The sequence below is a fragment of the Dioscorea cayenensis genome, chromosome 6 (genome assembly GCF_009730915.1).
Source record: "Dioscorea cayenensis subsp. rotundata cultivar TDr96_F1 chromosome 6, TDr96_F1_v2_PseudoChromosome.rev07_lg8_w22 25.fasta, whole genome shotgun sequence".
In the NCBI taxonomy this organism is placed as follows: domain Eukaryota; kingdom Viridiplantae; phylum Streptophyta; class Magnoliopsida; order Dioscoreales; family Dioscoreaceae; genus Dioscorea; species Dioscorea cayenensis.
The window spans coordinates 15,835,446-15,979,624 of record NC_052476.1 but is presented as its reverse complement, the minus strand read 5'-3'; the positions used below and the strand labels follow the sequence as shown (position 1 = coordinate 15,979,624).

At 36.0% G+C, this 144,179-nt stretch overlaps 6 protein-coding genes, 1 non-coding gene and 1 pseudogene across 7 annotated transcripts; 5 read left to right on the top strand and 3 right to left on the bottom strand.

Annotated features, from left to right (window-relative positions):
- The first annotated feature begins 25,137 nt into the window (after window positions 1–25,137).
- LOC120264054 lies at window positions 25,138–25,243 on the top strand. Its single transcript, XR_005537235.1, has one exon. It is a non-coding gene; the product is annotated as a small nucleolar RNA R71 (small nucleolar RNA).
- Window positions 25,244–38,900: 13,657 nt separating this feature from the next.
- LOC120263510 (probable aquaporin SIP2-1) lies at window positions 38,901–45,023 on the top strand. The gene is made up of 3 exons (XM_039271443.1): window positions 38,901–39,284; window positions 44,179–44,357; window positions 44,538–45,023. The coding sequence occupies exons 1-2, from the start codon at window positions 39,006–39,008 to the stop codon at window positions 44,350–44,352; spliced, it is 453 nt and encodes a 150-aa protein (XP_039127377.1). The 5' UTR covers window positions 38,901–39,005; the 3' UTR covers window positions 44,353–44,357; window positions 44,538–45,023.
- A 92-nt stretch (window positions 45,024–45,115) lies between these two features.
- Window positions 45,116–70,495, bottom strand: LOC120263174 (proteasome subunit alpha type-3-like). The gene is made up of 11 exons (XM_039271062.1): window positions 70,319–70,495; window positions 58,072–58,281; window positions 57,890–57,929; window positions 57,701–57,789; window positions 54,880–54,953; window positions 54,657–54,744; window positions 54,478–54,537; window positions 54,175–54,215; window positions 53,753–53,818; window positions 52,864–52,954; window positions 45,116–45,385 (listed from the first exon to the last, which is right to left on the bottom strand). The coding sequence occupies exons 1-11, from the start codon at window positions 70,493–70,495 to the stop codon at window positions 45,341–45,343; spliced, it is 981 nt and encodes a 326-aa protein (XP_039126996.1). The 3' UTR covers window positions 45,116–45,340.
- A 2,266-nt stretch (window positions 70,496–72,761) lies between these two features.
- Window positions 72,762–75,764, bottom strand: LOC120263338 (ethylene-responsive transcription factor ERF109-like). The gene is given in 3 exon segments (XM_039271199.1): window positions 72,762–72,961; window positions 75,103–75,361; window positions 75,364–75,764. Coding segments are annotated over 2 exon segments (540 nt in total). The 5' UTR covers window positions 75,743–75,764; the 3' UTR covers window positions 72,762–72,961; window positions 75,103–75,200.
- A 21,812-nt stretch (window positions 75,765–97,576) lies between these two features.
- Window positions 97,577–98,377, top strand: LOC120262924 (annotated as a pseudogene).
- A 4,978-nt stretch (window positions 98,378–103,355) lies between these two features.
- LOC120262923 (ethylene-responsive transcription factor ERF109-like) lies at window positions 103,356–104,280 on the top strand. The gene has a single exon (XM_039270835.1). The coding sequence runs from the start codon at window positions 103,369–103,371 to the stop codon at window positions 104,059–104,061; it is 693 nt and encodes a 230-aa protein (XP_039126769.1). The 5' UTR covers window positions 103,356–103,368; the 3' UTR covers window positions 104,062–104,280.
- Window positions 104,281–118,772: 14,492 nt separating this feature from the next.
- LOC120263173 lies at window positions 118,773–121,215 on the bottom strand. The gene is made up of 3 exons (XM_039271061.1): window positions 120,998–121,215; window positions 119,472–120,758; window positions 118,773–119,157 (listed from the first exon to the last, which is right to left on the bottom strand). The coding sequence occupies exons 1-3, from the start codon at window positions 121,213–121,215 to the stop codon at window positions 118,773–118,775; spliced, it is 1,890 nt and encodes a 629-aa protein (XP_039126995.1).
- Window positions 121,216–122,617: 1,402 nt separating this feature from the next.
- On the top strand, window positions 122,618–123,563 carry LOC120263892 (ethylene-responsive transcription factor ERF098-like). The gene has a single exon (XM_039271865.1). It carries the CDS (start codon window positions 122,643–122,645, stop codon window positions 123,306–123,308), a length of 666 nt encoding a protein of 221 aa, XP_039127799.1. The 5' UTR covers window positions 122,618–122,642; the 3' UTR covers window positions 123,309–123,563.
- Window positions 123,564–144,179: the final 20,616 nt, after the last annotated feature.

Sequence of the window (144,179 nt, the reverse complement as noted above, 5' to 3'; positions counted from 1 at the left end):
GCGGGTAGTATCAATGTTATACTATACTTTTTCTTTCAGAAACTAGGCTTGGGAGAGCCTAGGCCCACTCTGATGACATTACAATTGGCGGACCGAATGGTTAGACATCCGAGGGGCATCATTGAAGACATGCTTGTCAAGGTTGACAAGTACATATTTCCTATAGACTTTGTAGTGTTGGATGTCGACGAGGATGTAGATGTTCCTTTGATACTTGGGAGGCTATTCTTATGCACTTCCAAGGCACTTATCGACATGGATGGCGGGGAGTTAACACTGAGAGTTGGAGACGACAAGCTTACATAAAGCATCACCGAAGCCATGCGACATTCTCTTGACTTTGATGATACTCTTTATTTTCTAAACACTACCGATGAACTAATTCATGAATATGTGTAGGAAATATTGAATCCAGACTCGTACGAGGGGTTGTTAGACCAAGAAGTGGAGAATGAAGAAGTGATGATGCTTGGTCTAGAGGAAAAGGTACCATCTACCCCGGATATCAAGAAGATGATGCTCCGAAAGATGAAGAGAGCAAGGAGACGCCACAAGAAATGCCCCAAGGCTAATGGGGATGTACAAGAATGGAGTGAGGGTGAAAAACCCTCATGTGGTAACATGCTCGATAACTCCTCCTCTACCCTCAAAAGATTATGCTCATCATGCTTTCAGGTTATGGGTAAGAGGGAAACCTTCATCTATAAGGCCCTGTGAGGTAAGAAGAGGTACGTCAAGCTTAGTGACGTTAAACAAGAGCTTCTTGGGAGGCAACCCAAGTCTTTACTGTTTTTCTAGTTTTTAGTTTGATACTTGCATGAATAAGGTTTTGACTGTTGGTGTCTTGATTTTTAAATGCAAATTGCTGTGTTTTTCTTGTGGATCATTGATGTTATCATGTGCTTAATTGCATATGGCGAAGTTTCTTGGTCGTTTGAGCATGTTCTTCATGATTCTCTGGTTAATTTTGCATTGTAGAGGCAGGCTCTGAGTATGTAAAAATGTTCAAAAAATTTCAGCAGAGCTTACAGATTTTTCTAAGTCATCCAGAGAAAATACACGGCCGTATGGAAATTCCACACCGGTGTGTATTTTCATTCATACTTCATCCCGAGAAGACACAGGGGCATGTGTCTGCCCCTATAAATGACCTTGTGACGGTCACATACCCGTGTGGAATTTCCACACGGGCGTGTGTTTCTCTACAAGTGTTCAAAGCTCTATCCCGAGAAGACACAGGGGCGTGTCTGCCCCTGTATCTGACCCTGTGCATTACACACGAGCATGGGTAATTTTCACACACCCATGTGATTTCCTGCAGAAAAGACCTCGCCATCCCGAGAAGACACAGGGGCGTGTGAATGCCCTTGTGAGTAGCCCTGTGAAGATCTACGTCGGTGTGGAATTCCCACACGGGCGTGTGAAACACTTAGACATATTTCTCATATGGACAAAGGAGCCACAGGGGTGTGTGGATGCCCTTGTGGGTCAGGCACACGGGCATGGGGATTTTCCACACGCTCGTATGGATGCATTCAAAGGTTTCAGAGTGTTATCCCGAGAGCACACAGGGGGGCGTGTGTCTTCCCCTGTGAAGCTCTCCTGTAGAGGCACACGGGCGTGTGTAATTTTCACACGCTCGTGTGGATGAACAGAACATCAAGTGGCGCTCGTTTTCTTTAAAATCTCTTCGTATTTCTTTATCTTATCACTCCCAAACACTCAGTGAACAAATCCCTACCCTCTCCCAACCTTGTGCCGTCGATTTAGAGAGGTTTTACTCGAGTTTTCCGACCGATTTCAAGGTTTTCATCTTCATATTGTCAGTAAACCCTCATTCTCTCTTTTCTTCACCATTACTTGATTTTATCTAATTAATTGGGAAATGTGCTTCGTTTCTATGCTAAAGTGGTTATTGCATGTCTAGAATGAGTTTAGAAACGATTTTTGGATGTATTTTTGGATTTTTAGCACAATAGCCATGCGGTTTTCACGCCTCGTGGATCCACACGGGTGTGTGGAATTCACACACGACGTCTAAATTTCTGCAGTATTAATTCTGTAAGTGTTTTAATCACTTTTCCTTTCAATTCTTGCAGACATGGCCCCTAGGACTAAGAAAGCGGCCTTTCTCGACCTGCTTATCGCTACTTGCCTACCATTCTGAGTAGGTCAGTGAATGGCCATGGTGATAACACTGGATTCCTGAGCCGACAGGATCTGTTGTATCTCTATTCGATGGTTCATAGCACACCGATCCATCTGGGGCACATTGTAGCAGAGTACTTGCGATATCAAGGGTAGTATACCAGGATCAAGGTGATCTTCTTGGGCCCGTACATCACCAGACTCATCGTAGGGATGGGTCTACTGGACACGATCAGAGGGACCGGGAAGACGATTGTTCCAATACCCCTTGGCTTAGAGACCATGTGCATGATGGGCATGATCAGACGCTACAGAGATGGGGTGTATGTGCTAAACATGCCCCCTCCAAAGCAAGCCAATCTTGAGGGTGATGCAGCTGAGGGGCCTCAACCAGCGTAGGAGCCTCAGTCGGAGCATACAGAGGCCGAGGCACCCCCTACAGCACAGGAGCCGCCACTAGTGTGTATATTCTCCCCATCTCGAGCCTATGATCGCTTTGAGAGGCTCAAGAGTGTTGTAGGGGTGTTACAGACCGAGATCGCTAAGGTTCGTACGATATTGGCTGCGTAACATACAGAGGTGATGGTACGTCTCGACATCCTATAGCAGTTACTAGAGCGAGATGCCGCCACACCGTTCATTATGAGACCGAGGACCCCTCATGCATCTCCAGCACCACCCTCACCCGTTCTAGCGCCAGTCGATCCACCAGTTCTAGTATCTTCATCAGCAGCAGCAGAGCGCGACACCGACGCTTAATGCGTCTTTCTTTGTTTTTATGTTTTCGTATTTAATTTTTACATTTTTACATTATCTTTTGGACTTGTATACTAAGAAAGGATCTTCCTTATGAGTTTATCTTTTATTTTTGTCTCGAGTTGTATTTCATTGCTTTACCTTTATATACTCGAGTTGTTTTTATTTGTTGAGCTTCATTGAACCCCCTTGTGTATACGTGCAGATGGTCTTGTGAGTATGGAATTTGAGGAACTAGTCATGGACACGGTCTTATGGCCATGTGTGCTCCACAACCCATTGAGACTCAACTCCCAATGAATATAGCTCCATCAAACATACCATTCAGAGTTCAGGGGAGTATTGTTTCAATTGCCCACTTCCACATATGCTTCTGATTGATTTATATCCTATTGTGCTTGCTTGCGTACATTGAGGGCAATGTACATCTTAAGTGTGGGAGGGAGTTCACATTACACATGTTCATTATATAAGTTTTGACTGAAATACATGCTCATGTAGCCAATGGCAGTTCACCTTAGTTATAATGATTTTATTCTTAAGTCTAGGGAATTTTTAACACTGGATGTTCTCATGCTCTAGTTTTTACTTGAATTTTTAGGAATTTTTGCCCGATTGACAATTGTTGCATTACTTGCTCATTAAACCCTTTTGGAAACTCATGTTCGATGTTTAAGGGACTAGTTAGTTTTGTTTTCTTGTATTAATTTTGCTGAAAAAAATGAAAAGAGAAAAATACTTGTTTTAGTTGTGCATTTGGGGCTGAAAGAGCTATCACCTATGAAGTATGAAGCTACTCTCATAAGTCAGATACTAGTTATGCCCTAATGAGAGAAAGAGCTATCTCATGGGATGAGTGAAAGCTACTACCCCGATAGAAAGAGCTACCACCTTGAAAGTGTGAAAGGCACCTTAGCGGCCCTTTTGGAAAGGGCTACCTTAGAGGATGTGTGAAGCTACTACCATATCTTTATTTGATGTTGTTGTGTAAATAAATAACTCACTTATACTTGGAACATTGAGGTGTATACTTTGGGTTGACTTGAGTGAGTTTACACAAACTTACACGATTTCGGGTTTGTTGTCCTTTTTTATTTTATTTTTTAGCTAGAGCATTGATTTTTCATACTTAATGATAAAATTTTCCTTACTTGTAGAATGCTTCCTTTGCATGCTTTGGTAAACCTAAGACCAAGCACTTAAATATTTCCTTCTTCTATGCTTCAATGTTTTATTTTTTGCTTGCGGGCAAGCAAAAGCTTAAGTGTGGGGGAGTTTGATAAGTGATTGTGTATTAGTAATACGATGTATTCTTTTCTTACGATGAACATTACTTTTATCAAATGTTAGCGTTAATACATGAGTATTTGTGAACTTTCGTGCATGAAGGATTGTGAAGCCAAATAATGAAAGAAATAAGCCAAAGTAGATTGTGATTGTACTTTGTTGATGAAGTCTTTGAGTAAACAAATGTGAAGACACAAGTTGCGATCAAAGATACGTGAATGTGTGCCAACCTCTATGGGCTCAAGCAATTACAAGGTTTGGAGGGGCACAAAGGCAGTTACATTTGTGTATTCCGACTTGTGCAATTTTAGCAAGATCTTCACCAATATGGCATTTGATTGAAGAAGCGATGCAATCTACAGCATAGACGTGTGGATTCAGGAATATTTTTGGTGGAGTACTGTAGTAGGTAATGTAGCAAATCACTGTAGTAATTTACTGTAGCAGTAAATGTTCACAGTTTGCAGAAAATCAAATTTCCAAAAATCCACAAGGGCATGTGGAAATTACCCGCGCCCATGTGGATGCCCGATTCCAGCCCTTTAAGCCGCGATTCAGCCCGATTTCAGCATCCTTCTTTCCATCTTTTCTCCATCTTTTGGGAGGCTTGCGGCTAGGGTTTAGAGGGGTTTTGGCAAGGCTTTTGGAGTGGTTCTATGGCTTCGACACCACGTTTCTCTTGGAAGATAGTTATTGGGGGAGCTTTCATCGGCACCAATCCGACAAGCTGTGCCCTAGGCTTGACAAGGGGACCTTTGGAGAGGATGAGGCTACTCCACAGGACCATCGACACAAATACCAAGAGGATTTTCTTATGGATTACGTGTTTTTACTTTCGATTTCATTATTGATTGTATCTTGCTCCATGGAGAGCTAAACCCCCTGGTGGGTACTTGGACTTGTAAACTCTAAGATGTTATTGTTTCATTGACCTTTTATTATGCTTTCCTTAATTTATGTCTTTAATTGAGTTCCAATCTTGAATGCTTGTTGAATAATTTCTCCCTTAGAGTGACACTAGGGTTGAGAGTCCATCTTGGTATCCTTTGTGGATGAGTGACACACCATGAGGGTTAGACAATGCTAGATTAGAGAGGGATGAGAAGGTGAGTCGAGAGGTAGAAGAGCGTCCCCTTTTTCCTCCGGTATGATTTATCCTACCTCCATGTTCCTACAGTTCTTTGTGGTCACAATAGAGTGAAGTGCTAAGAGAGGAACTCGGTTGGGGCCTAGTGGTGTGAGCAACAAAGTGAAGCATTGAAGTAATCCTTAGTATCTGGGGCTTAATTGTGACTAGGGGTCTTTCGCCTAGACCAAAGGGTTAGATCTATATATAGGAATAGGGTCTATCACATGGAATCCCTAGAACTTCTTGCAACTATACACAGAGTGAGGTGTTGAGACTGATCGATTTCTCCACTAGGGCATAGTGTAGAGTTAGTCACGGTTGACCTTAGGTTTGAGACCGCGTATTTTAGGAGCTCTATGACTCATTAAGCATCAGCTAGGAGACATAATAGTTGGTCTTGCACTTGAAGCAATAGTCCTAGGGGGAGCAATGTCCGAGTGCCCCACTTTCTATCGATTTCCTTTCCTCTCATTTTATCGTGCCTCTCTTTCTTATTTCTTTTAGTTCTTTCACATCAATTTTATTCACACTATCACTGATTTATCTTCATCATAGTTAAATAGCAATCTTGTTGTTTCTGATCACTATTCCCTGTGGATATGATACCCCACTCACCTGGGAATTTATTACTCGACAAACCCATGCACTTGCGGGTCACACGCAAGGGGCATTGTCAAACATTCATCATTCCTTGGTCATCAATTGCATTGATAAAAATTATAAGTATGTCATAAATCAGATGCAGCAAAAGGATTAAAACTATTGTTAAAACTTGGTTAAAGCTTGGAGAAGGAATGTTTCGCCAAAGATAATGAGTAGTGCATACTCATATTTCCTACTTATGACCCAAGAAACATTCAATGTATCTAAAGATAGTGTGGAGTGCTTGTGATTTTGAAAAAAAAAAACATATTAATGGTTGCTCATGAGTCTAAAAACAAGTTTGATAAAAACTTTGTTTGTACAAATAGTTACACAACAGTTTTCAATCAAAATATAGATTTGAGACAAATATGTAAGTCCCAACAAATGTAGGCCTGAAAACAATATAAAACTATCTAGATCTAGACTCCAGAATCACATATGCAAGTCTGAAATCTATATATCGGAACGAAAAAAAGAAAAGCATCTTCAAGAAACAATGCTGATAATAATGGAAAATAATAAAAATATTACGACTGACCAGAGGATCTTTGAAGTTGTTGCAACACCAATATTTGTCACGAATGTTGCCTTTGAACCTTCTTCAAGGTGCTATGCTGGCTATCTTCAACCAAGCAATCTCAACCATGCATAGAACAGAACCCTAGATCCAAAACTCGCAAAAATAGAATTAAATCAAACATTCAAAGCACCAATTCCCATATACATCTTCTCCTTCCTAATCAAGCAACCAAACAAAAACCAGATCAAATCCATCTGACCTAAAAAATTGATAGGAACATTAATCCAACTATACATATATCTAAAAAAATAATTAAAAAATTCAGATTTCTTGAAGAACAACCAATTACTCTCAAAATTGGAGAACTCCGAGAGCTCGAGGAAATCACAAAGCTTGGCAAATCTCCTATCCACTCCTTGCAAAACCCACTTCTGATCAGCAACATGAGGTAAGGATAGAGACCACATAAAACGATAGAAAATGAGTAAAAGGCTCACCAACGATGATCCTCCAATGGTGGAGCACAAAGTAAGATCGTAGCATAGTCGAAGGAGACTCGGATGGATCGAAGACATGTTCAATGAATCCCTAAATTTCCCTCTTGGATGGAGGAGTGGTGCTAAGATCAAGGATTAGGACTGCCAAATCTTTTGCTTTTGCTTTTGCTTATGCCCTTTGCCAGATGGATGAATTCCTGCCATCTATTTACCATGATTAGATGTTCTTTAATTGCATGCCGTTGGATTGCCTTAGGATGTAATATTAGTCTGAATTATGAAATTATCAGATGATATGATGTTAGGCCCAAAAAACAATTAATAAATATTTTTTTATTTTAGTGGTATTATTTATTTTATTAATTAATAATTTAAAATGTCGGTATAATTTTAAAATGGGTACTATCAATAAAAAAATAAAAAAATATATAGTTTGGTTTTTATTAATCAAGTCCGGCCTGTTATGGTTTTCTTTAAAAATGGTCCAATTAAATAAATCTCTGAGTTCATATCAGAAAGCATTTGGATCACATGAAATAGAAGAACAACTTTGCAGTTTATATATATATATATATATATATAGGGCTATCAAACGATCAAGCTGTTCGTGAGCAGCTTGAGCTCGGCTTTGTAAAATCTCAAATTCAGCTCGGAATTTCGAGCTTTCGAGCTAATTTCAAGCTTAAATTTTGAGCTCGAAATTAATTTCGAGCCGAGCTTGAGCCAAGTCGAGCTCGATCGAGCTCGATAGCTCAAATATATATATATATATATATAGATAATAATAATAATAATTTATTACAATATATAAAATCAAACTCTGCCTCCTTTTGTTTGTTGTTTTGATCATTAGGGTTTTCAGATGCTTCCATAGAAAGATCTAAAGGCAACGTTGCTTCCATAGAGAGCAAGCACCATGTTCATCATCTTCATCTGTCCTTCCCCATTACTTCCAGATCTGATCTCAGCATCGTAAGTATCTTCTCTCCCTCTCAATCAATCCATCCATCCATCCATCTATAACCCCACTGGTGAGTCGCCTCACATATTTCTCTTCGATAGCTTGAGCATGGCATCCATGGCCTAGAGCCCGTAGGGCTTTCCCATCCAGAAATTTTGAGATCACTGCCCCATGTCCGGGCAAGACACCCAGTATGCTCTTCGATTACTCTACTGTTTCTCATTATGCTAGTCAAATTCATGATTTTTTCTTTTTTTCTTTCTAAGTTTTATCTGATAGAAAATTCACTATTTGATATGAAAGCACCCAATGAGTTTTATTTATTTTTTTTTGTAAATTTGGTCTGAAATAGAATTGGTTTATAACTATTTTGTTATTTTATAGGGATGTCAACTCCTATTTCTCAATAATCAATTGCAATTGCAAGTGTTAATGGGTCAGAATTTCAACATGAAGAACATGAAGAAGAAAATGAAGAAGTAGAAGTGGAACATGGTGGACCAAATTTGAAACGAGGTCGGAAGAAGATATCAAAAGTTTGGGATGTCTTTGAGGTAATTGAAGAAAAAGAGCATAGTTTTTTTGTCAAAAAGCACAAATGCAAGTATTGCCACCGAAAGTATACTATTTCTAAATCAGGCACCACCACCCACCTCAAAAGACAATTAGTGGAATGTCCATATTATAAGAATGTTGCAACAAAATAAAGCACCATCAATTTTCTACAAATAGAAAATGATTTTGAAGGCATGTCCTCATATGTTTCTTATCCTTCTACTTTTGACATGATGAAGATTAGAGACATTTTTACAAAGATGGTTATAGTACATGAATATCCTTTCAACATGGTAGAACACGTTTGGTTCAATGTACTATTGAAGACAATGAATCCACAATATGAGAAAATATCATGAAATACAATAAAAATGATTGTATGAAATTGTATGAACATGAGAGAGAGAAATTAATCAAGACTCTAAAGCATGTTGATAGGATTTCTCTCACATCCGACACTTGGACATCTAATCAAACTGTTGGATATATGTGCTTGACTATTCATTTTATTGATTCCAATTGGAAGCTACAGAAAAGGATTATCAGTTTCCATGAGTTGGAGCCACCACACACTGGTCTTGTTATTTCAGATGCAATTTTTGACTGTCTTCTTGACTGGGGCATCCAAGATAAAGTCTCTACAATTACTTTGGATAATGCATCAAGTAATGATGTTGTGCTAGACATTTGAAGTCTAATTTTTAATCTAAAGGCAAACTTCATTTCGAGGGAAAGTTTTTTCGTATTCGGTGTTGTGCACATATATTAAATTTGATGGTTCAGGATGGTCTTAAGGAGATTGAAGAAATAATTTACAAAATAAGAGAGAGTGTCATGTATTTGAAGAAGTCACTGGGCCGGTTTCATAAATTTGGTCAAATTGCTAGACAATTGAACATATCTACAAAGAAGGGCTTGTGTATTGATGTTCCAACTCGTTGGAACTCCACTTATAATATGATTGATGGTGCTATTGTTTTCCAATCAGGTTTTGATCAACATGATGTTAGGAACGCCAATTATAAGTGGTTGCCATCATTTGATGATTGGGAAAAAGCCAAAAAAATTGCTGAATTTCTTGAAGTGTTTTATGATGTTACTCATATTTTCTCTGGAACTTCATATCCTACAGTTAATTTGTTTCTACCAGAGATATGGAAAGTAAAAGAAGTACTTGATTCACATGCAGAGTCTTCTGATTATTTCATGCAAAGAATGGCATTGTTGATGCATGGTAAATTTGATAAATATTGGGGTGATTGCAATATGCTTATGGCAATTTTGGAGGTGCTAGATCCAAGATATAAAATGATTTTGATTAATTTTGCTTTCATAGAATTTATTCAAATTCTGAGAGTGAAAGAAATATTCTTGAAGTCAAGCAAACCGAAATATGAAATGTATGCAACTGAGCAAGCCTCCCATTCTACTTCAAATAGTACACATCATGAAGTTAGAAATATTTCAATGGCATCTTCAAGCAACACATGTGGCTCTAATGGTAAAAAGTATAAAGCAAAGGTAGATCAGAGTTTGATGAATTTATAAAGCAGAATAATACTTTACAACCTATGAAGAATGAGTTGGAAATTTATTTGGAAGAAGATATTGTGAGATTTGGTGTTGAGACTAACACTACATTTGATGTCTTAGATTGGTGGAAGGTCAATGTTGTGAAATTTTGTATTCTTTCAAAAATGGCTTTTGATATACTCTCAGTACCTATTACTACAGTTGCCTCAGAGTTCGCATTCAGTACTAGAGATAGAGTGCTAGACAAATATCAAAGTTCTCTTGCTCCTAAGACAGTTGATGCACTAATTTGTACTTCGGATTGGCTTAGTGCCAAGCATGGAAATATGAAATCTAATGTAAAAAGTTCGATTATTTTCCATTTATTTATATCACTACTTTTAATTTCTATAACTTTTCTTTTTGTTTTTTCTTTTGATTTTATTTTTGTTGTAGAAGGAAAAGGAAGAAGATGAACTTTGGATACATATTCCTGAAAGTAAGTAATGTTTCTTATGATAGAAGGTATAATTAATTTATAACTTTAGCGCTTTTGTTAATTTAGCACTTATATTATTAATTTATGATTAATTTATTTTGTTTTAGTGGCTATTGGATGATCAAGATGAAGCTTACAAGATAAAAATTTATAATTGATCAAGTCTTCAAGATCAACAAATCATCAAGCTCTTTATGTCATCAACTTTAAGTGTTTGGTTTATGTTACTTAAATTTTTCTATTTGTGATTTATGAATTTGTGATGGGCCTAATGGCCATTAACTTTGAAGCATTGAATGTTAAGACTTTTAAGTGTTTGGTTTATGATATTTAAAAATTCTATGGATCATTTATGTATTTGTAATGTTCATGAACTAATTAAGATGTTCTTTTAAGTATTTTTTGATAGATTAAAAAAAATTTCATGTGTTTTATCGTTTGTGTTGTGTTAAATATAATATAGGTAAAAAAGACACTTGCATGTTTCAGTTGATAAATAAATTGATTCATTATGAATTTTACAAATTGTCACGTGTTATAAATTATAATTTATAAATAAGATTTTAATTTTGAGCTAATCGAGCTGAGCTCAAGCTTTCAAAAATAAAATTGAGCCGAACTCAAGCTTTTAAAAGATAAAATTGAGCTGAGCTCGAGCCAACTTTTTCGAGCTAATTTCGATCTCGAGCTAGCCTATTTTGAGCCGATTTTGAGCTGGGCCCAGCCTGATCAAGCTCGGCTTGTTTACAGCCGTATATATATAATCTTAATCTTTTGGGGACCATGAATTACATCATATATATTAATATATATATATATATATATATATATTATTGACAGGAAAAGGACCTAAAGACCCCTCACAAATTTTCGTTACTTTATAAATAGCATTTAAATGCTTTGGTTTACAAAAAACTACCTCGTCAATTCCTTAATTTTCAAAATTATTATTTTATTTATTATTTATTTATTTATTTTCATCTTAAATGAACTTGGCTAGCCACCAAGAATCTTGGAGTTGAAATAAGCTTTAATTGTTCTAGTGACCAATCACAAAGCTGAGAGTTTACTCGGCAGACAAACTAACCCCAGCATTAGGTTGGGTCAAGAGAAGGGAGGAGACCCGCATGTGGCTTCTCAATTCTCTCTCCATCCTCCTCACACCTGCCAACTAAAATAAATTGAAATTTTATTTATTTAATTAATTAAATTAGTATAAATATATGAGAAACTTTCTAGATCGAAGTAATATTAATAAATAAATAAATTGAGAAATTGAGATATTGGAGTAATTTGGGAATGAACAATGGCTTCTTTTGATAAAAAAAAAAAGTTGGGAAATTTGGCAGATTAATTGGGGAAAAAAGAGGAGATGAGAAGTAACCTGGATTGGAGATTGCATGGAAAAGAGACTTTGTGGTTGTTTGCTTTAATCGAGGTTGATGATCTCGGAGATGAATGTAATTCCTTTGATTCTAGGCTCTTTTTATTTTTATTATTATGTAGAAAAACTAACTCAATTTTAGACTTAAGTTTGGTTTTTCTTTATCTTTTAATTTATATATATATATATATATATATTATAAAAATTGGAAAATCAGATATTATTAAAAAGTGAAAATGTATAAGTAAAAAATATATAAATTACAAATATTAATAAATAATAATTTTTTTAAGTTTGGGTTCCAAATAGTATAAATAATATTGCATTGAAATATATATTTTCTATTAAAAAATATGTAATTGAAATATGTGTACATATTTTTTATATAAATCCATCTTAGATTTTTTGTTTAAAAAAATTAAAATATACGTTAATTTATAATAAATAATACAATGATAATTTAGGCCACAATTAATAATAACCCAAATATTAAAATTTATTATTACATTTATTTTCCTTGCAACTAAATAGCAACGGACCAATTTCGTTGCTATATTTCCATTGCTATCACATAAGCTCTAGTAACAGAATAGCAACGGACTTATTCCATTGCTATGTTTCCGTTGCTATTCATTTAAATTCCGTTGCTATATTGTACAATTCCATTGGTAATGTATTAAAAATAAGTTGATCTTTTAGAATTTTATTCTGTCGATAATCTGATGCTGAATTTGTCGCCAATGTTAACAAATAATAACAGAATATTGCCGTAGTAATTTATTGGCAATGAAAATTCACGAGAAATTTAGGGCACATAAGCTTTAGCAACAGAATAGCAATATACTAATTCCGTTGCTATATTTCTATTGTTATTCATCTAAATTCCATTGCCATATTTTACAATTCCGTTGCTAATATAATAAAAACAAGTTTGACTTCTAAAGTTTTATTCCGTCGGTAATCTGACCCGGATTCCATCGCCAATGTTTAAAAATAGCAAGGAAATGGATCCGTTGCAATATTTCCATTACCTATTCATGTATTTCTTGTAGTGGGAAAGGAACAAACCAGTCAAGGCGGATAGTATCTATGAAGTGGATACCATCACCACATTGGAAACACAAGTTCAGGTGATCACTAAGAGGATGGATGCATCACAGACTCCTTCACAAGCTCTAGTAATGAGTATTGATAGTTTGGGTTCACAAGCAAGTCTAAGCTACTCCCCTACTGATTATGGTGCTGGACCGTCAGAACAAGTGGACTATGTGGGACAGAATAGTAGATACCTGAACAACCCCTACAGCAACACATACAATGCATGATGGAAGAATCACCCCGATTCCTCATGGAGTTAGCAAGGACAGGGTCAGGGTGCACCACAACAACAAAGGCTATCATAGTCTCAATTTCAGTGGCCACCCACATCAGATGAGCTTACGCCCAATGTTGCAGCACTGCTTACTAGGTGTATAAAGGATAATGAAATTCATCTTTCAGAGAATGAGAAGATGATGAGAAACACTAATGTCCCTATGAAAAACTTGAAGAATCAGATAGTACAAATGGCCAAAATAATTTCTGAACAACTTCCGAGATCTCTTCCTAGTAACACTGAGGTTAACCGTAAGGAGGCATTAAAAGTCGTCAATTTGAGAAGTGGCAAGGAAATTTCACCTTCGGTTGTGAAGAAGCCCAATGTTGTAGTTGTTGATCCACAACCAAGCACTAAACAGTTAGTGCAAGATTATAAGGTTGATAATGGGAACAAGATATTGGATAAGGGAAGGACTTCATTGTCTGAGTACCAACCTAAACTCCCTTATCTTGCCAAAGTCAAGAACAATCAACAAGAAGAGTAGTACAAGAAGTTCCTTGAAGTGTTCAAGGCTGTACATATAAATGTCCCATTTGTTGAGGCTCTTGCACAAATGACCAGATACGCAAAATTCCTGAAATTACTACTCACAAACAAGAGGGAACTGGAAGAAGTATCTTCTAAGACACTGAGTGAAGAATACTGGGCCATCATCTCAAATAATCTCCCCAATAAAGAGAAAGACCGAGGGGGATTAGTTGTCCCCTTCACTATTGGAGGAACTGTTGATGAAAATGCATTGGCCGATCTTGGAGCAAGCATCGATTTAATACCCTATAAGATCTTCCAAAAGCTTGATCTAGGAGAATGAAAGACCACCAAGATGATTTTGTAATTGGCAGATAGGTCCATCAAACAACCACGAGACATTATTTAAGATGTGTTGGTAAAGATGGGCAAGTTTATTTTCCTGATGGACTTTGTAATCCTTGATATGGATGATAGGGTAGAAGTCCCCCTCATCCTTGGAATACCATTCTTAGCTACTTTGCAAGCCCTGATCGATGTTAAGGATGGTCAAATGGTATTGCAAGTGGATGAGGAAGAGATTACTTTCAGGCTCAAGGATTCTATATGACACTCCATGGACTTTGATGATACATGCTATTACATGGATGTTGTTGATATCTTAGTTGGTGATTATGTGCAGGACACTTTCATGAAGGATGAGCTTTCAGAGTTGTTAGGAGAGGTTCCTCCTGATAAAGAACCTGACAAAAAGCTAGAAGAAGTATTTCACAAAGAATTTTCCATTGATCCACCTCCAACATAGGAAATAGTCAAAAAAATTTCTCGTACGAAAACATGGAGGATGAAAATGATCACCAAGACAAAACAACCACCTATCTCACTGCCCATCTTAAAACGATCAACTTCTTGGACATTTGTGAGATCAATTTAATTAATTTGTTAATTCCATATTATTGTAACTACATTTTAGGTGGAAATGAGAGGTCTTAAATCTATGAACCTCATAAATGAGTGAGGAAGGTACGTGAAACTCGTGCCGTTAAGCAAGCGCTCCTTGGGAGGCACCCAAGATTTCATATTTCTTAGTTTAGTAGCAATTTGCTTTCTTGCATCAGTTGTTTTTTATTGGTAGTTGTGTTGTTTTGTTGGTAATCTTGGCGTCTCTCTTTCTTTTGAGTGGCTTTTTTGTTAGCAAAACACCCATGTGCTTCTTTCTTGATTTTTAAAAAAGAGGAAACAAAGTTCTAGAGTGTTTCGTGGGTAAGCATGGGCAAAGTACACCCATGCTTAAGTAGTGCAATTCTTTATTTTTGACAATTCTGAAGCACTCCAAGAAGCACAGGCTAAGCATGCCCATGTTTCCCACTAAGCATGATCTAAGTACCCCGTGAGAAGCACAACAAGCAAACAAAGGATAAGCATGGTCATGTTGTTCCTGTTTAGTTTTCCTTTTTAAGTATAAGGTAAGCACACTCGTGCTTTGGGCATGCTAAATTGTGACCATTCGACTGTCTTCTTTTTCCTTTTAAAACCTAGTCACCGTCGCCCTGTCTCTCACTATTTTCTCCTAAAATCTTTTTTCCTCCTTTTGTTTTTGAGCTTTTCGGGTTTTTGCTGTAGTTTCATGCCGAGTAGACCTTTCTTTCCCTTGCTCGCTTATTTCCTCTTCCTTAGCTCCAGTAAGTTTCAATTCACTTTGTTTAATTGCATTTGTTTGTAATTTCTATTCTAAATGCTTTGATTTGTACCTAATCGTGTTTTTCAAGAAACATTTTGATATCTTACAATTTAGCCTAGGTAAGAAACCGATTTTTAACCCTAGGGCTTTCAGGGAAGATGATCTTCCCTGAAACATGGTTGTGCTTTTTCTTAAGCATGATTGTGCTTGCCGTTCACACAGTCACTTCTGAGAAGCATGCACGACCTTGATTTTTTTTTTTCTAAGCACATCGTGATCTCTCTTAACCATGGTCATGCTGCCCCTAAATTTCAGAAAAATTGGGCTGACTTGGTTGAAATTAATTAATAGACTATGCCAATGAAGCTTACTGTAGCTGGGCTCTCTTCAAGAGGTCCCAAAGCAAGGAATCCACCCAGGACACTATATATATACTTGTATTACACACTTAAGTGCATCAGGAGAGGTATGCATGTCTTTCTAGATGACGATTCGGTGAGTCGAGAGAGATCGATAGGGTTGTTTTGAGAGAAGTAGGCCTCGAGCAGGAGGTCCAACAGTTGTTAGGCGAATGGACATGGCGTCAGTTGTTCCTCATCACCGAGAACACCTATGAGCAACTGGGGCTCGAGGTTTCAGCCACATTCGAGCTTTCCCGGGGACAATGGGCTCCACCGCACTAACACCATACAGTTTCAAGTATTTGGCACCCTATAGAGGATGAGTCAGACCAAGTTCTCTATCCGATTGGGCTTATATGATGCAGAGTTCAACCGAACTCCTGTAAATGATTCTCTGTTGATAGCCCGACTGGGTGGAGAATCTCAGGAGGAGGCCTGGCAGAGGTTAAGCACCGACCATACCTATGACCCTTGTAGATCTAAGGCCACATCCTTCCGATTGCTGGCCCTCATGTATATTTATTTCCTTCTCAGCCACACAGTAACGGGTAGAAGAGACAGCACCGGCGTCATCAGCCAATGTGACTTTGACTGTTTATTGAGCATGGCGAATGGATTCCACATGCCTTTAAGGTATGAGGTGGCTGTCTCCATCGCCCATCAGGGGTCTGACCCATGAGTTCACATTCACTTTGTCAGTCCCTACATTACGCGGTTCATCCATAAAATGGGTATTTTAGGACCGATTGTATGCAATTTGTAGATGGAGTCACCCGTATGTCCATGGAGACCCTTCGGTCGATGGCCATGTTATGGGATGTTTATACATCACACTGGATTAAGTACCACCTTTGTGAGCCTACCACTATTGTTGCCCCCACTTCTGACTCACGACCAGTTGTAAACACTAGTTAGAGATCATCTCCGATACCTCGAGTCTCCTCTAGCCACATTTTGCACATCACCTATCCTACATCTTCATTTAGGTGGCTGCAGAAAAGTGTGGTTCGCATCACTAAGCATCTTGTCATTCGTTTATTTCCCAAGCCAGTTTCCCCTATAGGGCCTCCTCGCCACGTGTGGGTCGACATAGCTAATCTTGGGGATTCTGCTTCTGCATCTGCTTCTTCTTCCATTTCTGCTTCCAACTCTGACTCCATCACTGAGAGTGCCCCATTTTGATTTCTTAGTAGCTACCTTTCATTTTGTATTTCATTTTCAGACTTATCTTTCTTTTATTGTACTTGTTGGTCTTGTTTCAGTTCAGTTAGCAAGGGAGTTCCCTACTAAACTGACATTTTGGTTTGTTTCATTTTAGTATTTTCATATGCATCTTTCATTTTATATTTTGTTTTCTTTTGACTTAAGCTTCACTTGTGTGCCTCATTTTTATTTCTCAGGGATTGTGTGGATGAATGAAAATTGGATTACATGTTGAGAGTGGCAACATCACTCTTTGTGTTCAGGGAAGCTCAATAACACTCCTCCTTATTTTCAATAGTCCTCTTTAATATTTTTTATCATGCATGTTATTTATACATTGAGGACAATATACCATTCAAGTGTGGGGGAGGGTTTTATCTATGTTAATTGTGATGATTGCATGACTTAGGATGATCTATGATTATTTTTTAGAGAAATTCCTAAGTCTAGGGGGACACGTTTGTGTTAGTGTCTTTATTTTGAGCTTAATTGTAGTCTCACTCTTACTTTGGAAACCTAGGTTTGATCACGTCGCCCTAAGTGCGGATTCACTTGTGTTTAGGTTGAAAACCTAGTTCAGAGATCCTAGGTTTTATTTTTCATTTTTTAAAAAAAAAAACTGGAAAGTCGGATTCCTTTTGTGATGTCCTACCTTTTAATTGTTTTTATTTTGTAAAAAGATGGTAGAAAGAGCTATTACCCTAGATGAGTGAAAGCCACTCTTGAGTGTATAAAGCTACTACCCACTTAGCTTAGTTGAAATAAAGTCTCGGTGGACTACCCACTTACCCACTCAAATTTAAGGTTTTCACACACACAAGGTTCTTGAAGTAAGAGTGTAGTCTTTTATTCGAGCATTCTTGATTCTTGCACTAACCTTTGATAGTCCCTCTACACTTTGGAATTTTATATTCTGTTGAGATCAAAGGTTATGCACTCATTTTCTTTATGTGTGAGCTGAGCAAGATTGCTTTAGGACAAACAATGATTCGAGTGTGTGGGTATTTGATGACTGCATTTCATATCATGCTGTGTATATCTCCAATTATACTTTTGTTCATATTTTAGCATTCTTTGTATATATTTGATTCTATTTTTGGTATGTTGTGTTCATTGTGAAGGATTTTAGGGCTCAAAACAAATAGGAGTGAAATCGGAAGAAAAATCAGTAAAAAAAAACAACATTTTCTAAGTGTTCAATTAGAGCACGGCTTAAGCACAGTAGTGCTTCTTCATCGTGCTTATTGCTGATTTCAAGAGAGCTGAGCAACAAGGTATGCATGGGTGTGCTCCAGGGCAAGCATAGGCGTGTTTTTTCCCCGTTCATTCGCTCCTTTCACGAGTGTGCTTTGGTCAAGAATAGGCAGAGAGATGTGTTCTCCGTAAGTGCACGGGTCGCACAAAAGTAATACAGTGGTACCCCGCGAGAGATAGGGTTGTCGAACCTCAGGGACTAGACTTAAAGTACTAATTTATCTTCTAATGTTCAGTTAAGAAAAGATTGTAATAAAATCAAATTAAAACTAATAATGAAGGAGAGAATGATGGTAAACGAAGGAGAGAATGATGGTAGTGACAGTGGGATTAGGATTTTGTTTTCAATAACAAAAGAGCAATGCCCTCGGATGATTTGTATGAGTTATAGCATGCTGACTTGATTCTAAGGTCTACCAGGTACATTCTAAGGTTCTCGTGTGTGCTCAAGAGCAATGTTGCATCTATGGTTCTCAAATACACCAAGGGTCTGCTAAGATAACTAATTTACTAGAGCATCCCTACAGATCAAACACATCGAGTTATGCAAACACATCATTAATCACAAGAAACCAAAAAAACCCCGTAAATATTAAAATCAAGTAGTCAAAGCATACAAAACAACATAGTTCATATCCCGGGGCACCATGGATGGTTAGCCCCTCATGGATGGGTACAGCAAGGAAAACAAAGATGAAGAACTAGAGAAAGAAGACATTACTCCCTTCTCCTCAAGATAATCCTCCTCGCCGAGTTCCGTATACTGAACCCCACTTCTCTTGTGCCTCCAACTCTTCCTTGATCCCCTTAGAAGGTGTGGTGAAGCTTGATCTTCTCCCTCTTCAAAGTCCTCCCGGTGGAGAGGAGAATCCCCGAACAAAGATGAGAGCAAACCCTAAAAATTGGGGTTTAAAAGGGCTGTCTTCGAGCTCGACACGGCCTCAGCACGATCGTGCTTAAACCGTGTTTCCATGGAATGGCTTTTAGTAAATCAGCCAAGTGTTAGCCTGGAATTTCCAGTGGGAAGAAGCACGGTTGTGCTTGGAGCGTGCTGGCTTGAGCATGATCATGCTAGGAGCTTCTGATACGTGCTTTCCCTCCTGAATAAAAAATAACTCCAGCCTGAAATTTTCAGGGGGAGGGACATGAGTGTGCTTCGACCATGTTTGTCCTGGTGACACTCCTCTAAAGGTTTTTTTCACTTGATCAGCATGAGGCTGCGATATTCAGGGGGACAGAGCACAACTGTGCTCTGCCTGTGCTAAGCTTGAACACTTAGACATTTCTTCAATTTTTACTTGATTGGTAACCAAATTCACTCCTAATTGCTTTGAGCTCCTTAATTCCTGCATCATTAACAAACATACCGAGAATAGCACCTAATGTATTCAAAGATGTGCTAAAGGCAAGCAAAAGCATGAATTGAGGGTAAGAAAACATGATATGAATTGCACTCATCATAGAGCATGACGGTGCTCTACCTATGTATTTCATTACTTGGACACTTAGCCAATTTTCACCAAAGCCCAAGAAAAGCACGGCTTAAGCAAGCCCGTGCTTAGGTCGTGTTGAGCCTGAATAGTTCCTTTTATTCCCCAGATATAGGTTTTTCAAGGGAGAGCTTGGCGATGTTTTGAGATCCATCTTTTGGCAATTGCCTTAGGTCAAGACCAGATTTCACCACACCTTCTGGGGTGACCAAGATTGCATTGAAGGCACATTTGAGGACTGGAGCTAGCAAATCCAAAGAGTTCTTTGAGTCCAATTAAGAAGATTTGGCAAGAAAAAGGGAGTCATATTTTCTTATCATTTTGTACCTTTTTTCCTTCCTAGTTGTATGAACTCATGAGGTGCTAATCGTTCTATGGTGCCCAGGGCTATAAACCTTATTGTTTAGTGTACTTTGACTTACTCCTTTCAATGATTATGGAGTTCTAATATGTTCTTATGTTAAATCTTGTGTTATATAACTTGATGTACTTGAATTGCATAGTTGTAGTTGTGAAACTCAATGTGTTTTGATTTCCATAGTTGTAGTTGAATCTGTGTAATTGCAAAACTTGACGTGTAAGAGGCCTGTAGTCACAATTACAAAACTCAACGTATTAGAAAGCCATAGATGAAACATTGTTTTTAAGCATGCATAGGAACATTGAGATGTACCTGATAATCATTAGAGGCAAGTCAGTATACTAATGCATTTGGGAATTAGTCCAGGGCATTATTTCTCATTGTCAGCACAACCTTTCTACCTTCACCTTTCCATCTGTCCTTCTTGATTATTTCATCTTAGTTAATTCACAACTAATCCATTATTGACCAAGTAAAGATTAGAGGAGAGATTAGCAATAAGAGTCCCAATCCCTGTGGTTTGATAACCTTACCCCTCAAGGAGTACCACTTTATTACTCAATATGATCCGTGCACTTGCAGAAAGTAGCCATCATCGATGTACCTAGGCTTTTTCTTGTGAATTCGAACTTTCATTGGCAATATATTTTTAATCTAGTTGATTATGATTCATTGCACAATTTTTTGTTGATTAATGTGTTGATATTGTGAGAAAGAGATCCCCACTTATTAGAACACCTGATAAGTGCTTGTGCATTAATAATATGAAGTATTTTTTTCTTATGTTGAGCACTACTTTTCTCAGATTTTATCGCTTATGCATGTGTATTTGTGTTCTTTTGTGCATTTAGGGTTGTGGAGACAATTGTGGAAGAAGTGAACCAAAAGTAGATCATGGATGCATTTGTTGATGAAGTCTTAGAGTGAACAAATGTTAAAGCTGTGCTCAAAGACATATGGGTGTGTGCCAACCTCCATTGTGCTCAAGCAATTACCCAATTTGGAGGAGCACAAGGGCAATCACACTCATGTGTTCTGACTTGTGCAATGCTAGCAAGATAATTCGTTAATGTGGTTTAGTAGAAGAAGCAATGTGATCTACCGAATAGATATGTGCCCATTCATGTGGCCTCGATGAAAAGTGTGGATTCGGGAGTATTTTGGCGAAGGACTATGTCAGTTAACTATAGCAAATTATTGTAGCAAAAGTACTATAGCAGTTACTGTACACAGCTCGCACGAAATCAATTTCTGGAAATTCACATGGGCGTGTGGAAATTCCACATGCCCGTGTGGATGCTCGATTCCAGCCACTATAAAAGCCGTGATTTCAGACGTTTTAAGGGACCTTTTCTCATCTTTTCCCCATCTTTGGAGACAATCATGGATAGGGGTTGTAGAGGCTTTGGCTAAGTCTTTGGAGTGGTTCTACGAATTTTGACACCATGTTCCTTCGGAAGATAGTTAATGGGGAAGCTTTCATTGGCATCAATTCTGCGAGGTATGCCCTAGGCTTGACGAGGGAACCCTTGGAGAAGACGAGGCAACTCCGCAAGACCATCAATATGGACTACGAGAGGGTTTTACTTATGGATTGCATGCTTTTACATTCAATTTCATTATTGATTATATCTTGTTCCATGGAGAGCTAAACCCCTAGTGGTTGCTTGGACTTGTAAACCCTAGGATGATTTTGTTTCATTGATCTTTCATTTTGTTTTTTTAATTGATGTTTTTAATTGAGTTTCAACCTTGAATGCATATTGAATTAATTTTCCCTTAGAGTGACACTAGGGTTGAGAATCTATCCTGGTTATCCTTGTGGATGAGTGACACACCATGAGGGTGAGACAAAGCTAGGTTGGACAGGGTCGAGAGGTAGAGGAACGGCCCCTTTCCCTTCCGATGTGATTTATCCTACCTCCATGTTCCAAGAGTTTTTTGTAGTCACAATAGAGTGAAGTGCTAAGAGACAAACTCCACTGGGGCTTAGTTGCGCAAGCCATAGAATGAAATGTTGAAGTAATCCTTAGTGCTGGGGCTTAATTGTAATTAGGGGTCTTTCGCCTAGACCAAAGGGTTAGATGTATATTAGGAAATAGGGTTTATCATTTGGAATCCCCAAATCTTTATGCAACCCCACACAATGTAAAGCGTCGAGAATATCCCTTTCCGCCGGGGTATAATATGAGGGTTAGTCATGGTTAACCTTAGGTCTGGGACCGTGTGTCTTAGGATTTCCATGACTCATTAGACATTAGTTAGGAGACATAATAATTGGTCTTGCACTTGAAACAATAGTCCTAGGGTGAGCAATGTCCGGGTGCCCCATTTTCAATTGATTGCCTCTCATATTATTCTATTACGTCTCTTTCTTCTTTACTTTATTTCTATTTGTATTGATATTGTTCACACCACTCTTAAATCATCTTTACTATAGCTAAATAGCAATACTTGTGTTTCTGAGCACTATTCTTGGTGGATATGACTGCCTACTCACCAGGGTACTTTATTACTTTGACAACTCCATGCACTTGCGGTACGCACTCGTAAGGTGTGTGTCAACACTCGTGCCTTGTTAGATCTATACATGTGCTAAGAGATTCGATATTGCTAGATATCTTGATTTGGGTTTGAATGTCCTTTCAGAGGAGTTCTTGATCTTAAGGTGAACATAGGAAGCTGGTGTAGAAGAGATTTCATCTTAAGTTCTTAGTGTTTCAGACCTAGTTCCTAAGAGATCAAGACTAGTAAGCCTCTAAATTCCTCTAGTCCATCACTAGATAGCATTGTCATAATTGATTTCACATCACAAGTAATTTCTAAGGAACTCCTCACACTAGTACACACCCCTTCCAATTGCACTTCACAATTCTCAACTGTCCTTTAGTAATTAGTTGTAGAAGTAGATCTACAAAACACTATAGATATTAGGCTATTGATTAAGTAAAAATGAAGTAATAGGAGACTCTCACCATTCCCTAAGGAATAAAACCCTCATGCTCATCCATGAGGTATTACTTGACGATCCATATACTTGAGATGTTACGCACACCAAACCATTGCATGGTTGGCATGTGTCAACTATCCATTGATTTACTTAGACCATACCTATGTTCTAACCTCTCATTAGACAATATCGAATTGAACCACCACCATTTCTCCATAAAGTCTTCCTGCCCCCTATTTGATAAAAATACAATAAATGAATAGTCATTCGATGAATAATCATTTTACTATTTGATTTCCTATCAGAATTAAGCATATGGATCTAATCATTAGGATTGTTAACTAATAACGAGTGAGTATTGAAAGAAATGATTCTCCTTTGGTGAATCCGGAATATCACTATATATTGATACAATCTTTTTCTCCATTATAAATAGAAGAAAATAATGGTTTCTCTCATGTCATGTACAAATTTTATCATCGAAAGATAAATAAAAAATAGTTGTTTTTTCCTATAACTATAAAATAAAGAATTTATTCTCGTACAATCTGGTATTATATAATCAAATAATATAATAGATTAAGTTTCTATTGTAGCATGGAACGAAAAAGACAATATACCAAATAGATTAAGTTTCAAGTATCAATGGAACCTCGGCCTCTTCATTAACATCCAACACCACAAAGTCCACAGAAAATATGTTCTTGTCAACTTTCACAAGTACGTCTTTAATGATGCCCCTCGGATGTCTAACTGTTCGATTGGCTAATTGAAGTGTCATCCGAGTGGGCCTAGGCTCTCCCAAACCTAGCTTCTAAAGAAAGTATAAGGCATGACGTTGATGCTAGCCCCTGAATCCGCCAATGCCATTTCTTACCCCAAATTACCAATGTTGCATGGAATGATAAAGCTTCCGGGTCTTTCTTCTTGTTCGGCATATTCTTTTGCAACACTGCTAAACAAGAGGCATCTAAGATCACAGATGCACTCTCCTCTAACTTCCTCTTGTTTGTCAAGAGGTCCTTGAGAAACTTTGCATTGCGAGGCATTTGAGACAAGGCCTCTACAAATGCAATGTTGATGTGCAACTACTTGAATAGACCCAAGAACTTCTTGTATTACTCGTAGTTTTGGTCGTTCTTCCATCTTGAAGGATAAGGGATTCTTGGCTTGTAAGGTGGGGGTGTCACCTCCTTCTCTTTGTTGGCTCTCTCCTCAACCTCCATGACCACGGATGACTCAACATTGATCTTCTCACAAGGGAGCTTACCCTCAACTTCATGATCACTTCTCAAAGTGATCACCTTCATATGTTCTCTCAGATTGGTCTCCGTGTTGCTAGGCAAACTCCCTTGAGGTCTTTCCGAGAGTGACTTTGCAATTTGTCCCACTTGGTTCTCCAAGTTGTGCAATGATGCGGTGTGGTTGTGAAGTGTGGCTTCAACCGATTGAAATCTTGTATCCGATGATGAAATGAACTTTGTTAAAGCCTTCTCTAAGTCAATCATCCGGTTTTCCAACCCTAAAACTTGATTCTCCATGTTCGGAGCTTGTTGTTGTTGGAAACCCATTGGTGCCATAGTCTTCTGTTGCCCTTGATTACTCCAAGAAAGGTTTAGGTGGCTCCTCCACCCCGGATTATAGGTATTGCTATACGGATTTTCTTGACATCTCATTGCATTACCTACAAAATCAACCTATTCCACGGAAGTAGTACCACCAATCAAAATAGGGCAATTAAATGGCGCATGTCCTTCCCCACACCCAGTGTAACTCATCGCGGCCGCCACTCTAGGAGAAGTTAGAGTGTCTAACTTCTTGCTCAATAACTCAACCTGGGCTGCCAATGATGTGACTGCATAGATCTCATAAAGTCTGGCTAGCTTCTTTCAATCCTGTATGTTCCACTGATAACTATTCATAGCCATTTCTTCGATGAGATGTCAGGCTTCATCGGGGGTCTTACTTCCTAAGGTACCTCCTGCTACAGCATCAAGTAACTGCTTCGTGCTTGGGTTCAAACCACTGTAGAAAGTTTAAATAATCATCCACTCGGGGAATCCATGTTGAGGACATTTCCACAGGAGGTCCTTGAATCTATCCCATGTCTCAAAAAGAGACTCCAATTCTGTTTGCACAAAAGAGGATATCCATTCCTAAGCTTCGCAGATTTTCTGGGAGGGAAATATCGGGCAAGAAAGGATTCTACCATCTCCTCCCATATAGTAATCAATGCTCTAGGTAATGAATGTAGCCATTGCTTTGCTCTTTCTTTTAAGGAAAATGGGAAGGCCCTCAACTTGATAGCATCATCTGTGACACCATTAATCTTGAGCATATCACATACTTCCAGAAAATTCTCGATGTGTTTGTTTGGATCCACATTGGCCAAACCATTAAACTTTGTTGACTGCTGTAACATTTGGATGAAGCCTGGCTTAAGCTCAAAATTCTGAGCCATAATCGGTGGCCGCACAATGCTGGATTGCGTGCCAAGAACTGTGGGTCTGGCATAATCTAAGAGTGTCCTCTGCTACTCATTCTGTTCTGCCATATTATCAGACCCTTCACCTTATATCCCAGCTTGATCAGACTGTTCTTGTACAAGTTCTTTTCCCCTTCTATGAATTCTCCTTCCAATGTCGAAGGGTTTCCTCGAGTCATAACCTGGAACTGCAACCAAAGAAAGAAAAACAAATCAGAAAGATAGAAGAATAAGAAAGTATGAAATAGAACAAGTGATGAATAGCTAAAATAGCAAAGTGCAAAATACTTCCAAAATGCTTATTCCCCGGTAACGGCGCCAAAAACTTTGACACACCCCTTGCATGTGTATACCGCAAGTGCACGGGTTGTCGAAGTAATAAAGTACCCTGGTAAGTGGGTAGTCGTATCCACAGGGAATAGTACTCAAAAGCACAAGAATTGCTATTTAACTATAGTGAAGATGATTTAAGAGTGGTGTGAACAATATCAATGCAAATAAAAATAAAGTAAAGAAAAAAGAGACGCAATAAAATAATAGGAGAGGCAATCGGTAAAAAATGGGGCACCCAGACATTGCTCACCCTAGGACTATTGTTTCAAGTGCAAGACCAATCATTATGTCTCCTAACTGATGTCTAATGAGTCATAAAAATCCTAAGACACACCGTCCCAAACCTAAGGTCAACCGTGATTAACCCTCACACTATGCCCTAGCGGAAAAGGATACTCTTAACGCCTCACACTGTGTGGGGTTGCATGAAGAGTTAGGGACTCCAGGTGATAGACCCTATTCCCTAGTATAGATCTAACCCTTTGGTCCATGCAAAAGATACCTAGTCACAATTAAGCCCCAGCACTAAGGATTACTTCAACACTTCACTATGTGGCTTGCGCAGCTAAGCCACAGTGGAGTTTGTCTCTTAGCACTTCACTCAATTGTGACCGCAAAGAACTCTTAGAATGTGGAGGTAGGATAAATCACATCGAAAGGGAAAGGGGACGTTCCACTACCTCTCGACTCACTCTCTCAACCCTCTCCAACCTAGCTTTGTCTAACCCTCATGGTGTGTCACTCATCCACAAGGATTACCAAGATAGTTTCTCAACCCTAGTATCACTCTAAGGGAAAATCAATTCAACAAGAATTCAAGGTTGGAACTCAATTAAAAACATCAATTAAAGAAGCATAATGAAAGATCAATGAAACAAAATTATCCTACGGTTTACAAGTCCAAGCACCCACTACGGTTTAACTCTCCATGGAGCAAGATACAATCAATAATGAAATCGAATATAAAAGCATGCAATACATAAGAAAAAACCCTCTCGTAGTTCGTATCGATGGTCTTGTGGAGTTGTCACGTCTTCTCCAAGGGTCCCTTCGTCAAGCCTAGGGCACACCTCGCCGAATCGAAGCCAACGAAAACTCCCCCAATAACTATCTTCCGAAGGAACGCGATGTCGAAGGCTATAAAACCACTCCAAATACCTAGTCAAAGCCTCTCCAAACCCTAGCTGTAAGCGCCTCTAACGATGAGAAAAGGATTGGAAAAAGAATGCCCAAAATGTCTGAAATCACGACTTAAATATGGCTGGAATCGAGCACATGCCCGTGTGAATTTCTAGGACACTGATTTTCTGTGAGCTGTGAACAGTAACTACTAACGTACTTCCAAACACATTCATACGGTAGATCACGTCGCGTCTTCATGTAAACCTCATTGACGAAGATCTTGCTAGCATTGCACAAGTCGAAACAAATGAATGTGACTGCCTTTGTGCCCCTCCAATTTGTATGTTGGCTCGAGCACAATGGAGGTTGGCACACACTCACATGTCTTTGAGCACAACTTGTGTCTTCACGTTTGTTCAATCCAAAACTTCATCAAAAATTTCATCCACGATCAACTTTTGGTTCCTTTCTTCCACACTTGTCTCCACAACCCTTCATGCACAAAAGAACACAAATACACACAAATAAGCAATAAAATCTGAGAAAAGTAATGCTCAATGTAAGAAAAGAATACTTCGTATTACTAATACACAAGCACTTATCAAGGACACCATTTGTTAGCTTTGCGGATTCACGAGCAAGGTCATGTCCCTCATTACTGGCTTGTATACACGCTTCTAAAGCAACCCAATTTAAAAATTTCAAATGGATTCATCTTGATGACTTTCTCCTTTGAGGTAAGAACCATGTTATTTCCTACCTTGATATTTTTTTATCTAATTTCTAAAGATTTTTTTATTGTTCCTTGTTGCTACCTCCGTGATGCTTTCTTTTCTTAAGTTTTTTCTTTTTCTTTTTTTCATCTTAGATTCTTTTGATCTTTACTTCTAATTCGTATTCTTGAATGCTTAGAACCATTGGGAAAGTAGGGTATTGATTTCAAGACCAAATTGGTTTATTTTCTTGCAATTTTGTGCTTTTTTTTAAAAAAATTTATTCTAGAATTTTGGATATAATTCTTGATAAGTGCATAAAAATATGTATTTGCATATTATATATTTGTGCATTTGTCTTGTCTTCTAGCATGAAATCTTCTATATTGATATTATGGTGGGTATTTTATTTTGAATAAGCAAGTATTCATGTACTCGAGACAAAAGGATGAAAATTAGAGTGAATTGAAGCCAAGTTCAAAGTACAATTCCAAAGAAGAGCATGGTCAGAGCACAAGTGTGCTTAGGGGATGTAGTTCATTGGTGTGGAGAAATTGCAATGAACACTCAAAGCACAGTCATTCTGCTCAAAGCATGATCTTGCTTAAAGAGCACGGATAAACTCTTAGGCCATGCTGATTGCTAGAAATCCAAAATCATGAAGCTTTAATTCCTAAGTGCCCACTAAGAAGCAAGAGTCAAGCACACCCCAAGTAAGGGCTTGCATTATCTTTTTACCTATAGTATAAAGCCTGACAGTAAGTTTTTTGGGGAAAGGGAGGATTTTGGTAAAAGCTTCATCGGAGGCTAAGGTTTCGAACATAGTTCAAGGAAAGCTAATCCAGGATGTGTTGATGCTACTATATGGGTCTCTGGGTGCAGGGTTGAGGACGAGATTGATGTCAGCTCAAGAGATTCTAGTATTCACATCGAGAGAAACATTGGGGAAGTCTCCTCTAGATTGCCTTTCTTGAACCCCATTACTCACTATGAGGTCTAATGCATGGTAGACGGCTCTCTTTAAAGGGGAACTCACCATTGCCTTTTGACATTCAAAAGAGTTGAGGCTTAATAAAGAGGATCCTTATATGAGGGCAAGGGTCTTCCATGAGTTAATTGATGCAAACTCTCAAACTAATGAAGGCAATAAAGCTCAAAGAAAAATATTCAAAATAAAACAATTCACATCAATTAGATTAGTGCCTTGGTGATATAAGGTGGTCCTTTGACAGTGTAAATATCGAGTCAAGACTCATAATCTTTAAAGATTAAAGACCCAAAATCATACAAGAATTACAAATGAAACTCCAAAGTTCCAAAAAAAAAATTATAGACCTAAAGAGTTTCACATGAAAAAAACTTTAAAACTTCATAAACATGAAACGTCAAACTTTTCAAGCATTATTAAAGTTCCAAGGAGACCAAAGTCGTGACTCGTAAAGATAGAAAGATTGTGACTTGAAATCCAAGAACTATTTCAAAAGCACGTAAGTCAAAATAATCAAGTTGATCACTTGATGATGTAGGAGAGTCATGCTTGATAATGTCAAAATCCCAAAAGAATGACAAATGAAACTCTGAAATTTCAAGACATAACTAAGTCAAAGACCAAAAAAGTTCCACGAGACTTGAAGACGTCATAGACATGAAATGTTGAAGTCTTCAAAATGTTAACGTTAAAGGAGATTGAGTTCATGGCTCACAAATATAGATAAAACACAACTTGAGATCCAAGTAATATTTTAAGATGTAAAACCAAAACTACAAGAAAGGTCATAGTTAACAAGTCAAAGAATATTTATTCAAGTGCAAATTTTTATGGGCAAGTAGGAAGAAACTAGAGAATCATAGTCCCTTCCTATGAAGTTGAAAAGGCTCAAAGTTATGAAAAAATTTAGGAAAAAAAAGGTTCACAGTCTTACTACCTCTAATCAAATCCATATATTTATATATCTAATGAGATTAATAAAAATTGAATTTTATTTTGTCTGCATACCTGTCATTTATGCTTGTTCTTAATTAGGGGGTTCAACATGATATTGTCTCGGGTATTTACTTGCCCCTAATAAAAGTAATGAACCAACAATCACTTAAAAACTTAGATAATTAAAATTTGATGTGTGATCATATTTCCAAAAGAAAAAAAATTTGATTGCAATCAATTATTTTTAACTGATCCACCCTAACAAAGGCTCGGGGAAAACAAATGACCCCACAACTTTAATCATTTTTATGCAATTATAAAGAAACCCATGTAATTGGGGAAATAAAATATATAAAAAATTAAAAAATGATATAAGAGCACATAATTTGAAAACTTATAATTATTATTTCTTTCAATCTTAATTTTAATATGGAATAATAATAATTATACTCAACACATTTGAGTGGAATTACGTATTTATGGTTAATTAGTGGGAAGTTGATTTTTGATTTACTTTGAACTTACTTCGAACTCCGGTAATGAACTCCGGTGATTGATTTACAAGCTAGAAAACAAAATGAAGTAAAGGTTAGGGTTGGAAGTGTATGGATGGAACAGTTATTGGACTTGATGATTTATTGATAGCAAAGCTTTGGATCTCACTCAGTATTAGATGTGAGTCATTACAAACACACAAAGGCTCCTTATATAGACAAGGAGGGGCCCTGTTTAAGGCTCAAGGTTGCTTAATGATAAGTGCTTGTGTATTAGTAATACGAAGTATTCTTTTCTTTTGTTGAGCATTACTTTTATTAGGTTTAGCTCTAATACATGTGTATTTGTGTTACTTTAGTGCATGTAGGGTTATGTAGCCAAATATGTAAGAAAGAAGCAAATGTAGATCATGAATGCACTATTTGATGAAATCTTGGAAGGAACAAATGCGAAGACACAAGTTGGACTCAAAGATACGAGAATGTGTGCCAACATCCATGTATTCAAGCAATTACAATGAGTTGGAGGGGCACGAAGGCAGCTACATTTGCGTATCCCGACTTGTGCAATGATATCAAGATCTTCACCAATGAGGCTTTTTATTGAAGAAGCGAAGCGATCTATGGCATAAACATGTGTCCGTTTATCTTACCTTGATGAAAAGTGTGAATCGGGAGGTTTTTTTTTGGCAGGGTACTGTAGTAGATAATGTAGTAAATCATTGTAGCAGTTACTGTTCATAGGCCGCAGAAAATCAAAACTCCAGAGAATCCACACGCTCGTGTGGAATTTCCACAGGGGCGTGTGGATGCCCGATTCCAGCCTATTTAAAGCAACGATTCAGCCCGATTTCAGCATCCTTCTTTCCATCTTTTCTCCAACTCTTGAGAGGCTTGCAGCTAGGGTTTAGAGAGGTATTGACAAGGCTTTTGGAGTGGTTCTACGGCTTCGACACCATGTTTCTCTTGGAAACATACTTATTGGGGGAGTTTTCATCAACACTGATCTGGCGAGGTGTGCCCTAGGCTTGACGTGGGGACCTTTGGAGAGGACGAGACTACTCCACAAGACCATCGACAAGACTACCGAGGGGGTTTTCCTATCGATTATTTGTTTTTACTTTTGATTTTACTATTGATTGTATCTTACTCCATGGAGAGATAAACCCCTAGTGGGTACTTGGATTTGTGAACCTTAGGATGTATTTGTTTCATTAATCTTTTATTATGCTTTCTTTAATTGATGTTTTAATTGAGTTCCAATCTTGAATGCTTGTTGAATGATTTCTCCCTTAGAGTGACACTAGGGTTGAGAGTTCACATTGGTAATCTTTGTAAGTGAGTGACACACCAAGAGGGTTAGACAAAGCTAGATTGGAGAGGGTCGAGAGGGTGAGTCGAGAGATAGTGGAGCGTCCCCTTTCCCCTCCGGTGTGATTTATCCTACCTCCATTTCCTAGAGTTCTTTACAGTCACAATAGAGTGAAGTACTAAGAGAGGAACTCCTCTGGGGCTTAGTTGCGCGAGCAACAGAGTGAAGCGTTGAAGTAATTCTTAGTATTTAGGGCTTAATTGTGACTAGGTGCCTTTCGCCTGGACCAAAGGGTTAGGTCTACATATAGGAATAGGGTTTATCACTTGGAATCCCTAGAGCATCTTGCAACTTTGCACAGTGTGAGGTGTTGAGACTAATCGATTTCTCCATCGGGCATAGTGCAAAGTTAGTCACGGTTGACCTTAGGTTTGGGACCGTGTATCTTAGGATGTCCACAACTCATTGAGCATTAGTTAGGAAGCATAATAGTTGGTTTTGCACTTGAAGCGATAATCCTAGGCGGAACATTATTCGAGTACCCCACTTCTTATCGATTGTCTTTCCCCTCATTTATTTGTGCCTCTCTTTCTTATTTCTTTTATTTTGTCTACATTACATCTTATCAACACAATCATTGTTTCATCTTTGCTTGGTTAAGAAGCAATCTTGGTGTTTTTATTCCCTACTCCCTATAGATACGATACCCACTCATCTGGGATTTATTATTTTGACAAACCCGTGCACTTGCGGGTCACGCACAAGGGGTGTGTCACTTAAGAAAGAAACAACCAAGTGGCCGACACAAACTTGATTGACATAATAGGGAGGACATATGTTCTCCACTATCTACAGTACTACTACAGTCTTCTAAGAGATTGGCAATGTTTAATTCTTCAGACTGAGTAAAAGGTGATTGTTTCAGAGTCATAAAACAATGGCAAAACAAAATAATGAAGATAGTATGTTAATATTAGGTACAGTTCACCCCCAGAAATGTCCTGAATTAATAGACAGATGGGAATCATGTTATAAATGCACTAGAAAGAATACTCATATATTAGACTCAATAGGAACAACAAATTTTTATTGAAAATCTTTTAGAAACCACTTCTAGAGACTTATTAAATAGTTAGAAAATTAATTATGCTGAGGAATATCGGTACATGGTACAGATGGTTAATAATCTTTATAATGTAACAGGACAAATTAGACAAATTATATTAGGAACCAATCCATCTAGAGGACATGCTTTACTACAAGATATGGCGGCTAGAGACATAGAAAGACTCCAGATTAATAATTTTGGTGAAATAGTACAAGTTATTCAAGCATATATCATTTTAACAACTAAAACAGGAAGAGCATTTACAAATAATTAATTAACTAAGAGATGGTTTAATAAACTTCTTAAACCATTAGGAGATATAATTCTTAAAATTGGATAGATAGAGGACATTAAAAATTTAACTAGAATAGGACCAGCAATAATGTTTACTTTCAATTATTTAAAAGATAAATGCATAAAAGCTGAAGCTAATAGACAAATATCAAAATTACAATTATTGTAGTAAAATTTATCTACCAGCTCTTAATAAGGAATACAAAAAAGGACTTAAAAGAAGCCAATATTTTAAAAAACGAAGACCTAAACCTAATCATGTAAAAAATTCAAAACACATAAACACCAGGAAAATGTATATATTATTTATGTGGTGTAGAAGGACACTATGCTAGAGAATATAAGAATACACAAGTTAAAAAAAAAAAAAGATTAAATATGTACCAAAACCAAGAAATTAATTATGAAATAGACATTGTAAGCCTTGATAGTAATGATAATGAAAATGATAGTGATGTGTGTAGCATATATGATGGAAATGAGGGACCAAATTTTTTCTCTGAAGATTTAATAGACTTCAATTATATAAGATGACTAAGCAAACCTATAATCGAGTTATAAATCCTAAATATTTATTTGAACAGTATCATCATGTAGAAGACTTTGAAAAATGCACACATGAGTTTGAAACTTTTAAAATAAATTTTTAGTCAAAATGTGATAAATGTTATAGATTTCATATAATAAGGCATAGAGTAACTTGTAAGAATTGTAAATTATCTTTATGTAGGAAATCCATTTTATATCTTTATAATTTTAATTTTAAAGAACAAAAGATAGAAAGACCAAATGATGTACCAAATAAAGATAAGGAAATACTAGAACAACTATTATAAAGATAAAAACTTTAGAAGAGGAAGTTATTAAGTTACAAGAAGAACTAAAAAAATATACAAAAATATAAGAGATAAAGGAAAAGGTATAATAATACAGGAAGAATAACTAGTAAATACCAATATTCCCAATGACTAGAAAAAAGAAGAAGAGATCAAATTGAGAAAATCCAGTAGAATTAGGACAAATGATTAAAGATTTAAAAGAATTCAAAGATAACATAATATTAAAGTATTCTCTTTCTTCCTCTAGAAATAGAATAGTTGATTCACTACAAAGAACAATAGATCTTATTACAAAAAGAAAAATAAGTATGAATGGGGAAGCTAATAAAAGTAAGGAGAAGAAATTAACAATTTCCGAAAAAATAACAAAAATGGAAAAAGAAATAGAACAAATACAAGCCACTTTGAGACAATTAGAAGTAGATAATTACTTAAAGCAGTAAGAACCCATGGCTTTTCCGTCTACGATGATAGGAATGGAGATTGCACAACCAACAGGATCTTCAGTATTCTTATCACTATGGGGGTCATGCAACCTGAACCTTACACATAGTTTGTCCATATGCATTAGAGAAAACTATGATTACAAAATCGGCAGGTTCATATGTGTTTTCTTTAATTATGGAAACTATGTAAACAAGTCCATTATAATAATACACGACAAAGGATAATAAAAAGCTGTGACTACAAAACCAATAGGTACATATGTGTCTCTTGTTATAGTGAAAACTTGACTATCTTTAAAACCAATAGTATGCAAATTAGATAGTTTCATAATTATAACTAACAAGTTTATTATTTTATGCAGAGATGGCAAGAAAAAGTTTTTACAACAACAAATACCCTTTTGAACCACAATTAAATCTCCCTATATTTCCACTAAATTCAACTCTGAGATTTAGAACCCAGACATATTTAAACCTACAACAACATGTCATAATAGACAACCTTTGGGCCAATCGACATGAACCAAAAAATCTCATCCCTTTACTACACACTTAAACCAAATTATTCCACCAGACCAATGAAAAATCCCAACATTCCCCACTTCCACTATTATTAGAAAACCCCAGTATTAACTTTTCCTTAAAACCCCAAACCCTAGACTATATGGTTGCTAAAAAAAAGAATCAAAACCCTAGAAACTAAAATTGTTCTAAAACTAAAGAAGTAATGAAGATTAAAGTTCAGTTGAAGGAAATTACTGAAGAAGCATAAGAAATGAAGCAAGTAATTATAGAAGAAAAAAGACAAAAAATAGAAATTTGGAATTATTTCCAGAAACTATTGCAGAAGTCAATCAAATCATATACAAAAAAGTGATATCACCCCAATACCAGCAATTCATCTCTAAACAAGATGTACTGAGACAGTTGGCAAAAGAAGAAGCATTTCTTATAGGATTTGTAATAGTAGGAAACGTATTCAAAGAACTATCACATAAAGATGGATTTCCTATAGGATTTGCCATTGTAAAGAAGGATTCACAGTATTAAAATACTAATTAGACATGTCTCAATGGAGAGATTAGGAAATCAAAGGCGTCCAGATGAAAGCTATAAATCTTCTTAGACATGGGTATATGGCCAGAATAATTTTAACCAATCCAGAGCAAGCAAACTTTTTAAATGACTATTGGCAACTAATCCATCTTCTTCACAAATTCTTGAAAGCTCTTAGGCCACATTTGGATGGGTATGTTAATTTGGAATTAAATTCTATCCCTCCCTGTTATGATGAAGGTTATCCTGGTGATCCAAGACATCATTGTTAGGATTATGCCCTCGAATGCCAATGAGGATACTTATATTAGGGTATTTCATTTGTATTATACATTCTTATTATTATTAATAGGTATTTATTTTGATGTTCATATAAATCTTGTAATGACATTTTAATTAGTTTTGAACATTATAGTCTTTGTGTATTAAGTTAAACCTTCTACTCTTTATGGGATAAGGAGGAGAGCACTAAAAGGGTTTAGTATTTATACACTTAAATAGTTCGTACATCAAAGAATCTTTAATTGGACGTTAAAGATTCGTAAGGATTTGCATGACATATACTTTGACAAAGAGTGCTAGTTGAACACTATAGAATAGTGGGAGCATATGTCATAAATACATCACTAGGATTGGTGTATGCGGACATAACTCACAACAATCCAATCACATGGCTTTTACTCTTTGACAGTCTATGATTGGAATTATTGGTTATGATCATATGAGTGAACCTTAGACCTAAGGTATCATAATCACAATGTGCTTGTGACGTCTAGTCTGTTACTAGAGTCATTAGGCTCAGTTTCCTTTTGGTAGGGCCGAACTCGAAGTACGGCTATATCGGGCAAGTAGTAGTTGTGAGTGATCACAAAAAAAAAGAAATTCATTCTCTCGGAAGTAAACGAGTTAGTATCTTATGTGATTATAAGTATGTGAGATTAGAAGACCTTGGTCAAGGCAGTCAAACTAATCATGTGGGACATGAAGAGTAGTTTGGTAATCTTATTCTAATATGGTTATTAGCATACGATCGAGTTTAATGAGTTTGACAATTACCATGCCTCTTACTCGGTTGGGATATAAGAATGAAAGGTTTATACACATATGGTAATCATAATCAGAAGGTTCGTAATGATCTACTTATTCGTGTTCAATTGGGCTACGACATGGAGCTATAGGACTAGCTAGATGCCATCCACGTCCTTTGGTATCCTCCCATTGTCAATCAAAACGAACCTAGGGAGTCATGCTTAAAGGGATAAAGAATTACTCTCACTTTGACTATAGGGGTAAAATTATCAATTTAAAATTTTACTTCATGGGATGAGTGAAATTGTAAATTGGTCTAGGGTTTTTGTCTTAAATTTAAATTTTGATTAAATTCGATGGAGTCAAATAGTTAATCAAAATTATAAGGACTTAAAGACAAAAGTGATTTTAGTTACATTAGGACTCATATTTCTAATTGAAATTCAATGATAATGTTTATCATGTTATGAAGGTTTATATTTTGAATAGAACTTCATAATAAAATAATATTTATCATGTTTTATAAACTCTCTATAAATATGACTCCTCCCTAACCTTAGATGGTATCAATTGATTCTTGGTGAGAAAAATCCCCAAGCTCTCTCCCCCTCTCTAACCCTAGCCACTGTTTGGAGAAGAAGAGGAGATTGTTTCTCAATTTCGGCGTGTGATCTAAAGGCATGGGACTTTCGTTTGGCGCTAGGAGATCTACGACAATCCGAGAGACAAATTCGGCACATCAAAGGAAAGGTTCTCAAATATTCAGAGGTAATTTTCTAAACCTTTCAACTAGAACAAGGTGTTCATTAAAACAATTAGATCATATCACAAATTTATTCTTGCTTCAGCATGCCTTTGATGATGTTATTTAATTTTGTGATATAACTAACAATCATATTAAGATAACTCTTCTTCACCATCATAAGCCTGACTAAGAAAAGATAACTCCTATCATACTAGAAGATGCGATTATCCCAAGAGATGTCAAACAACTGATGAAACTATGGAGAGCGTGTGCAATCTCTACTAATTGGAAAAGGGCAGGTCCTAATATTGTTGATAATTAGAGTTGCCAAATGGTGCTAGAAACAAAAATAATGAAGGCATACGTAGATCAATGCATGTTCCCATGTATTGATCGTTTCCAAACTTAATTTAACAAATGTCAACCATTGAATATCACATGAAGAGGATCTATGCATGGGCAAGAGAATACAGATTTGGAGACTATTCTAGGGTAAGCATACCCTCTGAAGAATTGATGTTACCAAGCCTGGAAGAATCTCTAGAAGGCCTAGATGACATCGTTGAGCAAAATTTAGACAATATGATGGAAGGATAAGAAGTAACTCATAAAAATCAACGGTTCTAATCCTTATGACTCTGAAACAATCACCTTTCACTTAATATGAAGAAATAAACATTGGTATTCTCTTGGAAGACTAAATCAATATTTGTTTTTTTTTAAGTATGAAAAATAGGCGCACTATTTATTTTTTAATGTGCAAAATAGGCTTGTAAAGAATAAGTCCCTGTACAGTCACTATAGCAGTACTATAGATACTGAAGCATATATATCCTCCTTATCATGTCAATCAAGCCTATGTCTGCCACTTGGTTGCTTCTTTCCTAAGCAACCTTGAGCCTTATCCAAGCCCCTTCCTTGTCTATAGAAAAGCCCTTAGTGTGTTTGTAAGGACTCACAACTAATACCGAGTGAGATCCAAAGCTTTGCTATCAATAAATCATCTAGTTTAATAACTCTTCCATTTATACACTTCCAACTCTAACCTTTACTTTAATTTATTCTCTAGCTTGTAAATCCATCGCTAGAGTTTATTGCCGGAGTTCAAAGTAAGTTCAAAGGCACTTGTTCTCGTAATAATGTTCACGCATTGCTTACTAAGAGGGCCTCGGTGTACACACGATAGGTTCTCATCATCTACGTGTTAGGGTGCCCCACATGTTAAATTTTTAGGGGTCATTAAGTTACTGTAACCGATGCACCTCCCTTCAGACATGTCCTTTTGACGACGCTTGTTGTATAAAAAATAAAATAAAATAAAATAAAAAATAAGAAATTTATTGAGCATTGAAGATATATATATATATATATATATATATATTATTTTTTTATATGCTATGGCTTCTAATGTAAAACCTATACTTTGTTTGGGGCAAAAGTAAAAGAGGGTTTTGAAGATAAATTCTTAGGGGTCATTAAGATACTAACATTATTACCAAAATATCCTTTGAGTTTTAAATATTATATTATAATAAATAATGAATAAATAAATAAATTCTAACTAATAACCTCAATTAAGTATTGTTAGAAAAATAATTAAGTGATATAAAAAAATTCTAAATAAATATTTTTAAATCTTTTATACAACTCCATATATATATAAGTAAATATAAATAAAAAAATATTTTCATCCAATAAAATTATAACAAACGATTCTGCTGGATCTCCGTAGATGAAAAAGGAGAGAAAGCTATAATTTTTTTTATTTTATTTTTACTCCCAAAATATAAAAATAATATTAATTATTACAAAATTATTATAAGGATATTTGTGTTCATAAAATTATCACTGTTTTTTTAATTCTCCGTTTACCTTCTAAACCCTCATCCCCTCCCTCAACCCTCCTCTTTTTGTAGGAACAAGGATTGAAGAACCCTTGCCTCCAAATTTCCCCAAGGAAGGCCTGAATCCCAGCGAGACTTTTCTCCGGCCTCAGTGAAGTGGCCAATGAAGGGGAGTGGCACCAATGGAGCTGCAGCTCGTGCTTTCCGATCTCTTGATCTCTCTCCTATGGGTTTGGTCTGGTTCTATCCTTCGCTACTTTGCCTACACCTTCTTCGGACTAGGGATGCACACCGGGATCGGCCTTCTCAAGCTTATTCTCGCTGTTCTGTATATCTCCTTCTCTTGGCTCGGCAAGGCCACCAATGGTGGAGCTTACAACCCTCTCATGGTTCTCTGTCATGCTATTTCTGGGAGTTTCTCTGGGTTTCTATTCGTCATCTTTGTGAGGATCCCTGCTCAGGTTTGATCTCTCTCTTTTTTTTTGTTGTTGTGGATTTTGTTGCTTGTTTTGATGTTGTGATTTTGTTTTATGTTTGCAAGTCAGGGAATGTATGAGATGAGAAATGTTTCTTGTTCCTCGTTGATGCTTGTTTTGATCTCTGTTTGGTGGGTGTGTTGTTTGTTTTGATGTCGTGTTGGTTTGTGACTGTAAATGAGGAAATGGATTTGATTGGTCTGTTGCTTGTTGCACTTGAATCATGCAAATTTTCTTCTTTTTTTTTACTGGAAAATAAGGCAAGTTATTTTCTTCTCCATCTCTATGAGATTCTCATACCATGTTTGATCTCTTTCTTGAGGATTTGTTGTTTGTTTTGTTGTTGTGTTTGTTTGTGACTGTAAATGGGGGAATGAATATGATAAGTGTTTCTTACTTGTATTTCAATCATCCAAACTTTGAATTTTGTTTGAAGACATGATCAAGAGCTTTCCTTGTGAGTTAACCCTGTTTCAGTGAATGCGCCATGCTCCATTATAGGGTGGTATGCTAAACCATTGTGTAGTTCTTTGCTGAAGAGTTGTTTCTTGTGCTGCCTTTCAGCTGAGCTGGTTCTTTTATAAAAGAGCAGTTCAAGGGCTTGGACCTTATTGCTGATTTTGTAGACTTGACATGTACATTTATGCTGAAAATCATCTCCACAACGTTTTTCTCCATATTGTTCGCTTCTTTTTGCATTTTTTTCAACCTAGACCTTTTGAACAAAACCCTAGTTTGGCATCAGCATTCCATAAGTTATTGGAAGCATTCTGTGGATATTTTTTTTTTGCTATTACAAGTTTGTCCAATTTGTTTCTATCCATCAAATAGTTAGATCCATTAGATAGAAAGGATCCTCATCCTCTTGATATAGGAATAGAGACAGCAATGGTAGTTCTCTTAGATGCATCAGTACAAAGTCGAGACACACTTGAGAGTGGAGACTTTTATAGACCATCTTTTACAGTTACTAATGATTTTGTATTTTGTGGGAACATTTAACTTTTGGAATTGGAAACTTAGACCATCGTCAGAGGTGCTAGGCATCACATAGGCATTCGCTTGAGTGATGTGAAGGCTATTTCCAAAAAAAAAAAATTAAAAAAAAAAATTGAAAACAACATTGAAATTGCATAAGATTGAACTTTAATTAATATAATAATCATTTACTAAACATTGAAGACCCAAAATCAAACATAAACATAAAACCACAAAGACAATCTGAACTTTTCAAGTTTAGTATACAAGACCTAATTTAGAATCTTTCTCAATTAAACTTACTTATCTATCACGTGAAATCTCTCAAGTTTCCCTCTGTTTCTTTTGAAGTTTTTCGTTTTTTATTTTTTAATCTTTTTCTTTGTTTTGCTTAGCAAGTAACATTAAACTCTCCTAAAAAACTTCTCTATATTCTTCTTCTTGCCTTAATTTTGTTTTGAAAAAGTAAAAAACCTCTCTCCTCTTAATTATTACACATTTCAAATATAATTATTTATAGCGTTATTCTCTCCTAAAAAGTCTCTATATATATCTCTTGTTGCCTTAATTGTGTTTTGAAAAAATAGAAAAACTCTCTCTTCTTAATTATTACACTTTCCAAGTATAATTATTTATATTTCCTTTATAAACATATATTTATTACTATGTAATATAACTTTCTAAAAAGCATTAAAAATCTGTAAAAAAAAGGAGAAAACTAAAAAAAACAATGTTTTTCTATTTTTTTGCCTGCGCCTGGGTTGAGGTACTCGCCTAGAGGGTTATGAGACGCTATAACCTTGCATCACCTCGCTTGGGCGCCTAGACGAGCGCTTTTGTGCTTTTAATAGCACTGCTTCTAAGAAAGATAGCTTGAATAAGATATTTCATTTCACTAGATTTAAATACCAAACTTTCTATTCTTAAACAGAACCTGTAGGCTGTTAGACTTACTTGTAAAGTCCTGTCTGATCTTTTCAGGCACTATTTAATGAGCTTTTTAGATGAATCCTTGTTTTAATATATTAATCATTGTTCATTCATGCAACTATTTTAAAAAAATAAAAGGATTTCGGAACAGACGAGGTCTTTTTTTTTGTTTTTTGAATAAGGAAAGTACACATTATGTAGTGTGGCAAATGAAATAAAACGAACCTTAAATATATATATATATATATATATAATTGTGGGCTCAACTTCACATTGCCTGGACTTGTCTTTGTGTTGAATTCTAAATTATCTGTAAATTTTGGGGATAGAATTGATGTCATAACTGTAATATTTTCTTTGATACTTGAGGGTGGGTTTCTACCTTTCAATCTGTAATATATTAATTAGCATTTCATCTAATAAATGAAATTTTCTGAATTGCATCCTAATATATTTATACAAGGTTTGGCTGACCAAAAGACAATTAGTTTGACTGAACATCTCATTATTCTTGATTTTTAGAGTTGTAGTTATGAATACGCGTCCCCATTTATTTTTGTCTATGGTTTTGCTTTTCAGGTCATTGGATCCACTATGGGGGTTGGGTTAACTAAAATCACCTTTCCAGAAGCATACTATGGCCCTCGCTTGAATGTTGATATTCATAAGTGAGCATTAATGGAAGGATTTCTTACACTATTGATTGTGATTCTCTCATTGGGAATAAAGAAAATAAATCCTGAGAATTTGGTTTTAAGAACATGGATTTCAAGCTTGTCCAAAGAAATACTTCATTTTCTAGGTTCAGATTTAACTGGTGGAATTATGAACCCAGCTACAGTAAGTGCTTGATATAATTCACTTGCAACTCAAGCTATTAATTTCATTTCTTTTTTTAAATTAATTTATTATGAAGTTCCTTGCTACATGCCAGGTTTGAAAGTACAAAAACCTCATTTGTTGCATTTCTCTATGGTATGATATTATCATAGTTAGGACCATCAAACAAGCCAAAGTATTTACAGCATCTCAAATTAGGCTTGTATTTTAGCTCACTGAAACTTGTTTGAATAATAAATGGGTTAAACTTGAGCTTAAATATTAGGCTTGATTTTTTAAATAAGCTGAGCTCAAGCACTTGTTTTGAGTACAACTTGATTAGTCAGAATAGATGTTTTTTCATAAATATTATAAATTTATTCATACTTTGAGGTTTAAGTAGCTCATTTTATTGTATATTATGATATTATATTACAATATATATATATATATATATATATATTTCAATCCACTTTGTCATCAAAAGAGTTAGTTTGTGTTTGGTTCTTGTTTGGATTTTTGGTAGTCTTAACTACACTTGGCTTAAAAATCCTCCCCCACCGCACCAAACCCCAACAACTCCCATCACCCCCCACCAAGGTTGAGCCAATATTGGTATCAGGATAAAACAAGTCAAGCTTGAACATAAAATGTTAGGCTTGAGCTTGGTCTCTGCAAAATTAGTTTGTTTATAGCCCTAATAATGGCCGCTTCATTTTACTTTTTAATCTCAATTCTTTCATTATGGTTCTTTAGTGTCTTTTCTCATTTCATAAGCTTACATACTGACTCCATTCGGTTGGCTAGCAAAATCAAGACCAAGATTGCCATGTTTGGCTTCCTATATGCACATATCAAATATATCTCACGCTTAACTCATGACCTTCCAATATGTTAAACTCTATATTCTGCATGACCATTTGGTGTTTGAGACATTAGAAGGCTTTATACGTAAAGAAGGGTAAGTTGCAAAGATAGGTTACTTTCTAGGAAATAAGAGAATACTAAGTATAAAGACAAGATGGTACTCCATGAAGTGCATGACTTAAAAGAAGATTTTGGGATTTACTCTATCCCTATCAAGGATGACAATTTTTTGTGTTTAATGGGTATTCAGCTTAGCAGAACCCATATATATATACACGTTTATATATTTACATATGCCCATATATACATATATATATATTTTTATATATATAATTTGAATTTTATCTTAACGACTGCTATTATTTGAATATTTTTAACAAAGTCTTTAACGCCATTAGTTTGTGGCCATAACTTGAACTTCATTTTTTCTAATTTCCATATTTTCACTTGAAATTTCTTAACTTTCTCAGATTCATTAAACAAATATATCTACTCCAACATATGGCGATACCTTAAGAGGCTTGACTATTTAAATTTTGTTATTTTCTATGTTTTGTATTAATTTAGTCAAAATATCTAATTGTCAATGTTTGAATATCAAGTTATTTAATAAGATTATGATCATCTGAAATAATATATTCAGCTTCTAATGTATGATTGATTTTTTTTTTTATTTACAAAATTTAACAAGTTTGGGATAGGTTTAAGATGGGATGGTTAGAAATTCAGTGATTATAAATAATAGGAGAAGTTTGGGTTGGTTAGGAATTGTGATTTTTGCAGGTACTTATGATGTTGCCATCCCTATCTACATCAAACAAGCCCAAGTTTATGTCTAATTACTGATAAGTTTTTTAGTGGTCATGTTTTCACTCCCTCTTTCCCATTGAAATGTTATGCCACTTCAGATTTACTAATTCATCCTAACATGCTTCATGTGCTTTTTTCCTCGAGAATGATGTGTTTTATTATGTTTAGATAGTGGACAAAAGCTAGGGTGATATATTAATGTTGAGAAAATCACATGCATTCAAGTCCTCTCCATTCAATTTATTAACATAAATGAAAAAGGTATGAAGAAAAATATAATGATTGAAATGCCTGTAGTAATAGCTACTAGTGGTCGCAAGGCATAATAAAATAAATTCCTTCTGGTAATAAGGTAACGTTAACCCTCTATTTTGAGTCTTTTTCTTGTTGTAGTGAAAATGTTTTAGCTTACCAAATATTTGGTTTGTATCCCCATCAAATGATCAAGTGTCCTAACCATATAATTTATTTATAGGCCTTTGGTTGGGCTTGTGTTCAAGGGGACCATACGACCAAGGAGCATTTGCTTGTTTACTGGCTCGCACCAGTTGAGGGCGCTTTGTTAGGAGTATGGGCGTGTAGTTTGTTTGTTGACCTTAAGAAGCACAAGGAACATCATCAAACTAGTTACAAGGTTAAATCAGAGTGAGAAAGGTATATTTTCCAGAATCCAGCCCTTTTTAAGCATTTACATCTTTCATTAAATTGTTTTAAAGTCAACAGCTTAGATCATAGTCACATATGAACGTAAGCATATTTCAGTGTACAATTCCTGAGTTATATATAGACTGTTAATAACTGTGTTGATTGTGGATAAATGCTCTTCTGTCATAGGCAAGGTATTTGGGTTTCATTGTTTGTGGGAACTACCACAGCTGACTTCTGTGGGAAGGATAGCCGGAGTGTTTCTCTCTTGGGCAGTGATCAGAAAGTTGGTGACAGATACTTTTCTAGATCTTTGAGCATGTCCATAAGCACACCAAATGACCAGGCTTAATTCTCAAGCCATCAAAGACAAGATCTCTTGGAAAGACTAGCCATATCATCTTTGATGCGTATGATCTTGTTACTTTGTAATGTAAGTAATTTAATTTATCAACGTTGCTTGGGAGAAAAGTTTAATGTATAGGCCTCGTGGTAAAAAACATGAAATTTGCTGCCTGTTGGAGAAACAAACCAAGTAATGATAAGCTTTGACCAATCATCTTGTGTTTCAGTCGAGTTCGTATTATTTGCTTTAACCATCAGCCGAGCACTTTCCCAATATAACAGACAATTAAAAACAGTTGACAAGTTTTTGGCAAGCATGACGCAAGTAATATAACCAATGATCTGGTAGCGAACAGTACACAAACATCACGGCCCTCACTAGGAACCACCACTGTGATGGACATGGTGAACAAGTGCAACAATTATCCAAATGGGTTATGTTCTTCCAACAAAAATTAACTGTTCAGACTTCAAACACAGTCTAGTTCCCACAGCTAGTTGATTTTCTGTATTTCATGGGTTGGGATTTTACATGCAGATGAACTGAATAATCATCACTCTGAATGTACGCTAAGGCAAAGGCAATGAAGGTGGTCAAGGATAAAATGACTTATTCCTTTTTTGTCTAATCATATCATCCATGTTTTCTAAGGCTGCTTTGGCAGCTGCCTTAGCTTCCTCCAGCAGATCATCTGGGACGTACATGTGCAGCACAAAGAAAATAGATGATAATTAGAGCCATCATACAGCACTATATAAAACATGAGCTACAATTTTGTTTTATCTTTAAAATCATTTCAGACAAAATTACTTCGGCAAAGATCAAGTCATATGTTACATATTCAGAAATACAAGGTGGGGCTGAAGTTATAAATATTGTCAATGGACATCAAACACACCAAATTAGTCCCAGAATTTTAACAAAAATGATCAATCAACTCCAGGATTTTAACAATGGAGGCAAGCAACAATGACAACAAGAATGACCAAAAAAAAAAAACAGCCAATACATAACATATCCTCAAATGTCCTTCAAGAAAATTTCCCACAGTAATTCATCTCAACTTTATGTAGTGACAATGCCATAATCTAAATCCAAATCATTAAATTGAGATGGTTCCAGATACGGTAACTTACCTCATAGCAGTGTTCAATTAGTATTTTAGTCCAATTACCATAGTTTCACTATTTAAAAAATGAATAAATAAGCAAACCACTTGAGTTACCGTGATTAATCTCACAGACCAATTTACAGTGTTTCAATCTATGGTAGCAGGATTTCTAAAACAAGACTCAATTACAATTTTATCATTGATTGGGATGGATGAATCAAAATCAATGGCACTATATGTCCAAACACTCTCCATCTTTCTACTTAGTTATCAACTCTCATTCATAAAAGGGTAAATGTGACTCAATTCATCCTTTGATATTTTCTAAAAGACCAATACACCACTCTTTTCCAATTCCTTTCTAATTCTACCTTTGGAAAACTTCCTCATGAGTCCCAATTAATATCCTATTCCCATTGTACCTTTTTTATTTTTCTTCAAAACTTCTTCCCATTCAGTAATATCAGCAAACATGCTGGAAAGCATGCTGACACCCTAACCAACAGGCGAGCTTGCTGTGCACAACTGGAGCTCGCCAGTTAGCACAGAGTGACACAAGCGAGCTTGTTGTGCACACCTGGAGCTCGCCATTCAGCACAAAGTGGGCTCAGACACAAGCGAGCCAGTCAGCAAGCACAGTGTGAGCTCACACACCAGCAAGCTATGGGCAAGCCCAAGCTTGTCAATGTGCTCTGCGCAACTCATCTACAGTGCCAACTCTCACTGCAGTAAACTCAACCACTACACAAGCCCCGTTCAACCAGTGCTCGCTGATGGGCTCACGCACAAGTGAGCTCAAGCTAGCCAACGAATGATATAGGGGAAGGGCAAATACATAATTCAAAAAAATTGATAAGAATTATTTTGAATTCAAAAGTAAAATTTTTAAAATTCAAGAATTTAAAGGGGATGTTGAAAAGTGCATGAATGTTTGTAGACAGAATACTCTCACACAAAGTTACGTAGCAAGTATCACCATAGTTATAATCCAAGAACTCACACCCACAACTAAGTAAAATAAAAGCCAAAGGCTGAAAAAAATCAATAGATTTATAGATTATTCATTGATTACAAATTTAAAAACCCCAAAAACAAAGTATTTATATAAATCTAAAATAAGAGCAACGATAGTAACTATAACTGGAAAAAATATAAAATGGAAGAGCAATTAAGGTCAAGAGGACAGCCCCTTACTCGACGTTGGAATCAAATGGAAGCACTACTGCAGAAGGTTGTTTCCGACCTTTTGATTATGTGCAAACCCTTTTCCAACAATTTTAGAATTGCCTCCAAAGTGTCCAAACCATCTCCACTTAAACAGAATAATTTTTGTGACTGCAAGCTAGATGCAACTTAAATGAGACAGAAGATCAACAAGTTGCACGCTACATGAATGAGCTGAAGGACCGCATACAAGATCAAATGGCAATGCTGAGCGAGTGGTCAGTTGATCAACCACAGAACTTGGCACTTAGGGCTGAAAGGATATTGAAGACAAGGAAAGTCCCTAGAAGTCCACAATATCAGCTATCCTGATCCAATAACAAAGCAACTTCAAGTCGGTCAGAGAGCAAAATTGAAGACTCGCATGGGATAAGGGCTGAATCAAAGAGGTCAGATTTGAAGTGTAAAGAAAAGCAAGAACCAGCAAAAGGACTTCGATGGTACAAATGCAATGAGTTAGGACACAAATCCAATGATTGTCCTCAACGCAAATTTGCAAATGTCACCCAACATGAGTACGAGGGAGATGATACAAGGAAATAGTTGAACGGGAAGAAGATTTAAAAGTGGCTAAAAAAGATGGAAAGGTGGTTGTGTGTGTTGTTAGGAGGCTCTTGTACACTCCAACACAACCAGGAGAAACACAATGCAAGAAGATCTTCAAGGGCACATGTTCAATAGCTAACAAAAGTGTGATAGCTTGTGATTAATAGCTGTAGTTGTGAGAACTTGGTGTCGCAAAACTTAGTAGATCATCTTAAGCTCAAAACACAGCCACATCCAACTTCTTATAGCATTGGTAGGATCAAGAAGGGGCCAAATGTGTAAGGTTTTTTGTGATGTTGTTGAGATGGACGCTAGTCATGTATTACTGGGCAGGCCATGGCAATATGACATTGATGCAAGCATAAAGGTTGGTATAACATCTATTCTTTTAATTAGGATAACAAGTGAATAGTTATTGTCATGGTTTTTAAAAGTGAATGAGGCATGCGCCTTGAGGCAGCGCAAGAGAACAGCCTCAAGGCGCACGCCTTGAGGTAGAAAACTAAGGCTTAAGCCTCACTGTCAAGAGGCGCACGAGTGCGTGTGAGGCTTAAGCCTCAAAAATCCTGATTTTTGTAATATCATTTTAATTTTTAAAACAAATAAAAAATATTTATATGTATATACTTTCATTAATAAAAACTTATATATGTAAAATTCAATAAAAAAAACTCATCAACACCTATGGTTTTGCAAGTAGTACATACCAATTTGATTTTTTAGATTATGTGAAAATGACAAAAATTATCAAGATAAACTATTTTTTTAGATTTAATGATAATTATCAAGATAACTATTTTTTTTTTAGTTTTAACTAAGATAAGTTACCAATAAGATAAGTCATAATATTGTTAATTTTTGAAAACAAAACAAAAAGTCTTTTCTTTATTATTTATAAATAAAAATAAAAATAATATAGTTTAATCAGATAAGTTCCCTCACGTTTAAGATAAGTTTTAAAAAGTATTTATTTTATGAATAAAAATAATAAAATCTAATGACATCTTAGCCTCTCATTTCCTTGTACTCCAAGAGTGATGTTTTTTAATATATGGTTTAACTTTTTACATATTTTGTGTATGGATGAATTATTATGTTTTGAATTTGGAATTATAATTTGCTAGTTTTTGTTGTTTTAGTGATTTTGACTATAGAATTATGGAAATTAGAAATAATTGATAATATTTTTATTACTTTGTATTTGATAGACAATTTTAATATTGTTTTTCCAAAAAAAAATTGAGGCTTACGCCTCAAAACGCCTTGAGGCTTACACCTCGCCTCATGGTTGAGAAGCGCCTCGAAACCCACCTTGGGTTTTTAAAAACCTTGGTTATTGTTCCAACTCAACAAGAATGGGGGGATGCCAAAAGATAGGGAGAAAGCTCTACTATCCGTGTCTCTTAACAGAAGATGAATTTATAAAGGACTTAAAAGAAACAAAATCTTGTATTATTCTAGTCATAAAAGGAGATGAGCAACCTATACAAGCCACCCCTCCAAAGTTCACAATTATCAGCTGAGTTTGAAAATGTTACACATTTGCCTCCTATGTGAGATATTACAAATTGCATTGATCTTAAACCTAGAGCTCGCATGCCTTGTCTGCCCCATTACTGAATGAGTCCACAAGAGCATTAGCTCGTACAGGAAAAAGTGAAGAAGCTGCTCCAGAAAGGGCACATTCGAGAAAGCTATAGTTCTTGTGCCATACCAACCTTGTTTGCTCCAAAGAAACGTAGACAGTCGCACCATTAACAAAATCACCATCAGCTATTGATTCCCAATTCCTAGACTTGATGATTATCTTGACCAATTGAGTGGCGCGAAGGTGTTCACCGAGATAGATTTACATAGTGGATATCACCAAATTAATATTCAAAGAGAGAGACGCGCATGTAAAACAAAGGATGGGCTATATGAATGGCTAGTCATGCCATTCGGATTATCCAATGCACCAAGTGCCTAGATGCATCTTCTGACTCGACAACTCAGGCCCTTTATGTCTCATTTTGTTGTTGTCTATTTTGACAATATTCTGATTTATAGCAAGAATGTTGAGCAGCACCTTGATCACATTAAGCAAATTCTTGATGTTAAGAAAGAATAAGTCGTTTATAAACCTAAAGAAATGTGTTTTACTAACAAACAGCTTAGTGTTCTTGGGATTCGTTGCAAGTAGTAAAGGAACTCAAGTGGGTGAAGAAAAGATGAAAGCCATTAAAGAATGGCTAACACCGAAACTATAACCGATGTAAGAACCTTCCATGGCCTAGCAACTTTCTATTGCAGGTTCATAAAGGATTTCAACACAACTGTGGCACTGATCACCAATTGCTTGAAGAAGGAAAAATTCAATGGGGCAAGGCTACCAAGTGAAGCTTGCGTGTAAACAAGGAGAAATTGTCTACCGCGCCAGTTCTCTATTTTCCAGACTTCACAAAAACATTCAAACTTGAGTGTGATGCAAATGATGTTGGCATAGGAGCTGTACTTTATTATGAAAGGAGACCGGTTGCAATTTTTAGTGAGAAGCTAAGTGAAGTAAGACATAAGTGGACAACTTATCAACAGGAACTCTATGCTGTGTATCACGCTCTAAAGACTTAGGAGACCTATCTTTTGCCTAAGAAATTCATTGTCTATTCTGGTCACCAATCTCTCAAGCACTTCCATGGGCAGCAACATGGTGATAAGATGTTGTCTAAGTGGGCAGCCTCTCTTGAGCAATTCAATTATTTTATTGTTCATAAATCTGGAGCTATTAACCAAGGTGTCGATGCTTTAAGTCGTCACGCCACTCTACTTGTTACTATGACTACAGAAGTTCCAGAATTTGAGCAACTAAAGGAGCTATAGGAAGATGATGATGATGATTTTGGTGAGCTTTAGGCTAAGCACCTCATAAATCAGCCCTTGGGTGAGTATTTGATCCAAGATGGATATATGTTCAAGGGAAGCAGATTGTGCATTCCAAGGTGCTTGTTGCGTAGCAAGTCATTAAGAGAGATGCATTCCAGCAATTTGAGTCGTCAAGTGGATAGAAACAAGATAATCGCAAACTTAGAGGAACACTACCATCAGCCTTAACTGATGAAGGATGCTAGAAATTTGTGCAAAGATGCCCGGTTTGTCAAAAGGGCAAGGGAGAGTCACAGAACACAAGTCTTTACATGCATTTATCTATCCCCAATGCATAATGAAAGAACTCATCAATGAATTTTGTGCTCAAATTACCAAGAACACAAAAAGAAATGATGCCGTATTTGTGGTGGTTAATCATTTTTCCAAGATCCCTCACTTCATTCCGTGTCGCAAGACCACGGATGCTCATCTTGTTGCCACATTATTCTTTAGAGAGGTAGTTCTTTTGCATTCTCAACATCTTTCCATCCCTTCAAATAAGGGCAACAAACTTTTGGCAGTATTTTGGCTAACTTTGTGGAAGATGTCTACGATTGATTTAAAGTGTTGTAGCACAGCTGAGTTTGCTCACAACCCAATAAACCGTCCTTTGGGAAATTTGATTTATATTTGTGGTGACAAGAAAGGTCGAGTGAAACTTTGCTTTGGCACATGATGAGTTTGCTCACAACCCAATAAACCGTTCTACCAGAAGGAGCCCATTCTCCATTTGTGTATACAAAAGTTCTAAAGCATGTTGTGCATCTTGTTTAATTTCCTTCTAGTGTAGGTTCAAGTGCAGCTCCATTTCCCCTTACGGACAATTATTTCAAGGTTTTCCAATATGTGCAACAAGCATAAAAGGAGCAAAATCACACATACAAAGTAGTTCTTGACAAACATAGGAAGTTTAAGGTGTTTTAAGGAAAGGGATCAAGTGGTGGTCTATTTGCGGAAAAAGAGGCAACCATTGAGTTCATAGCAAGCTAAATCAAAAGTGCTATGGTCCATTTGAAGTGTTGCGAGGATCAATGACAATGCATACTTGATAGATCTTCCGACGCCAATTCATATTTGATAGATCTTCTGACAAACATGGGCATTTGAAAAACGTTCAATGTTGCAGATACTTCACATCACCACGAGACTGCCATGTGTGATCACTCAAGGACGTGTTCTTCTCAAGGGAAAGAGAATGATGTGGGACACCAACCCATCAAGTCCATCAACAAGCCCACAAAATGAACCATTAGTAAGTCAAGCCAAGTCAAGGAACAGGTCCTGAAGTTCTCCACTTTTGCATAATCAAAGATGAGTTAATTATTTTGATTATCTAGAACCGTTTTCCCAAGAAAAAGAGTTATTGTTAATTTTCATTTTCAAAAGTATTAATTGTGGTTGTTTTCCAACTACTCCAGAATCTAGCACTAGCAATAATTATGTTCACACCTAAATAGAAATCATTTTTTTTAGGGCACCTCAAACAAGTATTAGTTATGGATTTGACTCTTAACAAAATGCTTTCTAGTTCTAAAAAAATATCTTTAAATAGTAATTAACACTTACCAAACATGAGATAATTAACCTTAAACTACAAAAGTCAAAAATTCAAACAATGCATTAAGAGCTTGACAACTACTGCCAAATAATGAACCATCCTCCATTTTGTACCCAATTGACTTCCATTTTCAACCTCCAAGCTTCATGTACAACTGCACAAACAGGCACCTCAATATAAATGTGTAAGAAATGCAATCAAATGACCACATCCACAAAAGTGCCCTTCCAAGCCACATTTGATAATAGCTTATTAACCTAAACAAAAATTCAGGATGCCAATCTAATGTCCTAGCTAGAAAATCAGAAATTGAAGTGATAAAATTATTCTTCCCTTAACTAAAATAAAAAGGAAACATCAAAGAAATAGAGCGATATGATACATAATAGTTCTAAAAAATGTGAGGACTGTGCTAAAAGCTAAATCAATCTTGCAGCAAATAAGAAGTGACAGAGAGAGGATCGACCATTCCTAGAGACTTAAGAAAATAGGAAAGAATTCAGATAGAACACCTCATTACCCTCAACAAACTTAAGCCTGACACCTAAACTACCGCAATAACAACTATCTTAAAAAGAGCCTTTGATGTACCCCCAAACTTTATTATAAGTTAAAAAATAAAATAAAATAAAATAAAATAAAATAGCACAGAACAGATTATAATTCCAGAACAGATGTTTCATAAGTTTCACAAGTCATTGCCTAATGTATCAATCTAAAGAAAAATTCCTTGCTACAGTGTATCAGCGTCAATTGTAGAATCAAATCACAATTATTATACAGGCAATATAAGAGCACTGTTAAGTATTATTTAGGGAAAATTTACCTTCTGATGTTGGCGGTTTGACTCTTCACAGACCCAACTCATTTCCAACTCAAAGGCTTTGTCCTTTGCCTCATCATGTACTCCATATATACTGCAAGACAATGAGAAATTGAAAAGTGATAAATAAAATATACAATTAAGTACACTATGGGAAAATCTGAGGAAATGTTTAAGGATGCCATAACAATAAATGTAGGGAAAAAACCAAGATTGAATTTATTTTCTCAAGAAAATAAACAATACATCAATAGCAACATAGGTGCTGTCATGCATCAAGGATGTGATAAAGCACAAAATTGTTCGCAAAATCAAGTATTAGGGAGAAAGAGGGGACAGACAGGTGGCGGGTGGCAGGTGATGGGCGCAGAGTCCACTTAAACACAATTTAAGTCATCCTATCTATGTCAGAAAAATGATCTCCTAACCTCAAAGCATATTCAGGCATGATGTTCTCTTAAATAAAAATGTACTAGACAAACTAGGCAATCCTAGCAAATTCCAAGAAAGGTTACAAAGGTAAGAAAAATATCAAAAGAAAACCATAAAGAATCCTTAAGAGTACCATTTTGGTCAATGGCATGCAGGATAAAAAAATTATGTAGCCGTTATCTTCTAATTAAACCCAGGCACATTTTGCTTGCCTAAGTATAAATATCAAGAAATATGCAGCTTGAGTGCCAATTATTGACACAAAATCCTCACCTCAAACAAACCTTTGCTGCTGGGATTCAAATGAAATTACACAAAAATACATAAACAAATAAATAACCATTCTACATAAATGAGTAACTAAAAATTCTAGTGCATGATCGATCAATCTAAATAAAAAGTGAGCTTAAAAAATATATTTTGAGAAATGAGGTCATACTATCTTTAAAACATGGCTTACATTTTGGCAACTTCAATCACACCTTGTCTGCACGTTAGTCCAGACAGTTTAAGCTTCTCAATTTCCCTGCACAACACAATTAAGAGAGATGAAGGCCTTTGCAGATGGGAACTTGTTACCATCGAGCGAGAATTTCACAACCAGAACTTTAAGATCTATTAAGACAAATCCGTACAACGCATACATATGTTTTTGTTTGTAATTGCGATGATGATAAAAACATAAAAGGTAAACTATTGCACTCTAAAAAATATATTCCTTTAGACATTGTCAGAAAAACATAAACAAATGCATACGCGACCATGCTTGTAACCTTAGGATCCTTGGCCAAGATAAGCTGCAGAAAATAACTATGATCTGATGCAGAAAGAACTTAAAAACAAATTTAAAACAAAAGGAACAATTGAAATCTAGCAACTTACGTTTTTGCTGCTTGCCTTCCAAATGCAGCCCCAAAATATCTCTGTAGAAATTTTTAGAAATAGATAGTAATTAAAAAGTCAAAAAAACTCTAACAACATAACAATTACTTTTTATTTTCCTGGACCTTCTACGTGAGCATAAGTGTACAGGAGCGCGCACGCGTGCACATACACAAAAACAACTGAAAATTGATAATAAAAGTATCCAGCTTTCAAAGGCATGCATTAGGTACAAACTAACTAGATAAAGATGAAGCATTGTCATTTACAATGTCAAGTAGGTAGAACTCACAATTAACTCACATATGAAACCCCTGAGGGTTCGTTCAACCATGTACAGTTCAGGTCCATTCCGATCATAACCTCCAAGAATAACACCATAACCAAAAGGTCCACCAACAGCATTATTAGCTTAGGCAAGAGGTAAATCCAACATTTTTCATCTTAAGGATTTAAACTCAAACTAAAATGAACAGGCCAACCTCAAGCCACCAATAAAGTGTGCAAAGATGTACATAGCTGGTGACACGTTCTGTGAGCTCTTTCACAGGTATGGGCTCGCCATAAACCCTAAACATATTCCATTGAAATGCATGAAATAAGTCTTTTTTTTTTATTTTTTCCCTTTTATGTTGCATGCTAATCACAGTAATATTACTAAATTAAGCTCTTCATGGCAGATATAGTACAAGTAAAAATGCTAACTTTTCATAGATAGTAGCTTTTGACTTTGCCCTTGTAACAATTTGCCTGCCATCTGCCGCTAAACTAGCAATAACCTGGATTTAGCAAATGAGAGCCACTAAGCAGAAGTTAAAATTTAGGACCAAAGTAAAAATGGAAAAACATCAACTTAAGAGAATAAAAAATTAAATGAAATACAAAGAGAACTAGCTACTTTAAATTACATATGTTACTTCTTTTAAAAGAGCAAACACTATAGTTAGTCTACTATAAAATTTGATAAGGCATTCAAAGGATGAAACAAAACCATAATGTTCATGGCATTAAAATCATCAAAATGATTTTAATGAGACTAAGAAAAATAACAATCCGATATGCTTATTAAGCTATCCAATCAAATTGAAAGAGCAAATTTTGAAACTATATATGTTTATAAGGCAACCAATGTCTTAGACTGGTCCAAAAATCTAAAGTTTGGGCTTACAAATCACAAAACTGTTCCATTTGGGGCCGTCAAGGTACAAGCCCTAATAGCGGAGGCATATATGTTTCAAACAAAACACTTAAACAGCTTGTCAATTTGTATTTGAGAAGTCTAATTTATACAGTTGAATGATTATTTTTCTCCACTTGATCCCAAACTAAGACACTGCTTTCAGGATACCATAAGACAGAAATGATTCATTGCATTTATATCCAGGTTAGGTGCAGCAGTCAGTCTATCAGTCCTAAATCATAGCAATCAACCATCCAGATTCCAGAGTTAAACATTATTTGAAAATGGTTATATTAATGGAAATGTATCTAGAAAGCACGAAACCATGTTTTCAGATCACAGTGATGTATGCAGTCTCTAGGGTGTGGCAGCTTCTATTTCTATATTCAGAATCATCAAAATTAGAAATAAGCAAATTAGAAATGGCGTCTACAGACAAGATAAAATGTAAGGTGGCCAGTTACTTTATTATTAAAACACAGTCATCCATGTAAGTTGTCCTACAATGCAGAGGATGTCAAACCAAGCCAGTCCACAACCGCTAGTAAAAACTTAATTACCCATGATGATAGATCAAAATTAAGGTATTGGCATCATTTTATGGCTTAATTCTTCAAATTAGAAACAAAAATCATTAGGCAACCCCATCAGCAACCTTTAGAAGAACACTAAACCGTCAACCTTGAAAGAAAAAAGATTCTCTTAAGTAAATACAGTCCATAACTTTGGTGCCTTCCCTTTCCAACTAAAAAGATTTGAGCAGAGTGGCAGTGAGTCATGTCATATTGATACTTGCACTAGCAATTTACAGTGTCCAACATCCTAAGAAATTCCACATGAAGAGTACTGTGTATGCTTAGGTGATCACTAAAATTGGTAAAATATCCAAAGCCTTTCATTGAGGCTATGCCTCAAATTAAAATATATTTACAGAAAAGACGTATAAAACTTCATTGGGTACTTTGAACTAATGACACATTAACAGGAATAGTGAAAGTCAGCATGCTCTCCAGAGAACATAGTATTATTTAGCAAGATTACATGATGCAGGACAACAGGCTTAAAAAAGTGGGTTTGAGTTGAAGATAGGGTACTAGCATCACAGTAGCAAGATTTTAGGGATCACTCCTAGGCATCACACCTAAAACTTGATTTGTATCTCACAAAACCAGGAAATCAAGATAAGTTCTCTAGAAAATGTTCCTTGCTTCTCTTTTTTCACTAGTGCTTTTACTTTATGGACATGTAGTACATGAACTAGAAACCCAAGACTCATAAATTCTCACAAGAACCCAAGGGTTGCACATAGAAGCCAACAAAATTAAACACCCTAAGAAATATTTAAAACTTCTAAGGCAATTTAAAAGACCTTTTTGACTTTGACAAGAAACTAAAAAGGCACTTGACTAAAATAAACATAGGCTTCGGTTTCTGGTTTCTCTTTCTTTCAATATGTCTTCAAAGGATGATTCTATTTTGCATCATTACATGAATGAAAATCAACTATTGGCAGCTCTTGCTAATAAAAGTATGCCATGGCATGGCACCAAATTTAAATTACAACAAAGATAATTGAGGTGTAACATATGGGTATACTGTTAAAGGCATCTTCAACACAAGCAATCCATAAAATATGAAATGGACAAATATAATGCAAGTGTATTACCTAAGCTTGCCCTTACTAACAAAGAACAATCCAGATCCAACATGGTTAGCCAGCCAGAATCTGAAACAGGGCTTGCATCTGTCCCAAACAAAACTTAGTCCTACCGATTTCAACCATAAGCATTAGAGCAGAAAAGCACCAACTTTAGCCCTATTCTTCAGAATCTCAAAATCACAGAAAACATCTAGAAAGCATTCAGTCCAAATAAACTCAAATAAAAAGTTGTTGACTGGATGGCCAGGAATATATACTCATGCAAACCATCAGCAGTACCCTCCAGGCAAAGGATAACGGAAGAAAACCCATTATTTACTACTAATTTTTACTCTAATTCTTTAGCATTAATTCTTGTTCAACTACAAACACTCAGCAATACCCTCCAACTCCTATGTCAAAAAAGAAACTTTGGACTCAAACTTTGATGCTTGCCTCTCAAAACTTTTGACCAGGAAACTATTTTGGCTAAGAGTGTGGCATTGGGATAATTGCCCTCTAGCCCATAAGAAGATGAACATATCTCCCAAAAAAAAAGGCAACTCTAAGCATAAAAATTCAATAATGATTAACTCATAAAACAAAGTCACTTTCCATAAGGCCACTCACTAAACTGTAGAAAATTGACAACAATGAAAACCTCATCAACATTGCAATGCCAAACAGCATCAATCACAACAAGTTACCATTCCAGAATGCCGATGAACAGCGTGGATCCTTCGATTCGGCTCTGGCAACATCATCTTCGATGATATTAGCTTCTCCACACCTAAAACTAAACCCACAAATCACCATCATTTTCCAATCCTCATGATAACGCTAACAATTATTAAAACAACACCACAATAAAAATCAAAGAATCACTAGATAATCACCATAACAATTCCATCTTTGCATTTGATCCCAATCACGGTCCTGCCAGAAAACCCAACACAAAGATCGATCAACACCAAATCAATATCAAGAAAATAGAATCCAAAAAGGAAACCCAAGATCTCGGATCCTAAACCACTGAAACAGCCAAAAGGAGGCCAGAAGTGAAAGAGAATCCCCATACCCGTTGTTGTCGATGGCCTTGGCGGCGTACTCGATCCGGAAAACCCGACCATCGGGGGAGAAGGTGGTGACGGAGAGATCGTAGCCCGTTCCGGTGTTGCTCATTGCTGCCTCTTTGTCTTCGTCTTCCTCTTCGTGTTGGAAACGAGAGTGAGCGAGAGGTCCGCGAAGAAGGGTTTGGGTGTTGGAATGTTTTAACACAAAAAGTTTCCTGGGTTTCAAGAATTGGGAAAAAGGAGGGAAAAAAAAATAAAAATAAAAAAACTCAAGCTTATCAAATAGGGTTGGACCAAACCAACTAGAGTAAGGCCCTCGGTTCATTTAATATTTTTTAATATTTGTAATATTATTGAAGGTTTCACAATTTTAATCTTATAAATAGTCTAAATGAGATAATTACCTGGTACCCTTCACTAAAGATGGTCGGGTGTGCGAAACTTCTACTTTTTACATGAAATGTGATTTATACAATACAAGATCAAATATGAAGTCAAAAATAAATGCAAATACTCCATGTAAATAACACCCTTGATTTCCGTAGTGATGGTCTTGATGAGCCGCTTCTTCTTCTCCAAAGATTCTTCCGTCGAGCCTAAGGCATACCTCACCGAATCAATGCCGTCGAAAACTTCCCCAATAACTCTCCTCCGAAGGAAATTGATGTCGAATACTGTAGAAATGCTCCAAAATCCCAACAAAAACATCTCCAAACCTTAGCCGCACTTTCTTCAAAGGATAGGCAAAAGATAGAAAAGAGATCCCCCAAAACGATGCTTCAAAGCGGTATTTAAAGGGCTGAAATCGGGATTTCACACGCCCCTGTGGAAATTCCACACGGGCGAGTGAATTTTCAGGCTCTTCATATTTTGTGCGCTGTGAACAGTACTGCTATAGTACGTGTTACAGTGAGTTGCTACATTAACTGCTACAGTATTCTTAAATCTTCTTCTTTCATTGAGGCTGCATGGTTGGGCACACATCCATGCGGTAAATCATATTGCATCTTCACTTTCGAATGCATTGACGAAGCTCTTGACAATATTACACAAGTTGGAACATATGTGTGTGACTGCCTTTGTACCCCTCCAATTTGTAAATTCATTTGCACATTTTTAGAGGTTGGCACACACCCACATGTCTCTGATCACAAGCCTTGATCCTTGTTCGATACGAGAGATTCCTCAAAAATCACATTCATGATCTATATTTGCTTCCTTTCTTTCAAACTTGTCTCTGTAACCCTAAATGTACAAAATAACACAAATACACACGAATGAGCCATAAAATCTAATAAAAATGATGCTCAATATAAGAAAAATATACTTAACAATACTTATACATAAACACTGACAAGGTCCCCTTGCGTATATCCCGCAAGTGCACGGGTTTGTCGAAGTAATAATTCCGCATGAGTGGGTATCGAATCCACAGGGAGTAGGGAATAAAAACACTTAATCCGCTTCTTAGCTATGTGAAAAATCAATAGTGATAAGTGTGACAATGATTTAATTCTCAAAAGTAAAATCAACAAGTAAGAGAGCACGAGTAAAGGAGAAGGTAAGGCAATCGATAAAGATGGGGTACTCGGATAATGCTCCGCCTAGGACGATCGCTTCAAGTGCAAGAACCCTCTATTATGCTTCCTAATCAATGCAATAGTGAGTCGTGGAAATCCTTCATTACATAATCCCATATTTAAGGTCAACTATGCCTAACTCTATACATGTCCCGGAAGAGAAATCGAACAATCTCAACACCTCGCACTCGCATAGAGTTGCAATGAGCTCTAGGGATTCCAAGTGATAAATCTCTTCCTAATTATAGACCTAATACTTTGGTCCAGGTGGAAGGTCCCTAACCACGATTAAGCCCTAGATACTAAGATCACCTCAACGCTTCACTCTGTTGCACTCGCAACTAAGCCCCAGCGGAGGGTCATCCCTTAGACTATTCACTCTATTATGGCCGCAAAGAACTCGAGGAACGGAGGTAGAATCTATCACGTCGGAAGGGAAAGGGGACGCTCCTGTACCTCTTGACTCACCCTCTCAACCCTTTCCAACCTAGCTTTGTCTAACACTCGTGGTGTGTCACTCACTCACAAGGTTACCAACAAGAACTCTCAACCCTAGTGTCACTCTAGGGGAAATGTTCATACAATCAAGCATTCAAGGTTGGAACTCACAATAAACATCAATTAATTCAAAGCATAATAAAAAGATTTAATGAAATGAATACATCATAGGGTTCACAAATACCCAAGTACCCACTAGGGGTTTAGCTCTCCATGGAGCTAAATACAATCAAAGAAATAGAATGTAAAAGTAATGAATCCATAGACAAACCCCCTTAATGGTCGTGTCGATGATCTTGTGGAGAGTCCTCTACTCGTCGCAAGGGATCCTTTGTCCGGCCTAGGATACACCTCGCCGGATCGGTGCCGACGAAAGCTCTCCCAATAACCTTCTTCCAAACAACGCGCGATGTCGGAGCCATAGAACCTCTCCAAAACCCTAGCCAATACCCCTCAAAACCCTAGCCGAAGCCCTCTCTCAAGTTGGGGAAAAGATGGAAAAAATAATGCTGAAATCGGTGCTGAATCGGCTTTAAATAGGGCTGGAGTGAGGCGACTACACGGGCATGTGGATTTTTCACACGCCCATGTGGAATTTCCACATGGGCATGCATAATTTCCACACGCCCGTGTGGATTCTCTGAATTCCTGTTTTCTCGGGCGGCTGTGAACAGTACTGCTACAGTACCTTGCTACAATGCTCTGCTGCAGTATCCGGCCTGAATAGCTTCCCGAATCCATACTCTCATCGGGGTAACGCAAACGGGCACACATTCACGTCATGGATCACTTGCTTCTTCAATGATAGACAAGTTGGTGGAGCTCTTGTTCTATGTGTATAAGTCGGAATGCTCGAGTATGACTGCCCTTGTGTCCCTCCAAATGGATGTACCAACTAGAATACGAGGAGGTTGGCACACACTCTAGCATCTCACACCCGACCTATGTCTTCGCGTTTGAACCTTAGCAAGATTTCCTCCAAAATCGGTGCATTATGATCCATATTGGCTTCTTTCCTTCATACTCGGCCTCACAACCCTACCTGCACGAAAGTAACATAAAAACACACATATTAGTGTAAAAACCCGAGAAAAGTAATGCTCAACATAAGGAATGAACGTTTCGCATTCATATCGCACAAGCACTTATCAAACACTTATACACGCGTCATCTGGACAATCTTGGATCCTCTCATCCATGACCTTCGGACAACTATTGGAGGGAGTTAGTTTAGGAAATAAATATTTATTTTTTATTGGGTCTTGTGACTCTCTTGTGCTTTTATGCTTTGCTTCTTATGATCCATAAGAACCTAATTCGAGGGAAATTATATGTCTAGATCCCTCGATTATTATTTATGAATCTTGATTGACTAATTTAATACATCGTTCTAGTTTTTGTTAATTATCACATGTTCTTAATTGATTGATATTCTTATTAATGTTGATGAGGAGGTTATGCCTCCATGTTGATGACGCTCATGCCATGATAGATCTATGCATGCTCTAAGAGGTTAGACATAGCTAGGTTTCCTAAATAAGGATTGATTGCCCCTTAAGCGCAGGGTTTGATTGGTCTCTTCTCGTGGGATTCCCGCACTTAAGGCAAACATAGGAGACTGGGATGGAAGAGATTCCATCTTAAATTCCTAGTTATTTAGACCTAGTCACTAAAGGATTTTGGGCTAGTAGGCCTTCAAATTCTCCTGGTTCAATTCTAAAACACGATTGTCACTTAACGCCTATCATAATTAATAATCAAGAAAACCATCATACATACTCCCAACTCCTTCTAAGTGTGCTTAACGATATCTTTAATTGTATTGTTCAATAGTGTTGTAAAAGTAAACTAAAGAAAGAGCGTAGACGTTTAGGCTATTGATTAAGTGAAAAGGAAGTAATAGGAGCCACTCGCCATTCATGGGGAAAATACGACCCTCGTGCTCACCCACGAGGTATTACTTGATTACCCATACGCTTTCAGTATTATTGAACAATTGTAGTATTAATTGCATACTTGCATGATTATGTATTTGCTTAATTTACACACCCATTAGGAATCCGTCAAATGCATTGCCTGGAGAAGAATTATTGCTATGTTGCCAGCTTGCTAAGGTATTTGAACCCCGATTGATCATGTGCCTTATTTAATTGATTGTAGGTCTTTTTGGAGCAATTAAGATTCCCAGATAAGTGAAAGGAAAGTTATTGACTTTAAATTTAAGAATATTCTTATGGAAATTGGTTATCTTATTATTGATCCAACTAGGGAAATAAATCACTGATTTGGAATGGTGAGGCTTCCAACCAGTGATTTGGGAACATATATCAAGACACAAGTTACAACTCCTGGCCACTCTTCTAGAAGCTTTGGTGACAAGTATTAAATCATCAGCAAACATTAAATGATTAAAGATTTTGTCGATCCTCAAGTCAAAACCAGGGATCAACTTAGAGTTCCAAACAAAGTTTAGAATTGCAGTCATAATTTGGGATGTCAAGATAAACAAGTATGGAGACAATGGATTCCCTTATCTCACTCCACTAGAGTTATTTATTTAAGCTATTAGGAGATCATTAATAAGGAAAACATAGCTAACAGAAGAAATACAACCTTACACCTAATTAATCTAGGTTTGAGTTAAACCCAGTTTAGCTAAGATGGCGAGTATGGCATTACATTCAAGGGCATCATATACCTTTTCTATATCAATATTTATAATCATCTTAAGGGATTAGTAGTATCATTGTGGTACCCTGTCATGATTTTTGACCTCATGCCTTTTTAGATTTTTGTGCATGCATTAGGGGCAAAATAGTCATTTTGCATTAGTGGCATCTTTGCATGATTGCACAATAGGTTATGTGTGAAAACCAGCCGAAAACCAGGGGCAAAACGGTCTTTTGGACCCTTTTTATTTTATTTTCTCTTATAAGGTCATTTTGGTAATTTCTCCTTTTCTTGAAAAAAAAAATTGAAAATTTGAAAGGATAAGTAGGGATGGCAACGGGTAGGGTATGAGTAGGGTATGCCAAAACCCTTACCCGTACCCGTAACCCCTACCCCATACTCGTACCCATACCAATACCCTTCAAGGTAAAAAAAATCATACCCTTACCCTTACCCGCAGGGTACGGGTATACCCACTAGGTACCCGCTTACCCGTTGTTCAAATTATCGAATTAAATTTAAATAATAATAAAAATAAATTAATTATACATTATATTACAATCTTTAAACATATGTCCATAAATTCAAAATTACAAGTTGATATATTTGTTTATCTTAAATTATATAATCACAAAAAAATGACATTTATTTAGGACTCAATGGTAACTCTACCTTTTGTTTTGTTCATGTTTAACTATCTTGGTTATTGTTTTAAATTTTTTTCATATATCTACTATTTATATTTTATATAGCTTCAAATTTTATAAATATCTAGTAAGATTTTGAATATAAAAAACATTATAAGTAATTCTTATAAGTTATATCCAATTGATTTTTTATTAGTATCTTATTTTTCAGGATGTTCTTATAATTTATAGAATAAATTATTATAATATTATTTTTTTTATATTTGTTTATTTTTTAATTTAATTATGATTATTAATATATATCTAAAATTCAATTTTGATAATATTATCAAATATAAATATAGAAATTAAATAAAATTTAAAATAATATATTAAGAGAAAATTTGAAGTATTATTTTCAAATTAATCACCATGAAAATAGATATTGAGTAAATTGTGAGTAATGTTTAGTTTAATAAAAAATTATATATATATATATATATATATATATGAGAGGGTACGGGTATGGGTACGGGTTTTACCAGTACCCTCTTCAACGGGTAAGGGTAAGGGTAAGGGTACGAGTAGGGGAGAGGCATACCCTTACCCGACCCGTACCCGCTCAAAAACTAACGGGTAATACCCTTACCCGTACCCGGTCAAAGAGGGTAATACCCTCTTTGACCATGTACGGGTATACCCGTCGGGTAGGGTACAAATTGCCATCTCTAAGGATAAGAAGCAACGTGGTTTCTCTGTTTCTCATTCCTTTCTTATCTTCTTGTTTTCATTCCTTTTCTTCTTCATTTCGGCCGATCACCAAATTTCAATCGTTGACGAGCTTTTTCTTCGAATCAAAGCCTCAAAATCCATCCTCCCAAGCTCTTGAGTGTGGTAAGGCTTCGATCCAAGGTTTTTCCTTCATAATTTCCTCGTATTTCATCGTTTTTGAAATTTTCAAAAATTCTAGAAATAAACCTTGGTTTGAGTTGTTTTTGAACTCAAATCGAAGCCAATGTTATTGATATTCATTTGTGTGTATGTTTGTCAAGAAATTTTGTGTTTTGGTGTTGTAAATCGACGAGAAACCTTTGAAACAAGGCCGGTTTTACTGTAGTAAATTCGTGGTTACTGTAGGAAAGCCGAAATTACTGTAGCACCAAAAAAACATTGGCCTTTTCTTGTATTCCTTTGGTCCAAATCAAAGCCCTTCTTCTTTGGAATTCATTAGAACTTGTTTTACTTTGATTTGAGGTCGTTTGGGTCTAAAATGACGTCGTTTTTCCCTAAAACTCTAGAGTTACATGTTCGATATGTAACCTTGCATGCGCATGCATTTTAATTTATGTTCTTGTGTTCATTGGTTCTTGGATTCCTTGTTTGACTCTAGGTGGCGAAACTTCCTCCCAGGGGAAGGAAATTGCTGACCTGTGAGTGCGTCTCAAGGCGAGACGACGGGTTCAGTGAGTGGTTTAATTGTTAATTACATAGACTTAATAAGAGTATTATAGTATTTCTTTATATGTTTTATATCATAAATTTGATGCTAAACTAGATTTCATTTGCTATATATATATATATATATATATGGATATTTTGAGTAAGGAGTTATTTTGGCAAAGATGATTCTAGTATACTTATACATATGTATTTTGAAAGATACATGTTTACTTGTATATGTATATGTATTTACACGCAAAGGGAATATGAATTGATGTATATTTCCATATTTAAACATCGTATGCTTGATTCCTCGAGTTGGAATTGGAAAGAATTGCATCGTGGCATTTGGATTTTTGATGGTGGCATAGACTTTAGTCTACCACTACAGTGGGGTAGTCCCACCGTCCGGCCTAATGGAAGACGGCGTGGTCAACCCTGAGTTTACCCTAGTCAAGAGGTGTGCGGAGCCATTGACAAGGGGTCTTTTATGTGAGAAACCTGGGGTCACCACACGGAAATCTCAGTGGCCAACACCAAGGAATGCAATATTGTGAATTTTAAAAGTCTTACAACACCTTGATGGTCCGGTAGCTAGTTGCGGCCACGATTAGCTTGGGAATTATTTGAGGCCAGCCTGTATTTTGAGCGGTGCTCAATGTGTTGGAAAATGTTACTTACCTGTACTATTTATGAATTATTATGTTATTTGTTCACTTGTTGAATACCTGGATCTACTTTTATATGTTATTATTATTGTGGTAATTACTATTTGGAATGCTTTACTACTCTGTTATATCTATGCTGCCACCACTCACTAGGTAACATCTATTACTCAGTACTCTCTGTTCTTCTTCCTCAGGCTGCGACGTTGGACTGGGTTGTGCTGGGCAGGCAGTAGAGTGACCTATCCTTTTTGCCTTGTTTAGGTTAGTACAGTGTGCATGTAAATTTTATGGATCCAGTAGACTTGAGTATTATGTACTGTTCTTGTAGCTATACTTTTTGGTTGTATGTGGAACCCTGACTGGTCCTGTTGTCGACCTTGTATCTTTCTTTAGTAAGTTGTGGTAGCAGGGTTGTTTTGAGCCTTACGGTGACTTGGAAGTGGGACGTTGTAGGTCCACTCCTTGTTGTCGTGGCGATTGCCACGTGCACAGCTAGAGTCGGTGCGTGACAATCATGTTCTAAGGAGTGGGCAACCTCTTGAACTGTGATAATATTGTCCATGGGAGATCGACTGACAATGATCCCATCTTACTCTCTATCAACAGCTTAGGCAGAGGTGGCTTAAGTCTATTGGCTAAAATTTTGCAATGATCTTATAAAATACATTGCATAACAAAATAGGGTGGAAATTAGACAGCTCTTGAGGATTATCATTTTTAGGACAAGAATGAGGCATTATAGAAGATTGAAAAAAATAATCAATTATTTTCAAAAAGGAATCACTAATATCTTTCCAAAATAATTTCTATTTGTATCAGATATAACATTCAAATCATGGGAATGGCTGATAAAATATCAAACAAGGAAAAACAAGTTTTGGAAGCCCAAAGATGTTTATAAAAACTCATAAAACAATTTTCAATACTAGCAGTCTGAGTAAAGCCATTCTCATCCACAATATGAGTGATATGCTTTTTATGATGTTGTATGAGAGCACAAGTATGAAAGAATTTAGAATTAAAGTCCCCATCTTGTACCAACATCATTCTAGAATGCTAAGCTCATTTTGTAGCATTTTGCCTAAAAAGGGCCTTATGACGATTATACATACTTCTTAACTCTCTAGAATACTCTAAACTAGGAATTCCCTCTAATTCAGATTTTTTTTCCAAAGTATAGATTTTATCCTCTATATCCTAATGTCCATTTCCAAAGAGTTCTTACCATGAGTTCTCCAATTAATAAGACATGTTCTAATATAAGACAGAAAATGAGAGAAACCATGCATTGGGGAAGAGTTTTGCTTATAAATAAGCATCTTAGCAATCACATAATGAAATGTAGGATATTCTAACCAGTAATTGTCAAATCTAAAGATCCTACTCCTTGAGAAAGAATATGAAAAGGCCATAAGCATGATGGGAGTATGATCAAAGTAAGTCTACGAAGGTATGAGACAGTATAAGAACTACACTTAGAGGTCCAGTTGGAATTTGCAAGAAAATGGTCAAGCCTGGCCCATCTTCAGACAAAACTAACTTGTAGTAGTAGTAGTAGTAGTAGTAGTAGTAGTAGTAGTAGTAATAATAATAAATTTTTTTATGAGAATAATTAGCATAATTGCAAGCACGATGTTCATCAGGAGAGGTAATCACATTAAAGTCTCTAGTAACTAACCAAGGTAAGTCAAGAAAAGCCATAGCATAAAGCTCATTCCACAAAGTTCTCTGATAAACAAACAATTGACTATTATACACCATTGAGAGGATCTAATTGTTACTAGAAGGGGAAGAGATGAGCAGGTAAAGCAAGAAAGGAGAAACTGCCAATAGAGTAACTAGCCCAATAGATCGTTTCCACAAAATAATAATACCACCCAACAAATCTATTGAAAGAATAACAGCCCACTCCTAGGTTTTACCAAGTTTTGCACAAAATCTATCCAAACGGAACTTATCTACTCATGCTTCCACCAAGCAAACAAAGGACAGATTATGTCTCTAAATTAGATCCCTAATCCTATTAACAAAGTTTAGATTAGCCACTCCTCGACAATTCTAGCGTATAATTTTAGTAGCATTCATCAGGATGTAATTCAAAAATAAAACTAACAAGATATATAGAGAGAATATAAGCATCTCAAAGAGTAATATAAGCATGTAGTTAGTTTGAAAAGAATGATTAATGATCAATAAAACAACTGCAGTAAAGAAGGATTTGAATAAGCTCCAAGGAAAACAAAGGAAAAATAAACTCCCTTATCTTGATGCATGCATGTTCAGGCGCCTTTTCTTAGGCAAAAAAAATGGCATTCCCTATTGCTTTCTAGCTAATCTCTTCTTTCTTCAACCCCAATTTGTATTGAGTTAGATTCATGTTATCATGCCCGACCCGCAGGTCCAGCATGTGACAACCATCGCGGTAACCCGAGGAGAGATACGCACACCACTCAACCCTCGAGTCACCGCAAGACTAACAAAACCCTTGGAATAAACAACACGAAACAAAATAGACAAAATAAGGAGCACGAAGATATATAGCAGAAGCAACAAGATCATAACATGATAGTAGAGTTCAAAGAAACATGCTAAACACAAATATAACAAAGTTTTCAATAAGAGTAGACAACATAAAACCAAGGTAATTACTAAACATAAGAAGCAAACACACTAGTCATAGATCCATTATCCTGATATAATGAGTTCATGCTCAACAATAAACATACATAAGATTAAAAGTGAAGGAAGACAAGTAAGTGTATGCCCAGCACTATGCCTTTCCGCAACACCACTATATGTTAAAGCCTAGAAGAAAGGGAGAGGATGAGTAACTAAAGTCACTCAGTGATGGGTTAGCATAATTCTGATAGGATATACAAAATAATCAATGAAATCAATAAAACCAAGCTATTGCAATATTAGATATAGACTAGAATCTTTTAGCATATACTGCAACATATATATGAATAAGGAAACCATAGATAGCATACAACAACCATATTTGTTCAATTGTGAGTGTCTACAATTCAAAATCTGAGGATTTGCATAAAACAATTTTTAATATCTCTGATACACAAAATGCGTTATCTAAACAATATTCCAGAAAATATGCAAGATATCATATCTCAAGAGTTCCTTTTCATGAAACATCAAATTTCTCAAAATATGAAATCAGCATTTCAATCATCAAGTGGTAGTCTAAAAACCTCTCTAAACTTTAGCCGTGGTCGCGGCTAAGTTCAGAGCCATCAAGGTCATCATTCCCTTAATGTTAAGCCATCGGGAATCCATACATGTTGTAACCCCAAGTTCCTGATGTTTATCCAATCAAGATTCTAAGTACCACTTAAAGTGGACAATAAATCTAGGTCTTCATGACACCTAAATAGTTTGGCTGTGAAAACAGTCCATTGTAGTAAGGAAGGGCTCAGCCAGGTCACCTTCAAAACCTGTGGAAGCTCAATAATACAAAATATATATATCATACCTGAAGTCCATATCTAGAAGAACATCCCTAAACCAGGAAAGAAAACTATTTTCATAAGTATCGATGACAAAATCATAATAGTATGTAAACATGGTTTCATAAATCATTCAATCTCAAAATATAAGTAGGATCATTGATATCTTCACTCAAATGTCAAGCATTTCATAAAAACAACAATAACGTGGAAAACCTTTCCAAATATGTCAAAACCTTGGTTCAACACGATAAACCATGAATCATTATTATTCATACGAATAGGATACTAAAACAACATATTCTACTAGAATTATGTAATCACATAACCCACTCACAACTTAGGCTAGAAAAACCATAAGCAAGCTATTCCTCTGTCGGCTCCTTGCCTTGCGATGAGCCTTTACTACTGAACCAACCAACCAACCATAAACATAAACAACGAACAAGAATTAAACAAAGAAAATCAAGAATGAAACACTAGGTTAAACCATGCAATGCAACCCTAACAAGACCTAGGGTTGGCGCACAACTAAGTTCTAAGGTTTCCAATGAATTCCTAAGGGTCTGAGCTTTACTCTAAATCAAAGAAGCCAAAGAAACAACTAAGTTCGACTGTTACTACAGTGATTCTACAGTGACTAAGAACCCTAGATAGTATTGGCAATCAATTAAGGAAGAAAAAGCAATGCCACCACCCTCTCAATTTACAACAACAATCAACAAGAAGAAGAACAACAAACAATTCACAATCTAATCCCTAGATCAGCCATTGACTTATCAAAAAGGAAGAGGAAGGAGAGGAGAAGCTTAATACTAGATCTTAAGAGGAAGATGGATGGATCTTAGGGCACCAAACTTGGAAGAAGCAAGCCAACAAAGCCTTTTTTTTATTGCTCCAAAAAACACCCAAGGAAGAGGAGAAGGAGTGGAGGAAGGAAGAACCAAAGAGAAGGAGATAAAACACTATAAAAAAGAAGACCAAAAGGGCTTAAAAACAAGACGTGGTGCACCGCACGAGCGCACTATAGCCGCAGGTGCGCTGCAGGGGCATGCCTTGCGAGCACCATGTGGGCGTAGGTGGCCCGCAAAGGCACGCCTAGCACATCCGGTGCCTGCCCTAAAGGCACAGAAGACCCAATGGGTGCTAGTATGCTACCCGACCTTCAGTCCAAGACACGAAGGTGACTACACATGTGCACACTAGACCGTGCTAGTCCAAAAATGACTCGAATGTGCTCAACGGACTCAGTCTAAACTTCCGAGTTAAAAACAAACAAGCTTGAAAAAAAGTTCAAGCTGACGCATACAAAAAAGATAGAAACACTAGACATGTCATTAAGAATGTTCTCATTCTCCTCCATAGTTTCATCCAGGTCTTCATCTAAAGCAACATCACCATTACCTGGTTTCGCTTCTAGGAAAGTATTAGCCACTCTGTCTACGTCCATTGCATGTGGCAAGAGCTCCAGATAGGTTCCACCCATAGGAGATTCATCAATGATAATAGTGAAGGAAAAACCTTTGAGCATGTAGCAAAATCCTTTATAAAAGCCTTACCTTTCTCCTCTCTAGTGGGTGTTACTATTTAAATTTCTTGAAGGAATATTTGGTCAACTATGTGACCTTTCGATCTAGCAGTCCTAGAAAAATGGTTGGGATGCAAGGCTAGAGAAAATCCATGATTTCCAAGAGTCCATGCTACCTAATATCATCACTTCCCATACCGGGACTTGAAAAAGGATTAGAGAAATGGTTAAGCGTCTGAGTTATGCTTCCACCATGACCGTTATGACGAGCCCCACACGTATTGATCACCTAGAGTTCTCCCATACCAAGCTAGTTGGCTTGGAACCCAAAGTAGGACACTGGGTACTCCCTAGTGCACTTCCTCACCCGCCAACATGTCCACGTCTCTGGTAAACCAACAACCACTGTCCAAACTCATCACCTGGAGGGTTTTCATCTATAACAAGAGTTGTTAGAATATTAGTAGCTTTAAGTACAGCTGTCTCCGAAGATGATGGGACCTGCAATTTATCGTGGTACCCGACGTTATCCATAGTGTCGCAACAGAGTGGAGATGAGGGATTATCACACCAGCAATAATTGTTGTTTAACAATTGCAATCATTCGATCCATGACCAACCATTCCACAAATAGCAAAAAGTGTGTAATCATTCATAAAGAGCTATTATGAACACCTATTAGCATCATCACCAACCTAGAAACCTCTCTTGAGCGGCTAGGATAGATTATTTTCAACGCATATATGAGCATATCGGCCTTTAGAAAGAGATAAAGTGTGATTATCTATTTTCATGAGCTTCCCAAAGTAGTTAGCTATTAGTTCCAAGGATTCCAGATCCCATAGCTCCACTGGCAAATGATGGATTTGTATATAGATCGCATAAGTTATAAGCTCTTGAACGTCGGCTGGAAGAACTTCTACCATGGCACAAGTTGTAAGACCATGTCGTTAATCATCCAAGGTTCTTTAAAGAGCAACTTCATTGTTATCTCATGTGAGTCGTTATTGATAAGGTAAAAATTCATATGCCATATTGGCAATTTTAAAGCATAAATCCTTCCATAAATCCATCGATGCTATTTGAACATGATCTAAGGGAAGTGCCTTCCCAAGAAATTTTCCATATAGAAAATTCTAGAACTGTTCAGCCGTAACAAGAAACTCATAGTCAAATTTTCGTGCAATCTGTGATGGAAGCTTTCAACTTGGTTATGTGTTCACCATTTTTGAGGAGGTTTTGTGTAGGTTGAGAGGGACCACAACTAGCTAGCAACATTTACCCATGACTTCACCTCCTAGAGGTGCTTCTTCGCCTCCCCAACTTATCAATGCAAGCAGGGGTTGCCGAAAGGTGTAGAGGAATTAGTGTGTTCCCTTTCAGGAGAGCAAGAGTTTTTTTGTTGAGCTTCCGTGTTTTATGTAATTGACTGCTTTATATACAGTACGTACAAAGGTACTATCAGTCTATTTATATACAAATATTCTATTTCTATTTGAAAAAAACTATAATCCCAACCTCCAAAATATAATACAAAAATAAATATTTCATCTTCTTTCCAAATCAAAAATTGAGAATTTGATATAATCTAGTTTATCTTTATTTATTAAAAATAAAAATTAAGGGTAAATAACTTAAATAGTCCCTTATTTTTTTGGGTGTTTTTATTTTGGTCACTCAGCTTTCGAAAGTTATGATTTGGTCTCCTACTTTTAATTTTTTGTTACAATTTGTCACCCAAACATAAGGTGTTAACGATGATGACACGTGGCATATACTAACTCAGAAAAAATGTGTCACGTAGGATACCACATGTGATCACCGTTAACTGTGTATGCTCATATGACTGAGTTATAATAAAAACCAAAGGTAGATGATCAAATTGTAACTTTTTTAAAACTGGGTGACTGAAATAAAAAATACATGAAAAAGTAAGGACCATTTAGATTGTTTACCCAAATATTAATACAAGAAGGATTTGTAAATTATTAATAATAGTCAATGACCTCTTAATATATTGGCATCAGATTTTCCCCTTAGAGTATTCAGTGTTTAGTTAATTGGGTGGATTCAAATATCAACTTATTACAGGTGAGGACACAAGCTTAAGTGCGTAGAGAGATTAACTTTATATCTGTGTATATTCTTAACATGTAGTTTGTCTAAATTTTGTGAAAAATAATCACTAATAGTAAACAATAATGTTTTTCCGTCAAATTAATGTAGATTTAAATATTTTTTAAATTATGTAAAAATAATTAAAACTATTCTGTGCTATCCTGCTAAGCTGCACCCCGCCGTTTCTACAAACACGTTGGCAGCATGCTCCAAGTTACCATACCATGCACGCTTGCCAAACACACATGATGAAAGCTATGCCAACGTAAGCAATCCTCACTAACTCGTCGTTGGTTGTGCGGAGCCCTACATCCATTTATTAAGTCAAGTGCGCTCATTATGATAAAACTACATCTCAATTATTTAATAGCCTGAGAGAAGGGTTCTAGAACATTGTCCTACGATATCCATTAATTAATTATATCTTACCCCTTTCCCATCTAAATATATTTCATTTAAGATGTTGTATAAACATTAAGAATAACATTAAATTATCTAAATTTTAATATAAAAAATATCAAATTACTAAATTATCCTTTCTCGGGAAACCATGTATTTTTCTTGGGACTATAAATATTATTATTTTTTTATTTATTTAACTTAGAAAATTGAAGTTGGGTAAAATTGGAAAAAAAAAAGAATAAATATTTCTTTGATATTATAAAACGACAACTATTTTGGAATAATTTTTTTTTTAAAACGACATGTATTTAGGAATGGAGGGAGTAACACATTTCTCTCTAACCCTTGGTTGCTTCACAGATTTTTAAAGAATTTCGCCACCGTTCTAATAATGAGCACCACCGTTATATATTTTACTTTTATATAAGAAATTAAATTTTAATTTCATCTTAAAACATAATTAATTTAGATAAAATTAAAAATGGGAGTTGTATGATATTTTAACTACAGTGTCTTAAAAAAAATCATGTTTATGGTGACGAGTGATAGCTTCATTAATTAATAAGATTAAATACTAAAGACATACTTAAGAAAAAAAAACTATCTTGGTTTAAGATTATTTAAACAATCATAAATTAATCTAATTTTATTTTATCTTCTCTGTAACCCTTTATTGTTTCATAGGTTCACAAAGGACGACTTCCTATTTAGATAAACTCATTTGTGATTATTTATTATTTCAATACTGAACATGTGTAACATATACACAAGGTTTTTCAAATTTTTTAAAATAAATAAACACCTATAAAAAAAAAACCATAGCAGAGACATCAAATTTTTTTTTTCACCAAATTAAAAACAAGGAAGATTTTTCCTGGGTACCATTTGGTTAGTCCAATCACTTTAAATGACTAATTGAACTTAATTTTTTTTATTGTTGAATATTTTATTTTATCAAACAATGTATATATGAATAAATTATTTTTTAAATTGGTTAAGCAATCTTTAATTGTTCTGACAAGTTACTATGAAGACATTTTGATAAATAGCGGTTATTAAAAAATTGTTATTTTTTTTAATATCTTTTAAGTTTGTTCAAAAAATGATTCCACACATGACCATATTGTTAAATGATGGGTGCATGCATGTGATGTTTTATTTTGTCAAAAATAATTGTACCTTTTTTTTATTATTGGGTGAGATTAAGTGAATTAATCAAGAATTTAAACTCTTAACATCTCCCTATAAATAGACATGATGGGTGAAGCCTTCATTGCACTATACAGTTGAGAAGTGAGTAAGGATGAGAGAAAAGTGGGCAAAATTAGTGAGAAAGAAATCAGAGAGCTTGTGTTTACTTCTATTACAGGAGAAAAAAATTGTTATTCTTCTTGTTAATAGAAGTTTGTAACTCTTTTTTTTACTATAGTAAAATTCTTCTATTTTACCGTAATTTTTTACCTTAATTTATTTTAGGTTTTTGAAGAAAAATCTGTCTCTCATTATTATTGTTATTATTTTCAAGTATTTTTACTGTGACCATAGGCCTACTCTACCAGTTCCATATAATTTCACAACACATATTAGTCTTAGAGCAAAGCAAGCCCTGATATCTAATGAAAAAGACAGCAAAGCAAGTGAATTTTCTTGGTTCTTCAGCTAGTTAAATCCCTGGCTTTTTAGTATTTACACAGTAAAAAAATCAATGCTTTATAGGAGTTAGAGAGTTGAGTGTTTGTTTTTATACACACACGCATGTACACAGTGTTGTATAATATAGCACAGTGCACAAAACCAAAAGACTTCTTTGGTTTTGGCGACTTGCCAAAACAAGCTCCAACTAAATAAAGTAGCAAAAGCTAACTAGCTTGTGCTAAACCTCGCTAAAACGAATATAGGGAATAAAATCATTGAGCAGATAGCTATCCTATAAAAAATAATCTCTCAACAAATTATTTCTAAATAAGTTTAGTTTAATTCAGTATATTATAAAACAAACAAACAAACAAAATGAAAGAATGAAATTAAAGATTAATGCAACAAACCTATAAAAGCACTCCTTAATCCAACCGCACCAAATCCTGAAGATCATCCCAGAAACTCACCACCATCTCCTCCTCCTCCTCCCTGCTTCTTTTGCTGCTCATACTGAATACTGATATTGTGACTGTTCTTCACTAATAGCACCACTAGCACTTGCAGTGTGATCATGAACCCCATTTCCATCTTGCTGATCAGGAAAAGAAAAATTGAGCTTAGCTCTGGGACCACGAAGCTGAATAGCAGCCAAGTCATAAGCCCGACAGCGTCTTCGGCTGTGTTGAAGGTCCCCAGCCATTTACGCACAGCTTGCCAAGGGTCACGTATCTCTGCCACCCATTTCCCCCACGGCCTCTGCCTCACACCTCTATACTTGTTCTTCTTCTCCCTTCTTTTCTTCTTCTGCTGCTTTTGATCATCAGTAGCTGCTCTCGTTTTACTACTTGTAGTATTACTAGTAGCAGAAGTAGTAGTATTGGGGAACAAATCACAACCTAAACAACCACCAATGCCGCATGTCGAGCAAAGTTGGCGCTGGAAAAGGTCAGGGATGGTAGTGGCGGGAGAGGTGTCACCGGAGATGACGTGGACTAGTGAGGAGATGATTATGGCTTGTTCTTGATCTTGAGAGTAAAGTGATGTCATCACTTGGGAGGATTTTGCTGTCATTTAGTTATTTGGTTTGTTTATGCCCCGAGGATGACGGCGGTTATATATAGAGGAAGAGCACGAGGGTATGACACGGGTTTGATACGGTTTTGTGTGTTTCTTTGGGGAATTGAGCGCGTGGAGAATGTGAGTGATGGATGGGGGATTAATTAACTAAGATGGTTGACGGGAGCCAGCTGGAATGCTTGTTTTATTTAAATAAATTTTTTTATTTTTTTATTTTTTTTATTTTTTAAGTTTAAATATTTAATTTAATTCAGTATTTAATTATTAATTAAAATTTACTCATCTAATGTTAATATATTTATATATTTTTCGATTTCTTCATAAAATGCATTAATTAGTTGGATTTATTTTATCAATTTTTATTGCTAATAAATTTAATTTAAAACAATTAATTAATATATATGCATATAATTTTTTATAGAGAAGTGATGTCATCTCAAGGTGGTGATTTTTCCACTCCGATTGGTAGTAGTCAATCTACTATAGGAATTAGTTGCTCACTAACTCCACTCGATTCTCCTATTGAGTCACCAAATGAGTCACCTATAGACACCCCCTACTCAAGTTTGTGAAGAAACGACACAATTTGGTGATAAGAGATTGAAATCAATTGTTTGGCAATATTTTAAAAAGATCAAAGTTGGTGAATCCGAAAAAGCGGAATGTAATTATTGTAAGAAATTACATGGAGGAGGAAGCAAGGATGGAACAAGACACTTGCATGACCATCATAAAGTTTGCAAAATGAGGCCTTTTAACAATACAAGACAAAAAACATTTGTGCAACAACAATGGAAGGCGGATGGAAAAATGTGTGTAAGCAATTACACATTTGACCAAGAATCTTCAAGAAAGGATCTTGCTAGTATGATAGCAATGCATGAATACCCAATTTCAATGGTTGAACATTATGGGTTCAAAAAATATTCGGCAAATCTTCAACCAATGTTCAAAATTCCTTCTTGGAACACAATAAAAAAATGATATCATGAAGATATATGCTAATGAAAAATCCAAGATAATGGATATTTTGAATAAGAATTTAAGTAGGGTTGCAATAACTACCGACATGTGGACGGCTTCAAATAAAAAAAAAAAGGATTCATGGCTATCACGGGACATTTTATTGACAACAATTGGAATTTGCAAAGTTTGGTTTTGAGGTATGTTTAATAGTTTGTTTATTAAATTAATTTTGCATTATTAGAATTATACAAGTAAGCTTATATGATATTATATTTCTTATGGTTATGCATTTTTTCTTAATTTGTTAGGTTTGTTTATGTGCCTTGTCCACATACATCGGTCGCTCTCTCTAAAGAATTGTTGAAATGCATATTTGATTGGAACATGGAAAGAAAGTTGCCCACTTTCACGGTTGATAATTGCACTACTAATGATGCTATGGTTGACATCCTAGTGTCTAAGCTCAATCCTAATCATCTCTTGTTGCATGGAAAATTGATTCATATGCGTTGTTGTGCACATATTTTGAATTTAATTATTCAAGATGGGTTAAAGATTATGGGTGATGGAATAGAGAGGGTTAGAGATAGTGTTTCTTTTTGGACGGCCACACCAAAAAGGCTACAAACTTTCAAGGAAAATGTGCAAATTTTGAACATAAATTATTCCAAACAATTGATGCTTGATTGTAAGACTCGATGGAATTCTACATATTTGATTCTTAGTGTTGCTTTGGAATATAAAGATGTTTTTCATCGTTTGCAACAAACGGACCCACATTTTATTTCTACACCAACTCAAGAAGATTGGATGCTAGCCGAGGAGATTTGTAAAAAGTTGTATGTGTTTTATACCGCTTCAAATGCATTTTCGGGAAGAAAATATCCCACATCCAATGTTTTCTTTCCATTGATGTGTGAGATTAAAGTTTGTTTGAGTACTTGGGTTAAATCTCCTATTGAAACTATTAGAAATATGGCCACAAGCATGTCAATAAAATTTGATAAATATTGGGAAATGGCTCATGGAATCATGGGAGTAGCTACTGTACTTGATCCAAGGTATAAGTTGAAATTAATGGAATATTTTTTTCCTCATCTTTATGGGCATTTGGCCGATTATGAAATTCAAAGGATTACAAGTTATTGTTATGACTTGTTACATGAATATGAAAGTTCTACACAAATTGGCAAAATTACCCGACAAACTTCATGCAACGGGCCAAAGGAGAATGATATTATTAATTCAAGCTTTCTTGATAGTTTTGATTCCTATGTGAGTGATTCAAATAAAAATATATTGAAGTCGGAGTTAGATCATTATTCGGAAGAAAAAGTCTTGCCAAGAACTCCGGATTTTGACATTTTAGCTTGGTGGAAAAGTTGTGGACTCCGTTATCCAATTTTGCAAATGATCGCTAAAGACATCTTGGCTATTCCAATTTCTACTGTGGCTTCAAAATCTACTTTTAGTACTGGTGGTAGATTGGTGAGTCCTCATCATAGTAGGCTTCATGTGAATACTTTGGAGGCATTGATGTGTACTCAAAATTGGTTGTTGAAAGATATTGAAGGTAATTAAATTTACTTGCAAAAAATTATAACTTTTATTTATTTTGTATTAAATGAATATTATTTTGTTTTATAGGTGAGTGTTCCAAAAAAGAATATGCATATGGAACTAATAATGAAGATGTTGAGAGTGAAGAAGAGTTGGAATAAAAAAAGGTATATTTTAATTATAGTATGTGGTCATTATGGGAATTGCATTTAGATGATTGACCTTTAATTATAAGATCTTGTTACTAATATTACCTCATCATAATTTATTACTAATATATATAAGTTTGTTCTTGTTGTTACAAGAAGTACTTGCATTGCAACTGAAGATGAATGTTCATTGAAAAGATTTGGATTTGATGATATATGAGATGAAAGCTTATTTTGTTGTGGATAAGAAGTACCAGTGCGTTTGATGAAGAGATTTGCATTTGATGATATATATTAGATTTTGATTTGATGATGAATGTTCATTGAAGTTATTTGCATTTTCAATTGATTTTGTGTTTTGATTGATATAAAATAGTGCTGAAGATAACAAAGACTATTGAATGCTTTGTTTTATTTTTTTTCTATGAGATGAATGCTTTTTAGGGTGTTTTTTTATTGTATGACAAGTGGAGTTGCTAAATTTTCATTGATTTCTAGAAAAATTATTATACAATATAATATTTAAATTAAATAATAATAATATTTTAATTTATTATTTGGGGCCGGGGAATCCCCGAACCCGAAAAATCCCCATGGGGAAGGGGACGGGGAAAAAAATTCCCCATATTCGGGTTCCGGGCCGGGGTCGGGGATGGAAGTAGAAAATCGAGGCCGGGGCCGGGGAATGTGTCCCCCGATAAATCCCCACCCTGTTGACATCCCTAACAATAACAAACAGGGTTGTCTCTTGGTCAATTAGAAGCATCTATGAAAACCTAGAGATTTAGAGATCCGGGAAATCCTCAACATCATGGAGTTTAATCTTGTCTTTTTGGGTAAATGATGGTGGAAATCTCGAGAGTCTTACTGGTACATATCTAAAATACTTATTTGGATTACTTTATTGATGGTTCCTACTAGAACTTCTTCCAAAAACCATCGTCCAGGAGGTCTTTTTTTTTGGAATGGACTACTAAGTTCTCTTTCTGCAATTAGGGCTTGTCCTATGTCAATTATCAGGGACTATGGTGACACCACCCTCTTCTAGTGAACAATAGGTTAACGAATGTGCGCCTATCAATCTATGGCTAGATGCATTCGGTATTACATAGTAGTAGATGGGTTCTATCAAATCTATGTTCAATCAAATCTAATAACTCTCTCCCTAGTAGGCCTCATGCTTCTAGATACTAGCTCAAGGATTCTTGGATATGATACAGCTTACAAATATACAAAGCAATAGAACCTAAAGGAAAGGGCAAGTTTAGAATCAAAACCTTTTATAACTTCTTGAGTGACGTGACAAATGTAGGAGATATTACATTATGCCACTCATTTACAAACTCACCTATCCTATGAAGATCAATATCTTCACATGGTTAACGTAGGATAAAAATATTTAACACTAGAAAAAATAGCACCCCAGAGGTCAAATAAGCTCTCGAGTGCTAGATGCGTTTTTTATCATGTTGCGATAGGAACATTGGATCACTTGTTCCTTAGGCATTCATTTGCCGAGCACGTTTGGAATAATTAGATGCCTTTTTGGCCTCTCGTAGCTCCCATTCTCCATGTATGACTTTGAGTCCTTGGAGACAATCTCTCAAGGCAATTCCAAAATAAAGTGAGTTTTATTAACCGAAGCAATCATCTAGAACATCTAGCTTGAGCGCAATCAATGTATGTTAAATATTGCATCGCATCAACCATTATTAAACATTGTGAAAATTAATCAAATGTTTATCTTTTTATGAGTGTCTACATCTCCTAAATAGAAAGGATCCTATTAGTTTTGCTGATGTGGTTTGTGGTTAAGAGAACATTCAAACACTCATCAAAAGCTCACATAAACTAAACAAGAATGAGACACACAAGATTGGTAACCCAGTTTGGTGTCCACTCACCAACGTCTAGGGGGTCAAGCCCGGAGATAAACAATCCACTAAACAGAGGTGAAATAATTGAGTACAAACACTTGTCACTAACCCTCACAAATAAAGATCACTATCCTCTCTAGTTTGTCTAGTGCTTACACACTCTCCACCTCAAGCGTCACACCCAATCTCAGAGCAAGGTAGTTTATATAGACGCCTCAACGTCACAAATATAGTCCATACATCTTTTAGGATCTCCGCGGCTACTAATTTAAAAACCTTCCAAAATTAGCTGTTGCAACTCCTGTTGTAACATAAATTGCAACATGGCCCTGACTGCTAACTTGACTGAGTTCTGGTTACATTGAAAATGACCTCAACACCCATCAACCTCTCGGTCATACTTGGTCCGAGTTGATGCAGCCTGATCTTCTGATCCTGACTACTGGTAACTAGCCTACCTCCTCAATTTCTCGCCATGCAGTCCCCTCGCAAGGGGCGCACGTCCTTGTGCATCTTCATAAAACTTACCAAACTTGATCTTTAATTCACCCAAGTTTGGCCTTCGAATCTTCCTAAGAATAGATCTTCAATCAATCGTCTCAATCATGCTAACAATAAGCATGTCTTCAATCATACCCTTAATAGTATTCAATCATACCTATTAAAGTTTCTTCAAATCATACTTTCAATAACCTTCATTCATACAATTAATAGATATTTCTTCAATTAAGCTCTATCCATATTTAGTTTCCAATCAAATCTCTCTAAATATGGTCTTGATATGATCTTAAATTCAAGTTGTAACACATACCAAAAATAGCTTCATCAAGATCTTCAAGATATTTGCTCCAGTCCAAGACTCCTTGCTATGTCATCATTTATGCTACATCATAAAGGTTGCCATGTCATCTTGTCTTGGTGTCAAATCATGCCAATTATAGTGCAGTTGCACTAACAATCTCCCCCTTTGGTATAATTTGACATAATTGCTTCTGCACCCAGACTAACTCTTGTTACAACTTCCAGTTACAACACTGACTGGGACATAGACTCGACTAACACTATTATAACTTCCAGTTACAACATCAACTGGATTACAAAAATTAGGACTAACACAACCCATCATCTAGTTGCTTACAGAGTACTGAAAAAAATTATTACATACTACAACTAATGAGACAAACACAATTAAGCAAACATAAAGAACTAACATACATAAAATTTGACCACAACAATAAGACCAAATGTTCAAATGTCTAAAAAATAATAAAAGAAACAGTCTAGTTAGTCTGGTGTTGTAGCAATGTTCTCTCCCTTTGTGACACAATTGATGCCAAAGTCTTCACTAGTTGTTGCAAGTTTTCTTACACCTTCTTCGGCAACTCCCCCTATCGTCAGGTCTCCTGGTCATCATCTCCCCCTGACTCTAGGCCATAAGTTCCTCTCTTCTTCTTCTTAAGAATTTTCGAGGCGAGATAGAATCTTCTGCTTCTGTCGGGCAATGATGAATAATTCTACAGAAATTGATCGTTGCCTCCTCTCCACATCTTCTAACTGTTCTTTCAAGAGCTTTTCATATTCTTCTTAAACCAGCAGATTCGCCTCTTCTGTATCTTCAGGCATTTGTGGTGGTGATATCCTTCCTACAGGTAAATCAATTTTCTTACCTGGGGTAAACAATTTCTAAGAGACCTTCAGCTTCTTTACTGCTGTGACTGATTCTCCCTTCATGAGTTGTACTCCATGTTGCAACAAAAACTACAACAGCAAAGCAGGATACCCAAGTGATGTTGAGGAGCTTATACAGTCTGCTTCTTTCACAATGTTCTGAAAGATTGGCTTTCCCAGATTGAATTTCTTCCCAGTCCCAACAGCAAACAATAATAGCGCTAGCTCCTTCACTATGCTTGAATTATGTGGAGCAGGTAGCCAATTAAGAATGCCAAGCCTAAACAAGACATTATTCTTAGCTATCAGTATGGTGGCCGGAAGTTTTGACTCTTCTCTCCAAGATTTGGTTCTTCCTCTAGTGATTTCCTTCAATATGCCCTCATTCAGTTCAAGCCCTTCTTCATAGTTTTCTTTCACTTTCAGATTTAAACTCTAGAAATCTATTCAGGCTGGTTGGAATAAAAGGGATAATTTCCCTAGGATGAAGACTTTGGAGATGCCTTGTCAGATAGCGGCAGATTGCTGTAGAATTCTTATACTAGAGACAAGCTATAGCTCTCAGCAAATATTCCAGACTTGTATAGACACCTTTCTTCGAGTAGCTCAATTAGATCATACTTCTCAATGGCTACTTCATCAATCACCCTTTCAGCAATAACTCCTCTCTCAGCAATTATCTTGAATTTCTTCTTAGATGCCTTATCCAAAAATTTATCTTCATCACTGACCTGTCTTCTTCTTCTTGCCATTTTTAGGACTTGATGATATCTTCTCCTCTTGTTTTGCAGCTTCAGTACATTTTCTTTTGGCCCTTGGGGAGACTTTTACTTCTGGATCTGAGAAAGATTTCCTTTTGGACTTCTTTACACCCTTCTTCTTCTGAGACTTCTCTTTTTGTCTCTACATTTCTTTTTGCAGAAATTTTTTAGAGACGATCTCAAAGTGGGCTGTCATCATAACTGTGTGTACTATCTGATGTTGTAGGAGATGTTGCAACTTGTGCTATGACATGTTCTGTATCTACAGGTACATCAGTATGTCGGTGAATGTCACTCAAAACTTCACTCAAGATAGTAGCAGCCTCTTCTTCAGGACTAGTGGGAATGTCTGTACTTCTTTCCCCAATTTCTTCTTCTGCTTGTACTGGGGTCGATTCTTCTTCAGCCACATCTTTTCCCACAGTCTGTTGATCATCTGAACTTCTTTCATCTGAAATTGTAGTCCAATCATCCTATTCATCTTCTTCAGATATCTGGATGTAAGCTCCTGCAAATGACTCACACACCCATCTGAGAAGATCATCTCGGACTTTGACACCTGTGGGCACATCCTTTGAAGATGTTCTCACTTCTACTACTTTACAAGATGTATCAGCATCCTTAGGAGAAGCATAAGGGATGATCACTTTCGAGAGATCTTCTGGTTCCTCTTCTCCCGATGGGCTTCCCCTAGAGTTGGTTCCTTTCAATTTCTCTTCTTCAATTTGAGCGCCAATCTCTTGTGGGGTCGTAGGCACACGGCGGGCCATCCTCTTGGTTCTTATCTCTTTTTCAACTTGACCTTCTTCTTCTTTTCCTTCTTTGTGAGATATTTCAACTGAGAGAGACTCACCTTTTTCTCTTTAAAAATTGGAAATAGATTAGGAATTTACGGTTTTCTGCACTTCTATTAGTTCTAACAACCATGGCACCCGTTAATATTTTCAAAAAAATAACACTTCTAAAAAAATCACTCTTTTTATTTGATTTTTTAAAATTCCTCCCTTTTTTTTTAAAAAAAAATCTTTTTCCTTTCTCTCTCTCTCTCTCTCTCTCTCTCTCTCTCTCTTCAAAAATATCAAGAGATTTTCACTCGTTAGAGTGTTTTCCCTGTTGATTAACAAGGTTCTCAATCAACATATTGCTGATTGTAACATGATGTTACAACCCACTGATGCATCACAACTTTTGCCATCTTCTGATCTGAACTATGGAACTCTACATCTTCTCTTGGCACTTCATCTTTTCGGATTCATAATTTCTTGATTATAATAGTCTTTCCTCTGACTTTTCTTTTGATAATTGCATGTTCATGTCCAACTACTCTTCCACTTTTCAAGTCTGCTTTCAATTTGTTGCACTTGTGTCTTATGTGGCCAATCTCTCCACAATGGAAGCATATAGGCACTTCTCCTCTCCGTTATTCCCTTACTTTGACTTGCTTCTCTTCATTATTTTGTTGAGTAATTTCCTTGACAAAACAACTCCCGAATTTTCTGTCTTAACACTTGAAGTTTCCCCAACATACCCAATACATTGCCAAGCTTTGCTTGGTCTTCCAACAGAAAGAATCTCGTCAAGCTTAGCTTTACTCTTGTTTATGGAGTCCAAGGTTTTCTCAGCATGGCACAACTTTCCTTTACATACACTCAACTCTTCCTCCAAGTGTTTGTTTTACAACATCATCTCATCAAATTTGTTCATCATAAGTTTATAACCTGTGAGAAAATCTTTTTTTGTTACCTTATCGTACTCACTTTCAATTTCAGTGGTGTTGTAACTGATGTTGCAACATATTTTGCAACAAACTTTTGTTCTGTTAAAGTTTGCTAGTCTATTCATCACAGTAGGAAATGATCTATGATGGTTACTCAGATTTTCTTCGTCATCTTCTTCAATACTACCATCTGAATCATCACTCCATCTAGCATTGAGTGACTTTCTTTTCTTCTTAAGAGTGTTAGCACACTCGGCTTGGTAATGTCTAAATCCTCCATATTCTCTATACTTGACTTTCTTTTGATGATCTTCAACTTCTTCCTTCTCTTCACTAAGGGAATCTTTTCTCTGGAATCTTTTATCTTTTGTTTTGTATTTTCTAATCATGTTGTGCAGTTTTCTTACCAGAAAGACAATTTCCATATCTCCTTCATCTTCATCATCTGTTACAAAAGCCTATTGTAGCTCCTTCTGCTTTGTTGCTTCCACCTTCAAAGCTACATCTTCTACTTTTCTTTCAGGATTGAGATTCATCTCATATGCTTGCAAAGACCCCATCAACTCATCAAGTCTCATGGTTGTGATGTCTTTTGCTTCTTCTATGGTGGAGACTTTTCCATCAAACCTTTCTTGGAAGAGATCTAAGAGTCTTTCAGACAAGCTTTTTATTCGAGTACTTCTTGCCGAGTTAGAAAGCTTGATTTGCAATGTCCATCAACTTGGCATTGAATATGGATATCGTCTCATCTTCTCCCATCCTAAGATTTCAAACATAGTTGTCAGCATTTGAAGTTTAGAAGTTCTTACCAAGTTTTTGCCTTCATGGATAGTTTGAAGAATCTCCCAAGCTTCTTTGGCGCACTCGCATGTTGCAACATATTTGAATTGGTTCTCATCGACTCCTCCAAAGATTGCATTGAGAGCCTTCCCATTGGCATTAGCTTTATGTATATCTTCCGTACTCCAGTTACTTTTCTTCTTTATGGTCTCGTTCTTGTCTTCATCAACTAGAATAGGAGGAGACCATCCTTTTTTTTTATGGCAATCCATGCACTCTCATCAATGGATTTGATGAAAGCCTTCATACGTTCTTTCCAATATGGATAGTTGGATCCATTTAGCAACGGTGGTCGTGTGACGGAAGCTCCTTCTTTTCTAGCCATTAATAGAACTTGTTAGGGCATCACCGACTTTGAAACCAAAGCAAACACGGTGACCAAAGCTTTTATACCACTTGTTAGTTCCACCGATGTGGTTTGTGGTTTAGAGAACACTGAAACACTCATCGAAAGCTCACACAAACCAAACAATAAGGAGACACACAAGATTGGTAACCCAGTTCGGTGTCCACTCGCCTACGTCTGGAGGGCCAAGTCGGGAGATAAATAATCCACTAAAAGAGATAAAATAATTGAGTACAAACACTTGTCACTAAACCTCACAAATAAAGAACACTATCCTCTCTAGATTGTCTAGTGCTCACACACTCTCCACCTCAAGTGTCACACCCAATCTCAGAGCAAGGTAGTTTATATAGATGCCTCAATGTCACAAATATAGTCCAAACATCTTTTAGAATCTCCGCAGCTACTAATTTAAAAACCTTCCAAAATTAGCTGTTGCAACTCCTGTTGTAACATGAATTGCAACATGGCCCTGACTGCTAACTTAACTGAGTTCTGGTTACATTGAAAATGACCTCAAGACCCATCAACCTCCCGGTCATGCTTGGTCCGAGTCGATGTAGCCTGATCTCTTGATCCTGACTACCGGCAACTAGCCTACCACCTCAGTTCCTCACCATGCAGTCCCTTCGCAAGGGGCGCATGTCCTTGTGCGTCTTCATGAAACTTACCAAACTTGATCTTCAATTCACCCAAGTTTGGCTTTTAAATCTTCCCAAGAATAGATCTTCAATCAATCATCTCAATCATGCCGACAATAGGCATGTCTTCAATCATATCCTTAATAGTCTTCAATCATACCTATTAAGGTTTTCTTCAAATCATACCTTCAATAACCTTCATTCATACCATTGATAGATATTTTTTCAATTAAGCTCCATCCATATTTAGTTTCCAATCAAATCTTCCTAAATATGATCTTGATATGATCTTGTATTCAAGTTGTAACACATACCAAAAATAGCTTCACCAAGATCTTCAAGATATTTGGTCTAATCTAAGACTCCTTGCCGTGTCACCATGCTTTGCCATGTCATCATTTATGCTACGTCACAAAGGTTGCCACATCATCTTGTCTTGGTGTCAAATCATGCCAATTATAGTGCAGTTGCACTAACGAATCCAAACTCAAGAATATTGCTAGCCTAGTTAAATGTAACCTCAATTTCCTAGGGTCTCCGTGATGATGGTGTACATGATATTGTCAACCTGAAATTAGCCTCATCGATTATCTTCCACTTACCACCTCTTATGTATCTTATGATATTGTCATACTTTTAGCCATCTCCAGTAGCTAACTGTTTCCTTAGTCTCCCTCCTTTGTGATACCTATGTAACTTTTGCTTTTTAATAAATTCGTGGTTTATACACTTTTTTAAAAATCAAACAATCAAACACTAAACACTACATTTACTTATGTTTTATCTACAATAGTTTTATGATATGCTAATAAGCACCCCCAACAACATTATAATTAGTAACCACTATTCAACAATGAACACCACCATAATAATCACCGTTCAATGGCGGATCGAATGAGTGGCACTCGCCCATCTACAACTGCATAAATATTTTTCTAAATTTTTTAACAAAACTTTGATTTAATGAATAAGGCTTTCTTTCAATTTAGCTTTTAATTTTTCCTCATAATTACAACAATAGTCAATGCCTATTTTATTTATCAAAATCACCTCAAATAGTTTTAAAAAAGTTTTTTTAAAAAAAATAGACTTTAAACAAATTAAAATATGAATAGGCCATAAAAGAATGTACAAAGAATTGCAGTTTTAATAATAACAATTAATTTTTTAAAAACACAAATAGGGTTTTAAAAAATTACATTCTAAATGGCTTTAAAAAAAACAACAAGTACTTGATGCAGTAGAATATTATGAGAATGGTGAATAGGCAGACCAATGATCGAATCTCTGGGTCGACAATATTGTTGCAGTATTGTGCATACACCTATAGCAACGCTGTTTATTCACTGTTCACAGGTCTCCGGTGGGAGGATATTGTTTCTCTCCCCTCCAGGGTTGCATGCCCAGGCCCGGCCTAGACATAGGCGACCAAGGCCTATGCCTAGGGCTTCTAGATTTTCTAGGGCCCCAAATTTTGATTTTTTAAAATATATATTTAAATTTATTAATTATTATTATCTTATCTCTTGAAATTTTAAATGTTTTTAAATTATAACATTTAATTTATGATTAATATCCAATAAATTTATTGTTATAATAGGGCCCACACTCGTCTAGGGACCCATAATTTTTTTTTAATTATATTTAAAAAAATTTATTTATTATTATCTAATATGTATCCACATAGTTATGATAATAAAATTTAAATTTTTTTAAAACTATAAAATTCATCTTAATTGATCATGATGATATCAAATGTAATAAATTTGGTGGCATTATAATCTATTAAATGGATTAATGAAAATAATATTGGGACTTGGACCACTTGGTTCTATAAAATTTATCTTTTTTTAATTGATTTATGATCATATGCAATAAATTTGGTTTTATTATATTTATGATGGCTTTATAATCTATTAAATGAATTAATAAAGTTAATATTTGGACTTAAATCTAACATTAGCATTGTAACCATATTAATCTTAACTATCTTAACATTCTAACATGCCAAAATATTAAATAAAAACAAAACAAAACAAAAGTCTCTACACTCCTTTTTTATTTTTTATTTTTACACATTGTAGTAATTAAACAAATGATATCTCCAAAAATTTTTATTTTTGTATTTAAAAATATTTTGCAAGTAATTTTCCTAAAGGTAGTGTTTGGCTCCTACATTTATGCCTTGGGAGTGGGAATGAGATGTACTCATAAAATTTAAACTCACGTTTGGCAACTAAGAAAGAAGTGGCTAGAGGGTTGTCATGGTAATGGGATAGAGGCATGTGGGGTATTTCCAATCCTCTCAAAATTGGGGGTTGTAGCCTGGTACCTGGGTTAAGTTTGGTTGGTTTTCAATCTTTGTTTATATGAAAAAATCCCTATGTTCTGTTATAGATGCGGCAAAATTGGGTATGGTGAGGTTCACTGTTCCTCAGATGGCAGTCGACAACGTCCGGGAAGGCTTGTTTCCTCCATTTCTGCTGAGATGGAGCTGGAGCAGGTCGATACTGCAATACAGGCTGATGAGGCCACTGCAGGTCAGGATGGTATCACTGTGGATCCTAATCTTGCCAATCAACCTACTGATTCTGAAACGGAATTTGGTGCCAGGCTTAAACCTCGCCGGAGACACACTGCCTCCCGGGGTAGAGGTGGTAGCCGGGGTGGAAGTCGTGCCGCTTCTCAAAACCCTAATCTGGGAGTTCCTTTGGGTAACGATGCTCCTGACGCTGACTCGTGGCAGCCTACATGGAAACCCATCCAACACGTGGTGGTTCCTGCTTTATCACTACCGACACATGGCACCTCTACAGTCTTGGAGGGACCTTCTTGTCATATTTTAAATCCTATTCCTTTATTTCCCAAGGTCCCTGATGATGCCGCCTCTCTTCCTATTGCTGCTCGTCCCAAGGCCCTGGCGCTTGTCCGTTCGCTAGCCACTTTACCACTAGCCACTAATGTTGGGCCATGCCCTGCTAAGAAGCCACCTATCACATCTTCTTTTCAGATTCCCAATATTAACCATTCTTTTGGAATAGGGAATAGCCGCCTGTTGCTTCTGGAGTTAGGAGAATCCTCGCACAGTGCTTCTGACAAGAACCCTTCTGTTGAACCTATGGCTTATCTCCTCCGTCTCGATCCACTCTCCTAGCCCACCTGATGATCAGGCTTCTCGTGATCATCATCTCCTAGCTGTTGACAAGATTGTGTCTATCTTTGTTGGGTCTTCTCACAGTGATCTTAGCATGGATGACTCTTCTTCTGAGGATCTGGATGCTGGGCTCACTGTAGATGATGAGTCGACCTTGGCCCAGTACCTTAAGGATACTAAATATGAAGCCATGGCACGCAGAGCCCCCTCGAAGAGGGCAAAGAAGCCGAAGAAAGGGAGAAGCTCTCCCCTTGTTTAACCTTGTTAATCTTTCTCCATTGTAATCTCTTTTTTTACTTCTATTTTTATGAATCTTAAAATTATTTCTTGGAATTGCAGGGGCCTCTCCAACCCACGAACCATGGATCGTATCCTTGATTTTTTTAAGAAGATGAGCTCGGACTTTCTTTGTTTGGTGGAAACCAAAACTTCTATTCCTCGTCTCCATCGCTTTTTGTGCCAAAATCAAACATAGCTAGGAATGGGCCGTCATTCTTTCTAATGGTTTGTCAAGATGTATTCTTATTATTTAGAAACGGTCAGTTGGTTTTGTTACTCCGGTTGCGACCTCTCGTTGGGCCTTGCATCTAGTCATTTCCGCTAATGGTCTAACTTGGGTGATGTCCACAATCTACTATTCGCATGTGCTTTCTGACCATAAAAATCTCTGGTTTTTCCTTAGTAAAATATCTCTCCTTGACTTTCCTTGGCTCTTGAATGATGACTTCAATGCCATATTAAATCAAGAGGAGCATAGGGGGGTGATTTTTCTAATTATTCCACTAAAGCGAATCTTTTCAACAATTTTATCTGTGATAACAGCCTTCTTGATCTGGGTTTTTCTGGTGATTGCTTTACTTGGTGCAATGGTTGTTAGGGTCTGGCTCATAGATGGGCCAGACTTGACCGCTACCTTGCCAACACGAACTGGATTTTGATCTTTAAAAATTATTCTAACACTCTTCTCCCCCATATCAACTCTGATCATTCTCCTTTGTTACTTCATGTTTGTGATCCTACTGACTTTTCTAAAAAAGATTTTCCGCTTTGAGAATTTGTGGCTTGATTATGAAGGGTGTCATAATGTTGTGATGAGTGCCTGGAATAACCTATCCACTGCTTCTCCTATGCATGCTTTTATGCACTATATTTCCTGCACTAAACGTAACATTCTTAGGTGGGAAAAAACTGGGTTCTATCTCATTGATGCAGAGATTACCAATATTCAAGATGAAATTTCCAGGATTGAAAGGCGTGATGCTTCGTCTCATGATCCGTGGCATGATACCTGGTTGAGAGCCCTTCTCAACTGGCATAACGCTCTTTTACGGCAGCAAAACATCTACTGGGGTCAACGTGCTAAGGTTCAATGGGTGACCAAAGGGGACATTAACACGCGTTACTTCCACAACACCTGCAAAGTTCACCAACATAGAAACAAAATTCATGCCATCCACGACAACTAGGGTAACATCTTTCTTGAGCATGCTGATATGGAAAATTGTTTTTTGAGTTTTTATAATAACCTTTGGACTTCCAACTCTTCTCATAATTTTGATTTCTATCTTCATTCCCTTCCTAATGACCTGCCAACTCTTACTACTATGGATAGAGTCTTTGACTAGGCCTTTCTCAAAAAGGGAGGTCTTCAAAACTCTCAATTCCATAGCTCGTGGTAAAAGTCCAGGTCCGGATGGGATTAACATCGAGTTCTATATTTTCTACTAAAACCTAATTGGTGATCACCTATTTCATGCCATTTCTGATTTTTTCCTAAAACGGGGCTTCTTCCCAAATCTTGGGGTAAAACTTATGTCATGTTAATCCCTAAAAAGCCCAACCCAACCTATGTCACTAATTTCAGACCCATTTTCCTCTGCAATGTTTGTTATAAGATCATTTCGAAGATGTTAGCCAATCGTTTGAGAAACCATTCACAAGCTTATTGGCCCCGAGCAGAGTGGCTTCATTCCTGGGCGGGCGTTGTTGACAATATCATCGCAGCCCCGGAAGTTGCCCATAGCCTAGAAACTAATACTTATAACCCCCCTATGATGATTTGTAAATTTGACATTGAGAAAGCCTTTGATACTATTGAGTGGCCGGCTATTCTTGCTACCCTCCGGAGAATGCATTTTCTCGATACTTGGATTAATTGGCTTCATTATTGTCTCTTGTCTGCTTCTTTTTCCTTTATTATCAATGGTAAAACCTCTCCTTAGATTCGTAGTAGTAGAGTTGTTAGACAGGGTGACCCAATTTTCCCCCTTCTGTTCATTTTAGTTTCCCAAAACCTTACAACAATTCTTAACAAAGCCCTTTCCCTGGATCTGATTAGTGGTTTTAATAATAATCTTCCCAGAAATTTTAACCACTTGATGTTTGCGGATGACTTAATTCTTGTTACTAGTGCTTCTAGGAAGAATGCTAGAAATTGCCTTCTCTGTCTTAATGTTTATCAGCATTTGACGGGTGAAAAGCCCAACCTCCATAAATCTGCTATTTACCTTCCTTCCTGGTGTAACAAGAGGCTTGCCAAAGCCATTTCTAATATTCTTGGTATTTCTTTGGGGACTTTTCCTTTCACCTATTTTGGTGTTCCTATCTCCCCTAAGAAATTCAAATCAACCAACTCCAACATATCCCTAACAAAGTTAGAAATTCCATTCATTGTTGGAACCATTCCTCTATTACTACTGTTGGTAGGGCCATTCTTCTTAACAGTACTATCTTCGCTATTCCAAATTATACTCTTTCAGTCATGAACCTTCCTTATTGTATTTTGGACAATATTTCTAAGATGGCTAGATGTTTTCTCTGGGGTAGGAACATCATTAATTATGGTTTCCACTCTATTGGATGGATAGTTACTACACTTAAAAAACCTGAGGGGGGTTTAGGTATTCAGAATCTTCGTTTAGCCCAACACTCGCTTATGGCCAAAAACATCTTTGACATTCTTAACTTGGTTGACAAGCTCTGGGTTAACATCTTCGATTTAAAATATGCAGAGTGGAAAATTTGGAACCCTGTTAAGCCCAGTATTCTTCTTGGTTTTATTATTCCATTTGTAGGACTGCTAACTTCTTAAAGCCAAATTTCAAAATGATCACCTGTAATCCACATTGTACTGATCTCTGGAATGATGCTTGCATTTTTGAGCTTCCTATCTCTCAGAAACCTACATTTCTTAATATGACCTTGAATTTGGAAAATTTTCAGTTCTGTGATATCATTGATCGCAATGGTTTTTGTTTGGATACTTTGACCAGCATCTTTGGTAATGAGCTTAACTAGGATGATAGTAATAAGCGCAATATCACTTTTGATAGCAATAATTTTTGGATTTGGAATCACCGCTAGTTTAAAACTTCTATTGCCTCCTTTGTGTATGAGCACATCTGCAGGACCATTAATCCTGACGTTTTATGGAAAGGTTGGACCTCTATTTGGAAATTGTGTGTGATGCCTAGAGTCAAAATCTTCATCTGGAAACTTGCTCATGGCAGACTTCCAACTAGGGCTTTCCTTTACCATCTGGATATTGGGTCGATCAACTCTTGTCCGCTGTGTGGTCTTTGCGAGGAGATCTTTGATCATCTCCTCTGGAATTGTTGTAAAGTGACTCGGTGTTGGCTTGATATCTTTTCTAAGCTTAACCTCAACTCTGATTTGATTAACTCTTTGAGCACAGGTGGTTGGCTTGAGGACCACAATTTTGGCCAATTCTCTTCTTCTCGAGTTCAAGCACTAATTGCTACTGTTGCCTGGTTGATTTGGAAGCAGAGATGTAACTTAATCTTCAAGAATTGTGCTTTTGACGTTAGTTGTATTGTGCCCAGGGCTTGGTCCTTTTATTTTGAATTTGACAAGCTTCCTTTCAGGGAGGGTCCTCTCGATCTCGCAATAACACTATATCAATCTTTACTGATGCTTCTTGGACATCAAATACCTCCCCAGCTGGTTTGGGGTTCATTATTGTTACTAATCTAACTTCCATTTTAGTTGCAGGTTCTTCTGGGGCAAAGATGGATTCTCCTTTTATGGCTGAACTTGCTGCTATCAACTGTGCGCTTCAACTTTGCAAAGATTATAATTGGACACCGGACCGTACCTTCAGTGATTGCCCGGGCATTCCTAATTTAATGAAGAATTACAACCCCTATGTTGCTTGGCATATTCACTTTGAATTCACCAACTTGAAGCAACTGCTGAACCATGTTCCCAATGTGCACTTCAACCTCATTGCTCGCGATGATAATGTTGTTGCTGACGCGCTCGCAAATTTTGGAAGATCAAATGTCGAGCTTTCACTCTTCTTCCAAGGCCTAGACCGACCTTTCTGGTTGGATGACATCTGCAGGCGCTTCAACCTTTCCTTCTATATCTTTGTCCTTTTGTTTTTCTTCTAGCTTTGCTCTTTGTTTCAAAAAAAAATTGAGGGATTTGGACTCCTTAATGTTAAAATGACAATTATACCAGTCCTCTAGAAAAAATTTCCACCTTTCTTTCATGCTAGTTATATATTTATTTATTAAACACCAATTGTTAAATTATATTAATTGGTATATAACAAACAATTAGTTATTTATTTATTAATTAATATAACAAACATGTGTTACGTTATATTAATTAGTTATAATATTTCATTTTAATTAATTAAAATAAATAATAAAATATATTGCAAATAATTAATAATAATAAATCATGCTAATTATTTATTATTTAATATAATAAAATTTTCTTAAGCTATATTAATTAGATGAAATATTTAATAACAATAAATTAAAATAAATAATTAAATATATTACAAATATTTAATAATAATCATGTTAATTATTTACTATTAAATATAAACTATTATTTTCTAAAATATCATCCTATTTATATAAAAGGGCATAAGTATAATTTTACTATATTTCTCTCTCTTACTTATCATATTTCTAACTCTCATTTTCTCCAGTCAAACACCTTTATCATTATTCTCCCATTTTCCCATGTTCTCATTCTCATTCATTCCTTTTTTTTTCATTCCCCGCCTTCTTATTTTTATTCCGCGATACAAACGGGCCCAAACGGATTAATGAAATTAATATTGGGACTTGGACCACTTATTTCTAATGTTACAATATATTTATGATTTTGAAATTTAAGTTCTTTTAAACTATTAAATTTATTTTATTTAATTGATTTATGATCATATGTAATAAATTTGGTTTTATAATATTCATGATGGCTTTATAATCTATTAAATAAATTAATAAAGTTAATATTGGGACTTGAATCTAACGTTAGCATTGTGACCTTATAATCTTAACAATCTTAACATTCTAACATTCCAAAATATTAAATAAAAACAATTAAAACCAAAAACAAAACAAAAGCCTCTACACTTCTATTTGAGGGGTTAATTGATAATTTTGCATCTTAAAAGTAAAAAAACTTTAATTGAATTTTTTTTATTATTTTTTTTATTCATTGCAGTAATTAAACAAAGGACTATAAGGATATCTCCAAAGTTTTTCCATGTTAATATTTTATTTATAGTAATTATTAATAGCAATTCATATTTTTTATTTTTATTGTGTAATTTATTATTTAATAAAACTAGTAATTTTTTATGATTTTGCCTAGGACTCCATTTTCGCTAAGACCGGCCCTATGCATGGCAAAGGGGATTTATTAACTCTATTTGGTCCCTAAAATATTTTATGGGCGTGCACATGATAGGACTCTAATTGGCCATGTAACGTCTGACCAAGATAATAAATACTTAGGGTGTGGTTAAGCCACTGTAACTGGTGCACTACTGTACATGTATGTCCTTTAACACCTTGTAGGTCTGCTAAGGGGTTGTTAAGTTATCATAACTAGTGCATCATAATACATGCATGTCCCTTGTCACCCTTTTATAGAACGGCGCTTGTTGTCTTTGTGTAAAAATAAAAATAAAATAAAATCTTAAATATAGATGGGCTAAAAAACCCAAAAGTTTGCAAATTTGTTGTTTTTAAATGTTTAGTCATTATAAGATGCTAGTTGGGCATTTGATAAGATTTACTGATTTAGATGGCTGCACGCCATTTAATTCGAATAAAAATATTTTAAAAAAAAGGTTAAATGTTAAGTAGAAAAACCATAACTAATTTTATTTAAAAATATATATATATATATTATAACTATATATTTGTTTTTTTTTTTTAACCAAAGCAATTAACATGATAAAAAAACAAGTGAGTACAAAAATGCATCAGTTACCGTAATTTATCGACTTATTGAAATGCATCATGGGTGACTTGAAGATCTCACGTCATGCAATCATGGGAGGGAGAAATACATAACTTCGAACCACCAAACATAATAAAGAATAGGGCTTTTTCCCAAGCAACCCTACTTTTTAATATTATTGTCCAAATGACCTAGGACCATTTTATTTGTCAAAATGGCCCTAGGGTTATCACATCAATGCCCAGTTAGCACCAATGTGCTAACTAGGCAATTTTAAAATAATAAAATAAAATTATTTTTTACATTTTAACCTCTCATCTCTTTTATGATTATATAAATAGCTTATTTGTGGCTTTTTTTAACCCAAAATTTGTTTAAATAAATTGTTATTAAAATAAAATATTATTAGAAATTATTATTATTATTATGATTGTTATTAATAATAATATGAGATTTAAAAAAGAAATTATTTTTTTTATTAATATTTTGATTATTATTAGAGTGGTAATTAATGAAATATTAATTATTTAAAAGTATTTTTATTATTATTACTAATTATTATTATTATTATTATTATTATGGAAATGGAAATTATTTTAAGTTATTTTATTGATAAAATCACGTCCAGAACATGACTTTGACCGGAGCGGCGGTAATCGAGTGATCGAGCCTCTGCGTCGGCGATGTCGTCAAGTGGACGGCAGCATCTCGGCCCAACGCCCTCACTATATCACTTAGCACCACATGAAACCCCCTCGGGTCAAGTTTCGTCAACTCCGGCAAAACCAGTGATCGGGGGAAAGGTGCCTCATCCTCGAGCATGGTTGCGTCGCCCCGGTCCGTGTGGCTCACCAGTAGCTACCCAGACGTGTCATGTCCCGAACGATGGGGAGTATCGCATGCGGTCCGCGCATCCAACCGAGTGGGACACCGGTGTGTCACTGCGGACGGCGGAGCGCTGGTTAGCACGAAATAATATTTTTTAAAATAAAATAATAATGAAATAAATAATGTAATCATCGATAAAATAATTTAAAATTATTCCAAATATAATAATAATATTTTTACTACTACTAATAATAATAATTTAAAATAATTCTTACCTCAATAAGTACCACTCTAATAATAATCAAAATATTAATAAAATGATTTAAAATAATTCCTGTTTTAATAGCTAATAATAATGATTTTAATTTTTAATCATTTTTTTTATTTTAATAATGATTTTAAAATAATTGGGTTAAAACCCCACAAATAAACTATTTATATAATTATAAAGAGATGACAGTTTAAAATATAAAAAAAAAGATTTTTTTTTTTTAATTAACCAGTCAGTAGCTCAGTCAACAAAGTGCTGACTGGATATTAATTTGATGGCCCTAGAGCTATTTTGACAAATAAAATGACTTTAAGGCCATTTTGACAATAATATTAAAAAAGAGACTACTTAATCTAAAGAATACATGGGCCTAAAATATATACCATATCCCGAAGTACAATATATTTTATTTATTACATAATTAACACCGGACCCACCAAAACAAAACCAAAGCAAAGAATTTGTCCATCTGAAACCTTGTCCAGCATCAAGGGCACAGCCAAACTGCTCTCACAGTCACCAAGCCACCAGCTCATAGTTCAAACGCGGTCAGACTCGAACCCAACCACACACACGTTCTCATAGACTTTCCCTTCTAGGAACCCATTCCAAATGTCAGCTCATTCCTCGCCAACTCACAGCTCACTTTCTAATCTCATCACATTCTCCACGCGGCTCAATTCCCCTTACTTTTTATTAACAACAAAAACCATCAAATCCGCGTAAATCTCCGCCGCACCTTCTCCCTCTCTCTATATATATGCCCGCCGTTCTCTTCACATAAACAAGCACAAAAACCTCTGAAATGATGACTTCACGTTACTCACAAGATCAAGAACAAGCCATAATCATCTCCTCATTAGTCCACGTCATCTGTGGCGACACCTCTCCCGCCACCACAATCCCTGACATTTTTCCTTCCCCAACCTTGCTCGACATGCGGCTTTAATGGTTGTTTAGGCTGTGATTTGTTCGCAGATACTACTACTAATAGCTGTAGTCAAGCAACAACAGGTACTAATGAGCAAAAACAGCAGAAGAAGGAAAAGAAGGGAGAAGAAGAAGAATAAGTACAGAGGTGTGAGGCAGAGGCCGTGGGGGAGATGGGCAGCAGAGATCCGTGACCCTTGGCGAGCTGTGCGCAAATGGTTGGGCACCTTCGACACGGCCGAAGATGCTGCTCGGGCTTATGACTTGGCTGCTATTCAGTTTCGTGGTCCTAGAGCTAAGCTCAATTTTCCTTTTCCGGAGCAGTGTAAAGGAAATGGTGTTTATGATCACACTGCAAGTGCTAGTACGAGTATGAGTTCTTGTACTTGTGCTAGTGGTGCTACTAGTGAAGAAGTGTGTCAATATCAGCATCAGTATATCCATCAATATGAGCAGCAAAAGAAGCAGGAGGATGAGATGGCAGTGAGTTTCTGGGATGGTCTTCAGGATTTGGTTCAGTTGGATGAAACAGAGCTTTTCTAAGAGGTTCTTTAATTCTTTTGTTTTGTTTTATTATTTTTTTTTAAAATGTAATATACTGAAATTAGACGCATTTAGGAGTTATTTTCAAGAAATTAGACACATTGAGAAGATTGTGGTTCGTTATTAGCAAGGTTTAGCCATTGTTATTTTCTTATGGCTGGAGCTTGCTTTGTAGTGTCTGTCATTGGATATGAGAGCTTGTTTTGCACTGAGCCTAATTGTTGGATTGATATATATCTATTTATTATATAAAAAATAATTTTTTGACAGGTAATTTGCTTGTATCTGGATTGGTTTTTGAAAAAAAAAAAAACAGCTATAATATCAAGGTATAATTCCTTATTTATCTCTCTAATTGGGACAAATTATCCTTGGTTCTATTTGAATTTGCTCATCAAATATCTCTATATTATTTTTTTCAATTGTGAAATGTTAATTTTTCTTTCTAGCCTTATTGATAGAATATTTTTTTATTAATATATATATATATATATATATTTTTTTCCTCATCCTCCGCAAACTCTTCTTTTCCCTCATGAGTCCCTAACTCAACCAATCCTTCACATCCTCAATCACACTTCCCATCCTCCTTCACGGCTCTCTCTCCCTTGTCTCCATACTCTTTTCTGGGTTTCACAGTAATTTTTTTAATACTAATAGACGACAAGTGCCCCCCATTTAAGGGATTACCAAAGAGACAGATAGGTATGGAGGTGCACCAATTACGGTGGCTTACAAATCTCCTAGAAAAATTTCTCTGCCCTGCAACTCTAGAGGAGTGAAACCAATGTTTCTCTCACAGGAGACCCACACCAAAACTGTAAATAATACAAAAATAGTAGTGATTAGGAGAGATTTAAACTCTTACTCTCCCATTTGCACTAAAGTGTCTTATCTTCCTGTTGGACTATCCCATATATATAAACATATTTTAGAATGATATTAAAATAATTTAATAAAGATAGTGAAAAGAGAGTGTTTGGTGTTTGGATTGAATTTTTTTTAATATTTAAGAATAATATTAAAGAAAAGTTTTAATCATTTTCTATTATTTTTTAATAATATTTTAATAAAAAAATTCCACATCGAGGATTGGGTGGAAAAACTAACATCTATTAAACGGTGGACTAAAATTTTTCAATTGAAATAATATAAAAATTCCTAATAGCCAAATTCAAATAAAGGGACTAGATTAGGGAGACCAAATAGAAGATTCTATCTAATCTTAATTTTTATTTAACTTTTCTTGAGATATAAAATTATATTTTAATTAATTAAAAAAAATCTTATTCATGACTTTTATTGTTGGATAAGATAAAACACATATTTAAATTTTCAACCACTTCTTTAAAAACACTAATTCATATACGAGTACATATTATAAAACATCCCTACGATAGGGTAATTGATATTTTATTTTTTTTTCCTTTGTCCGAGACTCCGAGGTTGAGGTTCGAATCCTACCGTTAATATTACGCATAGATAATTAAAAATAAAGAAAATAGTTAATTATCATAATTAAATATATATACATACATATTAATATTTCTTTAATACTTAATCTTATTAACTGATGAGGCTATCAGTCATCAGCAGAATCATGGCCATCATTCCTTTAAAAATCTGTAAAACAGCAGAGGTTTACATAGAAAATACACCAGAAATAATTTAATGGGGTCACATGAAGAAAGTACTTGTGACTATCCATTTCTTTTCAGTGCAATCAAACGAATCATGAGGCAATGACCGGATGTGACTGACAAGTGTCCTATAACCGGTCAACCAATCTAGAATCTAGCCGCGGGGAAACCGCTGAAAACCTGTCAGCGAGACATTGGAAACTTCTGGTGTAACCGTGGAGAAGCTAAGAGGGGGTTTCTGACTGACTTGGTTAAGAACTTAAGAGCATTCTTTTTTCTTCAATGCTAGAGAAAGTTTAATTTATATGAATAAATATACATTTTTAAAATAATTTTTTGAATGGGATTATCAAAATAAGTGTTTATTTGTATTTCCCAAACATATTTTCCTTAATTATTTTTAAATATTTTTAATACCCACAATTCAATGTAATAAATCAATTTTGTTTTCAAATAAATACTTAATTTTGGAAATAATTGGTTTTTTAAAACAAAGATCCAAGCACAATAATTTTTCATCACTTAATGCATGTTTGGCTATAAAATAAAAAAATATGGTATAATTTTATTATCAAGTGATTATTACAAAAATTATGATATATTTTATTTTTAAAGAACGATTGTTTGGTTAATAAAATAAAAAAATTATGGAGGTAGGCCAGTCGGTGGCCAATCTCCTGTGGATCGTCGATGGACTGGTGCCTGGTCGCTGAAGAGCAATCGGACCACCAATGAACAGTTGGTGGACCGATGGCCGGTTGCCGGAGGTCTTCTGGATCACCAGTGGACCGGCGGCATGTCGCCGGAGGTCGCTCGGGAGGTTGTTGAACCGCTGATGAACCGGTGGCCGGTCGCCAGAGGCAAACCGAACCGCCTGTAGCTGATCATTGTAGGCCAACCGGACCGTCGGTGGACCGTCAGCGGGTCGCTGAAGGGCGTCCGGACCGCTGGTGGACCGATAGGCTGTGGCTGGATCGAAAAAAAGAGATACTTTTTATAATGAAAAAATATTCCACTCTTAGGGCCCGTTTGGTAGTTTGCAGGGAAAGTAATTACATGTAAAGTTTTTGCAGGGAAAGATTTTGCATGCAATTATTCTCCCTGCAAAGTAACATTACAGTGTTTGGTGTATGCAATGAAAATTGTAAATAAATTGCATGCAAACTTAATTTCTCCATTTGGTATGAAGGCATTTGCTATATAAAGTTATGTTTATTTTTAATATTACCCTTAGTTATTTTAGTTATAAAAAATGGATTTTTAATAAGCTCTAATGACATACTAACTTAATCCATATAATAATTAACCTTTTCTTAGTAAAGTATTTTTAGATTTTTTTTAAATATATATTTTATATTTTTTAATACACTAAAAATAATATATAGCTTTAAATCACCATGCGTTCCTCAACTTTTGTCCATTATACAATTTTGTTTATTTTAATATTGTCATGATTGATATTATCCAACAATGCGTTAGAGTTTTTTTTTTTTTTTAAAAAAAAAGAAACAAAGAAGAATTTTTATTTGATAAGAGAGTAATATAGTAATTTAACAATAATCAAAATTTTCCACCCAACCTTGTAATCACTTTCACACTATCCCCCATGTGAATCACTTTCTATGGTCAAAGGGAAAGTGATTGCAAAGAGACCAACTATTTTTAAGAAACCAAACGAGTGAAAGTGATTCACTCTCGTTACTTTGCAAGGAAAGTTATTACTTTCACTCATACGAAACGGGTCAGTGCAATATGTTTTTTTATGCCATAATAACTACATTACATAATTTTATACTCTAAAATAAGTGCCCAAATAGCCAATATGACATAATTATTAGAAAATATTAAATTATACCATATTGTAAATATTATGCCATAATTTTGGCGTATGCAAACATGCTTTTATTTATTTTATAAAATAAATAATTTTGATGTTACTTTTTAGAGACCTTAAAGTATAATGTATTTGATCTGATATAGTTTTAACTTTGGACAACCATGCGCAGTGCAATAGATTGCAATATAGCAGTGGGTGAGCAGGTATAGGATCGAAACCTTGAGTCCTTGTTACTGTAGAGTACTACTCACCCATTTTTTATGGGCCTAGATATTGTTCACAGTATTATTTAAATAGATCGGGGGTGGGTTTGTTTTAGAGAAATTCTATCCCTCCTCTCTAGGGATTGCATAAAAGAAGGGACTTATTAGGTCGGGTAAGACTTTTACAAATCTTAAAGGTGTGCACTTGGCGGACTTTCATCGCTCTATGTGGTGTCTGATCCAGTTAATAAGTCCCAACGGCGAAGTCGATAACCCACTATAACTAATGTATCTCTATACTTGTTCTTTGACATAACGGAGGCGGGCGCTTGTTGCCAATTGTAAAATTAAAAAAAAAAAAAATCTACTTTTAGGTAATGTTGCGGACTTGTTTAAGAATGTAAATAATTAATTTACCCCAAAAACATATTTATGGATGAAGACAATGAAAAAGAAGATGAAAATTTTTCTTTCATCTGTGGTTTTTAAAATTTATTATTTATTACTTTAACAACACATAGCATTAAAAACTCATACGAACAAAGAATCATAGAATAATAAAAGCTGAAAATTTATCAAATTATTTTTTATATAAATTATAAATTATTACATTAACCATTCTTGTTAGATCATGAGAGTTGGTATTTCACTATTTTTCCAAATCAAAGGTTAGATTCAAATCTTGTGGTTTATACCGTATCTAAAAATAAATTATTAAATTAATTTTCGCGCTTTAAACAGTAGAAGCTTAACATTAATTAAATTATTTTTTCATAAACCAAAATACTACTGTTGGAAGCCACAAAACCCATTAATTTAATAAATTCTATACTAATTTGGATGTCCTGGGTTGTTTTTACAAACTTTTAAAAAATATATATAATTTTTTTTAAAATATTACTCTTTCTGTTTTTTTACTTGTTTCATTTTAAAGTTTTTTTAATCTTTTTTACTTGTTTATTTAAAAATTTATAAAATATAAAATATTATTTTTTAATTTATCTTTCATTTTTAATATATATTTGTATAACTTGTAACAAATTATATTTTAATACATATTTTTTAAGTATATTTAATGTAATCTTTATAAATTTTAAATTATTAATTAATTTTAACTAATTTTTTAATCTCTATTATTTAATTAAAATAAACAAATAAAAAAATGGAAGAGAATAAATTTGTAAAAAAAAAACTTAATTTAAAATAATTAAAAATATTTATTTGAATAAAATAAACATCCCCCAGCAATTGAAAGAGTCCGTAATCTTTAATTAATCCCCGCCACCCACATTCTCCACGTGGTCAATTACCTAACACTACCAAAGGGAAAACACAATACCGTACACAACCCGCGCAATCCCCATCGTACTCTCCCACTATGTATATAAAACTGCCGTTGTCTTCCCAGAAACAAACACAGAAACAAAGCAAAGAAACATGATACGAAATACCTCTGAACTGATGACATCACTTTACTCTCAAGATGAAGAGCAAGCCATGATCATCTCCTCACTAGTCCAAGTCATCTGCGGCGACACCTCTCCGGCCATCATAATCCCTGAGTTTTTCCATCTCCAACCTTGCTTGATATGCGGCATTGATGGTTGTTTAGGCTGTGATTTGTTCTCAGATGCTACTAATACTACTAGTAGCTGTAGTAATGCAAACGCAGCTACTGATGAGCAAAAACAGCAGAAGAAGAAAAGAAGGGAGAAGAAGAAGAATAAGTACAGAGGTGTGAGGCAGAGGCCGTGGGGGAGATGGGCAGCAGAGATCCGTGACCCTTGGCGAGCTGTGCGCAAATGGTTGGGCACCTTCGACACGGCCGAAGATGCTGCTCGGGCTTATGACTTGGCTGCTATTCAGTTTCGTGGTCCTAGAGCTAAGCTCAATTTTCCTTTTCCGGAGCAGTGTAATGGAAATGGTGTTTATGATCACACTGCAAGTGCTAGTACGAGTATGAGTTCTTGTACTTGTGCTAGTGGTGCTACTAGTGAAGAAGTGTGTCAATATCAGCATCAGTATATCCATCAATATGAGCAGCAAAAGAAGCAGGAGGATGAGATGGCAGTGAGTTTCTGGGATGGTCTTCAGGATTTGGTTCAGTTGGATGAAACAGAGCTTTTCTAAGAGGTTCTTTCATACTCTTGTTTTGTTTTTTTGTTTTTTTTTTAATACTGAAATTAGACGCATTGAGAAAATAGTAATTTGCTCAGTGTGTTTTTCTCCTGTTTTATTTTTTATTTTTAGCAAGGTTTAGTCATATTGTTATTTTCTTATGGCTGCAGCTTGCTTTGTAGTGCTTGTCATTGGATATTAGATATGAGAGCTTGTTTTGTTTTGCTCTGAGCCTAATTGTTTAATTGATATATATATATATATATATATATATATTATATAAAAAAATATTTCTTTTTGCCCGGGGGTAATTGGCTTGTATCTGGATTGGTTTTTATTAAAAAAATAAAATAAAGTAAATGAAAACAAAACAAGACTATAATATCAAGGTATAATTGCTTATTTCGTCCCTTTAATTAGAGGACTGATTGTCTCTTTAGTTCTCATATTTAAATTTACTAATTAAGTATATATTCCTATATTATTTTATTTCAATTAAGAAATATTAGTCCATGGGTTAATAGATATTAATTTTTCCTTCAAGTCTTACTCAGGAGGCATTTTTTATTAAAATATTATTAAAAAAATGAAAATAATATTGATTAACTTACGAGATAATCCATAATAACTAATGGCATTAGATTCTTCACAACCTTGTGTGACAATTCCTTTGCCTTAGGTGAGCACCCAACTCTACTAATCTTTTCGCATCCTCAAACGTACTCCTCTCTGCTGCCCTCCTCCCCTTCTTTCCATACTCTTTCACCGTTCTCTTCACTATCTTCAACTGCTCCCTGTCACTCATCACCTTCCTTAATGTAACACTATTATGCAAACATATTTTAGAATAATATTAACATAATTGAACAAAAGAGAATGAAAAGAGTTTGTGTTTGGAGGAGAAAAAAATTTTCTTTAATATTTTAGAAAAATATTAAAAAAATTAATTATGTTTAATTATTTTTTTAATTAAATTTTTAATAAAAAAAATACCACATCAAGTAATTTGGTTGAATAACTAACATCTGGAAATTTATTGGCGTCAAAGGTCTAGTCTTCAGTGGTTGAAGGAAAGGAGACGGTAATACTAAATTCTTCCACACTGTGGCTAATGGGAGGAAGTGTCGAAATCTGATTTCTGGGTTTCATCATGAGAGGAGCTCATTTCGGACCCTAAAGAGGTGGGACGGGTGTTTGTCTCTCGTTTTAAGCAGCAATTCGGAAGTAAGCGTACGTCGAGATTCAAGGTGGATTTCTCTAAGCTGCTGGCTAACAAGCGTCAGGTGGATCTAACTGGGTTGGATAGACCTTTTACCATAATGGAGGTTAAAGAGGCGGTGTTCAGCTTAGGGGGAGAGAAAGCCCCTGGGCTAGATGGTTTTCCGATCCTTTTCTTTAAGAAATTATGGGACACGGTCAAGGAGGATATTTTCAAGCTATGTGAGGATTTCTATTCGGGTAGAGCGAATTTGGAGAGGATCAACTGGGCAAACATTGTTCTCATTCCCAAGGTGGTGTCACCAGAATCCCCGGGCGACTACAGGCCTATCATCCTAATTAATTCATCTCTCAAAATTGTATCCAAGATATTGGCTTCTAGGCTGAGTAAGGTTATGAATGATCTGGTGGATAATTCCCAATCTGCGTTCCTGAAAGGAAGGTGTATCCTTGATAATGTGGCGATTGCTGAAGAGTTGATTTTTAGCATGAATAATAGAAGGCTACCGGGGTACATTGTGAAAGTGGACTTTGCAAAGGCTTTTGACCTTGTGGACTGGGAATTTTTATTGGACTTGCTCCAAGTGAGGGGTTTCGGTCCCAAGTGGTTGGACTGGATGGAGCGCATTTTTCACTCTACTAAAGCTAATGTGTTGGTTAATGGGTCCCCTAATGGTTACATTCGCTACCTTCGGGGCCTGCGGCAGGGAGATCCACTTTCACCTTTGCTCTTCATCTTGGTAACCGACGCCCTTAGCGCGATGTTCGAGCATGCCCTAGAATCCAGGGTCTTGGTGAGGGTGCCGCTTAGGCCTTTTAAAAATAGGTGTAATCTTCACTATGCTGATGATCTCCTGATTTTTACTTCGGGTGGTCTGGAGGATCTCAGAATTATTAAGTTGATCCTATACCTGTTCGAAGGTATGTCTGGGCTTCAGGTTAAGTTCTCCAAGACGCGCCTTTACTCGGTGAGAAAAGGGGTGACCCCTGAGGAGGCGGCGGCAGTGACCATGAATTGTGAGGTGGGATTGTTACCGATTCCATAATTGGGCATTCCGATTTCAGGGGGAAGGCCTCATAAGCAGGATTGGGAGGATCTTATTGCTAAAGTGCGTCAGCGTTTGACTTCTTGGAAGAGTAGACACTTATCCATTGGTGGGCGCATCACATTGTTAAACTCTGTAGACACTTACTCTAAATAGATGATTCCATCTAATCTTAATTTTTTTTCTACCATTCTTGAGATAATAAATTGAATTTTAACTTATTAAAAAAATTTATTAATGATTTCATTGATGGGTAAGATAAAATACATATTTAAATATTTTGACGACTTATTAAAACACACTTACTCATATGCACATACATAAATAGGGTAGTTAATATCAACCATTCTATTTTAAAACATCTCAAAAATAGAGTAATTTATTTCTCAACCTCTTCAGAAGTCGAAGGTCTGAATTAAGCTGCTAATATGCACAGGATAATGAGAAATAAAGAAAATAATTAATTATCATAAACAAATATATTTTAAAAAATATTTATTTAATACTAAAGCTTACTAACTGATGAAGCTAGCAGTCATTATTAGTTCATCAGTAATCACCTGAACCATGACCATCATTCCACTTAAGTTCTTTATAAATCTGTAAAACAGCAGTGGTTTACATAGAAAATACACCAGAAATAATTTAATGGGGGTCATATGCAGAAAGTACTTGAAACTATCCATTTCTTTTCAGTGCGTCAAACATGAACGAGTTATGAGGCAATAACCTGATGTGAGTGACAGGTGTGCGCCAGCATAACCTACAATTGTCCTGTAACCGGTCAACCAATCTAGAACCTAGCCGCGGGGAAACCGCTGAAAACCGGTCAGTGAGACATTGGAAACTTCTGCCGTAACTGTGGAGAAGTTCAGAGGGACTTCCTGACTGACTTTCTATAGTCGGTTAAGAACTTAAAGAGCATTCTTTTTTCTTCTATGCTAGAGAAAGTTTAATTTATATGAATACATATAAATTATTAAAATAATTTTTAATGGGATTATAAAAATAATTGTTTATTATATTTCTCAAACATATTTTCCTTTATTATTTTTGTTTTAAAGATTTTTAATATTGTCCTAATGGGAAATTTTTATTTGGGTACCCACAATTCGATGTTATTAAGAATGTATGAATCAATTTTTTTTTCATATAAATACTTAATTTCAGAAATTATTGTTTTTTTAAAACAAAAATCCAAGCACAACAATTTTTCATCACTTATTTATTTTATAAAATAACTATTTTTTAGAATTTTAATGCAACATATGGTGTATAAAATCAGGGGCAGGCGCATATTGCAAATTGTATAAAAAAAAGTTTTATTTTTGTGTATTGTTGTAAATTTGTCTAAGTGTGTAAAAAAATAATTTACCCAAAAAAATATTTATGGATGAAGGATATTAAAAAAGAAGATTTTTTTTTCATATGTGGTTTTTTAATTCATTCATTATTATTTTAAAAATAAATAGTTGCTGGAATAAATCTCATATAAACAAATAACCATAGAATAACAAAAGCTGTAAATTTATCAAATTATAAGATGTAAATATACACTTCGAATGAAGCAAATTATAAGGAGTACAAAAATTACTAGCCAAGAATAATGCTTTTGACCTACCCAAAAGGTTGGAATCCATTGGTGCACAAACCTAGTCTCACATTCAGACTTTCTGCTACAAATTAAGGATGGGTGTTGTTAGAACTGGAAGCCTAAGTTGTCGTTATTTGACAGGCAAGGAGCTGACGTGGCACAATCAATGGTGACATGACAAATGAAATAACTTGGCAAGTAAAGTGACAAGAATAATGATGTGGCAAGAAGAGGCAATAAAGATCATGATAGTAGCTTATATTTCTCTCAATAAACCACATGAAAAAAATGGATCTTTGGAAAGAGCATCAAGGTGAAAGAATCTCTCTTGAAGAGTAAGTTTATCTTAGATATGATTTAATCTATCTTCGGTAATATCCAAGATGATAAAATCTATTTTTGGTAAACTCCTTTTCTCTTGAGAGGTTTATTTCTAAAGAAAAGAATGATCTATTGTTGATAAGTTTAAAAGATCATCAAAGATTGCATAGAAGCTTAGTTTGGTGTGAATTTATTTGAAGACACAAACTAAGAAAGGCAAGGGTAAGCCAACATGATTCTCAAGACCATAATTAGCAAAGAAATTTGAAGAAAAGATCCAAAGCTAATTATGGGTGGAGCTATTTGAAGATATAATCTATTCAAGGACACATGACATCTATGGCTAGATTTGATAGAAGATTGATGACCCAAGCTTGAATGAATGAAGATCATGCTTGAAAGATATTGAAGAGCTAAACTTGGATGAGATGAGATCAAGTTTAATAACAATATATTGCAGGGCAAACTTGGATGAATGAAGATCAAGTTTGAAGATTTTGTGAAGATCAAACTTGGGCCAAGTTTGGAAAACAGATCGGGGAGATCTTTGGAGGCCATTTTTGGTGAGATGGAATTGCGCCTTGGTGGGTGCGACCCTCGGGAAAGGGCCTTAGTGGTATGATGTGAGAAAGATGCTAGTTGCTGGTGGCAGGAGCTCAAGAGGAGTGGACTGCGTCGATATGAATTTGAGCAACTGGGATGGTTGGAGGTGTTGCAAAGTTGTGTTGTAACTAGAGCTGAAACTTAGTCAGGATTAATAGGTGGGCTGCGTTGCAAGCTCGATTGGAACAGGAGTTGCAACGTTTAACTTTGGAAGGTGTTTAAGTTGGGAATCCCTGGATAATCTAAAAGAGGAAGCTTTGTTGGGATGTAGAGACATCTATATAAGATACCCTTGCTTTGAGATTTAGGATGAGCCACAAGTAAGAGACCTTAGTGTGTGGGTTGAGATAAGTGGGCATCGGGCAATATAGAGAGGGTTATTCTTTGTTATGATAGAGAGAGTAAGTGTTGTAACTCTTCTTTTTATTTTTTCTCTTTTAGTGGATTGTTTTCTTGGGGTCGGCCCCCCAAACATGGGCAAGGTTGTGCCAAACTGGGTAACAAATTTATGTGTCTCCTTTCTCTTGTATGATTGATTGTGTGTTAGTTCATTACTTGTGAGGTTGAGCGAAAAATTATCACCCATCTACCCATCTGGAACTAATAAGTGTTATTGAAATGCTTCCATGCAGAGCAGTCAGAACAATGGTGCATGCCCCTTTCTTTAGGCTTATGCTCCGCATGCCATCTAATTTCTTTTGTTGTTGCATTTGATGCATATAATCTTTGTAGCCTTATTGTTAAATAAAAGTATATATCTTCTTGTATAGTTTTTTTTTTAAGTGAGGTATCTTGTTGTCTCTTATACCTAGGATACTCACAAATTTTGCAACTCATTAGTTCACTGTCTCCTTCCCATTATATCATGCATCTATTAAGACAACAATGAATCTTCTCAACTGATAGGGTCCAAGCCTTGAACTAACTTCTTTGTGCTATAAAAGTTACTTAGTATTGCATTATCGGCCTGCAATATTTCTTTGTGTTGTAAATATATATTCTCTTTCTCCAACCAAAATGGTTCCATGTAACGCTACTACCTCAAAATAATTCCAATGTTTTTGAAGTGTAGAGAATAAAGGATAAGGATTGCTCTTTTAACATTTGATAAGCCCATTTGCATATTGGACCGTTCACCGCATTTAAGCCTTATGCGATTAACCACATTTAAATGTTTGTTCTTTCACCAATTCAGCTACAAAACCACCGATACCAACTCACGTGATGCATGTTTTTAACAAAATATTTTAGTTTTTTGTGCTGTAGTTATACTAATAAACAACAACATTCAGATATTATAAAGATCTTTTATGTATTACAACAAGCATTTGAAGTAAGATTTCACAAATGCCCAATAGCATCCAATAACTTGAGTTTATGGCCATGAAGAAATTGCTATGCAAATCCCAATCTAAAGTAACCAACCTTTTTGTTTAAGTTTTCCAATGACACTCATAGCATCCCTCCTTCCAGATTTACTAAATGGCTGCTCATTATATACATAGAAGGAAAACTAGAAATGAAAAGCAAGCACATTAACAATCCACTAACTCTTCTTGTCAACAAAGACATGATTTTCTCTAACAATGAAAGAGAAGCAACGGAGAGAGAGTATGGTACCCTTGACATGAGAGCTGATGGTGGTGCTCTTTGTGTGGTGGAGGAGAATGAGGCTGCGATGAAATAGTAGCAAGGCAACGGAGGAGGGATCATCAAAGGCCTCAATTGCGGCGGTTGCGAGAGAGGTCAATCGGGAGGGGAAGTGATTGTTAATTTTTCTTTATTTTTTTATTTAAAGCAAGTCATATCTTAACGGATCTGGATTAGTTTGTCAAACGGATCCAGATCCGCTTGGACACAAACGGATCTCGGATCCATTTGCAATGTTGCATATGTTTTAATTTTATAAATATATTAACTTTTTTAAGAAAATTTTTACACCTATTTATAAATCGAAGTCATTTAAAATTTTCCAAATAATTTTTATATAAAAAACACATATTTATAAAATCATAACATATGCCACTAATAAATTTTTAAACAATTATTGGCAAGCTCGCCCAGACTGGTGCGAGGTTCCCCACTAGGAATGGAGGTTGGGCGGGGAATCCCCGTTCCCCGCGGGGCCCCGCCCCGACGGGGCGAGGATTCCCCGAAACATCCCCCCCGGGGGGCGGGGAGCGGGGAAAAATTCCTCCCCGCCTAGCGGGGTGATAAATGCTTGAGTAGACATATTTTTATATATGTTTTACATGCATTGAGCATCATTTTTACTGTGGTTTATGTCTCATATTGTGTATTTGGTGTTCTTTTATGCATATAGGTTGTGAATGCCTTGAAGAGTAAAAAGGAAGCAAAAGATAGGCTATAAAAGACACAATGTTGGGAGTTCTTGTTGAATTCAAGGACCAAGACACGAGTGGAGTTCATAAACGTGGAGATGTGTGCCGACTTCCAAGAAGATTCAAGTCAATTCACTAGTGGAAGGGCACAAAGGTAGCCACATCTTCATGTTCCTTCTCTTTGTGAAGATTGCAAGACCTCTCAAAGATACGTCGATGAAGAAAAGTTTTATAGCCTACCATATGGACGTGTGCCCGGACATGTGGCCTTAAGAGAAGAGTGTTCGGATCGTGTTTTTGTGAAAAAGTCATCGTAGCAATTTCACTCGTAGCAGTACTCGTAGCAAAATTGCATTCACGCTGCCGCGTGGAAATTCTAGCGCCCGCGTGGAAATTCTTGCGACCCACGCGGGCGCGTGGAAAAATCCACATGGGCGCGTGAGGGCAGCGTGACGGGACGCGATCTAAGGCCTATAAATAGCCGTTTTGCCCTATTCTTTCTCATCTTTTGTGCGGCTCTTGAGGGGTGAGACGGCTAGGGGTTTGGAGAGGAGGTCTTTGCGGCTTTGAGGCGCTCGTCACCAACTTTGATCGATTCCTCCTCCGTCATAGCATCAAGGAAGCCACTGGTGAACCTAGCTTCGGAGTGGGTCCTTCAATACGTCGAAGCTCTCCATCAAGGCCATCGGTTCATATATAAGGGGTTTATTTCTATGGTTTTTAATGTACTTTCATTCATTGATGGTGTGTTTTTGTATGTTGCTCCATGGAGAGCTAAAAACCCTAGAGGGTATTTGGGCTTGTGAACCCTAGGATTCTCATCTTTTGTGGATTTGCTTAGTGTTTCTATTTAATCCGAGTTTGATTAAGTTTTAATCTTGTATTCTCATTGCTTGCTTGTTTAATTAATCCATGTGGTTGATTGGATTCGCATGATTTGTTACTTTGATGTGAGAGAGATCTCCATTAGAGTTAGAACTTCAAGGTTAAAGAGGGTTGAGAGGGTGAGTCATGAGATAGTGGAGTGTCCCCTCTCCCTTCCGATTGAGTGTATTCTATCTCCGTTCCTTAAGCTCTATGCAACCATATTTGGTGTGAGGCGTGAGATTGAGAGATTTCTCCGCGGGACCTTGTAGGGGGTTAGGATCCTTCGCCAGGGAATTAGGGTTGGATTAATCTTTAGGAATTGGATACACGATTTGGAATCCCTAGAGTGCTTTGCGGTCATATGTGGTGTGAGGTGTTGAGATTGAGCGATTTCTCCACGGGACCTCGTAGGGGACTAGTATCGGTGATCTAGAGATAGACCCGATTATGTTTGGATTTCCACGACTTAACTTACTCATCATAGAAACACTTTGCTTATCCGAGTACCTAATACCCGAATCCTAGGGGAGCATTGCTCGAATACCCCACTTTTACTTGATTGAGATCTCCATCCATTTAACCCTTGCATATTCGTCTCCGGTATTCATTTCTTTCGCACATTAGATCACCACACCTTTCCATTTATTATTAGGTTAGAAAGCAAAGAAGAAGTTAGTACTAGTAGCCCACTGTTCCTCGTGGATTCGACTACCCACTCACCGGGGTAATTATTACTTCGACACCCGTGCACTTGCGGTTTACACGCATATTCGGACGCGTGTCACGGGGCGGGGCGGGCGGGGCGGGGAATGGTCTCCCCGCCCCGCTCCCCGCGGGGATTCCCCAAAAAAATATATTATATATTTTTAATATATTTATTAAAGATTATTTCAACATTAACATAATATTATATATATATATAATCAATAAATATTTATTTGTTAATATTTTTAGTTATTATTATGGAACTCACAATTATTTCATACAACTTATTAACTATTTAAATTTATATATTTCATTAAAACATATTTATTTAATAAAATCTTAAATTATTTTAATGAAATTATTATATAATATATCTACAAAATTAAAATTCAAACTTCTAATTTTCAAATTTCTAATATTCATAAAAACTATTTATTTATTTAATTTAAATGAATTGGATAATTAGGTAATTGTAATTTGTTTAGATTTTTTTTATTCAAATATCCATGTGTTGCTACATATAAGCATTATATTTTTTTATTCAAATATCCATTTGTCTAGATTTTTTCATCATACATTATATTTTTATTTTCAATTGTATATAGCATCTTTAGCATATGTAACATAAATGCATTAAAAATATTATAGTTATTTATAGAAAATTTTTATATTAATGTTTTGGGCGGGGCGGGGATTCCCCGTGGGAGGGAATCCCCGCGGGGGAGTGAGCGGGGGAGGATTTTTCCCCCGCGGGGAATTTTAACCGGGGAATCCCCGCCCCGTGGAGAGCGGGGATGGGGACGGGGATCCCATTCCCCGCCCCGCCCCCATTCCTACCCACCACTAGGAGCTCATTGAGAATGACTACCTAAAAAAATTAAAGATTTTGAAGTATAATGGTGATTTATTTCAAAGATAAAATAATAATTTTGTTAAAAAAATGTTGAAGGTGCCCAAAAAAAAAAAAATTAAAAAAAAATTAAAAATTAAAAAAGGGAAAAACTTTTGGGATGCTCAAATAGTTCTAGGTACAAAAAGGCCATTTTGAAACTTGTGAAGGACCTCCAAGTCATATTCTTAAAAAGTTGGTTATTATCTTATTTCTACAGCTAGGCTTTTTTTTTTTATGTTAAAAAATTAAAAAACGGAAAAACTTTTGGGATGCTCAAATAGTTCTAGGTACAAAAAGGCCATTTTAAAACTTGTGAAGGACCTCCAAGTCATATTCTTAAAAAGTTGGTTATTATCTTATTTCTACAGCTAGCCTTTTGTTTAGATGTTATACATATTTTTCTTTACAGGAAAGTATTGAAAAATCCCTGCCAAATTTTCACATTCCCTCTAACTCCCTGCAAGGGTTCCACTTCCTTTTTAGTCCCTTCTTTATGGGGCCTTTTCGTTTCAGTCCTTATTCCCCAAACGGAGTTAATAAAGGTGTTAAATGACTATGGAAGTTACCATAATGTCCTTCTTGTATGGAGAAACTTCCTAGGCGCGTGAAATGATGAGTGTGCCCTTGAAAATCTTGGTAACCGCGCACGGTTGGATGGTTGGATTTGTGAGGCGTTGGGATTCGTGGAGCGGCAGCTTTTCTCTAATGGTGGCGTCTGTTCGTCTTCTATACATTGTGGGCAAGCCGGTGGAGAACCCTTTCCCAGCAATCGTCTTCCTCGCGAGCGTCGTCTTTCGTTTTCTTCGAATCTCTTGTTCTCCCGTTAACGAACGGCCGACCACTGAAGAAGTTTGTCAAAGGAAATCGCAACCAAAAGGTGAGAAAACATGCCTTCAAGAAGGTGGATGATAGTGCTATGTGTGGTGTTTAGATGTTGTGGCATTGCTTCGTTTGTGTGTGAAATAAGACATTATTATGATGATGCGTATAGACTTGAGATTGTCATGTAGTTTGTGCATCGTATTGTGTAATATTTGAGTTGATGTGTAACATGAGATGTTTCTGTGTACAATACCTTCTTTGTGTGTAAAATAAGTACGCTCGTATTTAAGATATTGATTTGTTTTTGTTTTATTTCCACAACAGACGATGTTGACAACGTTTGTAAATGCTCGGTATTACCTAGCTCCTATTGTAGAATTGATTTCTGTATTAAGAAAGGATATGAACAGGCGGCACTGCGAGATACTCCGAGGCACTCCTTTTGCCCATTTCATGGATGTCACTCCCATCATCCAGGAGAGAGGGGTCATTGACGCGCTGCTGCAGGTGTTTTACGATCGCACCCAGCGCTTTGAGATAGGAGAGATCATGCTCTCATTCAGGCCAGAAGACATGGCACTTATTCTCGGTCTCCGTTGTGGAGGGGATATTGTATCGTTCAAGCACGAGAAGATCCAAAGCGAGTTTGAGGAGTCATTCCTTAGTAAAATGCATAATCGTCACCGTGACGCAATTAAAGACAACCTATGCTTGCTCGTGCGAAGAAAATGCGGTGACGAGGAGACATTTGTAAAGCTTCTAATCATCTACTTCATGGCTACCATTTTCTTCCCAAGCACTTCTCTTAACGCGCCAATATTTGCGGCCAAGTACGCTAATGATCTTCCCTTACTTGGGCGTTATGCTTGGGCCCATGCCGTTCACAAGTGGCTGATGGCCGATATCCCACAACAGCCGAACGTGTACAGATGCGGTGCAAAGAAAAGTACACCACCGCAGGTTACTTGAAAGGGTGCACCGTCGCCCTCATCATTTGGTTCTACAAGGTAGCTGGCAGTGTGAAAAAATAGCGGCTGGGAAGGACACCCCGCATAATGTGTTATGGGGAAACCAATTACATCAAAGCAGGTTCAATCGGTCCTCTGTTGAAGTCACTTAAAGGAAGAGAAGTAAGTTTGTGTCAAACTCTAGCAAAAATATGTAAATTATGTTATTTTCTATATATTAAATTGTTTAATTGTGTATAATATTATTGTCATATGTATAATATATTTTACATGTCTAATAATATATTTTCCTATGGATAACAGAGGCTACCTGTGTAACAAAACATATTCATGTGTAAATTATATAATTCATGTGTATAATAAGCCTTACATGTTTACATTAATAAAGTTCCTGTGTATAATGTTGCAGTTCTACGAACTTGTTCTAGCCAACAATGAGGAGACTGAACTCATTGGCGTTGGAAGGCGGGAAACCAGAAAGCAAGGTTACGAGAGGTCATCTGAAGTAACCGAGCGAAAGAGAAGGGCCGGACGCCGCTCCTCGACAATGAGGCCTATAGAAAGGAAACATGCCTCCCTAAGGTATCCTCGGCAAAACCAAGCGGACAGCAGGCAAGGAAGCGACCTAGGGGGGACTCTTCTCCTTATGACTCATCAAAATTCTCTCGCCGTCAATCAGAGGGAGACGGCGATGATGTACATAACCTTTTACAGCGGGTATTAGAGGAAGTTCGTGATATGCATGCGCGTTTGGACGAGCGTGACGTGTTTGATGAAAGGCGGTCGAGGGCCGTATCAAGGTCACCACCGCCGGATAATAACATACAGCGGGAACCAATGGTTCGTTCTCCCCCTTTTCTTCAGGTAGGAGATTCAAGCAGGTAGCCCGGGGTTTTAGGGGCCGGTCTGTCCTGACTCGGGAAAGGGACACTTCAGAAACGGCCCCTGACACTCCTGATGCTGATGATACCCAAGAACCTCCAACGCCATCCCTTGTTGCAGAGCCTGCACCTTCTCATGTTGCGGAGGATGTACTTGTAAATAAAAATACCAAGCTTGATGGCCCAGTGCCTTTCCCCGTTGCAGAACCAGCGCCTGTTGCCAGACCTGCCCCTATGACAGAGCCTGCGCCTATTGCAGCGACTTCCACTGGCGAAGGTAGTAAAGTTGACACACCGCCAAGGTGAGTAACTCGCCGCACGGCTAAGGCAGATATATCTCAGGCTGTCCAACCCAAACAATCATTGAAGAAGGTTCCACCAAAGAAAGCTCCAGTCAGGGCCTCCAAGAAGGTTCCACCTAAGAAAGCTGCGCGAAAGGGAACACAAAGCACAAGGACACATGCTCCGAAAAACCAACCACCTATGCGAGCCCCGCCGAGGAGAATGTTCCCACTTGACTCCACTTCAACTGATACAACAGATGCCGACGAAGCGGCCTTAGGAGAAGTGGCAACACTTGTCGAATCCCTAACTGGAATAAAGAATACATCAGAGGAAAGCAATCCGCTTGCAATAGTGCCATACGAGGTTCCACCAAGAGAGACGACCCCTGAAGGGAAGACCCCTCCGGGTTTTCTCCCACAAAAAAAGAAATACCCAGGCTTCGGTAGGTTGAACCTGTTGGAACGGATAACCCTTTCGCATTACTTGAACACCCGAGTGGACAGGTAATATCTGTTGATTGTGTATGCCTCTTGCTTGCATGTCTATATTACATTATACATGTGTAAATAAACTTCATAATTGTGTAAACGATAGCTATAAATGTGTATATTAGATAATATATGCGTAAATAAACACGTACCTGTGTATAATGTAGCTATTTATGTGTAAATAACGTTTTAGATTTAACATATTATAAATAGGTGTGTAATACAAATAGTAAATGTGTAAGAATAATTATTTGTGTGTAACATATGATTGACGTTGAACTTTTCTTGACATATTGTTTCAATTCAATAGTGTGGAGGAATGACTACGTGTACACAACGCGTGATAGCATTTACATTCTCCTCGAGGGCAAAGATCAAGTCCCGGACGATGTTATCGATGTCTTGGTCCTCATCATGCATGAACAGTTACTATCAAATCCACTAGCATTCCAAAAACGAGCCGTCGTCACGCGTCCTCAGGCACTCGCCATGCAGAAGTCGGAAACCACTGCAGACCTGGCTGCGTACATGATGGAGGATATAATGTTTGGCTACAAAAATCCTGACATTATCCTGATGCCAATAGTCTTTAATGGCTACTATCATTTGCTAACGCTTGACTTGGAGAATTCAAAATACATGTACTACTCGTTACTTCAATCATCTATATACGACTCAGATGCCGTTGACATGGTAAGTCCTTCGCAATCGTTTGATATTCCTCTTCTAATGTACTTCTCACTGATGACGGAATATAATGCTTCAGCGGGATCTTTTTGAACTCGTACTGGAGGTTAACTTGGGCCATAACAAATTCAGAGATCTACCTCTAGAGCATGTGCATGATTGCCCCCAACAACCCCCAGACAGCAACGACTACCCAACATTTTGCATACGCTACATGGAGCAAATTTTGAATGGGGAACGACTGGACATACCATGGGGGGACATCCTGTATTTGAGATTGCGTTACGTGTCACGGATATTAATTGATGAAATAAGGCGAAAAATTATTTCTGACACAGTCGCGGAGACTGCCAAGGAGGGTAAAGAGAAAACTAAAACTGCCGTGGAGACTGGCCAGGCTGCTGAACCAACTGCAGAGTCTGCAGCGGACAAAGAACCTGCCATTGAGACTACTGACGACGCTGGTATTGCCCAGAACGCAGAACTTACCGCGAATCCTGTAGCCGATAAAGAAACCTCCCGTCGAGAATACCGAAGATGGCAACTGTTGACAACATTTTTTTATAATATGGTGAATTGAAACTGCAAATGTTTGTACGTAAATCATATATGAATCCAGTTTACTAGAATTTTAACTATCTCTCAAACATATCCAACTTAGTTGTATTTTACACAGCAGTATCAATTATATACACAATGACATCATTAACAACACAGAAATTTATCATTTTACACAGTAACCTTAAATATTACACAGGAAAAACTTTTAACACACAATAAACTGATTAACTACACAATCCAAGTGATTAACTACACCAACACACTATAAATGTCTAACAAAAGGTAAAATTACTACATAAAGAAGTTTTTATATCTAGTCCGCAATGACTGCATTACAAGATCGTTGATTATGTCCAGTTTGGTGACACCTTCCACAATATAAATCGCGCACATCAAAGCATTGTGATTCGATCCATTTCCTTCGCGGATGGCCGCATTCTCAGTTAACGGTCGTCATCCGATGGCTTGTCACTGTCAGGGATCGGGTATATTGGTTCGGCATATGCACGATGATACGATTCTGTTGTAAAATATTGGTTGACATAGCAGTGAACATTTGTGTCTGTTTGCATAATCGTAGCAGTTTCATGCTTGCATGGCAGTCCATGTACGTCCCATCTCCTACAAGAACATTTACGTAAGCGTAGGTTGACGACATTATTGTGCTCATCAACCACTTCGTAAGTGTCATCACTTGATCGATCCACCCTCGAAAACCGACTGATTTCGATGATTTGTTCAACCTTTTTGCGTATCTCAGGGCAAGGGTATGTGTCCCACATGGCAGACACTTCGCGCCGCTCAGTAAGCATTTTCATCAGTTTAAACCTGGGTATTAACATGCGCAAAGCTGGTAAGAATTACTAATGAGCATAAACATAATTTAATACACATGAGATCGTGAACGCACATAGCAACTCACTATTTTAACTACTAATTCCAAATATTACACAGTAACATAGTATAGTACACATGTATTAGAATTTATATGTATTTAACTAGAATTGTACATAGGAAACCATAATTGTACACAAGACTTATATAAACTATACCGACAAATAGAATTTTAAATAATAGTACCAATTATTACGTAGTATTGTTGATTACTACACATTAAACAATGAACTGTAGATTAATCTTACCTTATGGTATCGACCATGCTTGTTACCGGTAGATGCCTTGCCTCTTTGATCCAGGCATTGAAAGACTCTGCTACATTAGAATACATTTCGCACCACCGCATACCCTTGAACAAATAGTTACACCAATGATCAATGTCGGACTTGTGTAACAACCAATCATGTGTATCGGTCGATATAGTTACAAGTTCACGTACTGCATCATCAAACTCTTTAGACGTGTACGCGTACGCAATTTTTACGATTACTGAACAACATTGTTCTTTCAATGATTTCCCAAGGCTGTCGTTCGCCTTTATGAAGTTGGCTTCCAAATGGCGCAAATAATAACCATGTGGTGATGACGGGAACACGCGCGCGACTGCGTTAACAAGACCTTTCGATCGATCCGAGATAAATTTAATAACTTTGTCGTAATCATCTTCTCCATACAATGCCTCCTCGAGGGTAGCAAGAAACCAAGTCCAATTATCATCTATTTCATTGTCAACTACTGCGAATGCTACATGGAAGATACCCTCATTGCCATCTTTGGCAGTTGCACCCAACAGAATCCCACCGTACTTGCCAAGCAAGTGAGTTCCGTCAATAAAAAGTAATGGCCTGCATCCCAACTTGAAACCCAACAAACATGCCCGAAACGAGAAAAAAGCGCGTTTAAATCGATCACCGTCATTTTCAACGATTATAAAACTACCGAGATTCGTCTCAGCCACTTTGTCCACATACCAGAGAAGCAAATCGTAACTACTAACCTCCTTACCATGAATGGCGGCCCGTGCAATCTCCTTTCCCATCCAAGCATGCTTATATGGTAGGCGAACTCCTTGGTCCTGTAATATATCTTTATGAATGTCGACAGCTCTATATAATGGCCGCTCCTTGAGTTTTTGTATTACACGTTGAGAGACCCATTTTTTGCTTGCTTTCGGGTGCGCTGTTGTACCAATGCCCCCACCGCGACTGTGTGTTGCCTGCATTGTCTTCACCCGGAAAGTGTCAACGTTTCCTTCTTTCGATGCATGCACACGCCACTGGCAATTGGGAGCAGCGCACTTGACGGTCACCCGAAGTTTATGATTTTTTATAAACGTAAAATCAAAATTTTGTGTTATAGCGTTGCTGCGTAGGCAATCTTTGAATTGCTCTACATTGTCAAAGCGCTGACCAACTTTTACGCTCACCCTATCAAGTGTTTGTGAAGATTGAACAATTCTGAGCGCCCTTGCCGGAGGATGTTGGGACAGATATGTCTCGACATCTGCGTTCATACTTGCTGAGAAGGCGTCCCTACATGACAATGCATAAAACAGACAATGTCAATACGATACTTTATTACACAAATAAATATCAAACCTACACAAGAATAAGTTATTTTAGACAGTAAAGTATATATTTACAAAAACAGATAATATTACACAGGTAAAGTATTTTAATACACATGAGACTAATATAATAAACATGTATGAGATATATTACACATATTACACAAATGAAAGGTAACCGGCAATAATTATCATTGCAATTACGATGGAATCAATGAGCCCGAGTTGTCATCCATTGACCCACTCGCGTCCTCGATGATGATGTCGACAATGGTTTTGTTGAAAGTATGATGTATATGGCACATGCGTTGAAAGTCAGCATCCGACTCAATTGGGCAAAGCGTCTTGTACGAGTCAGGTGTCACAAACTTTACCCTGACTTGAGAACCGTCCAATGCCCACCACTCACTTATGTCACCCATTACTGTTTCCCATGAACTCAATACGGTGAATTGAAGCATACGTCCTTCACCTTTGTATCGTGCCACGGCATCAAAAGGTTTCCATTGATAATGAACACCTACATGAAAGTTGAAAAAGTTACTAAGGCTATCGTTTGTTACTTAGTATGAAAGATGAAAACAAGAAGAACCTCAAAAAACTTTCCCCACGGCCGCGGCCTTGTACTCTACAGGATGGAGAGTAGAAAACGAGACAATGTTGAAACTAACAAAGCTCTTTTCCTAGCCTCAAGAAGGTGTACAAATATGAAGAGAACAAAATAATCGAAAGGAGAATAAAAAAATGAAATGCTTCAGCACTAAGAAGAAGAAGAAGAAGAAGAAGAAGAAGACTTACATAAAAAAGAAATGAAAAGGCTCTGACATTTGTAGCTTCTTTGGATTGCTTTTTAACTTTTCTCCAAAAGGTGATTTGACATAGAGGGAAAAAGCCCTCCAATGCTTGCTTTTGAGCCAAGGGCAAGGTTGCCATTTCACAGCCCCGTAACTGACGCCTTTAACGACAGGGACTAAAGAGGAATGCAAACATTAAAAGAGGGACTTTTGTGAAAATGAAAAAGTCAGAGGGACTGCAGTGGAAGTTTGAAACTTTTCAGGGACTAAAAAATAATTTTCCTTTTCTTTATTATTATTATTATTATTATTATTTTGAAAGCACAAAGCGACCAAAATAAACCCCATATATAAAAATTACCATTAAACAGTAGAAGTTTTTAATTTATTGAATTAGTTTTCTATGTAAAGTACAAATTATTTAAGTTATTAAATGAGTTTTCACATTCAAACCGTACAAACTTAACATTTATTGAACCATTTTTTCATATATTAAAATAATATTGTTACAAGAGTTTAGGCTAATTTATTTAATAAATTACATAATAATTTAATATCCTAGACAATTTTTTGAAGTTTTTGACCTATTAATGTTGTGGAGCTATACATGAGTTCGTCAATTTTGATTTAAAAGTAATTTTTTAAATATTAAGTTAGAAGAAAATTTACGGGATGACTTGATAAAACTTTAATTAATTAATACTGATTTAAATAAGTATTCTTAAAATTTAAAATTGAATAATTTTTATTCAATACTTGACGTTATTTATTATTATTATTATTATTTTAAAATTGAATTATATATATTAATTTGAATAAAATGAGCGTCCCTACAGCGATGGTACTCCCTTATTTTTTAATTAATCCCCATTACTCACGTTCTACATGAGTTCAATTCAAAATAAAGAAAACGAGCCCCTAAAGAAAAACACAAAAGCGTGCGCAACCCGCGTAATTCACATCGTGCTCTTCCTCTGTATATATATATATATATATATATATATATATATATATATGTAACTGCCGTTTTCTTCACAGAAACAAAGCAAAGAAACATGGTACCAAAAACCTCTGAACCGATGACATCACTTTACTCTCAAGATGAAGAACAAGCCATGATCATCTCCTCACTAGTCCAAGTCATCTGCGGCGACACATCTCTCGCAGTCACCATCCCTGATTTTTTCCATCTCCGACCTTGTTTGACATGTGGCATTAATGGTTGTTTAGGCTGTGATTTGTTTCTAGATACTACTAGTAGTAATGTCACAGCAGCTACTGATGATCAAAAACAGCAGAAGAGGAAAAGAAAGGAGAAGAAGAACAAGTATAGAGGTGTAAGGCAGAGGCCGTGGGGAAAATGGGCAGCAGAGATACGTGACCCTTGGCGAGCTGTGCGCAAATGGCTGGGCACCTTCGACACGGCCGAAGACGCTGCTCGGGCTTATGACTTGGCAGCTATTCAGTTTCGTGGTCCTAGAGCTAAGCTCAATTTTCCTTTTCCGGACCAGTTTAATGGAAATGTAGTTTTTGATCGCACTGCAAGTGCTAATACTAGTATGAGTTCTTGTACTGGTGCTAACAGTGAAGAAGAGTTTCAATATCAGCGTCAGTATAATCAGCAGTATGAGCAGCAAAGGAATCAGAAGGAAGAGTTGGCAGTGAGTTTCTGGGATGGTCTTCAGGATTTGGTTCAGTTGGATGAGGAAGAGCCTTTGTAAGAGGTTTTTTCATTCTTTTGTATTTTTTTTGTTTATATATATATATATAAATATATCTAATATACTGAAATCAGACTCATTTAGGAGTCATTTTTAAGAAATTAAACTCATTGAGAAGATGGTGATTTGCTGTATGTGTTTTACTTTTTTTTTAAGCAAGGTTAAGCCATTGTTATTTTCTTATGGCTGGAGCTTGCTTTGTAGTGTTTGTCATTAGATATCAGATATGAGAGCTTGTTTTGCTCTGAACCTAATTGTTGGATTTATATAAATCTATTTATTATATAAAAAAATTTCTTTTTGCGGTAATTGGCCTTCTTTTTGACAAATAGACGATAAACGCTCCCCAATTAAGGGTAAGTCAGAGACGTGCATGTGCGGGGAGCAGAGCTCAACGCTGACTCATGTGCCCTCACCTTGTATGGACATAGGATTCAATCTCGGGTTCTCCCCGAAATGAACGTTTTATGTAAATGACCCGATACCAATTGACCCAAAAAGCCGTTGGTGGCAATTGGCTTGTATTTGGATTAATTTTTGGAAAAAAAGGTTTAAATATCAAAATAATCCCTCTATTTTTTGTTTTCCTCCCTTTTAGTCCCTCTAATATAAAATCTGCCCTTTTGGTCATACGTATTTATACATTTTCATCTTTTTTGGTCTCTCTAATTCATCAATTGGAAGTACCAAAAGGGTAGATTTATCAATTAGAGGGACCAAAAAGACAAAAATATGAAAAAACGAGAACCAAAAAGACGGATTTTATATTAGAATGACTAAAAAGGCGGAAAACACAAAATAGAGGGACCATTTTGATATATCAAGGTATAATCCCTTAGTTTTATCCCTTTAATTAGGCAGACTATCTCTTTAGCCCTCATATTTAAATTTGGCAATAAAGTATTTCTATATTATTTTATTTCAATTGAGAAAATGGTAGTCCATTAGTTAACAGACATTGGTTTTTTCTTCAAATCTCAGGGAAGAGGCATTTTTTTATTAAAAAATTATTTAAAAAAAACTGATTAACTAACTAAATAATCCATAATGGCACTAGATTCTTCTCAATCTCCGGCAACTTTCCTTTCCCCATGTGAGACCCCAACTCAGGCTCAGAGCTACACATTATGATTATTTAGATATGTTATGAATATCAAAAGTGTGTATATATATATTGAAAAAAATTATTAAAGTTTCCCACTAAATTCGTAAAATGGGGGTCAATATACAATACTAAATATATTTATAAGAGGCAGGCATAATACAAATATTAAAAGTTCAAAAAATTTATATTTTAAAATTTATTTTCTTTGGCTTTGTTTTTTTGTTTTTGTTTTTGTTTTTTTGTTTTTTACAACATTGGAAAACCTAAAACTAAAATAACCTTTTGTCTTCTTCACTTTTAATTTTTGTTCTATTTTTTCTCAATATTTTTTGTAAGTCAAGAGAAAAAAACTATCATGGCATCTCAATTTTTTTTAATTAAAAATTAAATTTCCAAGAAGCCAATGTTTTTTTTTCATTTCAAGCTACATCAAAAAATTTGATTAGGCTTTAAAATTAATTTCAATTTTTAATCATTTAAGATAATTTTTTAAATACAAATTCTATAATGAATTTTTTTTTTTTTTAATGTTTGTATTGTTTTAACTATGATTGATATAAATATGATTTTTTATTATAATTGATAATATTATACTCATATATTGATACTATGTAATAAATTTCTTGATTCCGCCACTGTCTAACTCCACCAATCTTTTCACTTCTCAAACGTACTCACTGTTAGGATTATATCATCGAATGCCAACGAGGATACTAGGGCATTTTATTTATATTATGTATTTTTATTATTATAGGCATTTATTTTGATGTTCATATAAATCTTGTGATGAAGTTATAATTAGTTTTGAATATCATACTCCATGTGTATTAAGTTAAATCTTCTACTCTTTGTGGGATAAAAAAGGAGAGCACTGGAAGGGTTTGGTACTTATACACTTGAATAGTTCGCTAATCAGAGAACCTTTAATTGGGCGTTAAAGGTTCGTAAGAATTTGTATGATATATACTTTGACGAAGAGTGTAAGTTGAACATTATGGAATAGTGGGAGCAAATGTCATAAATGCATCACTGGGATTGGTGTATTCGAATATGACTCGCAACAAATCAATCACATGGGTTTTACTCTTTGATAGTCATTGATTGGGATTGTTAGTTATGATCATATAAGTGGACCTTAGATTTGAGGTATTATGATCACAATGATTTGTGATTACTAATTTGTTACCAGACTCATTAGGCTCAGTTTACTTTTTGGTAGGGCTGATCTCGAAGTGCGACTATGTCGGGACAAGTAGCAGTTGTGAGTGATTACTAAGAAGGAATTTGTTCTCTCGGAAGTAATCGAGTTAGTATTTTGTGCAATTATAAGTATGTGAGATTAGAAGACCTTGGCCAAGGCAGTCAAACTAATCGTGTGGGATACGAAGGGTAGTTTGGTAATCTCACCCTACTATAGTATTTGCATATGATCGAGTACAGTGAGTTTGACAATTACCATGGCTCTCACTCGATTGGGATACAAAAACAAAAGGTTTGTACACATATGCATGAATCATAATCGGAAAGGTTCGTAATGATCTACTTATTCGTGTTCAGTTAGGTTACGACATAGGGCCATGGGGCTGGCTAGGTGTCACCCACGTCTTTTGGTATCCTCCCACTGCCAATCGGAAAAAACTAGGGAGTCATGCTTAAAGGGATAAAGAATTAGTTTCGTTTTTAAGTGCAGGGGTAAAATTATCAATCTACAATTTTACTTCATGGGATGAGTGAAGTTGTAAATTGGTCTAGGGTTTGTCTTGAGTTTAAATTTTGATTTAAATTCGATGGAGTCTAATAGATAATCAAAATTATAAGAACTCAAAGACAAAAATGGGTTTAGTTACATTAGGACTCATATTTATAATTAAACTTCCATGATAATGTTTATCATATTATGAAGGTTCAAATTTTGAATAAGATTTCATAATTGAATAATGTTTATCATATTATAAAGATTCATATTCGAATATGATTTCATAATTGAATAATGTTTATCATGTTTTATGAAGTCTCTATAAATATGACTCCTCTTTAACCCTAGAATCAATCAATTAATTCTCTAGTGAGAAAATCCTAAGCTCTCTCTTTCTCTCTAACCCTAGCCCCTATTTGGAGAAGAAGAGGAGATTGTTTCTTAATTCCGGCATGTGATCTAGAGGCGTGGACTTTCGTTCAGCGCTAAGAGATCTACTAGAATGCGAGGGACAAACTTGGCCCATAAAAAAAAAGGCTTTCAAACATTAAGAAGTAATTTTTTAGGTATTTTAATTAAATTACAATGTTCATTAAAACAATTAGAACATATTACAAATTTATTATTACTTCCACATGCCTTTGATGATGTTATTTAATTTTTGTGATATTACCTAACACTCGCACCCTTTTCTACTGCCCTCCTTTCCTTCTCTCCATACTCTTTCACCATCCTCTTCACCTTCTTCAACTCCCTGTTACTCATCACTTTCCTCTCAATGTAAAACAATATATATATAAGCATATTTTAGAATAATATTAAAATAATTTTAATAAAGTGAGTGAAAGAGTGTTTTGTGTTTGGATTGGGAAAATTTTCTTTAATATTTTAGAATAATATTAATTATTTTTTAATTATATTTTAATAAAAAAATTGGCACATCATGTAATTTGGTGGGAAACCATCTGTTAAGCAATGGAGTAACATTTCTCAATTTAAATAATATAAATATCCCCCACAACTAAATTCAAATAGGGGGCTTAAGGCATAAGCTGAACTAATTAGCGGGCTAAATAGATGATTTCAGCTAATCTCAATTTTTTTTCATTCTTGGGATATAAAATTACTTAATAAAAAAATTTAGTCATGTTTTTATTGCTTGACAAAAACATCTTTATATAATAGAATCATTGATATTTTATCTCTCACTCACTGATGAAAGCTATCAGTCATCAGCTGAACCATGACCACCCTCGAGTGTCCTTTATAAATCTGTAAAACAGAGGTTTACATAGAAAATACACTAGATATAATTTAATGGGGTTACATGAAGAAAGTACTTGTGACCATAGTTATTAAATCCAACTCGGGCATTGACCCGGTCAAGACTCTGGGCCATGGATCAATTGGTTCAACCGTTAGGTCATTCGGGTGAATGCTGAGTTAATAGAAATATTTTAAAATGATATTTTTAATAATATTATTTTTTAATTTTATAATGATATATAATAATATTCATGAATTATTAGTTATCAAATGAATAATTTTATGGAAAAATTAAAAAAAACAATTATTAATCCTTTATTTGAAGGCAGTAGAAAAGGGTAAAACTACAAATTTGATAAAATTACATATATATACTCTTCAACTTATTAGAAAAATATCAAAAAAATCAAAGGATGAAAAGGTTATTTAAAAAAAAACATTGATCCGTCCGGGTTATAGAAAACCAGGTCGGGTCACCGGGTTTTATCTGGTCGAAACGGGTCAAGGTGAGTCAAAGTGGGTTGATTGTATAACGATCGAATTAAAAATCTGGACCGGTTTAAGCACCACATCAACCGATCCAACCGTCACACCAGTCCAGGTTTAGTAACTATGCTTGTGAGTATCCATTTCTTTTCGGTGCATCAACCATCAATTAGTTATGAGTCAATAATCGGATGTGTGTGCCAGCATAGTCGATAATTGTCCTATTAACCGGTTAACCAATCTAGAACCTAGCGGCGGGGAAACCACTGAAAACCGGTCAGCGAGACATCGGAAATGTCTGGTGTAACTGTGGAGAGCTTCTGAGGGGCTTCCTGACTTGGCTAAAAACATTGTTTTTCATCTATGCTAGAGAAAGTTCAATTTATATGAATGCATATAAATTATTAAAATAATTTTTTAAATGGGATTATAAAAATAAGTGTTTATTTATATTTCTTAAACATATTTTCCTTTATTATTATTTAAAGATTTTTAATATTGGCTTAATGGAAAATTTTTATTTCGGTACTCACGATTCGATGTAATTAAGGATGTATGAATCAATTTTTTCTCATAAATACTTAATTTCGGAAATAATTGCTTTTTAAAACAAAAAGCCAAGAACACCAATTTTTCATAATGTATTTATTTTATAAAATAAATAATTTTGATGTTATTATTTAGAGGCCTTAAAGTATAATGTATTTGATCTGATATAGTTTTATTTTTGATCAACCACTGCGTAGTGCAATAGATTGTGATATAGCAATGAGTGAGCAAGGACAGGGTTGAATTTTTTGAGTCCTTGACACTGTAGAGTACTGCTCACTCTTTAATCTGGGGCCCATATATTGTTAATTATATTGTTTAAATGGATCATGGGTGAGTTCCTATGAGATGAGTTCTACCCTTTTCCTTTAAGAGTTACAAAATTCCAAAATAATATAAATTTTAAAATATTATTTTCTCTGTTTTTTCTTACTTGTCTCACTTTAGAGATTTTTTAAAATTTTTTTTGCTTCTTTTTATTATTTGAACATTTATAAAATATTAAATATTTTATTTTTAATGTACCCTTCATATTTAATATACCTTTACAACTTTGAATAAATTATATTAAAATACATATTTTTTTGAAGCATATTTTAAATAAGATAATCTTCAAAAGTTAATATAATTTTATAAATTTTAGATTACTAACTAATTTTAATTAACTTTCTTTATGTGTGATTTAGTTAAAATGAAAAATTAAAGATTATCGGAGAGAGAAAATCGGTAGAAAAACTTCTTTCAAAATAATTAAATATATTTATTTGAATAAAATAAACATACTCGCAGTAAATGAAAGTAGGGATGCAAGTGGAGCGGGGCGGAGCTGGGAATGGGATCCCCATCTCCCATCCCCGCTTCCCAAGGGGTGGGGATTTCCCTTCTCCAAATTCCGCGCGGGGAAAAATTTGACCCACTCACTCCCTCACGGGAATCCCCACGGGGTCAGTGAATCCCCGCCCCCCGCCAAATTTTTTTATTACATAAAATTCTAATAAATAGTATGCATCAATATATATATATATATATATATATATATATATTAAAATAGAAGACCTATTTGACACTTGTCAATTTCTCATTAAAATTTTACCAATATTAAAATATTTATAATATAACACTAAATTATATTATTTTAAACTAGTTTTTATTATTTTATCTCATAATATATAATATATTTTTTTTAAAATAATATATTTTTAAAGTTGATAAATAGCTTATTTTATCTAATCTTAATTTTATTTTAATTTTTATAAAAAATAAAAATTTTCATTAAAAGTTTTTTTTTAAAAATTCATATAATTATATTCGTACATCACATAGGCGTAACACTAGTTTTACTAAAAGCCTAAAAGTCTAAAACATTATAATAACTACCAAAAATTTATTTTTTACACCCAAAATATTTGGTCCTTATAATCTTATATTCATATTGAATTTACAAAAAAATAAATAATTATATGAGTTATTGTTAATATATATATATATATATATATATATATACTAAAAAAAATCGGAGAATCTCCGGGGGGATCCCGCGGGGAATGCCCTCCTTGCCCTTGCCCCGCCCGGAGTGGCGGGGAAGGATTTTCCCCCATTCCCCGACCCGTGGGGGGTTATTTCTGGGAATCCCCGCTCCACCGGGGCGGGGCCCGCTAGGAACGTGGATTCCCTCACCCCATTTGCATCCCTAATTGAAAGAGTCCCTAATCTTAATTAATCCCCAACACTCACATTCTCAACGTGCTCAATTACCAAAAAAATAAAAAATAAATAAAAAATTGACTAACACCCCCAAAAGGCAAAACACAAAAGCGTACCAAGGGTACCCAACCCGCGTAATCCCCATCATACTCTTCATCTATATATCTCTATATATATAACTGCCATTTTCTTCACAAAAACAAACTCAGAAACAAAGCAAAGAAATATGGTATGAAAAATCTCTGAACTGATAACATCACTTTACTCCCAAGATCAAGAACAAGCCATGATCATCTCTTCGCTAGTCCAAGTCATTTGCATTGACACCTCTCTGGCCATTACCATCCTTGATTTTTCCCATCTCCAACCTTGTCCAACATGCGGCACTGATGGTTGTTTAGGTTGTGATTTGTTCCCAGGTGCTACTTGTCATGCACCGAACCTGGCTCCATGGACCCTGGACGCCGACAAACGACCATACACCTATAAGGTCGGAACCAAGTAGGTATACAAGGCCTCAAAACTTGATCCAAAACAGAATAAATATTCTATAGAATTTTAGATATTGAAAATCAAAATACAATGAAGTTAAAAAAATAGAAAGTTTTCTAAATAATACCAGAAAACTTCTCAATCTAATAATTGTCCTCAAATAACTCAAATCCTTCACATAATAAGCATGGATGGAAGCATAAGAATTTAACTTCAACTCTCTAATGAAAATCACAAGATTTAAAGATCCATAATCAAGCTACAAAGAAAACTCTAACCCTAACTAGCATCAAAACCTAAACATTAAGAAAAGAAAAACAAGAAGATAAAACCTTACCTCTAACAAGACAAAATGGAGAAGCGATTTCATCCACGATCAGAATCCATGTTTAGAGTGTGATGGGGTGATGGGGGAAGAGGCAGACAGGCTAGGGATAGATCTCTACTTTTTTTCCTAACAAGAACAAGAACGTGATGATCGAGGGCCCTGGAGTTACTAGATAGGACATATTAGAAATAATAGCAAAATAATAATGGTAAGATCAAGGGTTACATAAAATTTAAAATTTAAAATATTAAAGTAAAAAAAATAGTTAAATGAGGACAGGGTCCACACTACTATTAGTAGTACTACTAGTAATGTCACAGCATCTACTAATGAGCAAAAAAAGTAGATGAGGAAAAGAAGGGAGAAGAAGAATAAGTATCGAGGTGTGAGGCAGAGGCTATGGAGGAGATGGGCGGCAGAGGTACGTGACCCTTGGCAATCTGTGACAAATGGTTGGGCAACTTCAACACGGTCGAAGATGCTGCTCAGGCTTATGACTTAGTTGCTATTTAGTTTCGTGGTCCTAAAGCTAAGCTCAATTTTCCTTTTCTGGATAAGTATGATGGAAATGGTGTTTATGATGGCAATACTTGTATGAAATCTTGTACTGGTGCTACTAGTAAAGTAGAGTTTCAATATCAGCATCAGTATAATCAGTAGTATGAGCAATAAAGGAATCGGGAAGAAGAAATGGCAATGAGTTTTTGGGATGGTCTTCAGGATTTGGTTCAGCTGGATGAAGAAGAGCTTTTCTAACATTGTATCATTCTTTCATTATCCTTCGTTTCTTGCCTAGAAATGTATTGAAATCAAACACAAATAGGAAATTTTTTTTATGTTTTATTTTTTCTTGATATGATTATGATTTGGTTAACATTTGTTTGTGTGTGTGTGTATTTTTTCCATTTCTTTTTAGTAAGGTTTAGCCATTATTCTTAGCAAGAGTCCTCGAGGACCTATAAATTGTCAAGGTATCCTATCTCTACGAAGGCATTTCGAGCCATACCATTAATTTTAATAAAAATTGCCTCTACTCCACCAACTTTGGCTTCTAGCCAAGTGCCATCTTTGTGTAACACTCAATTTTGAGAGACTATCTCCCACTTATGTGGAAATTCCACTTTTTGGGGAAAAACCAAGAAGACAAGATTAGTTGAAATTGATTTCTTCAGTATGAGCTAAGCTCACACCCTGGAAGGCTAATTACTTTTCTCTTGGAGATCGCCTTACGCTTTTTGTGGTACACCATCCTGATTTTCGACCTCAAGCCTTTTGCTTAGATTTTTGTGCATGCATTAGGGGTAAAATGGTCATTTAGAACTAGTGGCATACTTGCATGACTGCACAGTTGGTTGTGTGAAAACCAACAAAAAACCAGGGGCAAAACGGTCTTTTGGACTATTTTCTTTCTATTTTCTATCATTAAGGGAATTTTGGTAATTTTTCTTATTTTAAAAAAAATTGAAAATTTGCATGAGAGGATAAGAAGCCAACGTGACTTCCTTCCTTTCTCTCATTCTTTCTTCTTCTTTTTCTTTTCTTTCTTCCATTCCACAGAACACCCATTTTTTGAAAAAAAATTCACCGTCGAGTTTCTCCAACAAATCAACGCTCCTATTCTCTTCCTCTCATTCTGTTGAGCTTGGTAAAGCTTTGATCCAAGGTTTTTTCTTTGTATTTTCTTCGTATTTAATCATTTTTGAAAATCTTTGAAACCATAGAAATACACCTTGGTTTGAGTTGTTTTCAGGCTCAAATCAAAGCTAGTGTCGTGGTTATTCGTTTGTGTGAATGTTTGTAAAAAAATTTCGTGATTTGGTGTTGTAAATCGGCAAGAAACTATCGAACAAGGTCCGGTTTTACTGTGTCAAATTCTTGGCCACTATTGCAAAACGGAAGTTACTGTAGCACAAAAAAAACTTTGGCATTTTTTTGTATTTCTTTGGTCCAAATCAAAGCCCTTCTTACTTGGAATCCATTAGAACTAGTTTTACTTCGGTTTGAGGTCATTTGGGTCCAAAATAACATCATTTTCTCCTAAAAGCGCAGAGTTATATGTTCAACGTGTAACCTTGCATTCGCATGCATTTTAGTTTTCATTCTTGTTTTCATTTGTTCTTGGATTCATTGCTTGGTTCTAGGTGGTAAAGTATCTTTCAAGGGGAAGAAAATTGCCGACCAGTGAGCGCATCTCCAGGCGAGACGACTGGTTGAGTGAGTGGTTCAATTCATAATTGCATAGATTTAATAAGAGTATTATAGTATTTCTTTATGTGTTTCATAACATAAATTTGATGATAAATCATATTTCATTTGATATATATATATATATATATATATATATTTTGAGCATAGAGTTATTTGGCAAAAATGATTCTAGTATACTTATGCGTATGTATCTTGAAAAAAACATGTTTATGTGTATATGTATTTACATGCAAATGGAATATGGTTTGATGTATATTTCCATATTTAAACATCATATGCTTGATTCCTTGAGTTGGAATTGGAAAAAATTGCAGTATGGCATTTGGATTTTGTTGGTGACTGCGGACTTTAGTCCGACACTGCAGTGTGAGGTTCCACCGTTCGGCCTAATGGGAGGCGGGGTGGTCAACCCTGAGTTTACCCTGGTCAAGAGGTGCGCGGAGCCATTGATAAGGGGGTCTTTTATGTGAGAAACCCGGGGTGACCACACGGGGATCTCAGTGGACAACACCAAGGAAGACAGCATTTTGAATTTTAAAAGTCTTAAAACACCTTGGTGGTCCCGTAGCTAGTTGCGGCCATGATTAGCTTGTGAATTGTTTGAGGCCAGCTTGTATTTTGAGTGGTGTTCAATGTGTTAGAAAGTGTTACTTACATGTACTATTTATAAATCATTTTGTTATCTGTTAACCTGTTTAATACTTGGAACTTCTTTAATATGTTATTATTATTATGGTAATTACTATTTGAAATGATTTATTACTCTATTATATCTATGCTATCACCACTCACTGGGTAACATCTGTTACTCACCACTCTTTTTCTTCTTTTCAGACTGTGACATTGGACTGGGTTGTGCTGGGTAAGTAGTAGACTAACCTACCTTTTCTACTTGTCTAGGTTAGTTTGTAGTGTGCATGTAAACTTTATGGATCCACTGGACTTGACTTTTGTCCTGTAATTTATATTTGTACTTTCTGGTTGTAGTTGGAATTCTGGTTGGTTCTATTATTGTTATTGGCTTCTTCTTTGGTAAGTTGTGTTGTTTTTTGAGCCTTACGGTGACTAGGAAGCGGGATGTTGTAGGGTCTACTCCTAGTTGTCGTGGTGATTGCCACGTGCCCGGCTAGGGTCGGAAGTGACACTTTTCAACTAGGTCCTTTCCTCTGTACCATCCTACTGGATGTCATTTTTCAAACTTCTGTCGTGGGTTATTAAGTAAATTGATAAAATCAAAAGGGATTTCCTCTAGAAAGGACCAGACTTGGGTCAGAGAGGTGTCCGTTTGGTGGATTGGAATCGAATTTGTAGACCCTAAAAAGTAGGTGGATAGGGGATCCTTAACCTGCAAGACTTCAATATTAATAAAGCCTTACTCAGCAAGTGGTGGTTGAAACTAGAATTTTACAAGAAAGGTTGCTGGTCAAAGGCCATTCAATTTAACTACCTGAAGCAAGACTCTCTCTGTCCATTTCATCACTCACCAACCAGGAAAAAAATCATTTTTTTTGGGCTGGTATTTCTTCTTTACTTCGAGTCATTAGAATTTGCACTTCCCTTATTGTCAAAGATAGAGCTTCTATTTCCCTTTAGTATGAGAACTGGTTAAAAGGCAAAGCTCCTAAAAATATTTGCCCATAATTTTTTTTGTTTTGCATCACCCTGGGATTTATCATCACTCTTGAATTCCTTATCTGATTGCTTAAGTAATCAAGGTGATACTAGAATTTGGACTATAAAAAGTAATAGATCTTTCTCTGTGCGCTCCCTATATCGTTTTTTCTCAGACGGTGGATTGCATAGCCCACTGAAGCCAAATTTCTGGGAAATATTTTGTCAGATTAAAATTACATTCTATTGATGGTTAGCATGGGGCAATAAAATTCTTACTTTGGATAATTTGGCTTTACAAGGTTGTAATCTTTGTGCCACGACCACATGTGTCCTATGTTACTAGGGCAACAAAAATTACTTATTATGTTTTCCTCAATTGTAGTTTTGCTGAACGTATTTTGTCATTTTTTCGGCCAGATTTGTGAATTGCAAATTTTTCCTCAGTCCATTGTTGATGTTTGGAAGACTTGGATTTCGTCACTAGAAACCCAATAATGGATGTTGCAGAATATTCTTCTTCGATCAATTTTCTGGAATATTTGGCTAAAAAGAAATAGGAGAATTTTCTAACAATGTGTGCTTACTTTTTCAATCATCTTTAAGATTATTTATATGCTCCTTTCTTGGATTTCAGCTTTTTGGGACCCACAATTGCAATGAATTCCAAGCGAGTCTGTTCTTGCTCTCAAACACTCACTAGATTTTTTTAGCATTGGCATTGAAGACATCCCCAACGTTCTGTCACTGTGATCCATGTACTCTCCTTTTCAGCAGTTGAGTCATTCCCATGTTACCTCACAATGAACATTGCTGACTCACTGTGTCTTATCTTCCTTGGTGTTCTTATATTTCTTGCTCTTTTCTCGATGTGTTTGTACTTCAACTCTAGTGATTACTTTGTTGGTTTGTTTTTTGTGATGTTCTTGTTTCTTTTCTGTTTTTCTTTTTGATATAATTGTTTTAGCTTCTTTGCTTTATTTTCTTGTGCTACTTTCTCCTTTTTCTTAATAAATTTAGTGGGTTTTCCATTTTTTTTTAAAAACAAGGTTTAGCCATTATTATTTTGTTATGGTTGGAATTTGTTTTGTTGTGTTTTTCATCATATAAGAGAGCTTATTTTGGTGTGAGCCTAATTATGAATTGATATATATAGGTTTAATTATCGTACAGGTCCCTAAAATTGTGTATTTTCTGCCCTTTTAGTCCTTCTAATATTTTTAGGTACAATTAAGTCCTCATATTTAGTCGAATTCCGTCGTTCTAGTCCACAGTAATATTTTTAGGTACAATTAACTCCTTGCAATTTACACTTTCCCATCTACACAACAGACTAAAATGACCTAATTCGACTAAATATAAGGACTTAATTGTACCTAAAAATATTGCAAGGACTAAAAAGGCCGAAAGTACATAATTACAGGGACCTGTACAATAATTAAACTATATATATATTGTATAAAAAATATTTTATTTGGTGAAATTCCGTTGTACTTGAAATGAGTCCTGAACATCATAGAAAAAAAAGTTAAAATATCAAATTTTAGTAGCCATTCTCTAAAGTATAAAATAATTTAACTTTTGTCCCAAACCTCGTGTTTCATGATCAATTTTCTACTCATGTGTGCGTCCTGATGTATATAATAGTGCTTGTCATTTTCTTCAAAAATTTAAAAATAAAATTAGTTGTTCATAAAAAAAAACTGTTAGATAAGATAAAATTTTTTAGAAAATAAATAATTAAATTTAAAATTAAAATTTTTATTCAAATTTGTTGGACCTAATCTAATGAGATCTAAGAAAAATATTTATTGATTTCTATTTGAATGTAAAATTTATATATTTATTTTAAAAATTGATATATCATTGATTCAAAGCCCTTGTTCAAGCAGAAATAGAATTGCTCGAACTAGAATGCCAATTCTTATATTGTAATGATGGTTAAAAATAAAAAGAATTTAACAATGTTTATATATTTAAAAAAGAGCTGAAAAAGCATATCCACGCATGTTTTAAAACTTGGTATTAGCAAGGGATGATAGGAAATGAAGAAAACGATTAATTATTTCTAATCATAAACAAATATAATTTTTCTAAAACATTTCTTTAATGTTTAATATTATTAACTGATGGAGCTGCGAGGTCTCACCATTAGGGATGGCAACGGGTCGGGTCGGGTGCGGGTATTATCATACCTGTACCCGTACCCGATACCCCACTAATATACCCGAACCCGAACCCGACGGGTTTTAAAAACCCAAACCCACACCCGCGGGTATACCCGCCCCCGCCCCAATATTAAAAAAATTAATAAAAAATATATTATTTTTATTAAAAAAATAACTTAAAAGTAATTATAATTTTTTATAAAATAAAATAAAATAAAATTATTATATAATTACAAGACCAAACAAAGAGGAAAAATAAAAAACCCTAAATTGTGAAGTTGTAGAACATATTAGTATATATATGTATATATACATATATATTATATAAATATTTTAGTAATTTTAATTTCGAGTCGGGTACGGGTTCGAGTATGGGTCGGGTATTAGAATTCCCATACCCGCACCCGCACCTGTTTCATACAAGTCGGGTTTTACCCGAACCCGACCCAAAACCCGGTCAAATCGGGTTTTATCCGTCAAACTCAGGTCGGGTCGGGTCAGGTTGGGTCGGGTATGGGTATTATTGCCATCCCTACTCACCATCACCGAAACAATCCTTCCAGTAAGTCCTCTACAATCTGTAAAATAGCAGGGGGTAATATAGAAAATACACCAAAAATAGTTTAGTGGGTCTCATGAAACAAGTGCTGTGAGCCTGTGACTGACTTTTTTTCTCAGTGCATCAACTATGATTGATATATGAGACAATGACTGGAGGTGACCGATTGGCGTGTGTCAGCATAAGCTACAATTGTCCTATAACTGGTCAACAAACAAGAGTGAATTTAGAAGCTAGGCGTGGGGACATTGCTAAAATCCAGCCAGCGAGATGGCGAAAGTGACTAGTGTAACTGTGGAGAGCTTCAGAGTGGCTTCCTAACTTCGTTGGTTTAGAACATTCTTTTCTTTCTTATATTTTAGAGAATTTCTAATTTATATGAAAAAATATCTTATATCTTATACATATAGTTACTCTTAATTCTACCCCTTAAAAATTTTTATTTCTAAACTCTCGTTTTGAAAGGACATTTGGCATTTTATAATTGGTTACATGTTTAATGCTCATGACTTTTGAGAGCAAAAGCTTTGTTTCTGAGCTCTCATTGTTACTGTGTCATGAAGTGATGAACACAAGTTTTTTGGCTATGAAAATAACACCTCATGAAAAATAGGCCCTATGTTAAACAAACATTATGTTATGAAAGTGATATACAAAGATTTTTTAGCTATGAAAATAACACCTCATGAAAATAGGTCCCCTGTTAAAAAAAACTATAAAGAGAGCAAATATCAATTAATGCCTTTCACCGTCCTCTTGGCTATCTATCCAGTTCTAAATCCAAACCCAAACAAAGAGGGTTTTTGTGTGCGGGTGACATATATGTACATACATGAGTATTTATGTATGAGTGTATGTATAAAGGTATGTGTGTGAGAGTGTATGTATATGAGTTATGATTGTATGAGTGTAGGTTACTTATTATGGTTAGAATATTGTCAAACACTATTATCTAGGTATGGTTATTAGGCTTATTATTAAGTTCTTGTAAAATAATTAAAAGTATATTATTAGTCAAAATCTATTCCTAGGTAGGATGACCTAGTGACATGACTTGTCTAATCTAGCATAGTAATCTCTCCTTCTATATAAGGAGATCCCTTGTTTGTTTCCTTGGTTCCTTGTTTTGGATTGAAGCCAAGACCCCTTAAGAACTCTTTGGAAACCTTGGAACCTAGTTTTGAGCCAACCCTAGGACTCGTTTATGGTTGCATTGCATTCTTAGACTTAGGGTTTCTTTTGTGATTTCTTTTGCTTAATTCCTTGCTTGGTTGTGGGTGGGTGTGTTTGGTTAGGTGGTGAGGGCTCAACTTAAGGGAAGGAGCCGACGGAGGAGTAGCGCACTCAGGGTTTTAATTGCCTAAGTTGTGAATGGCTTACGAGAATTGCATAATTCTAGAAGAATATGATTTGAATATCCGAATTTCTTGAATGGATTTTTTTTATGTATTTAATGTATTGAATTGATGCTTAGATTGGTTTGGAAAGGAGTTTCTATGCTATTAAATTATATATGAAACTCTTGATATTTGAATGAAAATTTTTATGACTATACTCGTATATTCTAGTTGAAATGATTCATGAAACCTTGTATTCACATACATGTTTTTATCATTGACATTTGTGGAAATGGCTTTCATTCCCGGTATAAGGATGTTGTCCTGGATCTGGCATTTACATTGTGATATACACCTTTTGTATTACTGAGCACAGATGGATTTTGATGGTGACAGGCGTAACCCATTTTGCTATAGCGGGCAGTTTTCACTGCCAACTTGTTGAGATGGTGTGGAAGACTTGGATTATTTATCCACTTGAGGTGGGAGTGTAGAGTCCTGATTGGATGTGTATCAGGCACCAGAAGTCACCACACGGTGGTCCAATGGGTCAACATCAAGGACATGAGGACCTTGACGGCTCTAAACTTAACCATATCCATGACTACAGTTTAGAGAAGGTTTTAGACCATGGCTCGTTCGTTCAAGATGCAAACTTTGTATTTTAAGAAATTATGTTTTTGTGCAAAGGAAACCTTTGAGATGTGATCTCTTGTGTACTCTTTGAAACAAATGGATTTGATGATGAGTTTCTATATTTTATTGTTTTAAAACTCGTATTATGCTATTCATGAGTTATGAATGATGAAACCCTCATTTGAGCAAAAATAATTCTTTTGTGCTATCTTTGGTTTCCTTATACTTATATATGCTGTTATATATGCTGAAATGTTTAAAGTGTATAGGTATTATTGCAAAAGCTTGGCTTTATCAATTTTATTAATTTGTTTGTATATGCTTTTAGAATTGTGCTAACCCATTCATTGAGTAACTCTGGTTACTCATCCTTTCCTTCCCTTCTAGGCATTGCAACTAGTAGCGTTGCGGCGAGACGGAGTGCTTGGCATCATCCTATCTATCTTCCTTATTTCTAGTTTTATATATGTTTTTTCTTGAACATGTTGCATTGTATAAGGACATGTATCCACTAGTGTATCTGTCACTGACAAGTTCCCCTTGCTTATATCCTGCAAGTGCACGGGTTTGTCGAAGTAATAATCCCGGATGAGCGGGGTTGAATCCACAGGGAGTAGGGAGTAAAGACACTTAATTCGATTCTTAGCTATGTGGAGTATCAACAATGATAAGTGTGGTAATGATTCAATTCTCAGAAATTAAAAGCAACAAGTAAGAGAGCAAAAGTAAGGAGGAGGCAAGGCAATCGATAAAGATGGGGTACTCGGATGATGTTTCACCTAGGAAAATCGCTTTAAGTGCAAGAACTCTCTATTATGCTTCCTAATCAATGCAACAGTGAGTCGAGAAAATCCTTACATACATAGTCCCAAATCTAAGGTCAACTATGCCTAACTCTGTACATGTCCCGGAGGAGAAATCGAACAATCTCAACACCTCGACTTTTCGCATAGAGTTGCAATGAGCTCTAGGGATTCCAAGTGATAAATCTCTTCCTAGATTTAGACCTAACCCTTTGGTCCAGGCGGAAGATCCCTAGCCACAATTAAGCCCTAGATACTAAGATCACCTCAACGCTTCACTCCATTGCACGCGCAACTAGGCCCCAGCAGAGGTTCATCCCTTAGACCATTCACTCTATTATGGCCGCAAAGAACTCGAGGAACGGATGTAGAATCTATCACGTCGGAGGGGAAAGGGGACGCTCCTGTACCTCTCGACTCACCCTCTCAACCCTCTCCAACCTAGTTTTGTCTAACACTCGTGGTGTGTCACTCACTCACAAGGTTACTAACAAGAACTCTCAACCCTAGTGTCACTCTAGGGGAAATGTTCATACAATCAAGCATTCAAGGTTGGAACTCACAATAAACATCAATTTATTGAAAGCATAATAAAGAAGTTCAATGAAACGAATACATCCTAGGGTTCACAATCACCCAAGTACCCACTAGGGGTTTAGCTCTCCATGGAGCTAGGGCTGTAAACGGGTCGAGCTGAGCCGAGCTTTGCCTTGTTCAAGCTTGGCTCGTTACTATTTAATCGAGCTTGAGCTCGAGCGGAGCTTTCTTCGAGCTTCATTTTTCATGTTCAAGCTTGGCTCGTTACTATTTTAACCGAGCTCGAGCTCTAATCGAGCTTATTTCGAGCTTCATGCTCGAGCTCAACTTGTTAAGAAAATTCGAAGCTTAACCTTGGCTTGTTAGCTTAATTAAGGCTTGACTATTCTTTGATTTAATAAAGTATCATTTAAAGCTTATTTAATGAATTATTATCACCTCAACTCGATTTTAGTTTGAGGATTAAAAAAATAATTTAAGCTTGTTTATGGAATCATTAAGGTTTGAGTTCAAGCTTCTTAAAATCTTAATTAAATAAGTTAACAAATAATTACAATAATAACAAAATAAACATTGTGATGTAACTATCTATAAATATATTTTCCGATATTATTAACGATCCGGTAAATAAGCTTGTTCATGACACTATATATGAATGATTATATTAGTGATTGTTACAAATAAAATTAGAAATGATACTATAAACGAGCTTTTAATTATACAATAAACAAGTTGTTCAAAAGATTTAATGAGGCAAGCTTGGTGGTGTTCAAGCTTAGCTCGTTTATTTTATGAGCTCATTTAACTTAATAAACTAGCTGACTTGAGTTTTTAACGAGCTGAGCCTTCAAATAGTAGTTTAGAGCCCTATATGTGTGACTCAAATTAACAACAACGACATAGTAACATATACACCTTAATATACATACATATATATATATATATATATATATAAACGAGCTCACAATCGAGCTTGTTCGCGAGCCAAAATGAGCCGAGCTTTCTGCTGTTCAAGCTTGGCTTATTTATTAATCGAGCTTGAAAATGATGTTCAAGCTTGGCTCGTTTACAATATGAGCTGAACACAAACGAGCCCTTATCGAGGCGAACACTGAGGCACTCACGAACGGCTTGGCTCAAATACACCCCTACATGGAGCTAAGTACAATCAAAGAAATCGAATGTAAAAGCAATAAATCCATAAAGAAACCCCCTCGATGGTCATGTCGATGGTCTTGTGGAAAGTCCTCTACTCATCGTCCAAGGATTCCTTCGTCCGGTATAGGATACGCCTCGATCGAAGCTCCCCTACCAACCTTTTTCCTAATGGAATCACGATGTCGGAGCCGTAGAACCTCTCCAAAACCTTGGCCAATACCCCTCGAAACCCTAGCCGAAGCCCTCTCGCAAGTTGGGGAAAAGATGGAGAAAAGAATCCCAAAATCGGGGCTGAATCGGCTTTAAATAGGGCTGGAATCGGGCAACACCACGGGCGTGGACGGTACACGCGCCCGTGCGGAATTTCCACACGGGCGTGGATAATTTCCACACGCCCTTGTGGATTCTCTTTCTCTCTAATTTCTCAGCCGGCTGTAAACAGTGCTGCTACAGTAATTACTACAGTATTGCTACAGTGCTATGCTACAGTCTTCGACCTGAATAACTTCCCAATTCAATACTTTCATCGGGGTAAGGCAAACGGGCACACGTTCACGTCGTGAATCACTTGCTTCTTCAATGATATATATGTTGGTGGGGTTCTTGTTCTTGTATGCATAAGACGGAATGCTCGAGTGTGCCTGCCTTTGTGCCCCTCCAAATGGATGTACTCACTCGAATGCGAGGAGGTTGGCACACACTCTAGCATCTCACACCTGTCCTATGTCTTCGCGTTTGAACCTTAGCAAGATCTCCTCCAAAATAGGTGCATTATGATCCACAATGGCCCATTTCCTTCATACTCGGCCTCACAACCCTACCTGCATAAAAGTAACATAAAAACACACATATTAATGTAAAAAACTGAGAAAAGTAATGCTCAACATAAGGAATGAACGCTTCGCATTCATATCGCACAAGCACTTATCAAACTCACCCACTCTTAAACTTTTGCTTGTCCTCAAGCAAACATTAAAACATTCTGTGCATCAATGAAGAAAATACTGAAAGTGTTTGGCCTTAGGTTCACCAAAGTATACAAAGATAGCATTTTACAAGTAAGGAAAATTTCAACACTAAATACGAAAAATCAATGCTCTAGTTAAAAACTTGAATAAAAAACGATAACAAACCCGAATTTCGTGTAAGTGTGTGATCTCATTCAAAACAGCCCAAGTTATACTCCTCAAAGTTCTAAGTGCAAGGGACTTATTTATCTACACAAGTGATAAAAATTTTAAAGGATGGTAGTAGCTTCACACATCCTCTAAGGTAGCCTTTTCCAAAGCGGCCACTAAGGTGGCTTTCACACTTTCGAGGTGGTAGCTCTTTCTACCCGGGTGGTAGCTTTCACTCAACCTATGAGATAGCTCTTTTTCTCATTAGGGCATAACTAGTATCCGACTTGTGAGAGTAGCTTCATACTTCATAGGTGGTAGCTCTTTCCACCCAACAAATACAAATAAACAAAAAACTATTTTGTTCCTTCTTTTCATTTTTCCATTTTTTTTTTCAAAAGAAGTAAACCTAACTAGTCCCTTTAACATCAAACATGAGTTTCCAATAGAGTTCAAAGAGTGAGTAGTGCACTAAGTGTAAATCGGGCAAAAATTCCTAAAAATTCAAGAAAGAACTAGAGCATGAAAAACATTCAATGTTAACAATTCTCCTAGATTTAAGAATACAAACATTGCAACTAAGGTGAACCGCCATTGGCTATGTGAGCATATATCAATCAAGAACAATAGAAAAGATGTGCTCATTATGAAACTCCCCCCCACACTTAAGTTGTACATTATCTTCAATGTACACATGCAAGCTCACTCAAAATATATCATTCAAAAACAGATGTGGGAGAAGCAATCAAAACAATACTCCCCTGACTCCTAGTGTTGCGTTTGATGAAGCTAATTCATTGGGAGTAGTGTTCCAACGGGTTGTGAAGCTTCATGACGGCCAAGTGCTCGAAGCACCTTGGTCGTGCCCATGACTAAGTCTCAATTTCCAAGAAGACAAGACCATCTCGCACGCATACACGAGGGGGTTCGATGAAGCTCAAGAAAAAAACAAAAAAATAACTCGAGTGTATAAAAAGATGAAGCAATGAATACAACTCGATAATGCAAAATAACATAAACTCAGAAGGAAAATCCTTTATGAGTGAACAAGTCTAAAAACAAGAAAATAAGATAAAAGTAAAAATGCATGAAAGTAAAAAGAAAGGTCAA

What these genes read in the sequence shown, in the direction of transcription:
- LOC120263510 (XM_039271443.1), top strand. Translation starts at nt 39,006, where the DNA reads ATGGAGCTGCAGCTCGTGCTTTCCGATCTCTTGATCTCTCTCCTATGG. An exon ending in TTGTGAGGATCCCTGCTCAG is followed by an intron (nt 39,285 to 44,178) that starts GTTTGATCTCTC and finishes ATTTATTTATAG; the next exon opens with GCCTTTGGTTGGGCTTGTGT.
- LOC120263174 (XM_039271062.1), bottom strand. Translation starts at nt 70,495, where the DNA reads ATGGGTGGAACCTATCTGGAGCTCTTGCCACATGCAATGGACGTAGAC. An exon ending in CACTTTATTGGTGGCTTGAG is followed by an intron (nt 54,538 to 54,656) that starts GTTGGCCTGTTC and finishes TTATTCTTGGAG; the next exon opens with GTTATGATCGGAATGGACCT. An exon ending in GGAAGGCAAGCAGCAAAAAC is followed by an intron (nt 53,819 to 54,174) that starts GTAAGTTGCTAG and finishes TGTGTTGTGCAG; the next exon opens with GGAAATTGAGAAGCTTAAAC.
- LOC120262923 (XM_039270835.1), top strand. Translation starts at nt 103,369, where the DNA reads ATGATACGAAATACCTCTGAACTGATGACATCACTTTACTCTCAAGAT.
- LOC120263173 (XM_039271061.1), bottom strand. Translation starts at nt 121,215, where the DNA reads ATGGGTGACATAAGTGAGTGGTGGGCATTGGACGGTTCTCAAGTCAGG. An exon ending in TCGGGCTCATTGATTCCATC is followed by an intron (nt 120,759 to 120,997) that starts GTAATTGCAATG and finishes ATTGTCATGTAG; the next exon opens with GGACGCCTTCTCAGCAAGTA. An exon ending in AGCATGGTCGATACCATAAG is followed by an intron (nt 119,158 to 119,471) that starts GTAAGATTAATC and finishes GTTAATACCCAG; the next exon opens with GTTTAAACTGATGAAAATGC.
- LOC120263892 (XM_039271865.1), top strand. Translation starts at nt 122,643, where the DNA reads ATGGTACCAAAAACCTCTGAACCGATGACATCACTTTACTCTCAAGAT.